Raw genomic sequence first — 144,179 nt, forward strand, 5'->3', positions numbered from 1 at the left:
GGGATCTTATTCTGACCTGCGAGTAGGAAACAGAAACAGCTGTAAGCAGCAGCTCCCTATGTGGAGGCGGGGCTTAGTTTAAATGTAAAATCAAAAGATGCTTTTATCTAATATGTTAAAGTTTCATTCATTCAGAAATTTCCTGAAAAAGTTGTCTATTATTAAAAAAGAAGACAAAATTAACCTGCTGGAATGTCATTTATCAATATGGACTATGTAGTGGGAAGGATGTCCTTGTTTTTCTTCCATTATGTCTGTAACTCCAGCACATAGGAAAGTTAAATGTGGTATAGTAATACAACATGTTTGGTTCTACACTAAACTACTTAGCATAAGCCTCAGCTCCCTGTAATTTGATCACTATAGAGCTATGAACATAGACTGTTCACATCACTGATTAGTCAAATATATGCATGGTGTGGCCATCTTGTGTTTTTAACGTCATTTTCTGCTTTTTGTTATTGTTTTATGTATTTTACTTCTGTGTTTTTGTAGTCAATTTGTGTATTTCCCAGTGTGTATTTTGCTGCCATCTTGTGTGTCTTAGTGTCATTTTCTTTTGGTTTATTATTCTCGTTTAGTGTAATTTCCTTTTATTTTGTGTTATTTAAGTCAATGTCATTTTGTTGCCATCTTGTGTATTTAAGCATAAGTTTTGCTTTTTGTTATTGTTTTGTGTATTTTACTTTCATTTAGTGTGTTTTTGTAGTCAATTTGTGTATTTTTATTTTATGTTTTTTTGTTGAAGTCTTGTGTTTTTAGAGAAATATTTTTCTGATACCAGTAATTTTGTTCTTGTATTGTGTTTTTGTTGTCGCCATTTTCTTATTCTCATTTTTGTTTTGTTTTGTGTCTTTTCCTTTAATTTGTGTTTTTATTGTCAATTTGTGTATTTTTTGTCATTTGAGTGTGTGTTTGGATCCATTGACTTTGTGGGGCCACACATGCTGGATTGGGGCTCTCCAGGACAGATTATGTCGTGTTTAATTATGGTTTTATTTTTTTAGTATTTATTTTGTTTCCTCACAAAAGTTAAAAACTAATGTCTGAAATAAAAAAATATTATTGTTTCTTAAAAACAGAATTATTAAAAGAAATTGAAAACACAGAATATGGAAAGTAATAAAATTGATTTTATAGGGTCCTAAGAGTCATTAGGTGATTATGAAGAAAAAATAATGCTTATATAATAATGCAAGATCACTAGCATAGTTTCCAGGCAAGAAAAAAGTGTACATAACTTACAGTAGTGACCTAACAAGATGGTTTGTACTCGGGGCCCAAAATGTGGTGCGACTGAGCACAAACTAGGTAAAAACCAGGGGTCACCAACCGTTCTAAAACTGTAGCTACTTCATAGATACTGAATAATCATAAGAGTTAGGGTTAGAAAAGCACTGTTTACATTATAAATGTTCATGGTTTCACTTTAATCAGAGGTAAGATAATAAGGAATGCTAGCAGTAACTTAAAAAGGTAAGAAATGTTTGTTTTAAACATGAAACACTATATTTCTCCTAATTAATGCATTTGTTTCATTTTCATTACATTTCATAGAAATTTATCATCTTCCTATTTTACATTGCTAACAAAAAAAACTTTTAATCATATATTATGTTACATTTGTAAAATGTGTCATATTTTACAAAAATCCACCTTGTATGTTAAAAATATCTTATACATAACATACCTCAACCCATACAAACAATCTGCAACACTTAAAAACACAATGTTTCACTTCAAATAAACATTTAACAATAATTTAAAGTTAATTTAATACTAAAACTTTATCACGTTTGTCATCTGTATTTAACTTTGTGAGTTTGAATCCCATAAAATAAATCAGATTTTAGATGGAGCTCACTGGTGACTAGAGTTCCTGAGGGCCCTTGCCATGCACTGTGCGGGGTACCTAGGGCCCGCGGGCACCGTGTTGGTGACCCCTGTGTTAAACAACAAAGAGCATGCACCGACCTGCAGACACCGTGAGTACCGACAGTCTACCGGTCAGTAGGAGTCTACCGGCTGTAGCACAGCCCCGCAGCAGAGCCATGGAGGACACAGTGACACACAGATAATGTCTATGCTAACAAGGGTGTTTACACAACACTGTTCTTAACGTGACGCGGAACAATGACGCTAATGACGTCACTGTCACTGCCCGATTCTTTAAAAAAAAAAAAAAAATCTACGCGATCCTTTCAACGCATGTGCGAAACGCGTCTACATCCGGTCGGCCTATTTTACGGCAGTTCCTGTACTACTTTACGGATCGGGTTGACTGTTACCATGGCGACAGTGACAACATTAGCAATAGAGCAGTGGTTCTCAAACTTGGCTTAAGTCCCCCTTTATGTCCGACTACTAGATTTTACTGAGAATTCTATGAAAAAACATCTATAGATCATAACGATGGAATAAATGAGTGATAACACTTATTTTAAAGAATATAACAGTATTCAGTGCCTCCTGAATACATTTATTTCTATAGTTTTATGTCATCATTTTGTGTATTTTTGGTGTAATTCTGTGTATTTAGTTGTTTGTCTGTTATTTTTATTATTCAGTATATTTTTCTCTTATTTTCTGTGTTCTTGTTGTCGTTTTTGAGTGTTGTTGGTATTATTTAAATTATTTTCTCTCAGTGTGTGTGTTTTCGGTGTCGTTTTGTCTGTTTCTCTATTATTTTTGTGTGTTTTGTAGTGATCTGGTGTATTTTCCCTCATTTAGTGTGTCTTTGTTGTTGTTTTTTGTATTGCTGGTAATAGTAAGTATATTTCTCTCTTAGTTTGTGTGTTTTTTGTGTCATTTTTTTGTATTTTGTTGTTTGTTTTTTTATTATTCAGTATATTTTTCTCTCATTTTGTTTGTTTTTGTTCTTTTATGTGAGTTGCAGGTAGTATTTAGTGTGATTGTCATCTTTAACTAAAAAAATAAACATTAAAAAACCCCATATTTTAATGCTTTCATCTGTATCACTCTCATGTACCCCCTGTAGTGCCATTGCGTACCCCCATTTGAGAAACACTGCAATAGAGGATTTAGATTTTCCATCACTTGAGTTTGGTGATATTGGCTTTGGTTCAAAAATAAGGATACAAGTAAAGTTTTTGGTGCAACAACGCTATTCATTAATGCAGATATTTAAAAAAAATAAATAAATAAATAAACGAAGCCACGTTTGTGAGCCATAAAGAATTAGTTTGTGCAATTACCCAATTTTTTGGAAATGAATATTTGGAGTGAATTCTGATTTATTTTTTATTTTATTTTCTAGAAAATAAAATGGCTGTTTGGTTATTGATTATCAATGTTGTGTATTGTGTTTTTGTTAATCAGTTTTTGTATATGTTGTTAATGAGATTCATTATTTTGTAAAACAATGTAATCTATCTTTTTTTTTTTTTTACTATTTTATTTACATAAAATACATCTATTTACATTACCACCAATTTCAGTCTCTTGCTTTAGTGTTATGGATTTAGGTGTCTGGTTGGATCAATGAAAATGCAATAAAAATGGACTCAATGGGTGCATCATTTCAGTTTTTATTATTATTTTATTAATATTATGTATACATTTTATTGTTCTTTTTATCAGTATAATACTATTACTTTAGTATATATTTATTGCTGCTGGTGCACAGACGAATCCATCTTGACAACATGTCATTTGGTATTGTTAAATTACAGACAGACGACAGAGATATATTTCTTATTAAAAACATGCTTTTCAAGCATTTTTTTCAGAATTTAAATACGATACGACTTCATCAAGTGCTCACATAAAAACAAAGTTTTAAGACTATTAATATAATACATAAACATCTATTTAATGTGATGCTGCAGGGTGGGTAGTTAGTAGTTACACTAATCAGTTCATGAAGTATTTGCGCCTCTAGGGGGCGCTGCCACCCTAAAGCAAAGCTCTAGTCTCTACAGTGGTTTTTCCTTTTTGTCTTTTTATAAAATGAATTCAATGTGCTTATCATTTAAAAGGTGCAACAGAAAACATTCAAGAGTTTGTAAATCAATAAAAACATTAAATCAACAATAATATGATTTAAAAAAAATCTCCCTCTCAAAAATAGAGCCTTTAACAAAAACAGTTACATATTTACATGTACTATTAGAATATTTAACAAATGTCGTATGGTCGGTTTTTATTATTTAATTGTAATAATAAAACATTGCACTACATATAGTGTTGACCTTCGACAGCATGTGCAAACAAGAAAAAAAAAAAAAAAATATATATATATATATATATATATATATATATATATATATATATATATATCCAAATACGGAGGAGTTTATACTTATGTCAAAACACATTTGAGAAGGAACTCTATTGTTAGACCCGTGTTTTTAAAATTTAGGGTCGTGGCCCCGTCAGGTCATCTGAAATTTAAATGGCATTGCCTGGAATGTGTTAATTTTATTTGTTTAATAGTTTTCATTGATATTGCTTTTCTATGGGGCGCTGATTGTAAAGTTGCGCATTCTAAAATGAACAGGAACTTTTCGCAACATTTTTTATGTTACTTTTGAGCAGATTTACAGCAATATTTGTGAAATTTGTGATTTGTTTGTCTCATAAAAATATAATGTCAATGTTAAATCTAAATATTAAATCTAAACGTTACATTTAACTATAAATGTTTAGTCTGAATGCTAAATGTAAATGTTAAATTAAAATGTTAAATCTAAATCTAAATGTTACGTTCAAATATGAATGTTTAATCTAAGTGCTAAATGTTAAATGTTAATCTATATATTGCATTTAAATATACACGTTTAATCGAAATGCTAAATGTTAAATATAAATATAGATGTTAAATATACAGTAAATCTAACACTATGCCTGAAAAAGATCAAATGTCAATATTTAGAATTAACATTGATTTTTGACATTATATTTTTACGAGAGAAGGAAATATCCCAAATTTCACGAACATTGCTATAAATCTGGTCAAAAGTAACATGATTTGTTGCTAAATGTAGCAAAAAGTTGCTGTTTATTTTAGCATGCACAACTTTACAACCGGCGCCTCATACTTTTCAAATTAAAACACAACACGCTTCTTAAACAACTGTATTCTAAAATTTCACTTACTGAAATATAAATTTAGTTCAAATAAAATGCTGTAGTAAGAAAACAATAAAGAAATACAGTATTAAAATATCTGACTTGGCATAACACAATCAATCAAAAACTAATTCTAGAAAAAAATGATTTGGGGTCACCGGGAATGTAGGATGTAAAAATGGGGTCACCTAACCCTCGTCTAAGGTACCCAAATTTGATCTCAGAAAGATGGAGAATAGATTTTTTTAATTTTTTTTTTACTGCTGTGTACTGTTAAAATAGAGCAAAGTTAGGTCTTCTTCTTAAATGGGGGTACATGTACCCCTAGGGGTACGCAATGGCACAACAGGGGGTACTTGAAAAAGATAGGGAGAAAAATTAACAAATGAAAACGCAAAAAATATGGGGTTTTATAATGTTTATTTTCAATAAAAATTGATAATCACACTGAATATTATCAGCAACAAAAGCACACAAAATAAGAGACAAATATACTGAATAATAAAAAGAACAGACAAATTACAGCAAAATACACAAAATACCATAAAAAATGCACAAAATGAAAAAAAAAAACACACAAAATGATATAAATTATTTTGATTAGAACATGAACTGAAAATGAGTCAGTGTTGGTCCCACACCAGGAGGGAGATGAGCATAAATGATGAAAACTATAGAAATAAATACTGATTGAAATGACCAGGATCGTGATCAGGCTTCTGCAGAGCTTGATGAGTTCATCATTTGAATCAGGTGTGTTGGAAGAGGGACACATCTAAAACAAGCTGGATGGGGCCCTTGAGGACCAGGATTGGAGACCCCTGTTCTAAGGCGTGTTACACAAGACATTGTGATTATCAGAGTCCAAACATTAGCACTGTCTCCCATCACACACACACGATGACTGGCTGCTTAAAGCCTTAGAAGTTTAGCCGTTTAGGTGTTCTTCCTCATAATTATGACTTTTCATCTAATAATTGTGACTTTTTATCTCATAATTATGACTTTCCATCTCATAATTGTGACTCTTTATGTAATAATTATGACTTACTCATAATCATGACGTTTTATCTCACGATTATGACTTTACAAACTCATAATTGTGACTTTTCATCTTATAATTTAGGCTTTCTTTCTCATAATTAGGACTTTTCATCTCATAATTGTGACTCTTTATCTCATAATGATGACTTTCTTGTACATATGACTTTTCATCCCATAATAATGACTTTATTATGACATTATTTCCCATAATTGACTTTATATCTCATGATTATGGCGTTATTTTTCTTAATTATGAAATGTATGTCATAATTATAACTTCATCTCATAATTATGACTATTTCTCATATTTACGACTTTCTTTCACACAATAATGACTTTACCTCATAATTATGACTTGCCGTGGTGAGTGTTTAGTGGTGGAAACAGGTTTCCATATCCATAGAATAATAATTGAACGATGAATGGGAATAAAACAGTTCAGCATATGTGGATTTTTGTGCGTGTGCGTGTGCGTCCGGACTTTGCTCAATGGGAGCAGTGTGACACCGCGTGACTTCCCCGTGCCACGTCTCACTAAATGACGTCATCCCCGTGGTCAAGCTGACAGGGAGTTTTAGCGGTACCGATCCACTGAGCCTAGGGCTTGTTTGTGTGTTTGTGGAAGATTGAGCGTTAGAACAACACACCACCTCCATACTCTCTCTCTCTCTCTCTCCCTCACACACACTAACACATCCACACACACCGTGTAGTTCTCGACGTGGCTGGTTCCACCGGCTCATGGTTCGTTGTTTCCTGGTTCCAGCTGCAGCCATTTTGGATTGTGCCGACCGGGGAGCAGCGTCACATTCCGCCGCTTCCGTCTTTCAAAGAAAAGACTGCGCCGTGTGTCTAGGGACGGAGTGGACGAGAACGCCCGAATAACAGGACGAAAATGAATCCAGAATAGTAAGTTTTACTCTTTAATCGGGGCTATGCGGGCTTTTATTTCGCCTAGGTTAGCTGTGTGCTACATGGAGTTAGCTTAGCTTAGCCCAGCTGACCGGGCCTGATGATGATGATGGTCCGGTTCACCCACCACTCTTCCTGTTTCTATTGATTTGTCAGTAACAGACGGTATTTATCTGACTGAGCGCACTTTGTGTCGGTTTTTGTGTTTAATCAGATGCTAGTGAGGATTTAAAGCTTTAGCATGCCATGTTTTTCGGGTGTTGTTAACACGGGGGACCAAAATAAAAGACAAAGACACGGGCTAGCTTAAGCTAAAAGCTCCTCATATTTATCGGATGTGTTCAGTGTTCCTGGTATTTTGTCACAGTTTGATTCCTATCCTATCCTTAGACCTGTTAGGTAACCAACACGCCAGTGTGTGCGTCATTGTCAGCCTCCTATGTGTCATGTCAACTCACAGCACCTGTAGCCACAGCTGGGACGATACGCCTTTGTCCCGGTTCGGTTTTATCACGATACCTGGGTGCCGATTATATATATCCTGTGGTTCTAATATTATTGCGATTCGATAGTAATGATTACATTATGTTATTTCTTTATTTTCTTGATCTAAAACAAAACGTAGAATTACATAACCACATTTCACGTTTATTTTTTTTAAATTACGTGGTTTTTTTGTTTTTTTTTTACGATATTAGACCCACTTTAGTCATTTTTAATAGCCCTTTGTGCAGTCACTCCTGTAGATTCTACAGCTTTCAACTTATCTGGAGTTAAGGGGTGTAAATCACCAGCTTCATCTCAATACAATGCAATGTTGATATGTTTGGATGACGATACAATGTTTGCCGATATCACTAAATCTGTCACGGTACGATTTCAATTTGATTCACAAGCCTGTGATTGATATATTATAATATACGCCCATCACACACAATCATTTACATGTATATCAACTCCCAAAAAAAAACTGAAATATGATTTGACCATTTTATTTCTATGGTCTTTTAGGCATTAAATAAACAGTGTAAACACCATTCTGTAACATTTAACAAAGTGTTAGATTTTCAATTGTGTGAGTGATTAAACGTATAAAGTAGTTAAGTTTTATTTAAATTACCAAGGTGCAATACATTTTTAATAATACAAAAATATGACTTTAAAAACAGTTGATTTCACTGTAACAAACAGGAATTATTATTAATAAGATTATTATTTTAACATTGGCATGTTAATGATGCTAAACTAAAAACGTAACTAAATATAAAAACGTATTTTAAGGGGCATATGATGAATTTGTGTAAAACGAAAATAACCACATGGTGTATTTGTTTTGATTTGGTTTTAAAACAGAATAACCAAAGAAAGAAGGATACACAGATAATAATGCTACATATATGGTTTTGATACAATTTTTTTCTCCTTTAATATTAAATAATTATCTTAAGTGGACTTCCAGACACTCAGTAGTCCTGTTTATTATTTACATGAACAGATACTGTTTGTTGTGGGGAATTAGTATAAATCAACCCATTTATGAGCACTGACCAAATAAAAGTATCAGATCTCAGTTTGTGTGTTTGTGTACTCACGTGTGTGCTAAACAACTAGCAAAACAACCCTCTTCAACCCAATTCTTATCGTCTTAAAATTGGGATCACTACTATAGCGCTGCGCTTTCATTATTATTATTTTTTCTGATATATAGTTCATCATCTTTACCTCTTTCCTTGCATGCCCTTTTCTCCTTGACTCCTCGCTTTGCTGACCAACAATGTAAACAACGCAGGTTCCGTGCCGATCTCGGAATACTCGGGATGGCAAGGCTTTGTTGTCGTGTGGCATTTGCTACGTTATGCCTCCATCCCAGTGCAGGAAATAGTGGCACGGACGTACAAACGTGCTATGTGAATTTCAAAATAAAAGTGTATCTTAAAGCTGATATCCGGAGTTTCTGAGAAACGTCTCAATGTCCCGCCCTAAACAGCTTTTCTTCTTCCCACTGCCTCTGCCAATCTGCCTGAAGCCACGCCTCTGCTTTTCTGCACGTGCATCGCGTAACATAACAAGGTGGTATCGGGTCACATTGATAAGGTCAATGGGTCAGGTAAGAGCCAAAATCATATTTACCTGTTCACTGTTGTGACAGTAAACTGTGTTTCCGTGCACAGTTCCGCATTCACTTTGATTGACAGTCTCAAAAACAGGAAGTGGAAGCCTATTGGCTGGGCACACTCAGCGATAATTTCCATTTGTATAGGGGTCTATAGGATGAAGGAGGGACTACCTGTCAACATTGAGCTGTTCTGCAAAGCTGCATTTAAAACAAATTTATGAAATAATTAATGAACGGTATCATTGCAGTCCAAACAAATCTGACGTTGCACACCTTTGAACCAGTGGGTGTGCACTGTAGCCTGTCCTAGGGCTGGGCGATATGGCCTTTTTTTTCTTTTCTTTTCTTTTTTTTTTTATATATATATATATATATATATATATCGATATTTTCAAGCTATATCACGATATATGATACATATCTCGATATTTTTCCCTTGCCTTGAGATGATGCTTTGATGCATAAAATCTAACCAGAATGGCAATACTTAATATATATTGAGGTTTTGTCTTTGATGTAACTGGGGTTTCCCCTAACGATTATAGTATAGCGTACCTGTTCGTTTCTTTTTTCAGAGGCAAACCCCCATAGTAAATCTTAAAAACTATTAATTAACTATTAAACCAATATTTTACGTTATTTCAGGTAAGTCAGTTAAAGTCACATGCCAAATGTTACACTTATGAACATAAGTGTAGAGAACAATATCATCATTTATAAAACAAATTATGTGCATTTGTGCACGTTTGAAAAACAAATTCAGCTGACCAAAGCGCTGTACAGTTTTTAATTATTTCAATTACCTTTCAATTATTTATTTATTATTACTGACAATTGTTAATTTATCAGATACTATTATCTAAAGTATTATAACAGGTACCACTACTAGCACACGTGCACAGTAATGATCACCTTCTGAGGACTGTCCCTTTAAGGGCCCCATGGTAACGCAAGGTCAGAGTTGAGTCAGATCTACCTTCTGCCTGATTAGTACTGAGCACATGGATGGAGTTTAATGTTACTTTTCTGTTACTGTCCCGTCTGAAACGACATATAAGCAGTGTTTGATCTTCCTCTGCTTACAACAAAAGTGCAGTGTGATGGTAATGAGTTGTTTTGAGTCCTGTTTACCTGCGGACACCTCCGGATCTCTACAGCGCACACACGGTCGCACGCACGCACTCATTCATGCACACACAGTGACATTCTGAAGCCAGGGGGGTTTGGTCAGTGTGTGTGTGTGTGTGTGTTAAGTTTCACTCAGGGACAGAGCGGGAGAGAGACATAGTGGGGTTAAGATAGAGGAGAAAAAGGTATACTGGCAGCTCTACAGAATCAACTTTTAATGTTACCTGAATTATATCAATATTACAATATAGTCCTATGCTATACATCTTAAATAAATATATCAATATTTATTAAAAACTCGATATATCACCCAGCCTTAGCTGTTCCCCTCAATGTTCTTGAAGCCAAAATACGGCTCATAGGGGCGCTGCCATCTTGCAAATTTGACATCATTTGGAGCCAGAGTCTGTGCAGTAGGGTTTGTCGGGAGGAGCCCTGGTAACACGCCCCGCCCATTTAGTGTACAGCCCTGATGACTTACCCAGCACAGCTACGCCACCAACATAAGTATCTTTCCCTCTGGAAATTCTACCAACTTGTTCAGATAATCAGATCATAGAGGTTAGTACTAGTAGCTCAGAAAAGATGAAAAAACTGAACGTAAAAGTTTAATGGCGTCTCTGCTTTTCTTCACGACGTAACTGATATTCACAAAGAGAGCTACGCAAGATCTGAGGCTGTCAATCAGCGTCATATATGAAATCCTGTTTTTTAGCCTCAAATAACTAATTCAAAACAAACTTCACAGAAAAATGAGCGCTTGAACACAATGCAAGGTGATAATAACTAATGATCACAGCAGAGTTTAGCTTTGGAAAAAAATTGTGATGAGTATTTTATCTTTACAGTTGAACCCACATCCCATCTGTTATCATTGAGGAGGCGGGGCTTATGACCTATACTGCAGCCAGTCAGCACTTGAACGTTAAGGATGTACGGAAAAATCAATTCTGTGGTATATCAAGATATTTTTATTGTGCAATTATTGTATTGATCAAAAAAATGTCCAAATAATTTAACTTTTAACAAAAAAACATTTAATTGCGCTAACATTAGCGTAGCTCGTAAACTCATGGTGACTAGGTGTCAGTGAACGCACCATCAGACCTTGTTAAACTCTCCCTCATCAATGACTTTTAGCTAAAAAGTTGATTGCACTTTATTTTTATAAAACATACTGAACACTTTTATAGATGTGTCGTTACTTAGAAAAAGGAAAAAAAAGAACTTATCAGAATCTGTTGTAGAAACAAAAGTTAAACTTTTTGGAAGAATATAATTGAACAGTTTGATAAACGTACCAATTTTTTTTTTAATATTTGTTCTTGAATTACAGTTAGTTACCATTTACTTGTTCTCACAAGTTTAAAAAAGGAATTAAATTGTATTTCATACCACTTTGTACTTGTAAATGTGAAATTTGTAATTATTGATATCTCGATGTATATTGTGTCTGGATATATTGTATCGTGTATTAGAGGTCGACCGATATGGGATTTTCAGAGGCCGATGCAAATACCGATTTAAAAAAAAAATAAATAATAATAATTCAACCAATGGTCAATATCTAAAGCCGATATGAGGCAGATGTACTTCTTTTTTTTTTTAAAGCACATTGATTATGAAAGATAATTGAAACACTCGTATGATATAAATGTATATATTAGAAATTAAATTAAATACATCAATATAATAATTTATTGAACTTTGAATATACCTGTACACTACAAAGTAAAACAAAAATCCTTATCCTATTAAGGATATAATAGGATAAAGACATTTGATCAGGCACTAATATTTTACATCCTTATCCTATTATATCAGCTTTTTATTTGTAAGCCTATTGGCTTCTACCGCTCCCATGCACATGCTATTATTATTATTACTTTTTTGTTGTGTATTCATACATCCAAATGGATGTTTTTATGTTCGCTCTTTTTTTTTTTTTTTTTTAATATCTATTCTAAAGCGCTAAATAAGAAATAAATACAAAAAAGCGTCCATATATCGGCCGGTCGATTAATCATGTCAACCTCGAACCACATCTGCACGCATTGAAAAAACTTAAAATAAACACATAATCAAATCAACTCTGAGGAGAAATATTTATTTTTAATCATGTCAGCAAAATCAGACAAATCATTGGTCATTTATTGTGAAAGTATGTTTTTTTTTTCCCACCCTTACCTGTAACACAGTCACTGTGCTCCTTTATGTCAGTCACAGTTCATGCTCCCATTGGCTGCCATGTTGTAGCACAGATGAAGTCTTTAGGCCGTGGTCAGCCATGTGTCGGTCACATGTCACAGGACGTGGTAGTAGCAACGCTCAGGAACCGTCAGAGCAGCAGGACTCAGTGTGAAGAAGACAAACATCCCAGAGGAATGGGTGCACGTCACCTTTTAGGTCTGGTCAACACACCAGAACCATTTTTTAATCAGAACAGAAGGACGTGTGGATAATTTGACCTTTGACCTTCATTTAAACTGAAAATGAAAAGAAGCAGCACCACAACGTGTTGGTTATTTAAAGCTGGGCTTCTTAACCTTAGGGTTAGGAACCAACTTGGAGTCGGAATACACTGGCAGGGGGTCGCCAGATGCCTTCAAAAAACGACTTGTTAAACTTACCATATTTTAACCTATTTTCATCACCTTTTCTTGCCATATTTTTGCTCCTTTTAATGCGTTTTTGCTACTTTATTCCCATTTCGAACAGTTGATCAAATGTCAATGCATTTTCTGCACATTTTTTTCCACTTTCAAGACATTTTCAACTTTTAACCGATTTCTGTGTTTTTTAAAATCCCATTTCACCACCTTTTCCACCATTTTTGGTTACTTTTAATCCATTTTATTTTCTGATTAAAACAAGGATTTAAATTTTTAAGATGACTATATACTATGGCGCAAAAATAATACTAAACCCCCTGAATAACTGGATATTAACAAGAAATGTGGTTATCACAGATTCATAGAACAATGGAATGGACCATCATTTTGCTGACTTCAGTTTGGGGTCCCTTGTCTCTGGTACCTTTTATTTTGGGGGTCACGACCTGAAAAGGTTGAGAACCACTGCTTTAAAGCCTTCTAAAGAAAAGACTGAAAACTAAATGTACAAACGTCTAAAAACCACCTTAAGCACTTAAAACAGTTGGTGTTTCAAAGCTCTGAACATTCCGTTATCTCACAGAATGTCATCGTCGTCATCCTCCTTGTGACCATCTTCCTCTATTTTAAAAGCAGCAGTAGATGACTAGTTGTAGATGTACGAGGCCTACTTCTCTCTCATTGGTTCAGCCTGTGATCAGCTGCTAACTGTGCACTACTTCCTGCTGCTGTCTGCTGTTAGCATGATCATCAAAAACTAGTTCCTGTTCCTGTTTGTTCAAGTGAGATTTTTACAGCATAAACTGAACCAATAATCGGTTTGACGCTAGCAGATGTTGTACGCTTTAGTCTAGAGCTGTACTAATTGATCAGTCTAAACATTTTTTAATTTGATTACTGGATATGTGAAAAAAATGATTGAAGTAAATGACAATTATTACCCCTAAGTATATTTTTATCTTTTAATTAACTGAAAAATGATAGGTACCATGTTCACCAATTAATTAAATGTAATATAAAAGTGATAACAGCCTCAGATGAGTATTAGTAATTAATAACAAAAGAATAATGTTGTCCTCACTAAATACCGTTTAAAATGACCAATTAAGAATGAAGTGGAACATGAATAAAGCACAGCAATGCATACATGCTATTGACATTAAAAGATTTCATGTTGAAACAATATATTAAATTGTGTATTGCAGTTCACTGTTTGGTGAAATTATATTAACAGTAACATCAGAGGTGATGGACTGCAGGGCTAAATCACTTCCTGTTCAAGTCATTTCTACAAAGGGTCCACGCATTTCAGTCTCAAAAAATTCTGTAATTTTTTACCATTTTTTTTCTAAATCATTCAATAGTCACTGTAAATTTTCAGATTAATATTTTTTGAGTTATGGGCAATTTAGTGAGGGGGGTCTATGTGTCCTTAATTATCTTCCATTTTCATCTTCCAATATGTCAGGAACTCCAGCACATAGGAAAGGGTATAGTAATAAGCTCCACCTACTCTCTCAGAATATAGAAAAAGATCTGCTATACATCCTATCTGGTGTACATGTCAGCTCCTCTAAAAAGAGAACATTCACAACATGAGAAATGTGTTAATAATAAATATGTTTTAAAAAATTATTTAAATTAGGTTAATTTAAGCTAAGTTGATCAAAAGTTAATCATTAAACCTGATCAGATTCAGTAAATCATTGATCCCTGAGAGGAAATCAGGTTACATTAATGTTGTTCTCATACATATTTATATGACATATAAATAATTAAAAAGGAGCAGTCAGAATAATCCATGTCACTACAACTTATATCTGTCTTTTAATTGTATCTTCCTTTATTTTTGACATACTTTTTTGTTTAATTCTGTTTTTTTAAAAAATATTTTTATTAGTATTTATTTTGTTTCCTCACAGGAGTTAAAAACTAATAATTTCTTTAAAAATGATAAATATTTCTAAAAAAAAAAAAAAAACAGAATTTGGAAAAAAATAAAACGGATTTGGGAAAAATCTCCATGTTACATGGCCTCATGTAAAGGATTTTCAATATTTGCAAGTGGTGAAAAAACCCAAAGTTGAGGTCCAAAATAAGAATGAAGAAGTTGCATAAAGAAAAAAATTGTTAAATAATATCCCAGGAAAGAATAACTTTTATACTATAAATAAAACTGATCAGATTTTTGTTATATTCCCACATGCAGTTATGGGCCACTGAAAAATAGGTGTTTTTTCATTATTCCAGAGCGTGTCACCCAAGAACCACTGATATATGTGACTAATCATTAGTTCATTAGATATTTACATCTCAGAAGGTGAAGTCCATCATATTCCCTCATATTACATCACATTTTGTTTGAGAATAGACATATCTGGTGTCGGACTGCAATTGTAGCTCGACTTTGTTTTAAAATAACAATTTTGTTATTTCTGTTTCAAGAAGGGAATTTTGTATTTATTTCTGTTTTCTGCCATCACAGAAAATCTTAGGCCCTACATATCGTTGTGACTTCCTAATTAAAAGTGGCTGAGCTAAGCAGAAATGTAGAACGTCTTGTTTAAAGACAAATCCTTTAGGCAGCGAAACATTTCACATCTGTGGATGCATCGACCCACAGTTCCCTGAGCTTTAGGTGTGATAGACTGTGTGCATTTATTCTCCTTTTGTTTTTCTCTTCCCTCTCAGTGACTATTTATTCAAGCTGCTCTTGATTGGCGACTCTGGTGTTGGAAAGTCTTGCCTTCTGCTTCGATTTGCTGTAAGTGTCTCCCTCTTATCTGTCAGCTCACTGTTGTAAACTTTATCCTGTGACATGAGGTAATTAGTCCTACTTGGTCATATATTTAAAGCCATTAAATAATGTATCATTAACTCACCAAGTTTAGATTAATCAGTACCCTGACTCTTTCCCTCCAGTGTAGACATGGGCATCAGACATTCTCGGGGACACATGTGGCTCTAAATTTGTGTGGCTCCTTAAGTAAATGTACAGAATGACTCCAAAAATACTGTAAGGAAATAAAAATACACAAACGGGAAAAAATACATAAAAAGACAACAAAATTAGTACAATGACACATGACGACTCCAAAAAGGCACAAAATTAGGTGAAAAATATATGAAATGGCACTATACACAAATAATACACAAAAATATCGTAGTTATACAAAACAACAAAAATGACTCCAAAACCACTCAAGACGAATACATAATTAATAGAAATGTACAAAAATGACTCCAAAAATGCAAAATGATGAGAACAAATACACAAAAATACAGAAAAGTATACAAAACAACTACAAAAACACACAAACCCCCTTTGTTGTTTCTTGTGTTAATGCTAAAATAGTAAGAATTTACAACAAAAATACACAAAATGATTCCAGAAATGCATCAAAAAATGACAAATTATTAGGGCTGTAGTCAACCAAGGAAATGGCTGGGCCTAAATCTAAGAACTTGGATGTATACATGATAAAATATAATCACATTAGAATAAAAAATTACTAATGATCTTAAATAGTTTGTTAGAAAAGCTGGCCCTTTTGAAGGGAAAAAAAGTATGGCTGTAGTCAATCAAAGAAATGTTTTTGTTTTTTTTAAGCATGAATGATCAGGTGCAGAAGAGGACGAGGAGAAAGAAAAAGAAAGACAAATATTTTGTTTTGTGGTGTAGATTTGCTTTTAAACACAGATTATTTATGATATGAACCTTATTCAAGCTTTGACCAGAACCTGACAAAGCAAAAGTGAAACCTACAGGTCTGACAGACATTATGTATTTATATCAGAGCCTGACCTGAACCCCACAATTAAAACTTACACAAATGACATATTTACGTTAGTTTTAGTGGTAAGCCTGCTTTTATTAATAAACTGTTGATGTCAACATCAGATCAGTGTACGGGGAAACATAGCACGTCAAACACAGGTGTGCAGTGTGCCCCTCTGTACCAGAGACAGTAGATCTATTTACATAATCCATGTATCAAATATAAGGATAATCCATGTTCATGTGCAGAAAAAGGACTGATTCAATAGTGGACGTTTGTTTCAAGTGTTAATTTGTTTTCTCTGCTCTGAGGACAACACACTACACAGTGTCAGCAGCACTCACTCATAGCTGTTGCTGGACATAGAATCATGTTTAGGCATTAAATACATTATATTGATATTTAATCCTTATCACCTATATAAGTGCATTGTATTGTTTTTTTGTACGGTATTGAAACTGACACGTTGCTGGTCGACCAAAGAAAATCTTGGTTGACCACGACGGCATCGACCAATTAGTCGACTAAATGACCAAAGTTGGCAGGCCTAGAAATTATACAAGACAACAATATATATACATAAAATTACCAAGGAAATATATAAAACATTAAAAATACACACTCGATGACTACAAAAATACCAAGGAATTATCTGAAACAAAAAATACACAAAACTATTTTAGAAACACATGAAAAAATGACTAATTATACAAAATAACAAATATAAGGAAGATAATCAAAATAAAGGTAAAATGAACAAGAATTTATCAAAATAAAATCAAGAAAACACAAAATGACTCCAAAACCACCCAAGACAACTACAAAATGAACAGACATATACAAAACGACTAAAAGATTAGTACTTAAATGCAAAATGACGAGAGCAAATACACAAAATGACAGAAAAATATACAAATACACACAAACCCCATGTGTTAATGCTAAAATGGTAAGAATTTATAAAACGACAACAGAACTACACAAAATGATGTAGAAATGCAGAAAAAAATACAAATCTACACAAAACAACACATTTATAGAATATTGTCACTGTAGAGAGCTGGTTCTCAATGACAAACCTAGTAAAATAAAAAATAGTTCATAAATAAAATTATGAAAATGCACAAAATGACCACAAAACCACACAAACCTTCTGTTGTTTCCTGTGTTTACGCTCTTTTTTTTTTTTTTTTTATCAGGAATGTTGATCATGTGACCCTCTGATCAGATACAATCACATTTCTGTGGCCCTGCTGTGTGCGTTAATGGTAGTGCATGTGTAGCACAACCTACAGTAAACATGTGTGTGACTGTCTTTGCAGGATGACACTTACACAGAAAGTTACATTAGTACAATTGGTGTGGACTTCAAAATACGAACCATAGAACTGGATGGAAAGACCATTAAACTACAGATTGTGAGTAGAACTTTACTTTTGCTTCAAAAAATACAATGTTTTCATTGGTTTTATGTATTATAGGTTGTTTTTGTGTGTCAGTAAGTGGTACCAGGTTATGGAGCAGTTTGTGTGTGGAAATTAAAAAACTGTCTGAATTTAAAGCCATTTAAACAATAATACATACAATGTAAGTGTTAAAGGGAAAAATATAAACAACTGTGTTTATACTCATGTATGTGTATGTCTGGACTAGGGATGTAACGGTTACCGGTATCACGGTAAAATTTCCGACGGTGAAGGTTATTGTTTATGATTTAATTACCACGGTAACCGCCACGGTCGATAACCACAGTGTGGAAAACTGTTGAGATAGTTTATCAGTCTCCATACGCATGTACAGCGTGCAACGTGCGCTTCTTATGTTGTGAAGAAAACATGATAGAGAGAGGACGTGATAGTAGCAGCCCCTTAAGACATTTTTACACTTTCAAAGAGGATTGAATGAAAATCCTCACAGCGTTTCTCCCCCACACACACACACAGACACACACACAAACTATAATGTTTATTTTTAACCGTTTTTATAAAAATTAAAAATAAATTTACTGTCGTTGTTAATGTTGCATTTTTGTAAAAATTTCTGCTGTGACTAATGTTAATGTTGCACAGTTTTGAGAAGTCTTTTTTTTATTTACTGTATTTAATGTTTATTTTGCACAGTTTTTTATACTTAGTTAATGTTAACTTTACAGTGTTTTGTTCAGGTTGTTATTGTTAAGACTTTAATATATAACACATCTTTTTAAATATACATTTTGGTTAAATTATTTTAATTTATCAGTGTTTTTTCAACATTTTGAAGACATTTTAAAAATACCGCGGTATACCGATAACGTGATCATTTTGGTCACTATAACCGTGGTGTTACATCACTAGTCTGGACAGATGAATGTATAGTTAATTACATGGATTGTAAAATTATATAGAAATATATCAATGAATTATGTCTCTTTTATAGTAAAAATAGGTGTATATTGTAAGATTATTGAATAATACTAGATATTACACAAGTTTTATATAATATTATATGTTTATACTTCCTCCTTTTCCAACATGTACAGGCTTCATGTGCAGGATTTTTTTTTATTTTATTATTATTATTATTTTCATTGTGGTAAATGCACTGCTGTTGTGTTCATGTTCGAAATAAAATTTAAATCAAAATCAAGAGGAACAATTTGTGTTTCAGTATCTTTGATTTTTTTGAATGAATGCAGTAAATTATTATGTTTTATTTTACTTGTGAATCAGGTTCTAGGGTTCTTTTAATGTTATAAATAATGGGAGGATTTGTTGTAAAAACTGTCAGACAGATGTGCTAAATGCAGATGTTACTGTGAAACATCTGTCAATGGTTGCTGAATGGAACAGAAGGAGATGATAGTGGTTGTCTATTGGTTAACCCAGAGACCAGTTTAAATGTTACTGAGATCATCTACTCCATTGTTTTCCTGCCAGTGGGACACAGCAGGGCAGGAGAGGTTTCGTACCATCACATCCAGCTACTACAGAGGGGCTCATGGTATCATTGTGGTCTATGATGTCACAGACCAGGTGAGTGTTCACTGTCCAATCCTCCTGTAACTACATCATTGTTTGTCAATACTGCATTCATAACTAGAGGGTTCTCTCTAGGGCTGAACTCATTTTAAATTAACAATAAACATTCAGCAATATCCATGAAACAATACAAATGTGTTGTTTTAACTGAACACGAGGTAATTATCTCTATTATAAATGAAAAGTTTAGAACATTGCTGTACAAGGTCTTTCATTTGTCACGTATTAAAAACAAGCTAAATGTGTTCAACAGGTTCCACTGCAGACCTGTTTGGAGCTCTTTGTTCTGTTACCTTTGTTTTGTCAAATAAAGAAATTCACAAGGTTTGAGGTAAAAGATAAAATAATAATCTACAGGACAAACTAACAAAACATCTTAAAGCACCAGTGCAGTGTCCTGAGTTTTAGGTTTCCTGCAAAAAGAAAAAAAAATACAAATTCAGCAGTTTTGTAGATATTTAAAGCTCCTAAAAGTCAAGCATGTGTATCATTTTTAAATCAAAAGTCAACGTGTAATGAGTATAATGAACATGTCACATGGTTAGTTGTTCTCTTATTTCAGTTACTGAGTTACATACTCAGCAGTGTGGTGCTTTCTTAAGTTATAAATGAGGTAACGTTTTGTTTGCAGCTTCACCACCATTTATTTTTGTTGCATGAATTACAAATTGTAATCCTTAGCTCTCTCTCTCTCTCTCTCTCTTTTATGTGTAAAACTGCTGAACTATTGACATGCTACGCTAACCGTGCTAAGGGTGACTGTTTTTACAAATGTGGCCTAAAACCTTTGAAATGTCCTTATTAGAAGATCTAACGCATTATTTTGCACCATATTTGTTTTATTATTTTTTAAAAATGGGACTAGTTTACCGTTATAGTCTTTGTGCCGCCATGTTGAAATGACTTTAGTCCATTGAGTTCTGTATGAGGTCATTTAGCAGCTTTTTCAATCAAAATAACAACTTGTGCTGCTTTGGGTTGATCTAAAAATCAGTAAAAGTTAAAAAAGTCGATGTAAACCTCTTTTGTTTACCTAAATTTGATAAACAAAATCTGTGAGCCAAATAATCTGTGACCACAGGGGGCGACAGTTCCAACTCTGCTGTCTCATAGACGGCATGAAGAAGAGTAAAAAAAATACAGACTTAAACAATTGGACCAAACCTTCAGCCATTTCTGACTAGAACAGCGGTTCTCTGCATCAGACAGATTTTACTTGGGTCAGCATTAATGAGCAGCAGTGGATCCTGGTTGCCTGTATTTACATGTAGGAGCTCTTCTTCTCTTCTTCATGCCATCTACGGAACAGTAGAGTTGGAACTGTCGCCCCCTGTGGTCACAGATTATTTTGGCTCACAGATTTTGTTTATCAAATTTAGGTAAACAAACAAGGTTTACATTGACTTTTTTAACTTTTACTGGTTTTTAGATCAACCCAAAGTAGCACAAGTTGTTATTTTGACTGAAACAGCTGCTAAATGATCCTGAATGCTTCACCTCCTATAGAACTCAATGGACTAAAAGGGGGCGATTGGCGTCATCAGGACGTCATTTCAAGACCTTAGCGGAGGTGGAAAAGATCGGTTTTATAAGCAAGGATCGGCCAATCACGTATTCCCCCAAAATCAGGGAAATCCTTAGTTCTCACCAATCATTTTTCACAGTGGAGGGGGATTGTGTGGTGCACGAATAAGGGGGTCCGTGAGCATTTTTCACCTTAGAAATGTCTAACCCTCTGAAACACTCTTTATTTTGAGGGTCAAATGTGAAGAAATGAGTTTAACTGATGAATGTAGTTACTCATGCTTGGTAGAAGTTCTCCACTAAGACTGATTCCAAGACTCACTTTGTAGCGCTGGGCAATATATCGAGATTTAAGATATATCGACTTTCATATTTTGACGATATAGAAAATTGCAATATAGCCTATACCGATATATATTCTTATAACTTATTTTGTGTTAAAATACTCGTTTTCTGTGTTGCTGCTTTGTTCACTTCTCAGAACAACATGTTAAACTTAGATTTCTGACGATGTCCTAACTCAGACTTTCCCCTAAACAAGCCACACTACAGAACTCACTCACACGTGCTGTCCCTTAGAGGAGAACAAGACTCAGTGAACCATGTTGTGCAGCTGTTTAATAAATGTGCCTGTGTGGCATTTTTCATCTGCAGTGGAACCTGTTGGACATGTTTAGTTTGTTTTTAAAATGTGAATAATGAAAGACTAAAATAAGTGATATCATTTAGTATTTCTCCTCTCTCTAGCTGATGCATGTTCATGTGGATTTGTTGTTTTTTTTTCTTAAGAATTGTATATTTTGATAGCGCTTTGTGATCATTATGTAGTGAAACATTACCTTAGGTGTTACCTTTGTTTTACCTATTGTTGTAATTTGCGCTATATAAATAAAGTTGAATTGAAATATTTTGGACAGCAATGTTTAGTTGTGCTGTTAAAACAACACGTTTGTATTGTTTCATGGTTATTATTCAATGTTTTTACAATAAAATAGGATTAGAACAATCATTAGTTAGGGAAAAAAAATGTGGATCGGCCAAAATCTGAATCGGCAGGTCAGACTTTTTAAAAGTCTGTGATTGGCCAGAAAATTGTAACTGGTGCAGCCCTACTTAGAATTAATCTCACTACGTAGGAATAGAAGATTTGAAGTTTCTTTCTACGTTTTCACCTCGCTGGACAAATAAAAGCAGTACTTTGCGTTCCTGCGTCAGCTTTAAGGCGTTAACTTGTTTCTTCCTGTCAGGAGTCGTTCAACAACGTCAAACAGTGGCTACAGGAGATCGACCGTTATGCAAGTGAAAACGTCAACAAGTTATTGGTTGGGAACAAGTGTGACCTGACGACAAAAAAGGTGGTTGATTACACAACGGCAAAGGTAGGATACCTTGACACGCTCAAAGAATTGTTTCTTTAACCCTCGAAACACCTTTAACAAAGTTACTCTTTAAGCTTAGGTACCAAACCATCTTAAAACTGTCGTAAATGGTGTATAAAAATATTTTTTCAGATCTAACCATAGATATAGTTTTCATTATATTTCTGTATTTTTTATGTTTTTGTGCCCTTTTTGTCTTAAAAACACCTTTTTTTTCAATGACAAAAAAACACATAATATGCATTATTTTTTTTCAAAAATAGGGTGCAAAGTGGAACATTTAATATGAAGTTATTACAGCTTTGACGAGGTCAATATTTGACAAGTTCGCACAACTGTTTTTTTCATTGCATCTTTGGACTTTTTGATCCAGCACACGGCCTCAAAATGGGTGTGTGTTTTTGATTGTGCTACAATATTTGACAGGAACATTGATTTTGAGGCATTAATGCTTTTAGAGTTATGAGCATTTATTGAAAAAAAACCTACACTGATCTTAGGTACCAAAACGGTACCTTTACCCTTTATGTCATATGCAAATATTGTTTTGTTCACGTCAGAAATTCAGACCTAACCATAAATCAAAATTTTTTCATTACATTTTTACATATTTAATGTTTTTTGTTTCGTCTTAACCCCCTAATGAACCAATTAATTTTAGCTTTTGTTATTCAACTTTTACACACTCCTTAACACACACACACACACACACTATATATATTCTCAACCACATTCACAACTTTGTTTTATGTGTATCCCAACACATCAAGACCATTTATATGGTTTTCAGCTTTTTATTGCTGAACATTTTGCAGAATAAGAACAACTGTCCTCCATTGAAACTCTGTGTAATCATTTAAAGCTCTGCTGACCCTGCTGCTCCATTTTGAAACACATTAACAAATAGTGTGTAAATGTGTGATAATGTTCTGAAACATGCAGAAAAAACCCAGGCTTGATTGTTTTTCTGTTTCAGAGTATGAACTATGTTTTTCTCGTTTATTTTTCTCGGTCACATTGATGATCAGAACCAATAAGGTTCAGATTATCTGTGACTGACGGGGTTAACTTCTGAATACTTTAGAAAAATAAATGTATTAAACAAAGTTGTTTAAAAAGCTGTTCTTTTCCACCTGTGTTGACTAAGAGTGTAAGAAAAAATGGAATTGATTTTTTTCAATCTACTTTTTTTTTTTTTTTATTAAGAAAAAACCTTTTAATTGCGCTAACATTAGCATAGCACGTAAAGTCTTGGTCACTAGGTGTCAGTGAACCATCAGACCTTGTTAAAATACCTCACTCCTCCTCAATGACTTTTAGCTTTTTTTATTGTGCTTTATTTTCATAAAACATACTGAACACTTTTATAGATGTATGTGGTTACTTTAAAAAACAAAAAGAACGGAATCAGAATCTATTGTAGAAACAAAAGTTAATGTTTTTGTTGAATGTAATTTGACAGTTTGATAAACATACCACTTGTTTTTGATATTTGTGCGTGGATTACAGTTAGTTCCCATTTAGTTGTTCTCACAAGTCTAAAAAATATTAAATGAACTGTATTTCATACCATTTTGTACTTGGAAAGGTGAAATTTGTCATTATTGACATTGCGATACATCGTATTGTTTAGTATTGGGATATATCAGGGTTAGTGTCAATTACATTTTTAAAATTACAGTTACGTCTTTCTAATATCCATGTTCAATTACAACTCAGTTACGATTACGTTGACTGGCATTTTTTCCAATTCCAGTTAATATTTTCCCCCTGACAGTTCATTGCAATTACGTTCTCAATTATTTGTAAATTTAAATTACAATTAATCCCAATTACTGAGCCTGAAATAAATAACTCTAACACTAAGTGAACCATCCTCTTGTGTTAGCTTTCTGTTAGCATCTCTAATGCTAACGCGTCCTAAATCAGCTGTAAAATACACTAAAAACAATTATCTATCATCTAATTTAATTCCTATCTATTAATTATCTTGTTAGGCTTCCTAATCAATAAAAATGTAGGTTTTAATATCTTTATTTCCTTTTTTTTTTGTAAGTATTCCTTTTAATCCAATTATAGACACTTTAAGGACATTAAGTTTGGGAGAAATATGCTTATAATGTAATGGAATGTTTGTTTTTGACCAGTAGCTGTGTTTTAATTAGCCTTAGAAATGTGTAAAATCTAAACACCTAAATTTACAAAAAAAAAACACTCAAATATCGCTAAGAAGTCTTTATGCTTTTTCAGACGTTTCCATATTGAAATGTGTCACAAAAGTTCCATGGAAACAAAACAAAGTATGTGACGTACCTGGTCACATGACCACTTCTCTCTGAGAAAACATGGCGCGGTACGTGTGAACAGAAGAGAAGACCGGGACGTTTCGAATGCTGCGTTCACACACGAAATGTTAGTGCGACCATATAACGTAGTCAACGGGATAGACGCGGTAAAAGAAATTCATCTCGTGACGCTCGGCATGCGAGCTCCCGGTTTTCTGTGACGTTTGTCGTTCGCTAGAGTAGGAAATATTGAACTCCAGTGAATGTTTGACATTCGTCAGGCCGTCAACACGGACGCTGATGGTGGTAGTGTGTGACCACCCGGAGTTCTACGACACGACCAGTTTTTTTACCGGGACCGCCCCGGGAAGGATATGGTGCAGCTCTTGATGCGTCGCTGGTTAACCTGGTGAATTCAGGAACGCCGGCGTTGAGCGTTTTGACGGTTCTTCAGCCTCCACAGACGTAAAAAGCAACAGTTTACTGGGGTCCTGTATAGTTGATGGTGAAAACAAAGAGTCTGTTTGGTGCCTTTTTTATGTGTTTCATGAAATATGGGGAAAACGTTTTTCAATCCTACGGAAGCTTTCACACGTGTCGCGTCCGGTGTGAACGTAGCATTAAGCATTAGACTTAAAAGTGATTAGTGGCACATTAGACGTGAAACAACAAAGGAATGCAGTGGGTTCTAAAGAGGTTTGGAGCGTTTCTCTTCCTGCAGAGAAGTCTCGTGGAATGAGATTTCACCATGGTTACCAGGCTCCGAAAATTTGTAATGAAACAGCTACTGCTGAAAACATAATAACATACTAATTAAAAAAGAAAAAAGAATAGACGTCCACAAAGACAAACTCCTCAGAGAGTAAATCAAAGGAGGTCCATCTTTGTTTTCTTTGAAACCAACCAAGTGTTGTTTGTTTGTAGGAGTTTGCAGATTCTCTGGCTATTCCCTTTTTGGAAACTAGCGCCAAGAACGCGACCAATGTGGAGCAGGCTTTCATGACCATGGCTGCAGAAATCAAGAAGAGGATGGGCCCCGGGGCCACGGCTGGAGGAGGAGACAAGCCCAATGTGAAGCTGACACCAGGCACCACTGTCAAGACTTCCTCAGGAGGGTGCTGCTGAGAGAGAAGCCCCTCCCCTTCCCGAACAGACAGGACAGGGATGTGATCATTCATGCCTGTGAGAACAAGATGAAGTTTCCTGTATTTGTACTGTACATAATGTAGCCGCACTACCAAAAACAACGAGAACATCTGTGCTGTCAGACTGGAACGGGCCGGACTCCCACCCACATCTCTAATTTGAGTGTCTAAAAGTCCAGAGTTTGTGAACGTGTGTTCCTTCACTTTTTCATCTTTACGGTTTCTGTTTGTAGGGACGACTTTATCTCTTTTTCTCTCTTCTGTCCTTTCAGCTTGCTTTTTTTTTTTCTTTTTTTTTTTAACCCTTTCATCAACATGCGCACACCACCATTTCAGCTGTGCTCCATCACTGGCTGTGTGCAACTGTATATGTACATAATCATTATGTATATATACTGTATGTAGAAGCTGATCTGCCTGTTCTGTTGTTTAATACATAACTGAAATGGTCTTATCTTCTTATCACTGCATTGGATTTGTTGCTGGAAAAAGAAAAAAAAGTGCGATAATTGCTTAAATTCCATTTAATCCAAAAATAAATATTGTACTTCCAGACTGTATTTGTTGGTTTGTTTGTCTGCTTCATATGTAAGGTCTTACTGTATATTAAGGACTCTCCTCTGATTATTTAGTGTATTGCAAGAATGGCATTTTAAGATGCATTTTATTTTGAAGGGGTACCAATTATACATGGTTGTAATTTTATTTGTAACCAAAGTGCAAGTTAGACATCACAACCAAAACTTCTCTAGGTTTAATTAGTGCGGCCCCACAACAAATACACAGAATTGCTGCAAAAGCACACAAAATTACAATAAAAACATTCTGAAAAAATGTATGAAAATATATAAAACGACAACCAGAATTGACTCCAAAAACACAATATGTTAAAAGTATAAATAAGTAATATGTAATTAGATATTTCAAAATACACATTCTCTCCAAAAACACAATCTGGTTAAATATAAATGTATACAACATAATGAGATATTTAAAAATACACAAATTCACACCAAAAACACAATCTGTTCAAATATATAACACACAGCCACTCCATAAACACAATCTGGTAACATTTAATACACAAAGTCACTCCAAAAACACCCAAGACAACTACAAAAATAAAAAAAAGATATAAGTACTATAAAAAAGATTCTAAAATAAAAGTGACTCCATTCGTCAAAACCCTTGGTTTCCTTGGTACGGTACATAGTTGGATACTGTTACTGTATGTGACAGATGTACGAAGCCATCGCAAAGTGGTTTGAGTGTTTCAATAAACATGGACTCGAGCTCAATTTTAGAATAAAACTGAAATAGTCGTGCTCAGCAGACGTCAAATAACAGCTGATGTTAAAGTTGGAGATACCAAGACTAAACAATTATAGGAACTTTTACTGAATGGACCAGGAATCATAAAAGGTGATCAGCAGAACTCTGACAAAGACTGGCAGTTAACAGTCAAAACATATTGAGAGATGAATATTTCCAGAAAAACCTTGTGTGAATAAAGAAAACCTCAATTTAACAAAAATGTGAAAGTAATTTGTATGATAAAGCGTGTAACTAGAATAGACAAAATCTGCAATGTTTCCGTATGTAAAAGGTTAAAGCAATGTTATAACAATCACTAAAATGATTAAGAACAGCCAAATCAGATGGTTTGGACACATGCAAAGAAGACCACCAGAACATCTCACCTCCATGACCTACAACTACACAGTGGATACTAGACCAGAGGTTGACAACCTTTCCAACCATTATGAATCAAAACATAACCAAACCACTAGAGCGAACATGGGTTCGTCTGTGAACGTTCACATTTACAGACCTTAGAGTCACTGTTAGCTTATCAATAAACAGGAAGAGATTGATCACTTTTATAATAAGTGCTGACTAGGCACTGGGAGTGAGGTCCAAGGCCAAGACATGCTGACTTGATAATAATGTATCATGTTTTTCTGCAGTCAGTGTCTTCTCCTCGTCCTTCTCTCTCTGCTCTGTTTCAGGTGTCGTGAAGCTGATGATGTCACTTCCTGATCTGTGGTTCACGTCTCAACTAGTCTGAGACACTCTGATGTTCTATCTCTCTATCCTGTTCTGTTGGTCCTTCTGTCCACTAACCACAACCAGTCCACGCAGATGGCTGCCACCTCTGAACCTGCTTCTAATGGAGATTTATTCCTGTTAAAAGGGAGTTGTTTCTTCCCACTGTCACTAAATACTTGTTCATGTGGATCTTGGGGGTTTTTTTTAATTATTATTATGAGTTTTATATTTTGATAAGCGCATTGAGATGACTTTGTTGTAAAATGCGCTGTACAAATAAAGTTGAATTGAAATGAATTTCCCACAGAAAAGAAAGCTTTAGGAGCCACAAACCCTTTTGACATTTAAAATGAAGATGAAACTACATATAGCATTGTTTTTTATTACCTTTATGCTGTATATAAACAAACTGCTACAGAGAACACCAATTTGTGCATGTAACAAAAATATTTTGAACACCCAAAAAAAAGACTTTGAAGGGGTTTGAAGGTTAGCTTTAAATAAAGTGAAAGAAAATGAATCTGTCAACGTAGCGTTAAACGTTCTGTTGCCTTCAGACATTTTATTTTCTTAGATGTTTCCATAGCTGACTTACCTGGGGTCCCAAAGTTACAGAAAATGTGCAACAACAGGTATCGCACATCGCATATGATGAGCGACAAAAATGTTATTTTGATTTATTTGGATTTTATTTGATACTCCTCAAATTTAACATTACATTTGAAAAATGAATAATCAGAATCAGAATTCCTTTATTAATCTTAGGGGGAAATTGCTTTTGTCACAGCCACTTAAGAAAAAAATCACAAATCAAAGAATAAAAAAATGTTTAACAATAACGAAAGACAGAATAAACGTTAAATAAGTGTATAATTAAGTAAAAGACTGTATAGGGATCAGATACACACACATTACAGTAATAAAAAATAAAGTAGGATAAATGAAAATTATATACAAATATGATACAGATATTTACAAAAATAATAAAAACTGAAACAATGAATAAAATACTAATTTGTTATCCAAAGCTCAGTGGTTCAACCCTGTGCTCCCTAAATCACTTAACGTGTTTGAACCCCACAAGGGTTATGACACCTACTTTAGCTTGAGTATAAGAAAGTAGTCAAAGCTCCTTCATAGAATACGGCTGGGGTGATAATCCCAACAGGTGGTTCAGTGAGGTTTAGGTTATATGGAAAGTGTTCGAGTCCTACCCGATATATAGATTCCTCTCCAAGTTTAAACCTGATTCCCCGTTGATGAATAAATACACACACCTAATTTTTTTCTCCACAAAGCCACAGGGAGCCACAGCAGAGGGATGAAAGAGCCACCTGTGGCTCCGGAGCCACAGGTTACAGACCTCTGTAATAGACCAAGTGGGAGACAAGGGTAGAGATGGTTCCAGTACGTGAACGAGTGAATGAAAGTCTTGCCCACGTAGAAAACAGAAAGTTATATGAGGATATGACTGAATGGTACAAAGTGACGAGCGTTCCTGACTGACAGGCATCAGCCTATACCTGGAGTTTGGTAAGAAGGTATAGGAAGAAGGTACGGCACATTGTTGGATATACTGCATGTGTGGCCGAGATGCACAGAAGGAAACGTCTGAGATGTATGAAGCCATCACAGAGTCCAGTCTTTGAGTAGATCTACACTTTTCTAAAGAATAAAACAGTTGGAAGAAGAAGATCAGGAGCAGAGTAACATCTGGAAATGGTTGAAGGTTGTTCTGCTCAGTGTGTGTCCATTGTTGTTGCTTTCAGGAGCTTTATGAAGATCTTCTTTACACATACATCTATAGTCACTTGGGAAAATGATCATTCCAAAAAGTTCCTTTTGTCTTCTTTTTTAATATGTTAATTTTGTATTTTATTCAGACAACCTTTTTCAGATAAAATTCACTTTGATCTCCTGACATGTTTTGACTGTCAACTGCCAGTCTTCCTCCGAGGTGTCTGCTGATGGCTTTGAGGTGTCCTTATGAGTTATTTCTGGGCGTGGCTCCGCTTCAACAGAACTTGTAAGAATTCAACAGAAAAAACTCATAAGGACAGTAGTGATCAGTAGACGCCTCTGAGGAAAACTGACAGTTGACAGTCGAAACATGTCAGAGAGTCAATTTCCTGAAAAAAGTTGTCTGAGTCAATGAAACCGTAACAAATGAAATGGATGATTGATCCAGACGCATTACGGAACTGTAGGAAAACCACAGAAATAGGAAAAAAAAGCCACATCTGTCCAGCGAGAACATGCAAACTCAGTACAGGAAGAACCCAGGAACCAATGTGAGACTGCATTGCATACATATATAAAATACACACTACTTTGGCTAAAATACTGGGACACCTGCTTTTATACATGCGTCAGGTCGTGTATTATTTTTATTCATTCTGGTTGAATGCTTAGTTTTCTGAATGTTTTTGCAGCTGTTATGTTTTTTAACTTTTTTTTCCAAGGTTTTCCATACACTACGAGCATGTATGAAGAAATTAGTGTGCAACATTAATGTTAGATGAGGAAATCACTTGTGATCTTATTAAATATTTTCAGGCTACAAATAGATGACAAAAAGTGCACGATGTGCATACATAACTAGGAGAGTTATAAGATACTCTCGTGTTCAGTGTTTGTGATTGTATATAGAGAGACGTAGTCAGAGGTTTTGATTTGATGAATCAATCAATCAATCAATCAATCAATCAATCAATCAATCAATTTACTAGAGATGAACAGAAAATGAATCAACAAGTCATATCCAATCACTAGGAGAACTGTCTCTCATCTAAACACAGACCTCAGGGTCTGCTCACTTCATCACCTGTTTTTATTATTTGTAAAACAAATTAACCACACCTTTGTTAATTTTAATAAATGTTCCTTTTTTAAAAATTGAGACTCAAAGCATTTGTTATCATCTCAGTGTAATTTTTATGATGTGAATTGAGGGAGAAAAAGTAGTATCAGCTCCAAATATCGGCTCAAGAAAATCAACAGTCTGTATCAGTCATCAGCAAAGGCTTATGGGAAAAAAATAGTCGCCGGCATCGATATCGGTCGATCTCTATACATCAGACATTAGTGATTGTCAAAGACACAAGCACATCAAGAGATAAAAACATACGCAAAGTATACTGTATGGGTTAAAGCATAGATTCATAAGTTTATATCTAACATTATTCTTTAAATTAGATGTTTTACATTTAGAAATCAAACGATCAATTTATTGTAGTTAGTTAAAGATGACATTTACTGTTGAGCCTCACTAGCCTCACGAGAACTTCCTCCTGAAATGGTCTGAGTGGCAATTCTCGTGAGATTAGTGCTGACATCAGCAACAAACCTGGAAACAACTCAGAACAAATAACTGGTGTAAATACATTATAAAATATAACATAGAGTTTATCTTCATAAAGACCATCAGGATGTGACACAGTTACACGTTCTGTTAGATTAATAACTGATATTTTAACGTCTACCACAGCAGAAGGAACCACGTAAGTCACCATGAAAAATCATCCAATCACAAGCTCCACAAATATACACTGTTTATAAAGTGTTAAATAATGTAAAGTCTGTAATAAATGTGTCTAATAAGTCATTAGTGAATATCAGAGAATGAGAAATTGTAAGAAAATATATAATAAAATAAAATGTTAATATCTAACTTAAAGACAAGCAATGTGAAAATAACAGTAAATATGCAACGTGTTGACTTGTATATAAACTGTAAGTATATTAAATAAATACATGTGCTTCATATACACATTTATGTTTTTATTTAGGGTGTTTTATAATTTAATTAGGGCTGGGCGATATATCGAGATTCAAGATGTATCAAGTTTTCTATTTTGGTGATATAGAAAACTATAATATTTCATATATCATATGAAACAAAATACTAGTTTTAGGAGTCACTGCTTTTACTTCTCAGAACAACATGTAAAGCTCAGTTAGATGATTAATGAGTGTCACATATTGATCAGCTGTTTGTTAATAAATGTGTAGCATTTTATATCAGCAAATTTAACCCAGAATTGCTTTTTCTGGTCAGACTTTATTTGATAAAATGATCTAGATTTATATCATAAATCACCATTTTGATAAAATATATTGAGATATGAGTTTTGGTTCATATCACCAGCCCTAGTAGGAATGTTCACAGCATTTAAATATTAATAAAGGTCGACCTACCAGATTATAATCACATCATTGTATTTAATAAGTGGTTGATAAGTGGATATTTTAGATTTATTGTACATCTATATTAAAATATAACAGATACTGGAGCTTGGTTGAGTGGGCGCCAGAAAATTTCCCTTATTTTCAAATCCAAAATTTGACAGGTATGAACAAGTTGACCTGAATATATTTTATGAATATAATTATTGCGAATAAAAACATTGAATTATAGTATGTAAAAAAACAAAAATAATAATAATACACATTAATAGAGTGTAGGTTAAATGAGAAAAGTTGAGATGTGATAAATGTAATGAAGCACTAAGGAATACTTAAGAAGGTTTTTTAAACACAATCCAGACAGAGCTCTGTTTCCTGGTGCTGGACTTTTTTAAACAGGGGTTTATAGTCAAACAAACTGTTTTTGTTTATTTAAAAACATTAAACTTTCGGTTTTAAATAAGTTTGGATTTATTGATTTAGTAATATTAACAAATATTTTTGTTCTCACGTCTTCAGTTTATCTTTGTACACCTGTGTGTTATCAATAATAGAATAATTCTAACCCACATCTACCTCTGTTTTACACACGATGGTTTGGCCTGAACTGGCGCGAAACTTTACCGTCCCGCCCCTTTGTAGTATTTACCATGAGCGGAAGTCGAGTGAGTTTTTTTTCAAAATAAAACATTTCAACGCTGCTCAGACCGCATCAAGACGTATTTTTTTCGTCTGAGGGCTTTTATTTGTGAAGGTAGGGACCGGAAGTGTTAGCGGTGGAGGCTGATAAGATCCATGCGGTGATCACTGCAGCTTTTTAACAGTTATTTAACCTTTGCTGCTTTAAACAAAGGCCGTGAACTGAGGTTACGGTGTGAAATATTGACTTTAAACGACTCGTTTGGAAACCTGTTCATATTTTAGGCTTATTTTTGTTCCTGTGTTCACAAGAGGGAACTGTTAAAAGTTGAGTGAATCTTTCTACAGGAGAAGCTGCTGCAACAATGAGCCGGTGAGTTTAAGGGTTGGGGTCAATTACATTTTCAATTACAATTACGTTTTCAATTACAGTTTGAAAATGATTAGTGACCAACATTTTCCCCAATTACAGTTAAATTACACTTTTTTTTTTTTTTTTTATCCTCAAAGACAATTAAAATTAAGTTAAATTACTATTAATCACTAATTTCTGAGCCTGAAATAAATAACCTAATAAAAGTTAACCATCCTCTTGTGTTAGCTTTCTGTTAGCATCTCTATTGATAGTGGGTCATAAATCAGCTGTAAAATACACTACAAACAAATATATATCATCTGATGTATTTCCTATCTATTGATTACCTTGTTAGGCTTCATAATCAATAAAAAAGTAAAGGTTTTAATATTTTTGGTTTGGGAGTCTAATCGTTTTTGTCAGTATACCCCTAGATTTATTTATTTTTTAAATGGTAAAATGTGGGAAAACTTGGATCTGAAACATTTTAATAAGTAACTACATATATGTAGAACTGTAACATGGTTCCCCAGTTGAAAATTATAATTGACCATTTTTATATACTTTTCATGGCTATTACAAAGTAATTATCTAAACTCAATTACAATGTAATTACGATTGACAGCAACAATTTTTTAAAACAATACAATTACAACTATAATTATGCCATAATTGTAATAAATCGAATTTATTTGGGGAATCTGAATTGATACTCAGCTCTAGAAGTTATTTCTAAATAACAATTTTTATTTTTTATTTTTAGTTTTTAGATACTTTTGCTGTAATAGTTTGGGGGGAACTTATAAAGATTGTTGTTGTTTTTCAAGGTACTAAAATAATTTTTGAAGAAGCTATTGATAATAGTCATTTTAATGTGGTAGGGTGTGTTTTAATGTGGTACGGTGTGTTTTATTGCGGTAGGGTGTGTTTTAATGTGTGTTTTGTTCTGTGATCACAGGATTAAGGAAGACGATGGAAGCACATCTCCACTTTGTCCTAAACCCGATGAGTCCAAGGAGCCTCTGGGCACAGCGATGGAGACCAGTGCTACAGACGGTCAGTTACAGGAAGAAGTAGTTTAATTACCTCTGACATTTGTCTGTCAAAACAGTCTTTATCTGGATGGATTTTGATTCAAATTTTCTGGACGTCTCCAATGTGAGAAAGGACAAAATGGTTAGATTTTTGTGATTTAGGAGATGATGCTCTGCACTCTGTGGACCTTTTATTTCAGTCAGGTTTTATGAGTAGGCAGGAATGGGCAGCTTTTATCACAGTGGGGGCGGGGCCATAAAACTGTGACCAATCAGAGCATTAACACAGGGAACTACAAAGGAACTGTGTTTTTATTGCCATTTTGTGTTTTTGTTGCTGTTATATTATTCATTTTACGTGTTTTAGGGCCCTATAAAATTTGCGTTAACAGAATCACGGACAGAATCGACCAATGAAAAACGGTTTAATGCGGAAATAGACAAAATTGGCATGAAACGCCATCACCGTGGGGCAAAGAATGTTTTTTTTTTTTTATGGGGAAATGTTTCCAGGGACAGCTTATTAGGTCCCTCCTCCCTCCTGTCCTGCCTGCATTAAACTCATCTTAAGTCACTACAAACACCGTCTAAAAACACCGCAAATCATCATTGACTCCTAAATACAGAGCCATCAGTGCCTGTTTGACTTTGCTGTGCCTGTAAAGCTCCGCCCGTTTTTTGTGTAGCACAGCAGTGCGCCGTGAGACCGTGATCAGCTTTAATCATCTTCACCTGTTCAGTGTTTCATCTGTTATGTCTGGTTAACTAAGAATAACTCAGTCCGTGTTGTTCTTTTTATTCCAGCCTTTTGTCTTTGGTTAGGTTCACAGTCAGCTAGCTACCTCAAGTACAACCGTTTCTGTGGGAACTTTCAGTTTACAAAAGAAAAGTTTGTTGAAGCAACGTTATTAGAATGTTACATTCTAACAACATCTCGTCAGAGCTACAGAAGATAGGATCATTTAAATTAAGTTATTTTAAACTAAGTTGATCAAAACTTAATCATTAAACATGATCAGATTCAGTAAATCATTGATCCCTGAGAGGAAATCAGGTGACATTAATGTTGTTCTCATGTATATTTATGACATATAAATAATTAAAAAGGAGCAGTCAGAATAATCTATGTCACTATAACTTATATCTGCCTTTTATTGTATCTTTATTTTTTGACATACTTTTTTGTTTAATTATGAGTTTTTTTTTATTAGTATTTATTTTGTTTCCTCACAGGAGTTCAAAAGTATTTTCTTTAAAAAATGATAAATATTTCTTAAACGGAATTTGGGATAAAATAAAATGGATTTTATAGGGCCCTAGTGTGTGTGTGTTTGTTTTTTTTTTTTTTGGTCTGTTTTTGGAACAATTTCTTCAGTTTTTACTGTTGTGTTTTTGTTGCCATTTAGTGTATTTTAGTAATTCTTTGTGTTTTTGTTGCTGTTTTGTTAGTAGTTTTGTGTTTATTTTCTGGTTTGTGTTTTTGGTGTCATTTCTTCTGTTTTTGTTTTGTGTATTTGTTGTCAGTTTGTGTTGTGTTGTGTTTTTTTTTTTTGACGTTTTGTGTATTTCAGTCACTGTTTTTTTTTTTTTTTTTTTTTTTTTTTTTTTTTCTGCATTGTTAGTCATTAAGGGCCTATACTACGAAGCTAGATAATTATATCATGGATTTATCTGTTAGCTTCACCTAACCAAACGTTCTCCGTCAGACAGAAGCTGTCCTACGAATCTAGATTACAACTCGCTAAATTAAGCATGTTTTCAGCCTGGTTACGTTGGCTCCGTTGACAGGAGATTACAGCGTCAGACCAATCACAGAGAAACTGTGAAACAATTTGTCACAATTAAGGATTCATTCTTTAAAGGGGGCATATGAAAAATCCACTTTTGCAGTTTTTCTGATCATATGAGGTAACTTGAGTGTCCACCGGCACATGTGAAATAAATCCATCCAGTCGTTTGTTTGTGGTCTGTGTAAGACTTACAACACAGAGAAAATTGCTCCGTTTCACATTTTCAGAGTTTGTGATGTCACAAGTGCTTAGGGAAAGAAAATACTCTCCCCTCTGCTGGTATCTCCACCCATGGACTCCACCTCCAACCTGATGAAAACTTTTGTGAAAGTCTTCCATTGTTTCTCTTGCTAGTGAAGGAGTGATGGCTGTCGGTAAAACTAAATACAGAACTTTCCTGCTGCCTATGCCACACCTCCACAGTGAACCCACACTGTAGTGTAAGCACTAGGAGGTGTACTCTGCCCCTGTGGTTTCGAGCGCGTCCTGTGGTTCAGCACATTGGCGAACCTGTTATGTCGTATCGCTGTTTGTGACACAATGTGATGCAGCGGTTGGAGAAAACAAATGATTATCACCTTAAATGCACTATTCCTGTAGCTAGAAGAACAGTGGAGGAGAAAGTAACTTTTCAGCTTAACACTCCGGTGAGAGTTTGAATGACTGCTGTTGAGATAAATGCACCCTGGAGCGCTAAAACTGACTCAAAATAACAATAGCCGCTTAAATATCCATGTGTTTTACTGTTATGTGCAGTTTTTTGGCTGAAAACAATGACAGTGTGTGGATAGCAAAAATAAAACGGTTTTGGTGATCACTGGTCACCCTGTAAAAGAGCGAGACATGAAGCAGACACGCCCACTCATGAATATGCATAGGTAGGCCCCTAAACAGCTCGATTTCAGAACTGCTCCGAATGTGACTTTTTAGAGGCTAAAACTCTGGAAAACAGGCGAGTTTGGGAAAATAAATCTCAAATACTTTGTTTTGGGATTCTTAGAACAAATATAGAATTAAAATCCATAATTCAGACCAAAAACAACACTGTTGCTGCAGTAATATCCATCCATTTTCTTCCGCTTTTATCCGGGGCCGGGTCGCGGAGGCAGCAGTCTTAGCAGAGACGCCCAGACCTCCCGATCCACGCACACCTCCTCCAGCCGTTCTGGGGGGACCCCGAGGCGACACCAGGCCTGCTTCCCAATAGGACATGCCTGAAACACCTCCCGAGGGAGGCGACCAGGAGGCATCCGAAACAGATGCCCGAGTCACCTCAGCTGGCTCCTTTCGACGTGAAGGAGCAGCGACTCTACTCTGAGCTCCTCCCGAGTGACTGAGCTTCTCACCCTATCTCGAAGGGTGCGCCCAGCCACCCTGCAAAGGAAACTCATTTCGGCCGCCTGTATCCGCGACCTTGTCCTTTTGGTCATTACCCAAATCTCATGACCATAGGTGAGGGTAGGAACGTAGATCAATCGGTAAATTGAGAGCTTTGCCCCCCGACTCAGCTCCCTCTTCACCACAACAGTCCGATACAGCGACCGCATCACTGCTGACGCCGCACCGATCTGTTTATCGATCTCACGCTCCATCCTACCCTCACTCGTGAATAAGACTCTTGAACTCCTCCACTTGAGGCAAGGACTCTCCACTGACCCAGAGAGGGGAAGCCACCTTTTTCCAGTGGAAAACCATGGCCTCAGATTTGGAGGTGCTCATCCTCATCCCGGCCGCTTCACACTCGGCTGCAGTAATAGCAGAAGTAATTAATGCAGGAATTGATGAGTGTTAAATGTTTAAATTAGTGAGAATCAACAGACACTGATCAGTTTCTCTTTTATATTGTCTGTGTCTCTGATGCTGCATTCATACAGATCAGTTTACATCATAAGGTGAAATATATTTATATTTTATATTATTTACAGGACTGAGGCTCTCACCATTACCACAGAGTATATTAATTAATTTATTGGTCTGAAAGCACCTGATACACACAGGTTTTATCAGCTGACTTATGATTATTTTATTGTCAGTCCATCAGATAAAAATCTGTTTCCTATAGGATGTCTTTGGTAAATAAAGCATAAATTTTCTCTCTCCTGTCAGCGTCACATCAGATCCACATAGACGTGTTCACAATGATCCTCCTTTTATTGGACAGCTCGTTTTCTAACTGATCGGTCAGGAGGCGGGACTTCAGTACTCTCTCAAATTCTACCCAGAACAAAACCTGGTTCTGACCAGGTTAGCCATTCAGCCTAAGCTACCATGGTGCTTTAGCTTTGTAAGACGTTATCCAGCTTCGTAGGACAGCACACACTGATTAAATCCCGGAAGTTAGCGAGACGAGAGGTAATCTAGTTTCTTAGGATTTAGATGTACTGTCAGCTGATTGGCTGAGCTGTGGACCTATGGTTAATGGTTAAAGCCAGCATGGTGACTGAAGGCTTAGCTAAACCAGGTTTAAACTGTAGGCTTGGCTCTACTAAGAACACTTTGGAAAACATCCAACATTACCAGGGTGGTATTTAATCAGGTTTCCATCACATCGTAATTCTAACTCTGTCTTTGGGGGGTGGGTACATTGCAGTGAAAGCTGAGGGTTTGGTGTCTGATGTGGTGATCACCAAAGAAATGGAAGAAGAAGAAAAACAACTGATGGAGGAAGGAGAGAGGAAGGAGGAGGAGATGTTGGAGAAGGTTTGTTTTATTTTCTGCTTCGTGTCTCACTGTAGAATAACGACAGAAAACATTCAGTTAACTCACCAACTTTATTCAGACTCGTTAAGTGCCTTAAAAACATTATTTTTAATTCTTTCTTTTTTACATTTTATCACACTTAAATGTTTCAGATCATCAAAGCATTTTCATTATCTCACAGCGATGACCTGAGTAATTACGAAATGCAGTTTATAAATGTATTTATTTATTAACAGAAAAACATCTAAAACAGATATCAGTGAGAAAAATCACAAATGTGATTGTTCCATGAGAGTGTCACAGAATAGAATAATGACTGATGGAAGTGTTAATGCAGGAAAGAACTAGTTTTTGTGTATTTTTGTTGTCTTTGTGGTTTTGGAGTTTTTATTATTTTTTCAGGTTTTATGTTTTAAATCATGTGTATTTTGTTGTCTTTTGTGTTATTAGAGTCATCAAGTGTATTTTTATTATTGATTTATGTATTTTTAGTCATATTGCTTGTTTTTGAAATCATTGTATGTATTTTGTATCGTCACTTGTGTATTTTTCTGCATTTATAGTGTGTTTTTGTCTCATTATACACTGATTACAGAGCACCTTCAGGAACCTCTATCTGAGGGTTTCTGAGCATAAATTCTGTTTGACATCACAACATATGGATTAGACTGAATTTAAGTTGGTTATTTCAAAATCCTAATTATATTTTTTTTGAGTCAATCAGAGCTGGGTTCACTCATAAGGCTTTTCCACCGAGCTGGAGCTAACTTGGAGCTAGCGCGTGTTTTGACTCTGAGCTATTCTGTTTCCACCAACATAGCTCCAGCTCTCTGAGCCAAAAACCGGGGCTACGCTGGCCCCACATTGCTTCTGGGCTACAGCTCAGCTCTGAAGTGGGCGCGTGATAGGCGGGGTTATCGACGGTCCTCCAAAAACAAAAAGCAGCCTTATTTTTTAAGGCTGGTGAGCGGCTGGTCACGTTAGCGCAGATCTGACAAAACTTTTAAAAGTGAGTCAAAGAAGATAGAGCAGTGGTCAGAGGAGGAGAACATTGTTTCCTGGTACTGTGTATGTCTAAAGAGGTTCAGGGGAATTGGACGGAGCCCCAGGGACCAAACAGAACTACAGCCATGGAGGAGCTCGTCCTGTAGAACTGTTACTAATTCTGGTAAGTTTTATTTCACCCTGTTGTTAAACTACTACCAATATTAGCTTGCTACAATATTCCCTCATCAATATTATGAACGTTACGTCTAACGTGGTGCAGGCTAGCCAGTTAGCCGCTGGTTAACTAGGAAACCATAACAATACTTTAATATTCCTGAAATCAGCAGTAATATATCATTGATCTGTATTCAGAACTTCCCTTATTGTTACACAATGATCATGTAATAATATTACTGAACTATGTGGTAACAACGTTTCTGCTCATTTCAGAGTTAGATTTAAAGGTTCATCTGTAGCTCAGCTCGTCTTCATCTCAGAACAAATCCAGTTAGATTCATTCATTCTATGCAAACATGTACAATATTATCTGTTGGTCCATCCTAAAATATCATTATACACCATTTACTTGAATTTATATTTGTTTATGAATAAATGAAACTATTAAGTACTAATTTAATTTTCTATTCCTGGACAAAACAAGGCACATTCTTAATCAAAAAGCATTGCACACCTTATTTTACACTTGTTTTATGGTATTTACTATCTAGAAGTTTGGGGAAACTTCCAATCATTATTCATAATGTAAAATAGATCCATCAGACTCAGACATAACGCTGGATACAGAGAACACACACACATGGATTATTGTTAAAAACACCAGATTTAAAACTCCAGATCTCAAACTCAAAACTGTCCAAATGATGCTAACGCTAACACAGTCATTGTTGAGCAATAAAACGTCTTTGATAATTACCTGTGTTCACAAATGTCGCAAATTCCTATGACTCCGATGAAGACAGTAGAGTTGTTCAGCTGAATATTTACATAGGATAGTATTTATACGATGTCAACAGTTAAACATGGGCTTCATTATGGGGCAAGCGCTCATGGGTAAACTGCTACGTAATCAGTGATGTACTGACGTATTGTGGTGACGCAAGGACGAGGCTCCAACTTGTCGCTGCTGCGGTGGAAAACCAAACCGGTTCTTCAGCTAAACAGGGCTAGCTCTGAAGTAGCTCTAGCTCCAACTATAGCTCCGAACGAAAAGCCCGTGCTCTTGGTGGAAAAGCCCTGTGGGATGTTTCAGGTTGTTGTCCTGCTGTATATAGTGTAATTGCGCTTGTGCTTATTCAAAATAGACTTTAATGATCCTGAATTGGATGAATGGATGCTGATCTTCATTTTTGGTTTTCAGTTTCGGCCAATGATTTCCATTTCGGGGCATGCCTAATAAAGTGTTTTAAAAGTGAATTAAATTTACTGGTGCATTAATCGCCAACCCTCGCACAGGTCAACATTTTTCTATCTTTTCCACCAGGCTCGTGAATCGTGGAAGAGAGACTCTGATGATATTCGCCTTAAAAGGTTGCAACATTTGCTGCAGAAAAGCAACATCTACTCTAAATTTCTCTTGACCAAGATGGAGCAGCAGCAGAATGAGGTAAATTCAGTGTGTTTGTGTAGCTCTGTGCTATTATTATTATTCCTGCTCTGACTCCTGATATCCTGTCAACAACTCCAGGAGAAACAAAGAAAAGAGAAAGTTGAAAAGAAGTCCAAGAAGGTGAGAATGACCCTAGTGGTGTGTTCACCCTCACATGTTCATCATCACGTGTTCACACGTGTTCTTTTTGGTTGTTTTAGATGCAGAACACCAAGAGTCCAGAGCCTGAGAAAGGTGAGCTTCACACTGTCGTTAGCAGAAGGTAGGGCAGCTGATTTTTATTCACATCACATTTTCCTCCAGTCGTAATAAAACAAAGATGGAGTCGTACAGATGCCGTCTTTAAAAGCACAATCATTATCCTGATTAAACCTGACCTTTAAAGGGAAACGCAAGCCAACAACAAAAGCCTGGAATTAAGTCAGTGTGTCTTTGTTAGAAATTGTTCATTAAATAAGTTCTCTATATTAGAGAGAGACCCAGGGTGGAAGGGGGACATAGGTTTGAGCACCGTGTGTCGGTTTGTCTGGGTTAAAGGTGACAGCTTTTCTCAGAAATATGATAGGATAATCAAATTTGGTGTGGCAGGTATCAATACCTTCATGGAGTTCGAAAATGAGAAGTGCGCAAATATTTTTTCCGGAGTTATTGCCCTTGTGCCAGTTTTTTATTATATATTTTTTTACTTTTTTCTAGGGCTGCCAACTTTGGTTGTTTTAGTCGTCTGATTGGTTGATGTCGTTGTGGTCGGCCAAGATTTTCATTGGTCGACCAGCAATTGTATCAGCTTCAACACGTAAAAAAAATGCAATGCACTTATATAGGTGATAAGGATTAAATATCAATATAATGTATTTAATGCCTGAACATAATGCTATGTCCAGCAACAGCTCTGTGTGAGTGAGTGCTGCGCTGCATAAAACCCCCCAAAAAACTGTCAGTGTGCTGTCCTCACAGCAGAGTGCGAATGAATTAAGACGGGCTTGAAACAAACATCCACTATTGAATCAATCCTTTTTCTGCACAAGAACATGGATTATCCTTATACTTGATACATGGAATATGTTAATAAATCCGCTGTCTCTAGCACAGAGGGGCACACTGCACACCTGTGTTAGATGTGCGTTTGTTTCCCCGTGCGCTGATCTGATGTTGACATCAACAGTTTTTTAAACATTAACAGTTTATTAATAAAAGCAGGCTTACCACTAAAACTAACTTAAATGTCATTTGTATGAGGAAAAAATAGGTTTTAATTGTCGGTTTCAGGTCAGGCTCTGATATAAAGACCTAATGTCTGTCTGACCTGTAGGTTTGACTTTTACTTTATCTGGTTCTGGTCAAAGCTTGAATAAAGTTCATATCGTAAATGGTCTGTGTTTAAAGCAAATCTGCACCACAAAAAGCCAAAACAAAATATTTGCCTCTCTTTCTCCTCGTCCTCCTCTGCACCTGATCATTCATTCTCCGTTTTTTTTTTTGTCGACTATTTGCTACATGTGCCATCGTCTTGGTAGATCAACCATTTACTTGGTTCACTACAGCCCTACTTTTTTCCAGATATCTTCAAAGGGGACAGCTTTTCTTACAAACCGTTTCAGTTAGTAATTTTATATTCTGGTGTGATAATATTTTCTTATGTATACATCTAAGTTCTTAAATTTAGGACATTTAGGAAAAGGTTATGAAAACCAATCTGGTGGGGGATGTTGATGACTGTCTTCTTGTTTGTTATCGATATTAATTTGCAGTAAAATTGGAAATGTTGACACCAAAGTTTTGATTACCAACACTTGGTTTAAAGGGGCAGTATTATGAAAAATGTATCTTGTAATGGTTTAGCTACAGTGATAGACATCAATTTCCTCCCTCCCTTGTTGTTACACATTTAGTAAAGTGATTTTTCTCACTACTTGACGTCACAGCAGAAACTCCTCCTCCTGACAATCCTGGATCCTCCTACCCTATAAGAATGTGAATTCCTCCCACTCAAACTTCTCAAAAGTCCCACAGAACACTCCCACCCTGTTGCATCAGTATCAACCATTTAAAACTACTGTTGTGTGAAGAATGAGGCAGATATTGGATGCCCAATAGTAATATTGAAAATTGGGAAGTGAGTCCTCCATGCTCCCGGTGTCGTTGCAAAATATTTTTTGAGATGCGTGCGCTTTTCCCATTCCATATAGATGAGACTCACTTGTCTGTGTGAGAAAAACAATTTTGTTAGAAATAATGTTAACACTCAAGTTTAGGGAACACCTATTAATCATTAATTAGTTGCTTATTAGCATGCATATATGTAACATATTGACTCTTAATTAGTCATTATTAAGTACTTATTAATGACTTATTCTGCATGGCATTAATATACAACCAATAAGCCATTAGTTCAATAACCTCAGAAGTATTACTTATTGGTATTAAGTAAGGAAGTTGTTGTATATGAATTACAATCTTAACATGCTAGGGTTAGGATTAAGGTTAACCCAAACCCTAATCCTAACCCTCTTTGGGCTGCGAGTTAGCATTAAGTGTATAAGGCATTAATAAGTACTTAATAATTACAAATTAAGAGCCAATATGTTACTAATGCTAATAAGCAACTGATTAATGGTTAATAGATGTTCCCTAAACTAAAGTGTTACCGAAATAATGGTATAGATTGAAATAGATATAAAAATTTGGGTAAGATAATCATTTTAACAATATTTATTCTGCTCCCTAATGATAATGGTAATGTATTCCAATGTTCAAAATCCTGCTTCATAGAATCTAGTAGTGGAATAAAATTTGTCTTATACTATCACAGGTGATCCGCAGCCGGGCAGGGTAGAGGAGCCCGTAACGTACTCCCGGACGTCCTCGAAGAAGCTTTTTGACATCGTTAAATGCCGACCTGGCGCGGGCCACACTCGGAGGGTGGTCGGGAAAGATGAGTACGGTTGAACCGTTGTGGTGGAGTGGACTGGTTTCCCGTGCGCGGCGAAGGATGTTGACACGGTCTTGATAATAGTGCAGTTTTGGTATGATCGCTCTTGGCTTACCATCTGCTCTTCTTCCCTGTGAAGTGCGATGAGACCTGTTGATCAGCACATCCTTATCCAGCTTCAATACATCTTTGAGTAGCCTGGATACAGAGGCAGGTGTGCACAAAGATTCCTCAGCTACATTCAATATACGGATATTTCACCTCCGTACACGCCTCTCCATATCCACGTATTTTACTTGCAGAGTCTCCACGGTCTTTTCCAATTTCTGAACTTTGGTTTGCAGTACCACAATATCATCCGAGCAGCCAGAGGGCCCCTGCTCCATATCTGACACAGTAGCTTTGACCGCTTCCAACTCGGAGCGAAGAGCTACTGTGTTGTTAGCTATTTCCAGCCTCATTGATTGCAGCTCCGCTTTAACGCCCTCGATCTCAGTTATCACCTTCGTCACCTCTCTTTGAAAAAGTTCAGTCATTTCGGTCTTAATGGATGAGAGCAGTTCCATTTTTAAGTCCGCCAGATTAGTTTGTTCCCTAATGCTAGCTGTGTCGCTTAGAGAGTCCGCAGGAGTCTCAGCTTCGTGCAACCTGCTAATGCTAGTTGAATTGCTAGCTTTGTCGGGGCCTGTCTCATTTGTAGAGCCCTTGCCCATGTATTTTTACTTGCGCAGGTTGTTTGCCATATTCCATAGAGATAGTCGTCTCATATGATGTTGTAATATCTTAGATGATCCCGTAACTTCTCATTCTTAATCAAAACGCCAAATAAAAAAAGACTTAAATGCGGTTTTGTGCGGAGCTCTCTGAACACACCACCTACTCCATTGCCTGCTGCTGAGATAAACCAGTGGGTGTGCACTCTAGCTGTTCCCACTTAATGTTTTTGAAGCGAAAATACAGCACTTGAGGGCGCTGCCATCTTGCAAATTTGACGTAGTTTGGAGTTTGCACAGTAGGGTCCGGCAGGAGGAGCCCTGGTAACACGCCCCACCCATTTAGCGTACTGCCCTGGTGACTTGCGCAAGCCCAGCTACGCCAAAGAACATAAGTATCTTTCCCACTAGAAATTCTACCAACATCTTTTTCAGATCATAGAGGTTAGTACAAAACCACCATATGGTTGATTCTCATGAAATTTTCATTTCATTGGATTACAACATGAAATTTTAAAAAGACAAGAATAAAAAAAATCTCATTACCACAATGGTCTCAAAACGTCAAGATAATTAGAAAAAAGAATATATTTTCAACTTTTTTAAGGTTGATTTCTGACAGTTCTGCACAATTATGTGAAACTCTGACATGACATATATATTTAAATGAATACTTTTATGTGATTTATACTGATTTCTCTCAATACCGCAACACCTTCCACAATCTGCAACCTAAAAGTTTTATTTCAATGAAACCTATAGATATTTTCAAAATGATTTGATAAACCTGAAATGCATAAAGTATATATTATGCACACACATTTTAAAGCTCCTACTAGATTTATAATCATTAAATCAACACCTGTTGCGGTAATGATACATGGATTTCGGTGATGATAAATAAATATGCTATGCTGTATATAGCAGTGGTGGGCCGTCAGGGTCAGCAAGGCCTTCTCTGCTGGCCTAAGCATAATCAGAAAATAAATTTCATTTTAATATATTTTTTTCATAAATATGTATTAAATTATTCTTCATAGTCTTTTCTCTTCATTTCATAGTCTTCCTCTTGGTTGCGCTGCTTCCAGGATTGTATATTTATCTTCGTATCTTCTATCGTATTTGAGCTGTCACGTGTTGCCAGGCTCCACGAAATCTTCCCGAGGCCTTCAGAATTAACAGTACACTTAAATGAATTGAAACAGACAGATTGTGATAACCAATCAGATTTCGAGTTGGCGACATCGGGGCCAGCTAGCAGGTCTCACGTTGAACGTGACACGTTCTGACGTTCACGTCCTCTGATTGGATACGCACTAGTGAGAGGCAGCGCTATGCAAAGTAGAGTGACGTTAACCAAATGGAAGCTGGTGTCCCGTTAGGTCGTCCAACCCCCGCGCTAGCTAACCTGTCCCAGCCAGGAAAAGGGTTTGTGCGCCACTTTCAAAGCAGCAGCTACGAGCGGTATCTCTGGCTCACAGGTTCAGAGACTCTGCTTTCAGCACTAGCCTCCATGTCGATAGAAAAGAACTTATTGGTGGAACTGAGACAGACAGATAAACTGTACAACAGTAATTGAAGTCTTGTTGAGGAAAGAAAGGAGGATGGATTTTGTGTTCAAATAAGCGGGGATAGTCGTTTTGGTGAGTACAAAGCTTTTATTTCTTCTTTTTTTTTTCTATATTTTTGTAATTTTATTTCGTAAGCCCTGTCTCGACGGTCTGGCGGAGCGGTCTGCGCCGTGCCGCGCCGGGCGCAGCCTGCGCTTTACCGTTGAGGCAGAGCCCATAATGTGCCGGTACCTGGCGCACCTGTGACTTCAGTGAAGGGATGAATTGTTTCGCTTTAATCTATATCAAACGTTCAAGGAGTAGGCTACACCATTTCACCACTGTCGGAAATGAATGAATGAATGAAACTGTTTTACGGGTGCGACAATGTGCTGTTTAGTGGACTTTTGTAGACTAATTGCCTTTTATTTTTAAGTTGTGACAGTATCCAAGCGATCATATAACTTTTACTTTACTACTCTTAATTGTTAATACGGATGTATTGATTTTAAATGCTCCGGAAATAAAGTAGTTGTACTTGACTGTTTTTGTATAAATGTATGGTTTAGAGAGACATGACGTCATAATGATGGTATTAAGAGGTGGATTCATTCAGTGTAGGACATCACTGAAGGCCTAGGTGTGAAATGCATGGCACGCCACTGGTATATAGTAAACACTGAGACTGATGTATGGTTAAAAATATTTTATAGTTGAACAGATTGGATACAGGTATAATCAATTGCATGGCATACATGGACAAAATACATTACACACAAAAATACAGCATTAGAACATATGCTAAAAATAAATTTTTCTAAGTTACTGATTAGTGGCTGTCTATTGTACCTAAAGATTCTCAACAACATATTACGAACTAAAAACTAATTTGTTTATGTCCTGTTACATTCTATTTACAACTTCTAATTCAACTGTTTTACATATGCTTTTTTGTGCACTTTGCCCAGATCTCAGGCAGCACACAGAAGTGACGAGCTGAGGTGGTGCAGGTTGTGGCTCTGGGACGATAGCTTTAATATCATTAAAGTAATACCAGACCCTTCCCCCCCTCAAATCTGATAGATTAATTAGCGTTAATGTAGCATTAGCATTAAAATTCCTTTTAGTCTTAGATTAAATAAATCATATGAATATGCACCTGTGTGTGTGTGTGTTGAGCTTATTACTCTTGCTGTGACCTCTACAACCCCTAACTTCTCCCTCACTTTCCTTCTGGACTCTTCCAGTAGTTCTAGGTTGGTGTAAATATTCTCTCTGAAGTTTTTCAACCTGGTCTTTGCTAAAGCTTTCTTTCTGTCTCTTGCTGACTGTCTACAATGAAACAGGACGTTAATGAAAATACCAAGTTAGTTTATAATATTAAAGTTAGTAGTTAGGGTAGTTAAAAATATAGTTTGTATGGTTACATTCTTATTACCGAAACAGAAGTTCTCTCTACCGCAACTGGACTTAAATTGTAGTGGTAAATGAGAATGGTGTTTCGGAGGATGAGGAGCCAGAGCATGTTTTGCTAACAATAACAAATCCACAATGACTATGCACATTTTTAGTCAATGAACACATCAACTTACTTAGTATATTTTTCAAAAAAAAAATTTAAAACTAAGATTTTTCTTTTTGTAGAAAACAACAATATCGGTATTGAGAATCTATACTGTGGTAATAGCATTCTGACAACAGAATGTTTAACTTTTAACTGGAGAAATATAAAGAGTTATATTTACCTGGTAGCCATCTTAAACGTAGTAGAAGATGTGTTGCTTCATTCAAAATCAAACTTCATTAAAATGGTTTGTGTGTTTTTAAACAGTCCTTCAAAAAGGTTGCGGAGGATGAGAACATCAGACACTTACATTTTCTGTAATATTTATATAATTAATATACATGAATATCCAGTGAATACTTTTTCTGTCATTGGGAAACATCTAGTATAGATTACATTCTTTTTTCCAGAATATAGTCATTTTAATCTGTTTAAATTACAACATGACATACATTCAGTTACAACTGGACGAGTTGCGGTAATGAGAATTTAAGCAGAAAATGCAATATCATACAAAAATAATTTATTCTTATTTAGAAATGAATCTTTGTGCAAGACAGAGAAAATTGTTGTCTTTATTATATTTAGTTATACAACTAAAATTCAAATTTTATATTTACAGTCGTTACGGACATGGTATTGTATTGGTTTCATGAGAATGACCCATATATTTACACTGAAATCTAAATGTATTTTATTTTAAAAAAGAAGAAAATTACGCATCTCGTCTCTCCTTCATGACGTAACTGCTATTATCAATGAGAGCTAAGCAAGATCTGTGGCTGTCAATCATCATCATGTGACGTAAAATCCCGATTTTTAACCTCATAACTCATTTTAAACAAACTTCACAGAAAAATGAGCACTTGAACACAATGTAGGGTGATAATAACTAATGAACACAGCAGCGTTTAGGTTTGGGAAAACATTGTGACGAGTATTTTAACTTTACAGTTTGACCCACATCCCATCTGTTCTCATTGAGGAGGTGGGGTTTAGAAATAAAAGCTTCACTCCTCTGGGGAGCTTGTCCCGTCCATTCTTTTTACAGTTTATAGGATAAACACACCCTGAAGCGCTGAGACAGTCTCACAATCACAATAGCCACCTAAATAACCATGTGTTTTACTGTAATGTGCAGTTTTTGGCTGAAATCAATAACATTGTGTGGATAGAAAATGGATTTGGTGGTCACTGATCTCCTTCACAAGAGCGAGAAAGTGATTTTTCAGAGGCTCCAGAAAACAGGTGAGTTTGGGAAAATAAACTTCAAATATTGTTTAGGGGTTCTTACAACAAATTAATGTGTGAAAAATAGCAGAATACTGGATCTTTAAAGGGAAATGTTTTTTTTTATTTATTTTTTTTATCTGTACAATGACAAAGCTTTTATTCTATAAAACAGTTTTTTAGCTGTTTAACTCTCTGGAGTCCAGGGTATCTACTTTTGATTTTACCTTTACTGTATATCTCACCATGAAGACCGTTTAGCTTGCCTTGTTTAGTATAATTTTTTCAGCACAACCTCAGCTATGTGAATTCTTAGTAGTAATTTTTCATTTTGACATACTGTATGAACATATTGGATTTAAAGTCACACAAATACCAAATCTGAGAAAACCATAAATATGTTTAACAAACTAAATTCATGAATGCAAATATAAAATGTAATTTTCATAAACATATGTACAAGTTTGCCAAAAAAGTTATATGGAACAATTTACATAAAAAAGCAACACTTCCATGGTGTGTCCCTCCCCCTGTTGTCCACCTGAAGGCAGTGGAATTTGGAAAGATAATAATGGTTCTGTTTCATAATATTTTGTGAGATGTCTCACTATGGGATGCAACCTCTGTCTGCATTCCACATTTATTTCCATCTGCCAATCCTGATTGGCTAGTGAAGCGCGTCTTTCCCTTAGGGGAGACCTACCTCCTATAAAAAGAGGACGCGGACAGACGCGCGCCATTCAAACACTTCTCTCAGCTATCTCGCATTTTCTTTTGCCAGAAAACGCCTGCCCACAGCTGGATTTTCTTTATTTCAGTCACCGGACGCTATCAAGAATAGCGCCTGCTCTGGGCCACAACAGATCGAGATGTAGGTGATATACAGCTCTTGCCTTGCTTTGCCTGGTAGGTGCTGTCCTTCGCTGCCGAAAGGTAATGAACCTCCGAGCCTCAGCTCTGGCTCAAGGCTCCTTCCATCGTGTTGCTCTGGGACACGTTGGTTACTAGCGGCTCTTTCACTCTGATATTAGCTCCTTGCCACAAGGCCGGTGCGTTGACCTCAGCACACCTCATTGTCGTCTTGGTCCCTCTGCCCTCGGCGCCTACGGGCCTGTGCGTACGTCGGCCCTCCCCCTGGGCTCTCACGAAAGTGTGTAGCCCAGCTCCAGCTCCTGGTACTACGGTATTCGAGCTTCAGACTACAGCGAAAGCTGCCGTCTCGAAAGGAACCAACACTGTCCTCGACGTCTCAGACGATCCAGCACGCGGCCTGCATTCCTGCTAGCACCTGTGCTAGCTTCCTCGTGGTAGTGCTAGCTAAGTCACCTGCTCTCCTGACTGCGCCACGTGGTAATGGAGACAGAAGCTGCTATCACAGAGGGAGTGGGATGCTCTGGGGCTCGTCTCTGTCCATGTGGGGGTAAAACCTCCGCTAAGGACAAGCCTGAAGTCTGCCCCAGCTGCCTGCGTCTGGAACATGCTCGTATGGCGGCCGAGTTTCCAGGCTCATGCCAGCACTGTGCCGCGTTCAACGCACGGAGCCTCCACAGGAGGCTAGTGTGCCAGATTGGCTTGTCCGAGGAGGACTCCTTCCATCCTCACGATGTCCCTGAGAGGCCGTGTGGTAGAAGCTCCGCTGATGGACACTGCGGCTGCTCAGGGTTCTAGCTGGGGTTCCCAGCTCAACCTGGCAACCCCCTCCCTGCTTCATGAGGATGTCCTCATGATTGACTGTGGAGAGTTTGATGAGGACTCCTCTGACCCTCTCAGCTTTGGTGTGGACAAGGAAGATGAACCTTCCTTCAACCCGGCTCCGGGTGAGCTTCCTGCTGGCTTTTTCGCCTCTCATGAGAAGGTGGAGTGCTCCACGCCCATCTCCTATCCTCCCAGCCTAGACACGGTGGACGTGTGTAAGCGTGCTGCGGCCCGGCAGGCCATTCCGTGGCCTACTGTAGTGAATGAAACCACCAGGTCCCGCTACAAAGGGAAGAAGCTTCCCTTTTCCCCTTCCTGTCTTTCCTGAGCTGCTCGTTGAGGTGGCACGCCCCTGGAAGGATTGTCTGTTCACCGGGAAAATCCCTGTAGGTGCCTCATCACCTCATCTGTGAGGTGATAAAGAGCCTTGGACTACTTCGCATGCCGCTAGTGGAGCCCCTCGTTGCAGCTCACCTGCTCCCTCGACAGCCCGCTGTGTCCCCTCGGAGGCCCATATTGCCGTCCACAGTGGACTGTCTCCAGTCAGACCTGTCTGGTAGGACGTATGCGGCCGCTACTCTGTCAGGGTGCTGAATGTCCTCTTTCCTCACTGCCTATCAGGCCAAACTCTGTGAGGATTTCGCTCTGTCTCAGAACCCGGCGACGATGGAGATACCCATGGTTGCCGATGTGTGCGTCCGCAACCAGCGCTGCTCTGTGCAGGCTATGGGGAAGGTCATGGGTAACCTGTTTATCCAGGAGCGGGCCTGCTGGCTCAACCTGGCCAAACTGTCCGTCAGGGAAAAAAGTGTCATCCTGGATGCCCCCGTTGTCCCACAAGGGATTATTGGATCCGCTTTGTCTTCGATGTAGTGGTGTTGTGAGGAGAAAAACAGACAATGAGGCTCTCCGCCTCATTGTCAGGAAACCCCTGCTCACGTCTCCACCGGTGCAACAAAGGGCTGTCCTTCAAGCTGCTCCTCAGGGTCCGCGGTTTAAAGCAGCGAGACCAGCTCCGCCCACCTGGCCCGGGAACCCTGCAGCTCCAGTGGCTGCACCAAGTCGACAGGATCCCGGATATGAGGGGTCGCTGGGATGCGGTCCTCCAGCGCGCTTACATAAATGACTCAAAACTGTTAGCGGTGGTCCTCTCGCTGATCCACTTTCTTTCGTTTCTCAGGGGACATCATATCCTGGTGAGGGTGGACAATACTACAGCGGTGGCGTACATCAACCATCAGGGCGGATTACGCTCGCGTCTGTTGCTGTCACTGGCGGGCAGACTGATCCTGTGGAGTGTCCCGGGGATCATGAACGTGGGCGCCGACCTGTTATCCAGGGGTGCGTTGCCTTACGGAGAATGGATGCTGCACCCAGAGGTAGTATGGCAGCTGTGGGCCTGTTATGGACGGGACAAGGTGAACCGATTCGCAGGGGAAGAAAATGCGCAGTGCGCAATGATGTTCTCCCTGCGCAGCATGGAGGCTGCCCTTGGCGAAAACTTACTAGTGCATGGTTGGCCGCGCGTGCTTCTTTGCACATTTCTTCTGTTGGCTCTGATTACCTCCACCCTGTCCAGGGTGAGGAAATGCGGTCTGATCCTGGTGGCTGCACTGTGGCCCGCCATGTATTGGCTGGCAGAGATTTACCAGCTGCTGTGTGCACGTCCCTGGCAACTCCCGCTGTACAGGGACCTGCTGTCACAGGGGAGGGGCACAGACCATCTGGCGCTGTGGGTTTGGCCCCTGAGTGGCTCAATCAGTCAGCCGTAGGATTATCACAGTATGATCTCCACCGGACAGAGTGCTCGAGCCCCCTCCACTAGGTCTTCTTATGGCTCTAAGTGGAGGCTATTTAAGGGGTCGTGCCTCCAGAGGATTTTGTCATTTCTGCAGGACCTGATTGACAAAAACAAAGCCTTTTCCACTGTAAAAGTGTATTTGACGGCAATCACCGCCGGTCACGTTGGCTTTGGGGATAAGTTGGCCATTCAGTACCCGCTAATCTGCTGGTTTATGAAGGGAGCATGTCGGCTCCTTCCCGTGTCCAGACCACTGGTGCCACCGTGGGATCTGGCGGTGGTTTTGGAGGGAATTAAACGTCTTCTTTTTGAACCACTGGAGGAGGTGGGCCTTAAGTTTGCCTCTCTTAAGGCTGTCTTGTTACTGGCTCTGACTTCGGCCAAGAGGGTCAGTGACATCCATGCTCTCAATTCATTCGATGTGCACTCAGCTTTTCCCAGGTGATACGAGGATCATCCTTAGACCCAACCTGGCCTTTGTGCTGAAGGTTGTGGGCTCGTGTTCTCCCATTGACCTTTTGGCCTTTTCTGCCTCACAGGATGAGCAGCGGCTGAAGGTGTTATGTCCAGTTTGTGTGACCTGCACTTATCAGAGCTTAAGACTGCGACCAAAATGGTCGCATATGCGAGTATGTTTTCAGTGTGTGTGAGTTAAATTTTAATCTGGTCGCATCTGTGCGAGTGCGTATGGATGACCATATTTTGGACGGAGCGGTCCCACAGAGTGCACTTCTTTCTTCTTCTCTCTCTCCCTCTTGCTCCGAGCTGCGGGCGAGGAGACTGTGCACGCTCTCTCAACTTGGCTGCGGGCAATGCAACGGTGAATGTACAGAGTATAAACACCAATGTGCTCCTTTGGAGTGCGCGCGGTCCTTGAACGGAGCCAGGCATAACAAGCCCTTCACTGAGTGCGTGCTCACATTGAGGGCTGCAGTAAAGGAAGGAAGAACGTGCCGAGCGCAGAGATGGAGCGTACACGCTCATCAGAATCATCATGGAGGGACCAGAACGGATGGACTATGATGCCAGGCCAGATGTTCAGCTGTGGTTCTCCCAGACCTGGTCTGCAACCTGTGGCTCTGGGGCCTAATGTGGCCCTTTGACTCTTTCTTGCACCTGTGGCTAACCTTAAGTTTTAAATCCCTGGTAAGACAAGTAAACCAACAAAAACACTATTCTGGTAGAAAATAGAAATTTTAATTGTGTGGGAACAGATTCATTTAACCACCAATGTGCAGTTTAAATATGTATGTTTTATGTGTGGCAAGAAATGACTAATTAGCATGTGTTGATCACATGATCATGTTATCAAATTCATGTTACTTTTTGTAGCCTTTCAAATACATTAACTAAAAAAGTCTACTTTATATAACATTGTGTTCATGTAAACTGAGATGCGTAAGAATTTGAAGATGCAAGACACTGTTTTATTTCTTGATGTTCATTTTATTTTAAACTGTTTTTAAGTTTCCATGTACATGATCAATATAAATCAAATCAAATTAAATATATATATATATAATTTTAACTGTATGTAATTTAATACACTGTATTGTCTTCATTGAGAAGGTAATTTTTTTGGCTCCAGGAGGACTTTAATCCATGTGAGATGAGGCAAAATGTTTCCTTGTAGAGTTAAGGATTATGACCAGGGGAAGAGGGTTAGGAGACCCCACTATGAGAACTGGACCCTCTGAATTTAATTCCATGGGGTGAAGCAATGCAGATGCTAAGTTATGCTACTGTTAATTCAAGTACAGCATTTCTCCAAAATAAAAAACAAAATACATGTAACCTGAAAACATTTTGCAAATATCTCAAGTCATTCATCAGCATGCATGGCTATGCTGTACTCTTAATTTTTTAATGGCCCAACAAAGCAGGGCAACATTAGGTAGCTTATTTCACCAACAAGGCATTCAAATTGATCCACGTAAGGCTTTAAAACATGACACAGGGCTCAAGTAAAATAAAAGTAGCAAAGGAAGTAACATAAAATAAAGCCTACATTACTGTGTTCAGTATTACAGGCTTGACAGCAGTAATTTGTGAATGCAGTGAATTTTGTATATTTTTTTTCTAAACTTTTTGGCTTTAAAATGCTTTTAATCAGTGTTTCATCACTGACATGTGGCTCTGCACGGGGCCAACGTTGTTGTTGGAACATCAGACAAATGATTTTAGAGGAAATCTGACTTTACCGTGTAGAAGCTCCTCCTCCAGGTGGATTTAACAAGAGTTTTGCATTGCATTGAACGCCGCATGAGGACAGCAACTTCCTGGTGATAATGCAGCCTGTGGGTGGGGCTTAAGAGTCCACATGTGGAGTGCAAACTGCTGATTGGCTGAAAAGCTTTCGCTCAAAGCTTTGGCTTGCTATTGGATGAACAGTACCTGGGTGGGTGGGGCCAGCCCCGGGCCCACCATTACTCTTGTTACTTAAAATTAAGGCCTAATAAAGCACACTGCTTAAATAAACACAACCACAGCGATGAATAAAGCTCAACAATAAAAATAAAATTATTTTGACATTTAACTTGAAATGCAAAACACAACGTAATGTATTATGTTTTTATGTCAATAACAAAAATAGCTTCATTTAAACATTAAGGTCCAGTATTATGCTAATTTTCACCCATTTCCATTTATTCTAAGAACCCCAACAACATAGTAGTTGAAGTTTATTTCCCAAACTTGCCTGTTTTCCAGAGTTTTGGCCTCTGATAGGTCACTTTCATGATGCTTCTGAAAATAGGCTGTTTTTTGTGCCTTCATACATATGTATGAGTGGGCGTAAACACATGCTGCGTCATGGTGTGTGTTTATCACAGCAGCTACACTAAATCAACAGTTTTTCTTTTCCTCTCACCTCTTCTGACCACAGAAATACTCACAACTACTCACAAACACGTCAGATCATCTCATAAAGGTGATACGAGGTAGTATAACTGCTACTAAAGAACTAAAGAAAGTAAACTCAACCATCAGCTGAGTCAGCTGTTTCAAACACTCACATGAGATGCTGCTTTGCTTTTTTATCTTCCTCACCTCTTATGACCACAGGAATAGTTCATTTAAGACGATAGTCCATTGTTTTGTTCAACTGCTGCATCGCATTGGGTCACAAACACATTAGATCATCCCATAAAGGCGATACAAGGCAGTGTAACTGCTACTAAAAGTGAAACTGGTTGTGAGCGCTTCGGTTTAGCTATATACTGAACATAAAGATATTAAAGGTATTGTGGAGGATGTTTTGGCATCAAATTCCGAGTGGATCATCAAGACTATTGGTCCTCCTAATTGTCAATTATTCTGGTGATATGTTACGTAAGGCCATCGTACGTGCTCGTCCCTAGCTAGTTTTTGCTTGCTGCGCATGAACACTTTAAAGTTTTTGTGTCTTGTGAGCCGTTCTAACCAGGTCCTTGAAAATGGCTGAGAGTCGCAAGAGAAAAACTGTCTACTAAGTGTATGGAAAGTAAGCTTGTATGAGTGATGTCAACACCAACTTGTAAACAGAGCTGTGCACAAGGAAAACTAGGCCCGTGCACGCTCTCTCACACGCATTTAATAGGCGTTCCGTTTTGGGATTAGATAGTGTTGCACATGTGCATTTTTTTTTCAAAAAGTGGAGAGGGCGTTTCTTTTATAAACTTCAGGAAAATCCTCTTCTGTACCTTAACTGTAATATCAACCTGCCTTTGCCATGTTTGTTTTACCTGTGAGGTAATTTGAGAGGTTGGAGCTCACATTTTTATAGAGTAGGAGGAGCCAGGATTGTCAGGGGGAGGAGTTTCCACCTGTTTGGAGCTAACTTTACAAAATGTGGAATAACAATGGAAGGAGGAAACAGAACTTTTTCAACTTTGACGCTCTGAATGAGGCTAAAGGGATGTATATCACTGTAGCAAAACCATTATAAAGTGATTTTTTTTTTTCATAATTTTTATTTTATTTATTTATTCAGTTTATTTCGGACATGGTTACATTCACTTTTTTTTTTTTTTTTTTTTTTTTTTTTTTTACATTTTTTTTTTTTTATTTGTACATGCCGAAAAAGGAGACGAGAGAAGCAGTTTGCTTATCTGGGTCCCGTCCCCTGTTTTACCATCGCAAATTTACATGGGTTTACATGTCTCTCTGGTCAAACATTCTTGAGTTGTTCTGAACAGTCCTTTTTTGTGTATTCTCATCTGTAGTCAGTGTTGTCTTGTTTTTATTCCTCCTCCTCTCTATTGTTGTTCATGTTGGCCTTGTTCCCTGCCAGACGTTGTTAGCATTCCTCCAGTTCAAGAATAGTTCCTCTTTCGAAGGTGTTTGGAAGGTTTTTCCCTTTTCATCCATAATGTCACCACTCGGGAATGTCTCTTTTGGACACACAAGTTTGCAGCTTGTTTTGTCTCTACGTCAAGGTTAATCCAGCTGTTGTTAGTTCTATTGGCAGTGTTGTATTTTCCACTGTTAGATTTAACTTGTATAAACAAATTATTATATCTTAGTTCATAAGCAAGGTAGTAATTTCATTGTACAGGAAAACGTGTTTCTAACTGCACATATGACAATAAACACTTTGAATTTAAATTTAATGTAATCCTTAATCACCACACCACCTAGCAATTGAAATGAATAAATGACGGACCTTTTTTACTCTTGGTTTCCACATTTAATTCAGTCTCCGTAAAAAAATCACAGTCTGAGTTTTGTTTCCAGTGTTTATATAGATCTGGGTCCATATCCATGACTACCATCAGTAATGTTGTTGTTTAGGTGGATCCTTCGTATTTTCCCAAGTCTTCCATCGTTTTGATGAGGATTGGTTTTCCGTTCTCTTCTCCCAGTGGTATGATGTAAATCCTGCAGTTTCTTGTCCACGTCCTCACAATTTTTCCTCCTTTTTTTATTTGGCGTGCCTTCCATGCAATGCTTGCATTTTGTTTCGTCAGGTTTTCATTGATGTACACCTTCGTTCCCATCAGTTTCTTTCCTTGCTTCAGTAGTTCTCCTTTGAATTTCATATTCGTGAAGGTTATTTTTACAGCTCTGTTATAATTTTTCTTTGGCAGGAGATGGCAGGAGTTGATGTTGTCAGGGTTCAGGACAATTTCCTTCAACTCCAGGTAGTCAATGACCTGTTGTTCAATCGATTTTGTTTCTTCGTCACTCGCGTAGCTCCTGGGTTTTATCTTTAGGCCTGTGATGATGACATCTTTCTCTCTTTCCTTTTGTTCCGGCTGTTCAACCCTGGCGTTCAACAATTTTATCTCTTCAGCATTTCTTTCATTCTTTTCTTTCAGTACCTTTGCTTCGCTTTGTAGGTTTTCCAGTGAGTTTTCCAGCGTCTTTTCCAACGACTTTATCTCGGCAGATAGGTTTCGTAGACCCTCTCGTATCATCTCCTTGACCTCTTCCAAACCCGAATTGGGTTCTGAAGGGCCTCCCTGCGGTTTTTTCACCATTTTCCTTCAGTCTTGGGCCCAATTTTTCAGACTGTTCAGCTGTAGCCAGCTGTAGCCAGCTGGCCAAGGTCGTGTTATCGGAGCGAATGAAAACACGTCTGCTCTCTCAAGACCAGAGACTTAATCTTAATACTGCCCCTTTAAGCAAAGCTACTGGACATTATTTTTAAATAATTATTCTAAGGAAGTGTGAAGTCTCTCATCTCAGATACTCACGGTCAGACTAGTTAGCTAGCTGTTAGCTGACTGTTTGTTAGCTAGCTATCTAGCTGACTGAACTGATTCAAAGAATGAGTCGATGCATGGTTCAGTCGGTTTATTTGACGAGTCGTTCCAGGTCTCGTGTTCTCTATGGATCTCTTTGTGATTTCTCTAGCGCTCCACAGCTGATCTGCTCTGGTCACAATATTGATTAATGAAAACCACTCACTACTAACCAGTGACTTGTTTTGTCGTCAATGTGTTGTGAATGCAGGCAAGAAGAAAAGGAGGAGAGATGACTTCAAATTAGCAGATGTGATATCCAAAGAAGTGAGTCTGGTTTCTCTCTTTGGTCTCTGAGCTGGTTTTAGGAACACATTTATTTTTAGACATTTATACTCAACATTTATATTTCTACCTGATTTTTGTCTTGTAGGAAATCCTGTCTCAAGCTAAGAAAACTAAAGTGGATGAAGTGGTAAGGAGTGTTTTTGAAAATTGCTTGTCCAACAAAGATTTTTTTTAATGGTTTTGTTTTTTTTATTTTGTTGTTTAATAGATTTCTGGCTATTTTCGTAATCATCGTGTGTGTTTTGAGTGATTTTGATTATTTTAGTCTGTTTTTTGGTGTTTTACTGTCATTTTGTGTATTTTTGTGTGTTTACTTTAAGGGCCGCCATTTGCACGTCTGCACTAGACACTAGGAAAAATTTACCCTAACCCTATTTGATGTGGTATTTTTTTCCTCAATTGTGTTTACTGTTAAGTTTGTCTTGAATTTAATTTAAAATAGCAATTGAAAACATCTTAAATTCTTTAATTTAATTTGACTGAAGCTGTTGGAAACCTGTAATAGGTTGTTTAATCTCATATTGGTTCAAGGAAACAGCTCAGTCTATGTAGTGTGTATCCAAATAACTCAAAACAAATCTAAGGTACTTTGTGTGTGTGTCCTGGGCCGAGCGTCTTCTAAAGTCAGTTCCTCATTACGCCTAAAATCTCATTGTTGTCTGTCTAAATTAAAAGTGTAAATCCTTTTGACAGCAGAACGAGACACCAGAAGAAGGGAAGAAGTTGGAAGCTGAAGACATCAAGAAGATGAGCGACTCTAATCAGGACATCAAGAACCGTCTTTCAGAAAGCGTTCGAGACAAAGCCAAACATCTGCTGCATCCTGACAGGAAGGTGAACGGGCAACCGGTTCCTGCCCAGCAGCCTCAGCTCTTCACTGGAGGCATCATGAGGTGGTACCAGATAGAAGGTATCGAGTGGCTCAGGGTGGGTCACACTCAAACAAAACATCAACTTTATTCACTACAGTGTCGCTAAGGCCCTGTTTACATGACAATGTTTTGCTTCTGTTCCCATTTTTGTTTCCAAAAAGTTCCACATTCACACGTCAACCTTTTCAAAACGATCTTTGTTTACATGAGACTGTGGGAAACATAAAAACAATGTAGCAAACATGCCTGGCCAATAGATGGAGGTGTGGTTTAGCAATGAATTAAAGTAAGTGCATGTGCAGAAACACTTCCTCTGAACACAAGTAATAGTAGAGATTTAATCAGACCTACAGGGTCTGTAGTACGAAGCTAGATTTTCTCCATGATTTAATCAGTGTGTGCTATACTACGAAGCTGGCTAATGTCTTTCAAAGCTAAATCATCATGGTAACTTAAGATGACCAAGTTAGTCGTTCGGATCTGAGAGAGTACTAAAGTCCCGCCTCCGGTCCAATCAGATCTCTGAAAAAACGAGCTGTCCAATAAAAAGAGGATCATTGTGAACACATCTGTGTGGATCTGATGTGATGCTGACAAGAGAGAGAATATTTAGACATTGATGCAATCCTTTTATTTACCAATGACATCATATAGAAAAGATTTAGATTTATATCTGTATGAATGCAGGATCAGAGACACAGAAAAGGTAAAAGAGAAAGTGAAACCATTCTATAGCATACTCACATACACTTTTTGGGACAATGCAGCAAATATAAAAAAACTTAAATGAAATTTCCCTCTGTAGCACACGGTTCATGATGCTTCCATTTCGCCTCTGTCTCTTGTCACGGCAAATTTGCGGTTCTTCAAGAAACTCCAAACTTGTCTGACACGCCCATGAACACACCCCCTTCTGTACTCATACAAACATGCATGGATGTTATTTACGTCAGTTTTTCTGTGCACTGTATTTGGAAACTTTCTACATTTGTGAATGTTATCAAAGTGAGGAATGCTAACGTATAGGGATGTCCCGATCCAACTTTTTTTACTTCCAATCCGATACCGCAGCCTTGAGTATTGGCCGATACTGATATGGATCCAATACGATAACAGCACTAATCATACATACTTTTATGACTTATTTTGTAGTGTGGAATGTTAGAAAAGGCTTAATCAAGTGATGTTACTTGAACAATAGTCAGCAACAGTAGGGATGAGAGAAACTGACCCATTTAGTATTAACCAATTGATTACATATATTTTAGCCTTCAACATAATATTTACAGTATTCTACAATTTAATAAAATAAATTATTATATCAGTTATGATATCGGAGATTTTAGATGCAGTCCGATAAAATCCGATATTCGTTTTCTGGCTGATTTCGGACCGATATCTGATATCAATATCACATTGGGACACCCCTACTAACATACAATCAGTGAAATGATCTCTCCCTTGTCACTGGCTCTTTCTCACTCACATACGCTTACCCATGCTGCTTGCTCTGAAAAAGTAGTCCCCTTGCGAGTACGGATCACATTGTTTTTTTTAGTGTTGGTGTACTTGTTAATCCACTTTTGAATAAGCTCTTGTTTTAAAGCAGTCATCTGAAAAGTGCCAGTAACAAACATAGCAGATCTTTTTGGGACGAGGGCCGCTTCCAAAGAGAAACTCCAACCATTGTTGATGAATTGTGTAATTCAAAAGAGGGCTGTTTTCTTTGCATTCCAAAAATAAATTTTCTTGCTGAAGGCATTTTTAAAAGGCAGGCAGCTACTACGGTTAGCAGAGTGAAACGATCAACATGCAGTTATCTCTCAGCTGTTTGCTGTGACTGCAGTCTAATTCTAATAAAACTGAATCTAATTCTAGATTCAGTTTTAAAGAACAAACTGTTTTTTTTTTTTTTTTTTTTTGCATGTACAGATGTTGTGGGAAAATGGCATCAATGGTATCCTGGCTGATGAGATGGGACTGGGAAAGACTATCCAGTGCATTGCACACATAGCGATGATGATAGAGAAGAAAGTGATGGGCCCCTTCCTGGTGGTGGCCCCCCTCTCCACTCTGCCCAACTGGATTAACGAATTCAAGCGTTTCACTCCTGACGTGAGAACATTTATTACAAACTGATGATGGACTTGAGTTACATTATGTTGTTTAGGTGTTTTATTAAATGTCCTAATGTACTGGTAAATGTAATGGTTAAAGAGACGTAGCCTCTGTAGCGCTAACACGTAGCTAACATAGTAGAGAAGCTAAGCTATCTTCTGGCTTCACAGCTTCTTGTGTCATTTTGTCCTCCAACGCAGAGCAAAGAGAACAATATAGCGTGACGTGATCTGTGCTTGTGTCCTAGATTTCTGTGGTGCTTTATCATGGACCTCAGCCTGAGAGGGCCAAGGTGCTCAAACAGATGCGCCGACCCCAGGGGCCCCTGAACATGTGCCCAGTGGTTGTTACGTCCTTTGAGATTTCTATGATCGACAGGAAATACCTGCAGGTAGGACACACTTAGTTTTAACTGTTTATCTGTTGTTTGATCAAAGACCTACCCAATACATGTGACAAAAAACATTTTGGTGTTTTTAAAGCCATGAATAGTCAGAACCAGACCAAGGGCTGGACTTTCCAAGATATACAAGCCATCAGTTATCTCTGAAGTAAAATCCTTTTCCTCTTATTTTTGTGCTCCAGCGTTTCCAGTGGAAGTACCTGATCGTTGACGAAGGCCACAGGATCAAAAACCTGAACTGTCGCCTGGTGCAGGAGCTGAAGACTCTGCCCACAGACAACAAGCTGCTGCTCACAGGAACTCCACTGCAGAACAACCTGGCAGAGCTCTGGTCTCTGCTCAACTTCCTCCTCCCAGAGGTCTTTGACGACCTCAAGAGGTGAATCTTTGTCATCACTAGAAACCTTACATTTCATTTATAGTGCAGTGGCCTTTGGATAGTACCCCAACCAGAGGTATTACAGGCTTAAATTAATATCATTTTAATGTTGAGGATGCTATATTCTGAAAAATTATTTTGTAGTTGCAGCTTCTGTTTACAGCATGTCAAATTAACCCCTTGTTTGCTGAAAACTGCAACAAAAATTCTAATTCCATCCAAATTTCTTGATATGGATTTATTTGACGTAAGAGAAGAGTCCTTCGTAAGAGACCTACCTTGATATATCAAATATATCAAGGCATTTGAAGAACTGTGGAACACTTTATGACCAAAAATATATCCAAAATATTAAATTAAAAAATTAAAATTAAATTAAACCGGGCTTTCGCCTTTAATTGGCCATGTAATGTTAGTACATTATTGGAATTTGTCTTCTGCACTTAACCCATCCCTGAGGAGCAGTCGGCAGCCATTTTTGCGGCGCCTGGGGAGCAGTTCGGGGTTAAGGGACTTGCTCAACATCCCACAGTGACGGCCCCGGTGAGGCTTGAACCGGCAACCCTCCGATTACAAGCCCAGCGTCCTTACTCACTAGGCCACCACTCCCCAAATATGAAGATTTCAGTAAAGTTTATGTAAGTTTGGTATCATTTTCCTTTTCATAAATTGTTCCAGAGTACTTAGAATACCTTGATTAGTGTCACGGAAGGTCTCTCGTCAAGCAAATCCATTTGACATTTGGTTGGATAACAGGTTGCACATTTCAAGAAAAAAGTTGGATTTGACAAGTTGTGCATATTTGTGGCACCTACACCAACACTTTGATTAGAATGACCCATTAGGGGAGATTGGATATGGGCTGGAAGTTAGCAAGATTGTCCGGATCGAGACCAGGTTTTTTAAGAAGGGGGGTGATAGCGGCCAGCTTGAGAGACTGAGGAACAGAACCAGATTCTGGAAATCAGAGGGGAAATGATGGGGAAGTTACTTCTAATGAAACCAGAGGGAACAGGGTCCAAGGAGCAGGCAGGAGTTTTATTGCCAGAAAGAATTTTTAAGAGTTCGCTTGAAGAGAGAGGGGTGAACTGAAAGAGAGGCTGGGGAAGGTGAGGAGGAGGTGGATCAGTTGGAGGCACTGAGTGACCTGTGGGGGGAGTGAGGATGCTGTAGATGGTGTTAACTTTGGATTGAAAGTAAACAAGGAGTGAGTTGCATTTGGAGACTGTGAAGGATGCTGATGTATTATCACTGGGTTTTAGGAGGTTGTTGATTGTGGAAAAAAGAGTTTTAGGGTTTTGGAGCCAGTGTGTATGAGATTGGAGTAGAAGTTGGATCGGGCAGTGTTGAGGGCGTCTTTGTATTGCTGAATGTGTTCAGTGTACATTTGAAGATGGACAGTTAAACCAGTTTTTCTATATAGTCTCTCAAGCCGGCGTTTGCAGGATTTCATTTTATGGAGTTCAGGAGTGAACCAGGGCGCTGAACGGGTAAAAGAGACCATTTTGGTTTTTATGGGTGCCAGTTCATTAAGACAGGTGGAGAGTGTGTTATTGTAGTAGGTTACAAGTTCGGATGAGTTTTCAGGGCTGGAGGCTAGATTGGTGGCCAATGTTGTTGAAAAAGCCGAGGGAGAAATGGAGTTGAGGTTTCGAAAAGATATAGTGCGTGTTGTTTTGGGGGTGGGGAGAGGGATATCGATGTCCAGTGTGATGGCTAGGTGATCGGAAATGTGGAGATTTTGGCTGGAAAGGTTTTGGATACAGAGGCCGGTAGAGCAAACCAAGTCCAGGATATGACCACGGGAGTGACTGGGAAAATTTACATGTTGGGAGAGATTGAAACAGTGAATTAGATCCAAAAAGTCTAAGGCAGGTTTGCAGTTTTTATTATCAATGTGAAAATTGAAGTCACCAAGAAGTAGGATGGATGAGGAGATGGCAAAGAGCTTGGTCAGAAAGTCTGTCAAATCGGAGAGAAAGGAGGAGTTTGGCTTGGGAGGATGATAAATGACTGCAGTGACTAATGGGGTGGGACCAGGGAGTTTAAAGACAATGTGTTCAAAAGTAGGAATGTTTGGAATTTGAATGTTGGTTATTTTGATGTCCTTTCTGTATATGACAGCAGTACCCCCACCCCTCCCATCAGGGCGAGGGTTCTCAATGAAAGAGAAACCGGATGGAGTGATTTGGTTCAGTAAGTAATGATCCAAGGGCTTGAGCCATGTTTCAGTAAGACAGAGAAAATCTAAGTTATTGTCAGTGATGAATTCGTTAAGGATGAGGGCTTTGTTATTGAGAGAGCGTGTGTTCAGAAGGGACAACTTAAGGTGTCTTTGGTTGGTGATCAACTGAAAGTTGAAAGGAAGATGGCGTAGATTGGCTTGGTTTACATGGGGTTTTTGGTGGTGTCGTAAAAAGGGAGTTTGAGAACGGTGAGACCAGAGGGATGGAATACAGTGTGGGGAGGACAGATAGTAAGAATACTTGCAAGCAGGTGTATGTCTTTGGCTGGAGCCTGGTGGATATCTGGAGCCTGAGGCCTGGCGGATATCTGGAGCCTGAGGCCTGGCGGATATCTGGAGCCTGAGGCCTGGCGGATATCTGGAGCCTGAGGCCTGGCGGATGGCTGGAGCCTGAGGCCTGGCGGATGGCTGGAGCCTGAGGCCTGGCGGATGGCTGGAGCCTGAGGCCTGGCGGATGGCTGGAGCCTGAGGCCTGGCGGATGGCTGGAGCCTGAGGCCTGGCGGATGGCTGGAGCCTGAGGCCTGGCGGATGGCTGGAGCCTGAGGCCTGGCGGATGGCTGGAGCCTGAGGCCTGGCGGATGGCTGGAGCCTGAGGCCTTGAACTGTGCTGCTTGCTGTTTGCTGCTGCTGCTTGCGGCTGCTGCTGCTCAAGTTATATCATTGTTTGGCTCACCATATGAGAAGTTATCTCATGTTTCTGTAAAAATCTGGGTATATTTTTGGTCATAAAGTGTTCAAAAGTTCTTCAAGTACTTTGCTTTATATCACTGAAGGTCTCTTATGTCGAATAAATCTATATAATGAAGTTTGGTTGGAATTTGGGTTGTCCATTTCAAGAAATATTTTAAAAAATTGCTTTACAAAATCAGAAAATACACAGCGGAAAAAGTAAAAAATTATGACATTGTCTTACCTTTGTTGTTTCTTATCAAAAGTCGTCAGATAAACGCGCCGTTACACACATCCAGCCATTTCACAGTCAAGAAATCCGTCCTATGAGGCGCGTAGAGCTTGTGCGTGAAATGGCCTGTTCCTCCTTTACCCAGCTCTGATTGGCCAGGGCTAAAGCCACTCCCATAATGTTTGATATCACCACTTTCTACAGGCTCTCAGAATGACACTGCGCTGTAAAGCTGATTGGTCAAAGCACTGCTCAATAAGACCCATGCGTAACGGCACCAAAGAGTGGAACCAAAAATAGCATTCCGCCTGGCGCCACAGAAACGTGAATAAAAATGGAAATGTTTATTTCAAGCTGAATTTCAACACCTAGTGGTCAAACATAAAACTAATAATGATTGGAATCAATTTGACACACATATTACAGTTACAAACTTGTTTCTGAACTTGTGGGAAACATTGGCACAGTTGTGGCAATGTGAGCTTCTGCCTGAACTTTTTTGTACAAAAACATGTATCTTTGGCCTAATGCTTATTATTATCATCAAACTTGCTCTCCATACCTTTTACAGCCCTTGTTAATGAGAATTGGCTTTATATTTGATGTAAATATCATGTTTTAGATATATAAATCTGTAGTCCACCTAAAAAAACTAGTTATTGTCACTCGGTGTCAATAATTTACTAAATTTAAATCATCTGTAACCTCTAAGGGTCCTACTTCAGTCTCAACAAAAATTAGCCATGTAGGTCATTTGAAGCTTAGAAAAACGTTATTTGTTATGGGTGTGATTTTTGGAGAAAAGTGGCTGATTAACTCGGGCCATTTTTAGCCTCGGCCACTGCACTATTAGCTCAGTTGTTGGATGAACAACATTAAATGGAATGTGAGGGGAATTTAAAGAGTGGATTTTTGTGCAGAGTAGAGATTTTTAAATGACTATATTGGTTAAGATCAACTTCTATGTCCTTTGACCTTTGTAACCTGCATGTTTTGAATTGTTTCTCATGGTGTGACTGACAGCTTTGAGTCGTGGTTTGACATCAACTCTCTGTCGGAGGCTGAGAGCGTCGTGGCTGCTGAGCAGGAGCAGAACATCCTGAGCATGTTGCACCAGGTCTGATTACACCCTCCTCACATTGTGTTAGAGCAGAGACTTTTATCACGGGGGGCGGAGCCTTTATGAGCCCGAAATGTAGCAAGACCCGAATTGTTATATATTTAAAAAAAAAGTAATAAAATCCAAAATGCCACAACTGGTCATTAATGTAACAAGATGTTGAACAAAAATGTTTCGCTTTTTTAAAATATTTATTTACTTTATTATGCATGCAAATCAGTCGCTTTTTGGCGAAATTCTCCATTTTTAACTCTAAATAGGTCATTTATGTGAATTGTATCGATCCGATGAGTTTTTTTTTTTTTGGTTGGTGGGTGCCGTCCTTGTCGTCATAGGCTGTTTACTACTTTGCACGCTGGAGGTTCAATCCGTTCCACACACATCTAGCATATACAAACGGATGTACTTTCTACATATTACTTCCTGGCGGACTAATATGTGAGTGCATAGCCCTCAGTGCTCGCGCTCCGTATGGACCTGCTTGGAACAGGTGACAGGAGTGGACTAGACCGGTTTCACTTGAACGGGAGAACACGCAGATGCTTATCAGGTATGTAGGGCCCTATATCTTCCACTAGGGATGTAACGATTCACTCAACTCCCGATACGATTCGATTCACGATACTGGGTTCACGATACGATTTTCTCACGATTTATTTTACAAAATGGGAATGATGACAAATGACTGAAAAATATTCCTTCATTTTTTTGGGGAAAATACTATACTATGTTCCTTTTATTTTTCATTGTCAAAAGAATCCCTTGATAAACTATTCAAAATGATGCAATTTAACTAAAAATAAATCTTGAATGAAATAAATAAAGGAATAATACAAATGAAGAAGCCTATTAATTTAAATTCTGGTTCTATAATAAACAATTCAAAACTGCGTAATAGTTATTTTTCTTTTTAAAAGTGCAACTGAAAATGTATTTTGTGCCTTAACAATTGGACTTAAAAAAAAAAAAAAACCAGTCATTTTACTGTATTTACGTCAGATATTTGTTTAGACCAGCAGAGGGCGCTGGTAACCCAGTGGTCGGTTGGCATGCAGTTATTCCACCAGTGAAGAAGAGAAGCTATGCTAGCAGACAGAGCTAATAGAAAAACCTGACTTTTACAGATATTCAAGTAATATTACAGATATTCTTTTGGTGCTAAAGGAGTAAAGAATCATTTATGAGCATGTTTAACAGTAAATGGCGGCCAGAAAGAAAATAGTAGCAGATTCCGCCCGTCATGTCCGCTTCTGGAAGGATAAATATATAGCGCCCTCTGCTGGTTAAAAAAAGTACTGCGATTCAATTTTCAGAGCATCGATGTGAACCGTTGTACCTATGAATCGATTTTTAACTGCCTTACGATTAATCGTTACATCCCTATCTTCCACGTTAAGGAATCATTTAATCGGCCATTAAAAATTTAATCCACTGAAGGTGACATATTGTGAATGAAACGCCGTTATCATGAAGGGGCCGTTCATTCATTCACCCGCCCCGCACCCCTCCCGCTCCAGAGCTGAACATGTCGAATCGGCCACCCACAACACCGACTAAACTGCCAAAAAAAAACTATGCAACTCATCATGCACTCCTAAATACAGAGCCGAGCAGTTCACACTTAACTTTTGTGTCTGTGAAGCTACACCCGTTTCTGGTGAAGCTACGAACAGGGGGGGAGGGGCCTCCGTCAACTTCATGTGATCAATGTTTATTATGAACAACATCTCATCAGAGCTGCAGAAGATCTGTGGGTACAAGTTGTGTGTTTTTGTGGACGAGACTGATTCCAGGGATTGTAGAGTCTGACCCCCAATTTTCACTGGATGCGGCTCCGCTGCGTTACGTCACCGCCTCGTCACCAGAGCTGATAGGTTTCCACTTTAGTGTATGTGTTAATTTCCACCAGGTCTGCTGCGGTGCGTGTCTGCTCCTTCCCAGATGTGGTAGTCCGGTGCCCTCCACCAGATATACACAGGGCTTCTATTTCTGGCGGACACCGGAGCACGACGCATCAATCAGCACAGAGCAAATGAAGCTAAACAGGAAAATAAGCACGTTCTCATCAATAAAATATCCGGTTACTTTTCAAAATAAAACACTTCAGATTCTATTTCTTGTAAATACATCACCAATATGTCATAATGTGTAAAAACAAAATCACATCCACTATATTGATTCCTCTCATACTGTAACGCACTGTAAACTGCAGCAACTTTGATTTAGTTCATGTTTTACTGGTGCAGTTTTATCTCTTTGTTGGCTGTTGATAAAAAATGTGTCTATGACAAATCCATAGAGTCCAACCTTCTTGTTCTCCTTCGTTAGGAACACTGACCTGTTTATCTGTTTATTGTTGCGTTTATATCACATACCTTTAACTGCGTTCTCGCGCCATTATATAAATATCGTGAGAACTCCTCTGTCTCATGACGTCACAGTCGTCCAACCGGAGTGCACCGCGGCGCACTCAAAACGCAACCGGTGGGGATTACAGGACAGTGGTGAAAAACCGGATCGGTGCCGTGGCGCAGCGACCAGTGGAAACCCCCAGTGAAACATCATACGTTCACGATAACTTGATAGCTTCTAAGATTCTGGATCCTCGTGGTGTAATAACTGAAGTATCTTGTGTCTATTTATTTTTGTCTAATCATCTGGAATAATATCATCAGGATTATTTAAATTAGGTTATTTTAAATATAGTTGATCAAAACTTAGTAAACCTGCTTAGATTCAGTAAACTATTGATCCCTGAGAGGACATTGGGTGACATTAATGCTGCTCTCATTCATGCATCTTTTTATGGCATATGATTATAAATAATAAAAAATGAGCAGTAAAAATAATCCGTCAGTACAATCTATAGCTACCATTCAATTAGAGCTTACACATGATTTTTAATTAGAGTTGCGTGAATACATGTTTTTTATTTTTCTTGAAGAAAAGAGTGTATTTTGTCTTAGTGTACTCTTCAGTGTGTTCAAGATTGCTTAATTTACATGTTAAAATAAAAAAAAAATGATCTAGGAAAGGATCCCGTACATTGGATTTTTTTGTCACCTTTTTCATGCCTTTGGTGTATGCATGTTTGTATATGATGGAAGGACAAAAGTTAACAAAAATGTCAAGGTTCTCCAAAAGCTATATATATTATCTACACATATTTATGCATATGCATTTGTGTATGATTACAAAAATTACTTTTTGTCCTTTTTGTATTTTTCTTCTGTATTTTAATTTTTTCTTTCATTTTGTGTTTTTGCAGTCATTTTGTGTGCTTTTGTTGTACTTTTCCTCTGTATTTTTGTTGTTGAGTCATTTTTTGTGTATTTTTATTTTTTTGTGTATTGAATTGTTTTTTGTGTATTTTCTGTTATCATTTGTGGTCTTTTTTGTTGTTTTTTTTTTTTTGTCATTTTGTGTTTTGTTGTAAATTTGTGTGTTTTTGGAGTCCTGTCCTCAGTATTTTTGCAGTGATGAAGTGTTTGCTTGATTTCAGATTCTTACTCCGTTTCTGCTGAGGCGGCTGAAGTCAGACGTGACCCTTGAGGTTCCTCCAAAGAAGGAAATCATCGTCTACGCTCCTCTGACCTCCAAACAGGAGGCGTTTTACACGGCCGTGGTCAACAAGACCATCGCCAAGATGCTGGGCCAAGAAAAGGTAACAAAACAGTGTGAATGTTCACAGGTGTCCTGTTCTTTGAGTCGATCATAGACGGAAATAATGGCAGATTTTTACGTTTTTGTTTTGTATTTGTGTTGTTTTCTTTCCTTTTTCTTCTTTCTCAGACGGAGACTCCAGCTGTACTCACACCCAGCGGCCGACCAAAGCGACGCAATCGCAAGATGATCGACTACAGTGAAGAGTACGCAGACCCAGAGTACGACCTGGAGAAGTATCTGGAGAGAGTCCAAAATGAGTCGACTCAAAGGTCAGCGCTAGCACTCTGTTAGCCACAACCGTACGTTAGCCACAGCCGTAAGTTAGCCACAGCCTTGCGTTAGCCACAGCTGCTACCCTGTTAGTACAGTTAGCCACAACCGTACGTTAGCCACAGCTGCTACTCTGTTAGCTATGGCCGTAGGTTAGCCACAGCCTTGCGTTAGTCACAGCTGCTACCCCATTAGCACAGTTAGCTACAGCCTTGCGTTAGCCACAACTGCTACCCTGTTAGCACAGTTAGCCACAGCGTGGTGTTAGCCACAGCTGCTACCCCATTAGCACAGTTAGCCACAGCCTTGCGTTAGCCACAGCTGCTACCCTGTCAGCACAGTTAGCCACGGCCGTAGGTTAGCCACAGCTGCTACTCTGTTAGCCACGGCCGTAGGTTAGCCACAGCTGCTACTCTGTTAGCCACGGCCGTAGGTTAGCCACAGCTCTTACTCTGTTACCACAGTTAGCTACCGCCGTACGTTAGCCATAGGTGCTACTTTATTAGTACAGTTAGCCACAGCCTTGCGTTAGACACCGCCGTATGTTAGCCACAGCCGTTAGCCACAGCTGCATGTTAGCCATGGCCGTAGGTTAGCTATTGTTCTGGATCAAGAGTTTCACTCTGAGCACACACAGGAACATTTGTTTGAAGAATGTCATGATTGGGTTTAATTTTCAAGACTCTCATGAATCAGAATAAACCAGCCATTTACTTTGGATTTAACTTTAATTCGGAATGACCATTTTTATTCAGAATTAGGAGTTTATAAGGTGATTTTTATTCTTTAGTTTTTATTCTGAATTAAAGATCACATGTAAACGTAGCCATTTATGTTATTGTTAATTTTATTTTTTATATTCCTATTGCATTAAAAAGGTCAAAGCCAGAGTAAGTATGTCCAGAGTTCGTCCAATAAAAGCAGGATTATTTTTCAAACTACATTTTTTGGGTCTTTTTTTCCTCTGCAGATAATCATGAATATCGTTAATCATCCCACCTCTACTAAAATACATTGTTTTAGTTACTTTGAGATGTTACTTTCAAAGTTATCTGCTTTAATATTTGGATGAATTAGTACTGCACTCACTTCACTTCATTAAATCTACTCAAACACACAAACATGGATGATTCTTTTATTTTTCTTTACCTCTTAGTTGTGAAACAACAGATTTGATTTGATCTTCTCTGAGAACCTGATGTTCTTCCTCTGCAGCTCCTCCTCCTCTGTGGTGCTGGATGTCAGCAGCCCGCTGGACGCTCAGATCACCCTGAAGCTGCAGAACATTCTGATGCTACTGAAGAGATGCTGTAACCACCCGTACCTGGTGGAGTACCCCCTGGACCCCGCCACACAGGAGTTCAAGGTAACGCTCATACATGGTCCAACATTAGGGAGCAGATCCTCTCACGTGGTCTCTGACACAGCGGCAAAGAGTAAAGATGTATCTACTCATGTAGAAATACTGTTATTTGATTGAAGTTGTCTCAAGAACAAAGTAGGTCAATTAAATAGTAATCAAAGTAAAAGTTAAGTTACTTTCATGCCCCACATTTATTGTTGGGAATAAATCTTGCATACAGTAAACATCTCATGTAGAAACTTAAAAAGGAAGAGACTAAATCTTGATTTATTTTCCACAAATGCATCTGTTTAAAATAAAAGGTTTGTCAAAATGTACAATTCTTTTTCAAATAAAATAACACAAATTAATTAAATTTAAAATAAAAAAGCAAGTATAGATACATTTATAAACTCTAAAACATGCCAAATGTGCCATGTTTGTAACAACATAATGGGTAGAAACCACAAGCTGAACCATAGAAAATGGTTTTGATCAGAAATGGAACAATTAGGTACATATGGATTATGTTCAATGTGCCACGAAACAGAAATAAAAAAAAAATAATGTACTCAGTGACGTTTGGGTGTAGACATGTAATGAATTACTTCTGTTAAAACGTATAAAAGTACAAGTACCCATAAAGGCATCTCCATTACAGTAACTTGATCTGGTCTCTGCAGGTGGATGAGGAGCTGGTGAAGAGCTCTGGAAAGTTCCTGATCCTGGACCGACTTCTTCCTGCTTTGAAGAAGCGAGGACACAAGGTAGAGCAGCTCCTTCTTCACTGTAGTCCACCACTGGACCAACACACCTTCTGTTCCTGTTCCAGGTTCTGATCTTCAGTCAGATGACCTCCATCCTGGATATTCTCATGGATTACTGCTACCTGCGAGGTTTCCAGTACAGCCGGCTGGACGGCAGCATGGCGTATGCAGAGCGAGAGGAAAATGTGTGTTATTTTACTCTGTAGCTCCACCCTCAACAGGGTTCTCACCAGAGATGATTTACAGCATAGGGGGATCGCGTTGTTTTGCAAGGGAGGGTGTCCAGGCACATCCCCCAACCCCAGAAGATGTGGAAATGTATAACTCTGTGGACCAAATTTAGTGAAGTAAAGCTAAAGTAGTTGTTTTGTTTGTTTTTTGTTCTTTTACTACATTACTTTAAAGCTAAAAGTTCTTTATTGAATTGTTAGTTTATATTCTTCCATACAAGTGAAAAACTCTGACCATAAACAAATCGATTGTTTTATGACAGTAAGCCGTCTTCTTTGTACGTGGTCTATTCCTTATATGGAGTGGTTAGCGTTAGCTATTAACCCAGTCTGTGTCGGTGGGTTAGCTTAGTAAAGTTAGCTTTTGTTAACTATGCTACTATGCCAGGTCATAACGTGGAAACCAAGGTTTCCACATTATGACTTGGAAACCTTGAGTTTCCAGTTTATAAGTGTTGCTACAGGTTCATCTCTGTCCCCATGTTTGTGGAACTTTAAGTGGATCTGATGGAGGAACTTGAATCGGTTCCCTTTGTTGGATGTTTATCTGGTTTTAACCAAGTAGCAGTCCATGATGTATCAAAGCACGGCAGTTTCAGGTAGCTGAGACGAGCACCTCACACACACAGACTGCGGGCGGTGGCAATGCACACCGTGCAGAGATTCTGTGAACTAAGCTGTTGACAACAAACGGGAAGTTTTGGTCTGTGGAACATGGTTTTTTTGGGGCATTCTTGGCTAAGTTGAGGGACAAATGGCCCATGGCCCTTGCTAATTTCCAACATGAGAATTTATCATTTATATCATGGGATGACAAATTCTTACCGGTGAGAATGTTTTTGACGATAAATCATAAATGATAAAATAACGCACATTCCTCGTGGGCATGTCTATAGACACTCACTTCATATCTAACTCTTTTACAGGGAGATCAATGATCACCAAATCGATTTTTTTTTTGCTGTCCACACTGTTGTTGTTGTTTTCAGCCAAAAAAACTGCACATTACAGTAAAACAATTTTTTTTTTTTAAGCGGCTATTGTTATTGTGAGTCGGTCTCAGCATTTCAGGGTGCGTTTATCTCAGCAGCAGTCATTCAAACTCTCACCGAAGCGTTAAGCTGATACGTCACTTTCTCCTCCACTGCTTTTCTAACTACAGGAATAGTGCATTTAAGGTGATAATCATTTGTTTTCTCCAACCGCTGCGTCGCATTGTCACGAACATGTCAGATCAGTGATACGGGGCGACATAACGGGTGTCTGCTCCAGCTACAGCGTTGCTGCCAACTGCTCCTCAGGGAGGGGTTAAATGCAGAGAACACATTTTGTGTATTTAAAAACTGCACAAGTGCATTTTTCATAATATGTTCCCTTTAAACCTGAACCCGTCCAAAACGACACTATTCACATCAGTGCACGCACATGTAGATGATTCGTTGTGAGTTATACTGTAACCATGGGGAGCAGCTTCACGTGCTGATAAAAGCTACGTCTGGTTGAAGCTACACTGTTTATATTATACGGTGGTTACGGTTACAAAGAGGAACATGCATTCAGGCAGCTAAGTGGCTGCAGGGGTCCTCAGGTGAAGACGGGAGCATCCGAGTAGATTGCCTGTATTAAATACATGGTGCGGCTGATGTATGTGTTTGAGTTATTCAGATTAAAAAGAGTTAAAACAACCCATGCACGCCTGGAAGTCGAAGTGTGCAACAATTATTCTGACTGTACCAATTAAGAAAAAAAACACAACACACCGTGTAGGGGATCAAAACCACTGCGTATGGGCCCCTACGCTCAACAGCACTGGCAAGAACCCTGCTCAAGCCTCCCATCTTCTCTTTTAGATGACCAAGTTTTCCAGAGACCCAGAGGTTTTCCTCTTCCTGCTGAGCACCAGAGCTGGAGGACTGGGAATCAACCTGACAGCTGCTGACACGGTCATCATCTTTGACAGTGACTGGGTACGTGCTGCACACGCTCACATCGGCCCTCATTTATCAGACCTGAGCGTACAATGTGCGTTAGACCATAATTAAAGTATTAACCAAACCTCATGTCATTAGAGCATAAGCAGACAAACATCATTAAAACCAATTAAACAAAATAAAATTTTAAAAAGCCCACGTTATACTGATACTGGTTTTTTTTTTTTTTTTTACGGAATGCTGTATAACCCCGAATTATTGGTGAAATTGGCTGAAGGCATAAAAACAAAGACAAGAGACAACATTTAGTCGTAAGTGTTTCGATGGTTTTTTTTAATGTGTTATTTATTGCCTAAAGCGTGTGGACTGAGGCTGATATAGATGTCATATTCATGTCTATGCTGTGTAGTTGTTCTCAGTGCACACAGGGGGGCAGACTTCACATGCGCAGTTGCTGATCCTCTTTAAATGAGTTCCTTTAAGTCCAGTTTTCACACGTTCAAAAAGCACATTGTTGTTTTGATCCACCTCTGATGTGAAAAATGATGATTTTCATCTTGGAAAAGTTTATTTTGTTGTTGGACCTCGGTGGGCGGGGCCTCTGAAACAGGAGGGCGTAACATGTTCATGACAATCAAATTCAGCTGCTAAATTTATCAACACCTGATCATTGGTATGCTGGGATTGATCAGATACCAATGTTTGATAAACCTCACGTTGGTCATACGACACATTGTGAACGCAGATTTACACCTGCTTTTACGCAAGATTGATAAATGAGGGCCAGTGAGTTGGAAAGGTTTCACTGATGTTCCGCCTTCCTTTCAGAACCCTCAGGCCGACCTGCAGGCTCAGGACCGCTGCCACCGCATCGGACAGACCAAACCAGTGGTGGTTTATCGCCTCGTCACCGCCAACACTATTGACCAGAAGATACTGGAGAGAGCTTCAGCCAAGAGGAAGCTGGAGCAGATGGTCATTCACAAAAGTGAGAAAACCATCCTCATGTTTCATTGAGAAATGGTCAAATAATGCTGAATGACAAAAAAAGTGCATAAAAAAACTTCCAAAAAAACACAAAATTGACTTTAAAAACACAAAATGGCAACAAAAATACTGCAGTGACTCCAAAAAACAAACAAAACTACAGAAAAATACACAAAAGTACAAAAAATACACAAATAACCAAAAAATTTCACAGAACAAACTCTTTGTTTCCTGTGTTCTACAAACACACAACAAAAATACACAACGGTACAACAAAAGCACACAAATAAACAATAAAAATACACTTAATAAAAGAAAACACAAAAATGATTCATGAGAAAAAACAACAAAAAGAAAAATACAAAAAGACAATGAAAATGCACTATATATATATATATATATATATATATATATATATATATATATATATATATATATTAGCTAAAACGCATAAACTGAAATACCTTAATGACTCAAAACACAATGACAACAAAAAAAAACACACATTGAGAGAGAAATATAGTAAATAATACACTAAACAATCACACAGTTCCTTTGTTGGTTCATGTGTTAATGCTCTGATTGGTTGTTATTCTAATGCTGACATGAATGTTGGTCATGTGACCTTTAGCTCTCAGTGTCCAGCTTCACCATCACGCCATGTTATTGTGCTACACATCACCTGATCACCTCGTGGAGTTAAAAAATCACTGATGTTTGTAAAGTAAGAAGAGTTTGACTGAATCTGTTTGTTTACAGATAAATTCAAAGGTAGCAAAGCTGAGCTCAACCAAAATAAAAGCTGCATCGATCTGAACGAACTGAGAGAACTACTGAGAGCACGAGGAGCTGAGAGGTGATGGATGGATGATGGATGGAATACTAGATGGATGGATGGAAGGGTAGATGGATGGATAGATAGATGGAAGTGTAGGTGGATGGATGGAAGTAAGGATGAATGGTTGATGAAAATAAGGATGGCAAGGCTGGTGTGTGTAATGTATATATGTGTGTGTATAATGTATAAATATGTGTGTGTGTAATGTGTATGTTTTATCATGTAAAGCACATTGAGTTGCCTCATGTATGAAATGCGCTATACAAATAAATTTGTCTTGCCAGGTGTTTGTGTAATGTATATATGTTTGTGTAATGTATGTATGTGTATATATACAGTGTGTGTATGTGTATACTGTATATGTGTGTGTGTGTATATTTACACATTGTGTGTATAATGTGTGTGTGTATAATGTGTATATATGTGTGTGTATATATATATATAAATGTGTATATATATATATATATATATGTGTATATATATATATATATATGTGTGTTTATCAGGGAGGTGAAGTCGTCCACAGGAAAGGTGATCAGTGATGAGGACTTAGAGGTTCTCCTGGACCGCTCTGACCTACTGGGTGAGGAGACACCATCACTACCATCATCTTCATCACCTTCATGTTGGCTTTTATGAGTTTCTGAGTTTAACTCTCCACTTGTTTCCAGACAAAGGGAAGGTGAGCATTAAGAGGAGAATCCCAAACACTGCTGACATCACACTGAGCTGAAGCTGCTGAGGAACCAAAGCCATCCTGATGGAACCAGAGTAAGAGTTAGAACCAGTTTTAGAACCACTGTAACTCTTTATAATCCAGTGTTAGTTCTATATTGTTTAACCACTGTAATTGTGATCATATGCACTTCAATGCTTTTCAATAAAACAAGTTTATGGAGTTTAATGTTTGTTTGTGTTTTATTTTCTTACAATAAACAGTTTAACAGTGATGATCAGAGATGGAGGACGTGTTCTAATGATCCACAAAGTCTCAGTTCAGTTTTTCAAATCAAAAGAAAATTAAAACCACATCATCACAAACCCAGGAAGAGAATTTAATATTAATTTAACAAAAGCAGAAATAAGCCCATCATTCCCTCAGGCTGAGACAATATTAGATTAAAGATAAGAAAATTGCTTTTATTGGTGGTTCTAGTGCTGACATCACTTTAACTGCGTTCACATTGTTTCTAAAGCAACTCCAGCTTATGTCAGACATGTTAGAGGACTTCCTGAGGCATTTTGTGTGATTTTTGTCGTCGATGTCGTAAATCTGTTATTTTTGTTGTCATTGTTTTTAGAGTCCTCTTGTTGGCCAGGCCTACATTTTAGTCAGCCAATCAGCTGTCAGTGTATGACTTCTGAAGTCATACACTGACAGCTGATTGGCTGATTTAATGATCAGAGATGGAGAATGTGATCGTCTCATTAAAGAGTATGGTACACATTAAACACATAAAGCATTTATTTTATCACTTGTATTGATTTAAATCATAAACATTTAACGTCATATTGTTTAATTTTTTTTTTTAAATATTGTATTTAAGTCTTTTTAACTCCTTTTTCTTCTTGTAAATCTTTGTTTTTAAGCAACGTTAAATGACTTCATCAAAATGAATGATGTGGTTTCATATGAGTGAGTCTGCAGGTTAAACTTGTTACTATGGTAACTGAGGTGTTTTCTCTTTGATGAAACAGTTCCAGTTAGAATCCAGTTTATTTAGGCCGGACTATCAGTTTAAATTTGGACTTAACCCTGAGCTTGGTTTGATGAAATACCCCCTGGTTCTGTTTGTATTTTTGTAGTTGTATTGTGTATTTTAGTTGTGGTTAGTGTTGTGTACATTTTTGTATGTATTTTTTGCTCTTTGTGTATTTTGTTGTCTTTGTTCAGTATTTTTGTTTTCCTTCTGTGTATATTTGTGTAATGTTTTTTATTCATGTGCAGTACAATACAAGTAAAAAATAGGTACACTGTTCCATTCCATTTTTACTTTTTAACAAAATAAAAAGTAAAAAAAAGAAGAGGTGGTGGTGGAGGTTGGTTTACACTTCCTCAAAAGACATGCCCTCATTTATCGACTGAGTGCTGGATGGGGAACTTGTTGACTTCCGACGCATGAGGAGAAGCTGTCTGACAGTGAGAGATGTAAATAAATGTAACGTCTGCAGGTGAAGAGCTGAATAGTTGGAGTAGTTTATCGACAAGCCACCATCAAATGTTCAACTTTAAAGTTCTTTGTGTCTGACACGAGGTGTTTTGTCGTTCCACAAAAAGTGTGAAATAGTTATCAATCGATTTTTTTAAAACTTGTGGTAAAAAAAAAAATGGGCAGGCACTGAAACAAAATAAATTTTGGTAACAAAATCATCTTTACTGTATTAATTTTTTCAATCAACGTGAGAGGGAGTGAAGCCCATCTTTAAAAATTAGATTTAATTTCAAATAACGAGGGAGAAAATGGCAGAATGAAGAGATTTGAAGGATCTAACTATATTGACACTCAAATACCTGAATCCAGAGGTGCTAAACTTAGAGGAATATCTGATGGACACATTTGCATTGCCAGTTTGTTAATAGGGTAACATTCACTCTTTGATATATTGATCTTATATCCTGAAAATGAGCTAAAACAATGAAAAATATTATCTATATATGTTTAGTCATCTTGTGTAATTTTTAGTCCTGTGTTTTTGCCTTCAGAGACCAGCTGTAAGTAAATTCACCATTACTGAATCTTCTGACATGACTATGACTCCAAAAACCAAAGATGACGATGAAAATACAGATAAATACACAAAGGCACAACAAAAGAAAACAAAATGACTCAAAAAACACACAAATTGACCAAAAAATATATACACTAAAGGATTACAAAAACACAAAAATAACTCCAAAATCCAAATCTGACAACAGATATACACAAAGGACCTGTACTATGAAGCTAGATTACCTCTTATCACGCTAATTTCATGGATTTAATCAGTCTCCTATACTACAAAGCTGGCTAACATCTTACGGAGCTAAATCACCATGGTAACTTAGGCTGAACGACTAACCTGGTCAGGACCAGGTTTTATTCTGGATAAGATCTGAGTGAGTACCAAAGTCCCGCCTCCTGACCAATCAGATCTCTTAGAAAACAAGCTGTCCAATAAAAGGAGGATCATTGTGAACACGTCACTGTGTGGGTCTGATGTGACGCTGACAGGAGCAACAGTGTTGGTTTTGGTCTGAATTATGGATTTTAATTCTTCATATTTTTAAAGAATTATTCCTCAATTGTGACATAAATTGTTCTATAGTTTCTCTGTAATTATGATTGGTCTGAAGCTGTAATCTCCTCATCTGTCACTAGAGCGCACACGTAGCCAGGCTGAAATCAGCACGCCTAACTTAGAGTTGATATTGAGATTCATAGGACAGCCTCTGTCTGATGGAGAACGTTTGGTAAGTTGAAGCTAACAGAGTTAAATCCAGGAGATAATTATCTAGCTTTGTAGTACAGGCCCAAAATGGCAGACAAATACAAATTACAGAAAAATACACAAGTAAAACCAAAGCTCACAAAATGACTCAAACACTCGAAATGACAAAATAAATTACACATAATGGAAGAATATACAAATGAAAGATTATACAAAAATGAATTTAAAAACACACAAATTGAACCAAAAAAAATAGAGAAAAATACAAAAACTCTTTGTTTCTTGTAATAAAGTCTTTTTGAGTATTTATTTCTCCTTTTATCTATTTTTGTATTTGTTTTGTGTGTTTTTATGGGAGTCATTTTGTGCGTTTACTTTTGGGGGGCACGAAAACTTAGACAGGACCACTTGTGGCCCCCGGGCCGCTTGTTGACTTTTTTACAAACAGGCAGACTTCCTGTTTGCGGAGAACATTGTATTATTTTGTTGATGATGGTAGGCTGGTTTTCCCTCTGAGTAATAGATTACTAATGTAACTTTCTGAAAGAGAAAAACGTACTCTTTGTGTTTGTGAGTTTGTTCATTCAGTCTGCATAGTTTCTTTTTTATTTCCTTCATTACTGCTGCTCTTATTCAGGTCCTAATGTTGGTTTCACTCTGCACAAATATTAGATACCAAGCTAATAATAATAATAAAAAATTAATTAAAAAAACATAAGACAGGGGATCCAACTCGTTTTAGTTCAGGGGTCAAACACGGAAAACTTTGATCTCATGTTGGCTGCAGAATTTAGGAGAAAGTCATTTCAACATGATTAGGCCCTAGTTTGCATTTCCGCATATAAACAAAATATAAAATAAGGCACCGACAATATCCAAGCACTCAGTGACAGATATCACTGGATCAACACTTGAATTTTAAAACCAATTCTGTTGTAATTTAGAGCAGTGGTTCTCAACCTGTTCAGCCCGCGTCCCCCAAAATAAAGGTACCAGAGACCGGGGACCCCCACTGTAATCAGCAAAATGATGGTCTATTATTCTATGAATCTGTGATAACCACATTTATTTATTCATCTGAATAATATCCACTGTTATCCAGGAACATTTATTGTTATTATTATAGTCATTTTAAAGATGGAAATACTGGTTTTAATCACTAATAAAATGGGTTAAAATTGACCAAAATTGGTGGAAAAGGTGGTGAAATGGGATTTTAAAAACCACAGAAATTGGTTAAAAGTTGCAAATTAGTGGATAAAAACAGACAGAAACAGTGTTCAAAGTGTCAATATTGGAACAACAATTTTAAATTGGTAAATAATGGGCATGACAAATGGTGAATGTGGTTAATTTGGCAAAAATAAGCGTGAAATATGGTGAAAATAGGTTAAAAGTGACAATAATTGGTCAACATATGTGACATTAGGTGGAAAAATGGTGGAAAGAGTTTATAAGTGCTGAAAATGTCTGGAAAGTGGAAAAATTGTGCAGGAAAGAATAGTCATTGAAATATGATGAAGAAGTGTCAGAAATGGGAGAAATGTAGCAAAAATACATTAGAAGGAGCAGAAATGTGACAAAAAAGTGATGAAAATAGGTCAAAATACAGCAAGTTTGGTGTTGTTGCAGAAAAAGGGTAAAAATAAGCTAAAACAGGCACAAATTGTTCAGAAATTATTCTTCTGGTGACCCCCTCCCAGTGTCTTGCGACCCCAAGGTTGAGAACCCCGATTTAGAGCAATTTTCATTTAAAAAATGTGGAGTTTTTTCAGTAATGTGAGATTAAAAATGACTTGTATGATGTTAGCGTGGGACAAGTGAGTCCTGATGAACAACTGAATTAGTTTACACCATGATTTGTTTGTCCTTTCTCCTGGGGGACACAGTGGATGCTCGGAGGGGCCGTATTTGGCCCACGGACCATGAGTTTGACACGTGAGCTAAGATACAGCATGGTGTAAATTTGCAGTGATTGTGTGAGAGCTGAAGCTTTGTTTTTAGTCCCGTAACGTCTCTGAGTGCTTTGATCCCAGCTGTAGGAAAGCTGAGGCTGGGGGTCAGACCATGGCCCTCACTGAACAGGGCAGGGTCTAGGGTCCAGGGTCTAGGGTCTAGTCGCAGGCCGACACGCTGCTTATCTTGGCTGTGTTCTCAGTCCAGGGCTGTAGGTTCTGGAGGGCGAACAGGGAGCTGTTCTGGAGGCACAGTGGGTCGGGGCTCACCGGTTGGTTGATGCTCTTCTGGAACGCTTCCTGTTGCAGCTGCAGAAGAATACGATTGGCTTGTTGACGCTCTGCCTCACGCTCCTCTGCAGTCTGCCGCCTGCACCACAACACACACACACACACACACACACACACACACACACACACACACACACACACACACACACACACACACACGCCGTTCATCTCAATGCTTCGCAAACTTTTTTTTGGCTATTTCCCACTTTGAACAAAGGTGAATTTTCAAACCCCACCTGTGCCAATGGCCCCCCCTAATAATCCTGACAAATAAAACATTTTTTAAAAAACATGTTGAAATGTTCTTGAGATTATATAAACTATATATGTATAAAATCGTTTTCTGCTGCTTTGATTCTAATGTATTACTGTTAGTTTCACGTCACAGATGTTAGTTCTACCTCAGGTGTGCAGTATAAGTGAAATGGTCCTAAACTTTTTAAACTTTAGGTTGGTTCTTCTTCTGTTGTTCTTCACAATGTAAATGGTGAAGCGACACTGCACCCAGCAGTTCATGTATGGTACTGCAGCAAAAATGAAGCAAAGATTTTATCATGAATTTACATTAAACAACGTGTCAATGCAAATTTTTGTTATCACATCATTTATGCTACTAATAATTTTTGCATTATTATGTGTTACACACATTGTAGTTGGCAACTTGGCATAAATCTCGAGACGGTCTATATATTCAATTATATATACTGTATAAATTTCTGATACATTTTTAACTTCTCATTATTACTTTGTGTGTTTTGTTTAGCGTTATTAATCTTAATTGTCAATGAAGAAAAGATTTGAAGAAGATTGGCATGAATTAAACATGTCCTCCTGTTTGTCCCACCCCACCGGTCATACCTCCATTCCCCACCAGGAGGTGTGCCCCACACTTTGAGAAGCACTAGTTTATATCTACGATAGACATGGGCCTCTGTTTACGTTTGTGTGGCCCCCAAAGCAAATAGCTAAAGGACTAAAAAAGCGACGTTGCGATCGCAAATATTCAACCAATCCCCGCGAATTCTACGTGGCTCTGCAATTATGTCCAATCACCCCAACATTTCTACAATTTTGACCAAAACAAAGCCCAGAGTGCATCACAACAGCCACTACACGACTCTACGGACGGACTTACAACAAAGTAGTTCTGCTCGATCCGTTAGCGCAGCGACAGCGTGGCTGAAGTCTGTAATGGGGGCATAGATATCATATACTAAATATCATATAATTATATAATATTTTATATATATATATATATATATATATAAATTTCCTGCATGTAATTGTTGGTGCTTCTGCTACTAAAGACTAAATAAAAGTCGAAAAATACACTTATTAATAAGACATATTGTAGTGCACAATCATTATTGTTATTATTTTGCATGCTCAGCGAATATTGAATTAAATGGTAAAAATGCACGTAACATAAGTTCATATAATACGTAGTTCTCCTCTTTCCTTCTCCTTCCTCTGCAGATATACAGATAGGTCGAGTGTTTCATTCATTCTGACTTTCTTCAATTAATTCTTTAAATCAATATAATAATATTACATTTTTGCACATCACACAAATAAGAAGTTATTTTAGATGTTAGAAATACATTTTTGTGTCATTGTTGAAATAGTCACATCATTGTGCAGATGTTGTTACAGCTTCACGGTTATTGAAAGAGATATTGTGTGATTCTTAAAAAGCATTAAATATAAATATAAACATGAACATTAAATTATTCTCTTACACTAATAAATGTTGTTAGCCAGATTAACACACTTGTATGTGATTACAAAGTAAATGTGATTTTATATTATTATTATTATTATTATTATTATAGGACCCCTTTCTTAATTTTCTGTTTCTGCATTTAATGCTTATAATAGAACTTGTGTTTACGTGAAAATATGAGTTGTCAAAAGTTGATCAATAAGATCCAAATAAATATACTGCAATAATAATAATAATAATAATAATAATAATAATAATAATAATAATAATAATAATCAATTTCATTGATTAATTGATTTAGGAAAACAAAAAACACTCAATTGTCCAATTTAATTCATTTTAATTTATTATAACTTTTTATGTATTTTTTAATATATTTATGATATCTTCCAGACACAAGTGTCTCGAAATCCAGGTAAAGTGATTTTTTCCCCCTCGAAGATTTTTAGAAAATTATTAATTACATTTAAATACCTCTTAAAAAAATCAAACAAAAAAAACATATTTCGTCTTGCTATTTCTCGGAGCAGAGAAAGAAATAAAGGCTTTAATAAATGAAACCAATTAATTTTTTCAGTTACAAATACGTTTACAATTACCCATGTTCAATTACAATTACAGTGACCAACAATTCAATTACATTTTTTTTATCCTCAGAAAGTCAATTACAATTTCGTTCTCAATTACTAAATTTCAATTACAATTGATCACAATTACTGAGCTTGAAATGAATAACCTAATAAAAGTTAACCTTCCTCTTGTGTTAGCTTTCTGTTAGCATCTCTAATGCTAACGGGTCTTAAATCAGATGTAAAATACACTAAAAACAAATATCTATCATCTCATCTCACTATCTATTGATTACCTTGTACGTTTTCCTAATCCATGAAAATGTAGGTATTAATATTTTTGGTGCCATTATACTCCTGGATTTATTTATTTATTTTTTAAATGGTAAAATGTGTGAACTTCATCTGAAACATATTTTAATAATTATTCACTACATATGTGTATAGAACCCTACATAGAACTGTAACAGTTTCCACAGTTTAGCGTTAAATTATAATTGATCATTTTTAATAGAATTGTAATGGCAATTACAATTACAAAGTCAACTATTGTGCTTTTGTTTTTGTGTTTTTATAAATACAGTGAGTGTATTCACCTCCACTTGGTCCTTCTGTTCTGGAACCAGGTTTTCACCTGAGCGTCGCTCATTTTCAGCGCCTTGGCCAGAGCCGCGCGTTCCGCGGACGCCAAATATTTCTGTCGGTGGAAACGTTTCTCCAGCTCACAGATCTGCAGGCGCGTGAACGACGTGCGCGGCTTCTTCCTCTTTGGGGGGGTCCGGTTCTGGTAGGGGTGACCTACACGGCGTGTGACAGTGAGGGGTGAGAGGGACACTGCATGGGGGTGGGGGTCCATAGATGGAGTGGAAAGAGCAGAGGGAAGGAGGTGAGAAAAGGCCTGAAAACTAGGCCTGAAAACATCGATCACATCCAATAAGTGTTATAGGTTCGATTATGGCTGTTTTAAAAAATGCTAAATTACACCAAAAAGACACCAACACTGATAAAACAAAAACTAAAACACAAATGAACAAAACTGTGATGAATCTAAAAAAAAATCGTTAACATCCAAAATAATATTTAAAAAATAACAAACAAAAAAGAGTAAAATATACAAAATAACATAAACACAAAAACACAAAATGAAAGAAAAAGACACCACATTTAAAAAGATAAACAGTAAAATATACAAAATGACAGAAACACACATAACAACACAAAATGACACAAAATGAACATTTTTTGTTATAAATGACCAAAAAAAACCCCACAAAAAACTCAACAAATAATATTTAAATAATAACAATAGTATTTAAAAAATAACAATAAAATATGCAAAATGACAAACACAACAAAATAACAAAAACACAAAATTAAAGAAAAAGAAAATAAGAGTGTGATAAATTACTCAAAATATTGAAAAAAAAAATACTTCAAGATACAAAACCAACACACAAAATAAAAAAACACAAAAAGAGGAAATTATAGAAAATGACAGAAACACACAAAACAATAACAAAATGAGAGGAAAAATACTACAAAACTGTGATAAAAATGACTCAAAAAATACAAAATGGCAACAAAAAGACACCAATAATTAATATCCAAATGATATGAAACAACAAACACAAAATTAGTAAAATATAGAAAATGATGAAAAACAAAGTGACTCCAAAAAAATGACGCTAAAAACAAACTGAGAACAAAGCAAATATGCAAAGAATTACTCCAACTATAGAAGAAAAATACAAAAACTAACACAAAAGGACAATGAAAACACAAAACTCGACATACAAAATGAGAAAAAGTAAAAACAAACAAAAACACAAAACAACAACAATAACAACAAAAATGCAGCAGCTTTGGATGTTTGATGAGAAACAGAAAGTAAAGAGTGAGTGAATAGAAAGAAAGAAATGTGTGAGGACAGAGAAGAGGAAGGAACGTGCACGGCTCAGTTTACATTTCACATTTCATGTGCACAGAAAACCACGGTTGTGATTTTTGGGTTTAATTCCTAAGCCTTCAGTGATCTTTGTAACTTCACAATAATGTAAATAAATATCAATAATCTGTTTACATCATCATCACCATCAGCTACAAAAATAAACATCACTATGTTTTTACAAATGTAATGATATAAAATGATTTATTTAATGATATATAACAAATGAATTCATTTCACAAAATCATTTTCAAGTAAAAACACTTCAAATACCATCGCCCTGCATTTCATGAACAATACGTTAATTCATATTTTCAAGACACATGTTATAGGCAAACAAGAAATACCTGTCATTCAAATTCAGTCTTACATTACGAATAATAATAACAATTAATAATAATAACATGATAGCTTATTATTAATATAGTGATAATGATTATGCTTATTTTTAATATTATCATGATCTATTTATTAGTATTATCCTATCATTATAAATATTAGAATTATGATACATATTATTATCATGATATATTATTACCTGTAAACCGATCTTTGATTATAAATATAATAATTATAATTATTATTATTATCTGTAAACCAATCTTTGATTATAAATATAATAATTATAATTATTATTATTACCTGTAAACCAATCTTTGATTATAAATATAATAATTATAATTATTATTATTATTATTACTACCTGTAAACCAATATTTGATTATAAATATAATAATTATAATTATTATTATTACCTGTAAACCAATCTTTGATTATAATAATAATAATAATAATAATAATAATAATAATAATAATAATAATAATTATTATTATTATTACCTGTAAACCAATCTTTGGTTATAAATATAATAAATATAATAATTATTATTACCTGTAAACCAATCTTTGGTTATAAATATAATAAATATAATAATTATTATTACCTGTAAACCAATCTTTGGTTATAAATATAATAAATATAATAATTATTATTACCTGTAAACCAATCTTTGGTTATAAATATGATAATTATTATTACCTGTAAACCGATCTTTGGTTATAAATATAATTATCATTATTACCTGTAAACCAATCTTTGATTATAAATATAATAATTATAATTATCATTATTACCTGTAAACCAATCTTTGATTATAAATATAATAATTATAATTATCATTATTACCTGTAAACCAATCTTTGATTATAAATATAATAATTATTATTACCTGTAAACCGATCTTTGGTTATAAATATAATAATTATTATTACCTGTAAACCGATCTTTGGTTATAAATATAATAATTATTATTACCTGTAAACCGATCTTTGGTTATAAATATAATAATTATTATTACCTGTAAACCGATCTTTGGTTATAAATATAATAATTATTATTACCTGTAAACCGATCTTTGGTTATAAATATAATAATTATTATTACCTGTAAACCGATATTTGGTTATAAATATAATAATTATTATTACCTGTAAACCGATCTTTGGTTATAAATATAATAATTATTATTACCTGTAAACCGATCTTTGGTTATAAATATAATAATTATTATTACCTGTAAACCGATCTTTGGTGTACCGTCGGTTGCTCTCCATCCACGGGAAAGTGATCGCGCTCATATTTCCGACACTTCCGTTAACGGACGGGCTCCCATGGAAAGGCCGGTGCGCGGGGACGCGGATTACTCCCGCGGGGTTTCCGTTAGTTCCGTGCACGCTCATGCCATGCACGTTCATGTGATAAGCCCCGCTGAGGGCCGCGAGCCCGCACGAGCTGTTGGTGCCCGTATATCCGCCGTTACTGCACGTGAAGCCTCCGTTCAGGGCGCTCGAGCCCCCGAAGGCCGCGTGTCCGTAGTCCGGTTCCGGCATCCTCGCGCTCAGCTGCTGCTGCTGCTGCATACAGCTGTGGCTGTGGCTGCAGCTGTGGCTGTTCTCCACGGAGCTCAGGATGTGATCGATACCGAAACTGATCGGCTCTGATCCTCCGTGCACCGCGTGCTGCTGCAGGTGAGGGTGAGGGTGAGGGTGCGCTCCCACCAGCGCGTGCTCCATCGCTCCTCCGTGGCTCACGGACCCCTCGCTGTGGGCGACCCTCCCCGCGGCTGCGCGTGGCGGATCTGAGGGAGCGCGTTTTAGATGCAGCGTGGATGCTATTAGTGACACACACACACACACACACACACACACACACACACACACACACACACACACACACACACACACACACACACACACACAATATGGGGTGCCAAATGTCACTGTTTCTTAGCCGACATATTTTTTTACATTTTGCTAATTTTCCTTTATTTTGAGACATTTTTATATTTCAATTTAACATTTATATTTATATTTAACATTTACATTCAACCTTTAGATTTAGATTTAGGTTTAACAATCATATTTAGATTTAACATTTACTATTGTTATTATTATAGCTATTATTATTACTACTGTTACTATTATTATTACTATTGTTACTATTATTTTCATTAATATTACCAGTACAGTGCCCGTCAGATGTATGTATTCATATAGTGGGAGGAGTTTAAGTAGAGTTAATTATGGCCAAATGAATGTGTTTGATGGTCGGATGTATAAAGAGGTGTACATACTCTGCAGTGTTATAAAGGGGTTTATTTGCGGGTGTAAAGTAAAATATTGTGTGTGATTTATCTGGTTTAATTCTATGAGACATGAATATGATAAATTGATAAATAAAGTTTGTATCAATGTTCGCTGGACTTAAGCAAATAGATAATAAATGTCCCAGAGCATCCTCTGTCCTTAGATCCTCCTTTGGCAAGGAAAAACTAAAACATAAATAAAAAAAAAAACAGTGGGAAAATTAATTACACACAAACATGTCATGTACTGTACATCCAAGGTGTGCATTAGGTTATAAACACTTGGAGCTAGAATCAGTAAGAAAGCGTTTGTTGTGTGGTATCTGCAGCACAGAGCTGGTATGATGCTGTGAGATGATAGATCTATAAAAACTTCCTCAGTCTGTTCATACTTTACGCTGAAGAGTGACAACGTTTGACAAACTTTGCGGATATTTAAACCAGGCAACTGTCAGCATACAGCTGATCACAGCTAGCATGCTAACGTTAGCTTCTTTACCGGGTAATGATGTTATGATGTCAGAGCAAAGCACAATTTATCTATGGAGGAGATAACTCAGCTAACTGAAGAAATGGCTGTGTGTGTTAATGTATGTGTGTGTGTGTGTGTGTGTGTGTGTAGGTGTGTGTACGTGTACGCGCAGACGCTGTGTGTGTCCGCCCTTGCGTGTGCGTGGGTGAAAAGGTATATTTAATTGCAGGTGTTTTTAACGTGATGTTTTACTTCCTGCTATTGATTCCATGGCTGCTCCATTTGTATGATGACGTAATCAAAGCTTTATTTTGTAATTAGTAACATATCACACACTTATCTTATTCTACATTTCACTGTTAATTAATATGTGATGCCTGAATATGTTATTATTGAGAGCTGAACAATAATTCTGATGACTGATTTATTAATATAGTTGCCATTTTAATGCAGTTGTTGATCACATTGTTTATTGATCAATATTATTGCTTCTGCCTGTAGGCTTGTTTATTGACCAAATATTTGTATGCTTTAAACTAAAAAAATGCTTTAAAATGGCACACATTGGTTCCAGAGCTCATTGGTTTGTTTTCACTTTGATTTGCTTCCTTTGATTCATCCTGAGGAGATACTTTGATGTTCAGCAGAGTTCAGCTGCTCATCTCTCACAGTGTGAACATCTTACTAGTATTTAACCTAATAACTAATTATACAGAGAATGTTTTCAGATAAATATTAAATACATACAATATTTTTAAAGACAATGTTTTAACTTTGTATATTATTATAGTGTTTAAATTGAACTGTTCCAGAAAAACCTTGTGTAATAGACTAGTCACTAGTGGATAAAGAAACATCAGTGTGGTCGACAAGGATAATAGTCAGATAGCAACATCCCTAATCTCTATCTGCTTATTAATGTGCAATTACAGATAGTCTACTGTCTACAGTTAGCGCCAGGCTACTGTTTACAGTTAGTGTTAGTCTACTTCTACAGTTAGCGCTAGGCTACTGTTTACAGTTAGTGTTAGTCTACTTCTACAGTTAGCGCTAGGTTACTGTTTACAGTTAGTGTTAGTCTACTTCTACAGTTAGCGCCAGGCTACTGTTTACAGTTAGTGTTAGTCTACTTCTACAGTTAGCGCTAGGCTACTGTCTACAGTTAGTGCTCGGCTACTGTTTACATTTATTGTTAGGCTACTGTCTACAGTTAGCGCTAGGCTACTGTTTACAGTTAGTGTTAGTCTACTTCTACAGTTAGCGCCAGGCTACTGTTTACAGTTAGTGTTAGTCTACTTCTACAGTTAACGCTAGGCTACTGTTTACAGTTAGTGTTAGGCTACTGTCTACAGTTAACGCTAGGCTACTGTCTACAGTTAGTGCTCGGCTACTGTTTACATTTATTGTTAGGCTACTGTCTACAGTTAGCGCGAGGCTACTGTTTACAGTTAGTGTTAGGCTACTGTCTACAGTTAACGCTAGGCTACTGTCTACAGTTAGCGCTAAGCTACTGTCTACAGTTAGCGCTAGGCTACTGTCTACAGTTAGCGCTAGGCTACTGCAGGGCTGCCCGTTTCTGAAAATGACAAGAGTGAGACTTTAGTGACCTGATGCTTTCCAGTGAAAAAAAAGTGTCTTTTTTAATTTGTCCTGTTTTAATGTTGATTTCTACCTTCAGAATGATGTCATCACCTCCATACCAGTAGCTCTCCCTGCACTGTGTCCTCCTAATGCTAGTTTTAATCAACCAGAAATTTGAAATGAAAACTAACAAGAATTTGGACAACATACATGTATTTGTCAATATTTCATATCAACAACTGTCCATCATTTATCTGGGGACATGTCTCATGTTGTAGGTGTTTGTCACAGATGTTGATGATGACAGAGGCAGGGGCCTCCCACTTAAAACACTGTGGCCCAAGGCAGTGCTACCTATACCTCAGCTCTCCTTGTCTGCAACAGAAAGGACGTCATTAAAAAGATAATCATGTAAAAAACATTAAAAGTCAAGTGATTTTTGATTGAATACACTATTACATACAAAAATAGTAAAATAGTGTGTGTGATTTCCCTGGTTTAATTCTATGGGACATGCGCATGATAAATTGATAAAGTTTGCACCAATGCTGCAGTTTAGGTAGAATCTGATAAAAGACATAAATTTGTACAAATAAAACTATTTATTTAGTTTTTAACATTTCTAAAGGTGTTGATATCTCTGCTGTTGATGTAAGAGACTTAGCTCTATCTGATCATTTCTGTCTTTTTTGACCTAGAGACTGTAACAACTGTTCCCCCTAGTTATGTGTGTTTAAAGAAAAGGTACATAAACACAACACAAGTGCGCAGTTTATGGAAGCCATAGCAATGACACCAACATTGAGTGCTGAGACAGTTGATGATCTTTTGGATGAGTTTAATACAAAAGTCTGTAATGTCATAGATGTGGTGGCTTCAATCAAAACTAAGAGAAAACCAAACACACAGAAAACACCTTGGAGGAGGACTGAGATAATGCAGAATTTGAAATCTGACTGTAGAAGAGCTGAGCGTAAATGGAGATCAACAAAACTCCAAAATCATCTAGAACTGTACAAAATAAGTCTGTGAAAATTCAATGATGGCTTGTTCAAAGCCAGACAGCAATACTTTTCTGAAATTATTGCTAAAAATGTCAACAACTCTCACACATTGTTTTCTGTAATTGAAAAGCTCACAACCCCCCCAGATCAGATAGCCCCTGAATTACTGTCAAATGGAAAATTCAATGAATTTGCTGTATATTTCAATGAAAAAATACAATCAATAAGGTCAAACATCAGAACAAACCAGCTAAATAACAAAAAGCTTGAACAGCTTCAACCACTGAGGGAGGAGTCAACTACAATGTTAGAGTTTATTACAGTGAACCCAAAAACAATAGAGGAAACTGTTCAGCTGCTGAATTCATCAACGTGTTGCTTTGACACAATACCCTCAAACTTCTTTAAAACTGTTGTAAAGTCAATTGTCACTGATTAGTGTCAGATAATTAACTGATCATTCCAATCAGGCACCGTACCAAAATCCCTGAAAGTAGCTGCTGTGAAACCACTGTTAAAAAGAGAACACTGGATGCCTCTATACTGGCTATCTATAGACCAATCAGAACCTTTAATTCATGGCCAAGATCATTGAGAAGGTGGTCTTCAACCAAGTGATGACATAAGGTTGAACACTGATTCAGGAAAAGTATCTGTTCTCATTCTGTTGGATCTAAGTGCTGCATTTGACACTGTAGATCATACATTGTTGTTGCACAGATTGCAAACATGGGTTTGGACTAAATGGAAAAGTAATGCAATGGTATAAGTTCTACTTGGAAGAGCAAAGTTATTTTGTAAGCATTGTAAACTTTGAATCTGACAGATTACCAATGTCCTGTGGGGTTCCTCAGGGATCTGTTCTTGGACCTCTTCTGTTTAGCCTTTATATGCTTCCTTTAGGACAAATTTTACACAACTGTAAGGTTGATTATCAGAGCTATGCAGATGACACAACTATATCTATCACTGAACCCAGATGACTATGGTCCCATTGAGGTGTTGTGTGACTGTTTAGCAAAAGTAAACTGCTGGATGAGTGAAAACTTCCTTCAACTAAACCATGACAAGATGGAGGTGATTGTCTTTGGTAACAAGGAAAAGAGGACTGCTGTCAGCAAGTATCTGAGTCTGGATCTTTAGAAGATAAAGACCAGGTCAAAAACCTGATTGACTCAGATCTGACATTCAGCATCAGATCAAATCTATCACAAAAACATCTTCTACCACCTAAAGAACATCTCCAGAGTGAAAGGTTTAATGACTCAGAACAATCAGGAGAAACTGGTCCATGCTTTTATCTCCAGCAGACTGGACTATTGTAATGGTCTTCATCAAACATCTACAGCTGGTTCAGAATGCTGCAGCTCAGGTCTGAACCAGAACAAAGAGGTCAGAACACATTAGTCCAGTTTTAAAGTCTTTACACTGGCTCCCAGTCAGCCTCAGAGGAGACTGTAAAGTTCTGCTGCTGGTTATAAATCTGTGAATGGGTTTGGTCCAGAATACATCAGTGAGATGTTAGTCAGGTATGAACCCAGCAGGTCTCTGAGATCTATGGACATAGGTCAGATAGTGGAGCCCAGAGCTCACAGTAACCATGGTGATGCTGCTTTTAGTTGTTATGCTGCAAAGAAGTGGAACAAACTGCAGCAGAGCTGAAGTCAGCATCACATGTGAACATTTTTAAATCAAAGTTAAAGGCTTTTCTTTTTCTCTACTGCGTATGATTGAGAGAGAGATTTATGGTCATGTTGTTTATGTAATGTGTTTGTTGATGATTTTAATTGATTTTACTGATGATTTTAATGTTCTTATTGATTTTAAACTGTTGAATGATTTATAATATAAAGCACATTTAGTTGCCTTGTGTATGAAATGCGCTATACAAATAAATTTGCCTTGCCTTGCCTAGATGGTGTGCTAGTGCCCCCTCACACTGAGGTCAAAAGCTGAATAGGTTTCACTTCTGCGTTGTGCCGTCCGTGCGAAATGAAATTAAAATAGACGTTAAGCAACACCAAATAAGTCCAGAATAATGGATGGACACACGTGTGTGCATGCTTGTAAAAAAGTTTCAGGTCGAACACATGTCAGGGAGATATATGCGCCACACACACACACACACACGCACGCACGCACGCACACACACATGCATAAACACACACACACACACACACACACACACACACACACACACACACACACACACACACACACACACACGATCTTTGATTTATTTATTTATTATTATTATTATTTATTTCGATTATTTATTAATACTATTAGTATCACTATTATTATTACTATTATTACTATTATTATTATTATTACTATTATTACCAGCTCACGTGGAAAGCTCTAAATTGTGCAATTGAATAAATTGTCCTCCAGGGCACAGATTGAAGGAGTGTATGAGGAGGATGTGAGTCCGAGCCATTAATGATTCATGTAGAGACTGATGGCTTTGGTGCACACACACGCACACACACGCACACACACACACGCACACACGGACACGTGTTATTTGTTGCAGAGGGAGCCTCCTTGTGTCTTCCTCCGGGCATTAAAAGGACCGAAGCTTCGGTGCAAGCATGATCAGTCATAATTTGACATTTCAAACCCTAATGAATGAAATAATGCACGTGATTCATGCACAATAATAACACATTAAACGGTGCACTTTAGTTTATTCTAGATGATAAATAACTAGCTGCATTAGTTAGTGATTTTGTAGAGCTGCTTGTGCATGTGCGGACACAAAGTTTAAGGAAAAATCCCACACTGTGGGGGTTCATTGATTTTCTCTTCTCCTAAAAGCCACTGGGACTTAATTACTTAACGCTGAACATTAGAGTATTAATATTTGATATGCTGTGAATTGTTCTCATTGGCCAATCGAACGACATCAAAGATTAATGCATGCAGTAACCTATCTGTCTGCTGGAGGAAGTGCAGCTTTTTATTTTAAATTGGAACAAATTCTGCAGGTGGAAAAGTAGAGAAAATAACAGTGAACATCCAACAGTGAACACCTTCAAACAAAGAAACTTTAACAACTAAAAGTAAAAACTTATTTTAGCTTTGAAACAGTCATTCTGTTCAGGCCCGATGCTCTGCTTCTCCCAACTATAAATTAAAAACAAATTCAATATTAATCAAAGACACGTGATATAATGACATTTAATTACCAATTAGAAAAGTTTCAAACAATGATTTCTTTGTTGTGTATGGAAGCTTATAGGGCCAACATCGATGGAGAAAATAATTTTGGGCAAACCCAGAAAAAAGTCGAGAATGATTAAAGTCAAAAAGTCGAGAATAAAGTTGAAAAAACGAGATTAAGGTCGAAATAAAATCAAGTATATCAACCTATATTTTGAGTTCATTTTCTAAATTTAGACTCCGATCTCTTTTTTTTTTTAACTTAAATCTCAACATATATTTCAACTTTATTCTTGATTTTCCCAAAATTATTTTCTCCATCAAAATTGGCCCTAATTGTAGTTGTGCTAAACATTAGCTGTGCTGATGTTGGCATCAGTCTTTTACCTTTAATGTGCCATAAACCATTGGATTATCTGTCTAATACAAGAATTGTCTGTGTGTGTGTGTGTGTGTGTGTGTGTGTGTGTGTGTGTGTGTGTGTGTGTGTGTGTGTGTGTGTGTGTGTGTGTGTGTGTGTGTGTGTGTGTGTGTGGAGCGCATATCTCCCTGACGCAGTGTCTGATCAAGCTGAAACCTTTTGAACAGCTTGCTTTTGGTTCAAGGGTGTGTATCCATTATTTTGGACTTATTTGGTGTTGCAAAATGTATTTTGAATGCGGGTTAGACCGGACATGAGAAGGGGAAGGGGCATACGGATATCCTTGGCTCTATACTATATATATATATATATTTTCAAATGTGTTTATAACCTAATGTGCACCTTGGCTGTACATGCCGCATGCACACAGAGCCGTTTAGAGAGAGAGTTGCGACAACAGAAGTTTGAAATAGACTCATAGTTTCCGGAAGTTATTAGCGAGCAATGGCAGCTTGAATGTTTGCATTTGACGGTAAAATATCATGTCACAGGTACATAATTAATTTATAAATGAAAGAGGAGCTGCTGTTGATTTGGAATCTACTGCAATCACAACAGCAATCAGTAGGTTTATGTACTCAAAATGTGTTAAAATGTGATTAAAATAATAATAATAGACAAACAGTATTTACAGAGAAAATGCAGGTCAGAATGACCCTGCAATTGTCAAACAAAGGACAGACGTTGTCGTCATGACAATGACATGTATAGGTGACATCAAAGGTTTGAGCAGAGCCCGTATACACGTCCTTAGCCTCCCTCCCACTAGGGGGCACCAGAGCAACCCTGCTATAGTTTTGTGTAATAATCATTAAATTGATAAGATAGTCTGTGATATCATCTTAAAAACAACTACAGACTGAGCAGCAGGATGGAGTCCTGACTCCCGTTCATCAGCTCTACATTATCCAGAGAGTGACTTGGCTTTTTTCGCTCCTCAGCGCCGTTTCTGGATTCACCGTAGCTGTGCTCGGACAAGAGTTGTTTCCCGTGCCCAGTTTGACGACCTGCTGACCTACATCGGTGCTCGCATCTCCTACCAGGACCCCAACTACAGGCGCTCTATTCCAGCAGAAGAGCCTGTCCATCTGCCTCCGCCTGCGGTTAGTGGTTTTTGTCTTCTACGGTTGGGAAACGCCCCTGATTGGTCGACGCACCGCGATTTCCCCCAAAAATTCAACAAACCCAACTCCAGCCGCGTTGGGAGCACCGGACGCCTGCCAAAAGCGTCCGCCGCGCGAAAAGCTTCAAAACGCGCCACACAGAAGGAGCGGAACACACAGCGGGACCTCTGACGCTCTCTAGAAGCACGTCCGCCATATATTGTGAATGTACACCTGCGTTTAGTGTGAACGCACCATAACACATATATATAGGGCTGAGAGGACCAGAAGGAGAGAGGCACAACATTGGACCAGAAGCAGACATGTGGCTAGAGTCCTTTAGCGCCCCACTAGACATTTTGTAAGTTTGTTATTTTAGTTTTGGCTGGAGATTTCTGTTTGTCCAGTTTTTGTGTATAGGGTCGTCCTAGTGTCCTCCATACTTTTGTTTAGTTTGGCCAGGATCTATAGTGTTTTTTTTTTACAACTGCAACGTTTTTGCCAGAAAAAGTGGTAAAAAGGGTTCAAAGTGTCAGTATTGGACCTATTCATTTAAAGGGGACATATCATGCTAAATCCACTTTTTTAGCCCTTAAATGCATTTTGTTGTATATTTAGAGTGTTTAGAAGTACAGAAAAGTTCAAATTAGTCTCTTCAGGTGCTCCGTTGATATCTTTATATTCTGTTTTGGTCATATTTTTCAATCTGTTTCGATTTTTCGATTATTACGTTTTTTGAACAATTACGTCACAGTATTTGCAGCAGAACTGCCAAATTAGGACATCGACTCCAGGCCCAACACTTCGAGCAATCCGCCATTTTTATTTCTCTTTTATTTTGTAGTCCAAGCTCCAGGATGTAGAAGTTACGAGAGGATAAGTCAAAATGTTGGGTTGTTGGATGTAGTAACCCACACGCTTCATTACACCGTCTCCCAGCATCAGAACCTTTTCAAAGTGCCTGGTTGAGTTTTATTTTTTATAGAAATGTACCACATCTGTGGGTAAGGTCATTTTTGTGTGTGTGAAGCACTTCAATGATGACTGCTTCATCAACCTCCACCAGTATAAAGAAGGATTTACAGAAAGACTTTGTCTGATTGAGGGTTCAATTCCTTCTATCTTTGGAGACGACGAACAGAGCACTTCGGTAAGCTGTAAATAACGCTAAAAAGTGTGATGATAAGACGTCCCTGTCATTGTTTTGTTAGCATTAGCAGTTGCACCGTCTTCATATGTTAGCGCTGTGTGCTCGTTTTAGATCCTTGATGATATGGCCTACGTGATTTAATTTAAGTCTAAAGTTTTCATTAGTCATTTAATTTTGCCGATTTGTCTCCGAAAAGACTGTATTAAAATGCATTTCATGACATTAGCTTGGCGCTAGCGTTAGCTTGGCGCTTGTGTTAGCTCACTTGTTAGGGTTCTGCAGGTTCATCATCTTCATTTTCATCTCACTCCGCTGGGTCAGACTCTGGCTCAACATGTAAGGCTGGATGGACAAGTCTTCTGTTGTTGACATTTTGTAAATAACCTCTGAATATAAAGTTTCTGCCGCTACATAGCCGTATATCTTCTATCAAACTACAAAAATGGCCGAACAGGGTGGAGTTGAACCAAGTGTCACCTCTACAACCTGGAGAGGGGGCGGGGTATGAAGTGTCTCATTTGCATTTAAAGAGACCGCACCAAAACGAGTTGCTCTCAGAAGAACATCAGAAAAGGGGTAGAAAAGGGGTGGAGCTATAATAATGAGGAATTCAGGTTAAAAGTGACAATAATGAGTCAGCATATGTGACATTAGGACATTAGAAAAGTGGTGGAAAAGGTTTATAAGTGCTGAAAAGTGTAAAAAATGTGCAGAAAAGGCATTGAAATTGATGAAGTGTCAGAAATGGGAGAAATGTAGCAAAATGCATTAAAAGGAACAAAAGCATGGCAAAAAAAGTGATGAAAATAGGTTAAAACATGGCAAGTTTGGTGGAGTTGTAGAAAAAAAGTCAAAATGGGCTCAAATTGTTCAGAAAATATTCTTAGTTTCTTGAAGTCATCTGGTGACCCCCTACCAGTGTCTCTCGATGACAAATGGGGTCCTAACCCCAAGTTTGAGAACACATGTTCTATTGTATCATCCCACCCCTATTAATATGAAATACTATTTACTTCAGCGACTGAATTCAAAAAAGGGAACTAAACAAAAAAAAATCATGTTGATTTGTTGACAAATCTCAGAATATTCGAATCCTGTAACATAATAATAATAATAATAATAATAATAATAATAATAATAATAATAATGTTGGAGATGTTTCCCCAGTCTTTAAATGGTCTCTGTATTCTTCTTCTGTCTCATCTTGTTGTTATATTAAAAGTAGTTACTGAAATCTGTTCTTATGAAAAACCAAGGCTATATTAATTTACAGAGCCTATAATAATATAAAACCATGAATGTTCCCACACTGATTGGACTGTACCTGTTCTCTGGGGGAGGGGCCAGTTATTTGACGGGGGCAATAATGCATAAGTAGAGGTTTCTGTTTAAAAAATAAATTGTAAGCTACTTATTTTGTACAATTATTCTATTCCATCCATTTTCAGACTCAGACATTTAATACATGGTTTCTTTTCTATAATAATGTATTCTATTGGTTCCTTATACATTTTGTTTATTTTAGATCACTTGTTTGATTGTTTTCACTCTATTTATATATTTAAATAATGTTTATTAATCTTAAATGTGTTTTATGAGTTATTTTACAAATGAACTGTTATGATTAAGTTCTTGTTTTCTAAAAATATGAGAAATGGGTAAAGATTAAGATATTTAGGCTTATGTTTGACAATATTTATAGGCAAAGGGACAACACCTACTGTAATATCTGACCCAGGGTGTTCACTTGGACACTGATCCTCCTTATTCCAGTTTCACTGTCTGTTTCCTACAAGTCTTTCATTTTCCAAACTCCGTGACATACTGTACATCACGTGTTCAGGTGGATGTTGATTGAAATCAAACCAATCCAAAGCCGTTGGATAGTGAAACCATAGAGAGGAAGTCAACTTTTCTCATATCTTTGTTATGAGGTAAAGGTTCACGCAGTGTGGACATTACCTTTGTATTTTCAGGATGTGGTTTTCTCTGCAGAGCACGTGTGATTGGCAGCTCCTCATTGGTGCACTTACCCTGTGAATGTCAAAGAATTCCAGAAAAATCCCATTTTCTGGTGATTGATGGAAGCCATACATCCGAAGTCCAAAAAAAGAATGAAAAAAAGTGAGCCGTGCATAACAAAAAAAAGGACTAACACCTTAACAATGGATCAATAAAGTGAAACATTAAAAAATAATCCCGAATTGATGAAATATTTAATCATAAAAAGACCTTTGAAGCACTACATAAAAATTTTTGAAGTTACAAAATAATGTTACAATATCTTCACTATTTCAGAGCATTGAACATCATATTTGTCTCATATACACGTCTAATATTGCAGACCATCGATTTAAATTTACGAAGCGCACAAACTGGCTTCAAAAAAACACAAAATGACAGTAAAATACACAAAATGAAAGCAAAAATAACAGAAATATACAGAACAAAAAATACAGAAAATGACTCAATGCATAAAACAACAACAAGGATGATGAAAAAAAAATAGATATAAGCTGACAAAACAAAAAAAACATCCCAAATGAGGGAAAAAACACAAAATAACATAAATGTTTAGGATGACAGAAAATATGCCAAATAATATTAATAATTAAAAAAAACATGCACAACTACAATGGAAATGCATAAAAGAACAACAAACACAGCAAACGAGAGAAAATAACACAAATCAACAACACAAAGAAAAGAGAATGTTTCTGGTGTTAATGCTCTGATTGGTCGTTATTCTAATGCTGACATGAATGTTTGTCATGTGACCCGCAGATCAGATACAGTCACATATACAGTATGTTTGTGGCCCTGCTGTGATGAAATGGTGTAACTATAGTGGGATATGAACACATTCCCTTCAGGTGAGATGTAGATTTTACGACTCAGGATGCAGACAGAAACATTGTGGTTTAGATTTAGATTCAGAATGAGTTCTCAGGGTTAGTGGAGAGTGCAGCTGATGTCACCACTCTTCATATTCATTTAGTACAAGTAGAATTCAAGCATCAGCATTAGCTCAAAGAAACAAGCTTTTATAGTTTAGCCTTATAAGGTCTGTGGATGGTTAGACTGCTGCAGGAGAATACATGGAGGGGATGTTGGGAGGATGTGTGTGTGTGTGTGTGTGTGTGTGTGTGTGTGTGTGTGTGTGTGTGTGTGTGTGTGTGTGTGTGAGTGTGAGTGTGTGCGTGTGCGTGTGCGTGTGCGTGTGCTTGTGCGTGTGTGTGAATGTGAGTGTGTGCGTGTGCGTGTGCGTGTGCGTGTGCGTGTGCGTGTGTGTGTGTGTGTGTGTGTGTGTGAGTGTGTGTGTGTGTGTGGGAACTTCTTCAGACTAGATCTCAGAGCTAATGAAAGAATGAAGTCTTTAAAATGTGCTTTGTTAGAAGGTCAAAGGTCGCTGATCCATGTCAGTGTTAGTCAGTGGGATCATCAATGATCTCGACCCACAATCATTAATTGTGGGAATGTAAAATGTTAACACATACATTTAGTGTAAACTGCTATATTTCTGTCAATATTTAACTGACACAATTTTAGCACCAAAATGTTGTCCACTTTATAATCGACAAATCTATGTACTTTGTAGAAGTTGCACTTTGACAAAATTCACAAAGTTTAGTTAATTTTAGTCTAAATAAAAAACGGGTTGGGAAAACAAAAGCCCAGTTGTGTACAAATTGTGTAAGAACCGGAGCTCCTATAGCCTCAACTAGCACCTCAATGCTAAACATGTAGTAGCTAGCACCTCAATGTTAAACATGTAGTAGCTAGCACCTCAATGTTAAACATGTAGTAGCTAGCACCTCAATGCTAAACATGTAGTAGCTAGCACCTCAATGTTAAACATGTAGTAGCTAGCACCTCAATGCTAAACATGTAGTAGCTAGCACCTCAATGTTAAACATGTAATAGCTAGCACCTCAATGTTAAACATGTAGTAGCTAGCACCTCAATGCTAAACATGTAGTAGCTAGCACCTCTTTGCTAAACATGTAGCAGCTAGCACCTCAATGCTAAACATGTAGTAGCTAGCACCTCTTTGCTAAACATGTAGCAGCTAGCACCTCAATGTTAAACATGTAGCAGCTAGCACCTCAATGTTAAACATGTAGCAGCTAGCACCTCAATGTTAAACATGTAGCAGCTAGTACCTCAATGTTAAACATGTAGCAGCTAGTACCTCAATGTTAAACATGTAGCAGCTAGTACCTCAATGTTAAACATGTAGCAGCTAGTACCCCAATGTTAAACATGTAGCAGCTAGTACCTCAATGTTAAACATGTAGCAGCTAATACCTCAATGTTAAACATGTAGCAGCTAATACCTCAATGTTAAACATGTAGCAGCTAGTACCCCAATGTTAAACATGTAGTAGCTAGCACCTCAATGTTAAACATGTAGCAGCTAGTACCTCAATGTTAAACATGTAGCAGCTAATACCTCAATGTTAAACATGTAGCAGCTAGCACCTCAATGTTAAACATGTAGTAGCTAGTACCTCAATGTTAAACATGTAGCAGTTAAACATGTCTACATCCAGTCGGCCTATTATACTGCAGTTTGTGTACTATTTAAAAGGTTGAAACCCTGCTATTTAAAAATTATAAGAAAATTATGTTTTGATGGAATTCCGATTTATTTTGGCTGAAAGCCTGGCTCTCTGTATCCGTGTGTAGTGTGGTGGACGCATAGGTGCGCCGCTCGCGGTCATAGAAGTGGTCTGAGGAGCGCAGCGTCGGCCCCATCAGGTCGCGGCGGTGTTTGTCACAGTCCTGGTGGTAGGAGACCACCATCCACCTGCCCTCATATCCACGTCTATCCATAACAGGAAGAAAACAGCCATAAGGAAGAAAAAGCAAGCCGGTTACGTGACGTTTTGGTCATTAAAAGGACCTTCTTCAGTCAGGGTTGTTCACTAAAAACGTGCAGGAACAGAGTGTAATAGATGTGTCTCTCTGAGCATGGAGTGAGGAATTATAGTCTTTGATTTGAGGGGGCAAGACATTTGAGGGGCACTGCCCCCTCTTGCCCCTGCGTAGAGCTGGCCCCGATTTTAGCACTTAGTGATGGAAATAATACACACAATGTTGTTGTTTAAGCTCATTTATTTATAAATACATTTAAACTGGAAAAACTTTGCTTCATGTGTCAAATATTGTTATACAATTTATAATACCTAATTACAAAGTCTGTAATTAATTAGATTATTATTTTTTGAGTCCCACCACTAACTATATTATAGTCTATAAACCGTGGAGGACGTAGAGCTGCTGGAGAACCTCCAGCTCTAGAAGAAAGTGGTTCACCTGGTTGCCTCAACGCAAGTGGACGAGAGACCGCCCTCACCGTAGGAGTCCTCGTTAGTTTAGTTATATGAACATCTGACTGCTTCATGGACAGCAGCATTGTTACATTTCCATATTTTTCTGTGCACGTTTGTTGATGAGTTATCAATCTGTCAGTCATGTGACTTAATGCTGTGTAATCAGAGCGATGAGCTGTAGACACAACAACAGAGCAGGCTTTCACCAACGCCTGTAAAACCGCTCTTTGTAGACAAAACATAATTCATCATAGAAGTCATCAGTAAAACTAATGAACGTGTTCAAAGTGAGATGTGATAATACCTAGAGTCCTTTACAGTATATAGCAGTGGTTCTCAAACTATTTTGGATCGTGACCCTATTTTAATATCAATAATTTCTGGCGACACCAAAGACTTTTTTTTCTAGACTTAGTTTTTGATCATGTTTGAGTTCAGATATTTTTAAGAACAACATTTAACCTCACGTACCCGCATTTGAGAAACACTGGTATATACCAACACAATAATAATAATTAGGGCAGAAAAGTAAAGTTTTCCATCTAAAAAGAACTCATTTCAGGTTAATTACAGTGTTTACACGTGGATGTATGTTTTAAAAAAGAACTTTAAAAAAATAATAAAAGTATCTAAGTAAAGCAATTAAAATACCTTTCAGAGATTATGTTTCAGTTTTCTATTGACATCCCCTTTAATGACAGAAAAACTCCAAACTACAGGGAGTGAGGCTGTAAAGTGCATGTGTCAAACTCATGGCTCGGGGGCCAAATTCGGCCCTTTGGATCATCCAATTAAGTCCGCAGGAGAAAGTAAAAATGTCAGAGAAAACATGAATTATTGTGTAAATGAAACTCAATCATATTTGCAGGTGCTCACAGTTTTCCTGGTGCTTATATCACATGATTGCAGTCATTTTTAATGTGAAACGGTTGAAAAAACTCAAAACTTACAAAGTCCTTCAATTTTCCTCAAATTAAGAAACAATATTTTCCTTTATTAAATAGAAATTGGTCACAAAATATAGGATATTTAAAGTGTACATCCTGTTGGTACTGATATTTATCGCTTGGATATTGTTGGTTTCTTCTATATTTAGTTTTTAATGTATACGTAGAAGTGTAAACTATGGCACAATAATGTTACTAATAATTACTAATTTCCCCGCAGAAAATCTGTGAGATCAAACTGCTCCATATTTGGCCCCTGAACTAAAATGAGTTTGACACCTCTGCTGTAACCTGAATGCTTCTTCTTTTTTATTTTGAAAAGGTTACTTTTATTAAAATATCTACAAAATTAGACAGAACTGTAAAGTACAGGAGCAAGTATTTAACAGACACGAATGTAAGTTTTCCATTTACATTATTAGTACAAGAAAATACAAAACTATCCTTAAAATATGTACATACTACGATGTCGATCTTCAGAGATCCAAAAATGAGAAAATCAGACCTGAGGGAGCGTCTAAGCACAATATTTATATAAAAGTATGGTTTTATTTTAACTACAGTGTAAAACATGACTCTTTGTCCGACTATAACGTTTTGCACTGAATTCTGTGAAAAAACGTGTATCATCACTCATTCATTCCATCATAATGATGGAATGAATGAGTGATGATACACATTTTAAATGATCTCGTTATTAATAAGTGAATGAAACCGTATTTAGTACCTCGTGTATTTTCAGTTTATGTTCTAATCAAGTTCATTTCTATCATCATTTTGTGTGTTTTCTGTGTCATTTTGTGTGTTTTGTTGTTGTTTGTCTGTTCTTTTTTTTAATTCAGCAAATTTTTCTCTTATTTTGTTTTTCTTGTTGTTTTTGTGTTGTTGGTCATTTTTAAGTGTGTGTGTTTTTGTTGTTGGTTAGTATGTTTCTTTGTTATTTTTGTGTATTTTGTAGCGATGTTGTGTATTTTTCCCTCATTTAGGCCCTATGCTACAAATCTATCTAATTATATTCTGCTTCAACTAACCAAACATTCCCTGTCAGAGAGAAGCTGTCCTATGACAGTCGAAAACAACGCACTAATTTAAACCAAGCGTTTTCAGCCTGGGTACGTGCACATAAAAGGGGTGGAGCTTGCAGCGTCTGACCAATCAATGGAGAACCTGGCAGAGCGAGCGTCTTTACAGGAGGAACAGTTTATGATCTTAAACAAATATAATAAATATAAATCCATGATGACAGTGAAGAACAACAGTGTTAGTGTAGCACACCAGGAGGCGGAGCTTTTATACTCCCTCTGATCTGATCCACTTCATAACTTGGTCCTGACCAGGTTATGTGTTGCTTCAGTTTAAAATGATGAATAATTAAAATCCAGATTTCAGATTAAAAACAACCCTGTTGTTACAGAAAAGGCAGAAATGAAAGAACCCAGACAGGAAGTTGCTGATACTGTTAATATGTAAAATAATGAGATTATTTATGATATCAATCCAGTGGATATTCCATCTACTGGATTAATATCATAAGGAATGTGAGGATTTTACGCATTCACAGAGTCACACGCGGACTAGTGAAGTCATTGAATTAATGAATGACTTCACCAGTCTGTGCATACGGAGACACAGACTTCATCAGCTGACTGTAGATCAGTCCATCAGATATAAATCTAGATCTTTACTAAATGATGTCATCGGTAAATGAAAGGATTGCGTTGACGTCTAAATATTCTCTCTCCTGTCAGCGTCACATCAGATCCACACAGAGACGTGTTCACACATCAGCTTTTATTGGACAACTTGCTTTCTAAGAGAACTGATTGGTCAGGAGGCGGGACTTTATCGCTTGCTAAAATCCTAGCTAGAGCAAAACCCGATCAGGCTAGTCATTAAGCATAAGTTACCATGGTGATTTAACTCTGGTAAATCACCACTTAGTGTGTCTTTGTTGTTGTTTTGTGTGTTGCTGCTGGTAATATTTAGTTTGATGTTTTTTAACTAAAAATAAAATCCAATATTTTAATGATTTCATTTGTTAATTTTCCTCTCTGTCTCTCTCTCAAGTACCCCCTGTGGTGCTATCGCGTACCCCTAGGGGTACACATAGCCTCATTCTCCATTCCACCTCAATGCTTCTAAAGGACTTCAGTGAGTTCTGACTAAAACATATCATTTCTACCCAGCAGTTGTTTTGAGGACTGAGAGTTGCTTTTTTAGCCCCAAAATAATCCAACATATTAGCAGGGCTCACATTTCCCCATGTTTATTATCATATGATGAAAGTCATTTTTAATCAAAATATGCAGTGAATATATTTATTTATTTTCTAAAATCTTGCAATTTCTCACAATCAAGACCCAAAACTTGCTTGAAATTATACAAAAGTTTGTCACAAAATTAAGGTTTTATTTTAGTAACCATGGTGATGTACACTAACAGCCACTGCCCTGTGGGGTCAAAATGACCTGAGCTGGTTTAACTGTAATTTAATATCAATTTATTCAATCAGTAATTAGTCTGACTTCATCCAATCCATTACCAAACATTTTCTCTTTTTTAAATTAATGCCAAAAGGCCTTGTTTAACATAAAAGTGCAATTTCAGACTCATTCCTGTGAATTTGCTCTTTCTTCCACTTAACATCTGTGGCCCCTGGTAATAAAACGGCTCCATCTTTGGCCCCTGAGCAAAAATTAATTCGTTTCATTCACATTCCTGTGCAGCCAACCTAAACATACAAGAACCATCAATTGGGGTTGATGTTAAATAAAATTGTAATTGCGTAATCCAGAATTAATTAAGTAATCATAATTGCAATTATAATTTAACAATAAACTTGGGGAACCATGTTACAGTTCTACACATATGTAGTTAATAAGTATTAAAATATGTTTCATATCAAGCTTTCACACATTTTACCATAAAAAAGTATAAATCTAATGGTATATTGACACAAAACAAAGACTCTCACACCATAAATATTAAAACCTATACTTTCATTGATTATGAAACCTAACAATGTAATCAATAGATAGGAAATAAATGAGATGATAGATATTTGTTTATAGTGTATTTTACAGCTGATTTAGGACTCGTTAGCATTAGAGATGCTAACAGAAAGCTAACGCAAGAGGAAGGTAAACTTTTATTAGGTCATTTATTTCTGACAGTAATTGTGATTAATTTTAAAGTAATTGAGAACGTCATTGTATTTGACTTTCTGAGGATGAAAAATAATTGTAGTTTAATTCTAATTGGAAAAAATGCTGGTCACTGTAATCGTAATTTAATTATATATGAAAACGTAATTGTAGCTGAAAAATGTCATTGACCCCAAAACTGATTGGATGCCTTGGATCAGAAATGATTTAATCAGATGATTAGTGTTTTCTTATCTGAACTCTGCTCAGAAACAGACGAGGAGGAGTATTTTAAGAACGAGACGACAGACGGAAACAGGCAATAAAATGAAGCAGGGATGATTGATGGACGTGCACTGACGTCCCAGGTGGACTGTGTCTGTGGAACAGTAGCTGCTGTCACCACCACCCTCCAGTCCTGATTTACTGTGAACACTGGCTCCAGGGAGGGAGGATCCTGGTTCATCCGTTACCCACAGCTGGGACATGTTTCTGTTCTCTACATTCACAGGAAGGAGTTTTCATCTCTCCAAATCTAATAAACACAGGTTTATCTGTATATTATCAGATGAAAACAGATCAAAGCAGAGATATATATAGGCAGATTTTATCTACACTAATCAATATTATATTATGTTATTCTAAATTCATTCTCATTCAGAATGTACAACAATAACACAGAACTAAAGGCTTTGGGTATTTCCTTTGTCTTTTTGTACATTTCTCTGTTATTTTTGCATGTTTTTGTTGTTTTGTGTGTAATAAATGTTTTTGTCTAGCCTTGTTTTTTTTTTTTGTATTTTCATTTTAATTTTGTACTTTTTACTGTTATTTTTCTGTAGTTTAGTATGTTTTCCTTTTTGGTTGATGTGTAATCAACCATTTAGTGTTGTTTTGTTAATTTAAAGAAATATTAATTGTATTTTTATTTAGTATATTTTACTGTTATTTTTGTTTTTCTTTTGTGTATTTTCTATTTAGTTTTGTATGTTTTTGTTGTTGTTTTGTGTATAATCAATTCTTCATTGTTTGTGGAAGGTGGGTCTCACCCGTGGGGGATGCGACACCCGCACTTTCATAAAAACTAAAAATTGATCCAGTTAGATTGATTGAATGGTGATCAGCCAATCACAGCCAGACATTTGACAAAGCCGTTGTTCAGAGAAGTTAAACAAAGAGTTCACAGTAATGAGTAACGTGACAAAAAATGAGTAACAGCTGCCAAGAAATGGCACAAAAGTGGCAAAAATGTGGCAAGAAAAGACTGAAAAGTGACTGAAATGAGCCAAAAAAGAGGAAACAGATGGTTTGTAATGGCTAACGGTAGCTTAAATGAGCGAAATGTGGCAAACAATAGTGAAAAAAGGCCAAAATGTGGAACAAAAAGAAGCAAAATGTAGGGAAAGTGTTATTTATTTCGCAAAAATTTGCTTATTTGGATGAAAAATGGTTAAAAAGAACTTGCAAGAATGGACAAAAATATGGAAAAAGTGATATTTTTTGGCAAAAAGAAACTAAAGTGTCAAAGTTTTTGTTAAAGGGTCAAAAATGGGACAAAGGAAGTTGGAAAATGGGCCAAGAAGAAAAAAGTAAAAAGCGTTAAAAAGTTTCCTTTTTAAAGATTTTCTGGGGGAATAATAATTAAAATTAAGACATAAAGAGCCACATGTTGAGAATCACTGACTTAATAACAGCTTTATCATTGTTTTAGTAAATCAATGTAATAAACTAAATTAATTCAACGGTTGCCCTCACTTTTAAAATACTGCATTTATTAGCTTTGAATTGTTGTTTTGAAATGTAACTTTTAAAAACCCATTGACCTGCTCGATGTGTCATTTCAGGCTTTTATTACGTTTATGATCATGATCATTTTGTGTTCACACATGTTGGGGCTTCGTCAGGTACTTTTTAAATCCTGCTGTTTATTGTAAATGAATATTGAGAAAAAATGTCAATAAAATATTAAGACACTAACACTGACTGGTTTTCTGAGTCTTACCTAAAATCAGTTTACCTAAAGTGCATTATACTAAGCATACTTAAGTTTAGTTTAAGTATATTTATTCACTCATCACTATACTAGCAGTATACTTCATGTACTATTTCAATACTTTCTTTGGACTAAACTGCTCCAATTTTATTTAATACTATACTATAACTTAACTATCATACCAATAGATCGGTTTGTTTGGTTTTTTTAAAAAAAGTGTTGCATTTTATCGTTATGAAGCCATTATGGACGTGAGGAGAAAATTATTTATTGCGGCTGCTATCACTAAAATCTGCACATTCACAAGCTGAATATATTTAAATGTCATTTAAACACTTGTACTAAGTACATTAAAGTATGAAGTAAATATACTTGTACTTTAATGTATACATTTCAGTGTACTGCAGTGTTTCCCAAACCTTACTGCCCCATGTACCCCTTAGTCTTTATTTCTTATCACAAATACCCCTTAGCTCATGTTATACATTATTTATCTGTGTCTGCAGGCTCGTCTAAACTCTTTCCTGTGTCTCATCCAATATTAACCTTGAATTTATTATTACTATTATTCATTTATTTCTGATGTTTTGCTCGTTTTAGAATTTGAACTTCACCTTTTTGTGTATTTTAACAAGTTGTGCCACAAATGATTATTGATAGATGAGAAAAAAAAAGTATAATTTAAAAAAATAAACAGACAAATGTTTCTTTGTACCTCCTGAGAGGTGTTCAAGTACACGTACCCCATTTTGGGAACCACTGGTGTATTGCCAGAATACTAAAGTGTTTCTCTGATAACTACATAAAATGTAAACTGAAAATATACTTTTTAATTTTCAGTTTACAATAAGTATACTCTAAGCACACTTAAATAGATTTGTTTTTCATAAGGGTCCAGCTGGTGGGCCATCACACACACACACACACACACACACACACACACACACACACACACACACACACACACACACACACACACACACACACACACACACACACACACACACAAGCACTCCAAATCAGACAGTCTGGTGCCGGTGTGGCCCCTGGGGTGTGTGTGTTTCTGCTTTAATGACACACTCAGATCCAGTGGAGCTGCTGCCTCTCTTCAGTCTCACTCAGGAAACACGACAAAGTAGCAAAAACTGTTTTCTCTCTCTCTCTCTCTCTCTCTCTCTCCTGTGATGTTTGTGATGCTTTAAATCTTTATTCCCACTCACACACAGTGACTGTCTCAGAAGCGTATTACCAGAGATAGTCAGACAGTTTAATCACCCGTGGACTGGTTGGATTCTCTAAAAATGAGACATTTTTCAAATGTTATCTTTACTTGTTACTGAAGTCCAAGGAAATCGTCATAGTTGCACAAAATCTGATAACAAATCTATCACTTTTTAATTATGAAAACTATAAAAAAGAGAATATGATCACATAGACACACACACACACAAGGGAAAACCCTAGTAATGCAGATTAACAATCACTACTTCACATAGAGATTAGAACAGCAGAGTCATCTGTAATCTAACCTTAATTAATTTTCTTTAAAGAGGAGAAAAAAATTGAAAATTGACAGTTAATGTAATTTTGTGGAATTTTGTGGGTTTTTAGAAATATTGATTTCCATCATGTGGTAAACTGTGAGCCTGCAAATATTGTGTTGTTTCATTGTATTTGGAGGAACTGATACAAACAGTTACACAACGATTCATGTTTTCTGTTATTTTCACTTTCTCATGTGGGACACATTAAATGCTCTAAAGCAGAGGTTCTCAACCTCTTCAAAATAAAGGTTCCAGAGAGCGGGGACCCCCACTGTAGCTGAAGGTGGTTGAACCTTGAAGAACAGTCATGTGGAGACAGGACCATCTATAAGGGGGAATAAAGGGGAGAGATTTTTGGGGTCCATCCATAAAGTCAGTAAAATGATGGTCTATTGTTCTATGAATCTGTGATAACCACATTTATTTATTCATCTGAATAATATCCACTGTTATCCAGGAACATTTATTATTATTATAGTCATCTTAAAGATGGAAATCATGGTTTTATTCACTAATAAAATGGGTTCAAAGTGACCAGAAATAGTGGAAAAGGTGGTGAAATGGGATTTTTAAAACCACAGAAATTGGTTAAAAGTTTTAATCAGGAATAAAATTGACAGAAAAAGACGTAAAAAGGGTTAAAAGTGATAATATTGGAACAATGACTTTAAACTGACAAATAATGGGCATGACAAATGGTGAATGTGGTTAAATTGGCCAAAAAAAGCATGAAATATGATGAAAAGAGGTTAAAAGTGACAATAATGGGTCAACATAAGTGACATTAGGTGAAAAAATGGTGGAAAGGGTTTATAAGTTCTGAAAAAGTCTGGAAAGTGGTAAAAATATGCAGATAAGAGAACAAAATGTGATGTAGAAGTGTCAGAAATGTAAAAAAGCATGGCAAGAAAATGTGATGAAAATAGGTTAAAATATGGCAAGTAGCAGAAAAAGGCTCAAAATATTGTTCGTTTCTTGAAGGCATCAGGCGACCCCCTCTCAGTGTCTCGCCACCCCAAATAGGGTCCTGACCACAAGGTTAAGAATCCCTGCTGTAAAGGGCCGGATTTGGTCCCTGGGCCTAAAGTTTGACACATGCGCTATAGAAGAATCTTTGTCTAGTTTTCTTGAGGTAATATTTTTTTTGTTATTTTAGCACCATTGATTTACAACAGGTGTGAACAACCAGTGCATACCAGGGCTCAGACATGTTCTCAGTATTAGTCAGAATATTGTAAAACATCTGATAAGCACAACCCCCCCATGCTGTTATCAGCTCCTTTACCAATGGATGAGGAGGAAGAACATGTAATAGGGATACGATTAATTGTTTTCATTGTTCAGGGACCATGTACAATATCAGGCATAAAGGCTGTGCCATCATTCCATCCCATTGCATCAGTTTACCCATATCTGTTTCCTCATCTTTCCGTGTTTGGATAGATATGTGATGGAAGGAAGCTGTACGTTGCAGCTGTTGAATTAAAGCGGAGTCCCATGTCATAGTCCAGGGGCCGCCAACTCCAGTCCTTAAGGGCCGGGTTCCTGAGACTTTTAGAGGTGTCCCTGCTACAACACACCTGAATAAAATGAATGGCTCGTTATCATTGCTTCAGCAGAGCTTGATGACAACACTTTGGTTTCAACCAGGTGTGTTGGAGCAGGGACACATCTAAAAGTCTCAGGATTCCAGCCCTCGAGGACTGGAGTTGGCCACCCATGTCATAGTCAATGACTGCTGTGAAATAAGGGAGTTAACCCCAGAACTGAGGATAGCGTCATTCCCCGGAGCGAAGTTAGACTCCCCGTAACTTTCTTTAGAACATTCTGCATTCCTTTGTTGTTTCACGTCTAAAGTACAATGCTAACAAATGTCCCGGTCTCCTCTTCTGTTGACACTATTTGCGTAAAAAGTTTTCCCATAGCACTTTTGTGACACATTTCAATATCAAAACATCTGAAATTCCTCCTCATGAAAGCGTGAAACTTTTTTAGCAATATTTAGGTGTTTTTTTTCAAAATTCAGGTGCGTCCATTACCAGTTTTTACTGTGCTATTTAGATTTTGCACATTTCCAAGGGTAATGGAAACGCAGCTAGTGTTGTTTTTGGCATCAATGACAAAAGTATTTTATTACCGTGACGGTGACAAGCTAAACTTGGATCTTTTATGACTAAAACATGACGATGACATGGTGGAATTGCTAAGCTAAAGGCGGCAGATGTAATGGGAGCGTTTCCATAGTAACTGACCTGTGTACCCTCTGGGAGTCTAATGCGTAGACACCAGGGTTTGGGTACATTATAACTGAAAAATATGTTGCTGTTGTAATCATAATTGAAGTGAATTTTAGTTTAGATAATTGACTTTGTAATTTTAATTGGCATGAAAATGATATAAAAACTATTATTTACAATTTAATTAAAGCAAAACTTGGGTACCACATTACAATTCTTACACATACGTGGTTGAAATTAGCTTTTGGCTAGATGGCCCAATGTACATAACATTGGTTACTACTGCTGCAAACTCCATAATTTTACGTTTATTGATAACTTTGACCTCTTTTGGAAATGTGCTGATCTATTCAAAAAAGACCACCCAAATTTACAGCACAAATGCTAAAATAAATCCACAGTCTGTGATTCACAACTCCACAAGCACATGACTACCTGAGAACAAGCCGGCAGTTACAACAAACGCTTCCATTGATAAGCCCTTTACTCAAAATATAGAGCAATTATACCCCATAAACATTGTGCTGAGCTGTACAGAGCAACATGCAATACAAACTAAAGCCCACAATAGAGGAGTTAACCATGCAAATCTCATTAACATTAAAACTATGAACAGAACACAAAACAATTAAAAAACCATTAAATGTGGACTATTAAATATCAGATCACTTTGGTCTAAATCTCTTTTAGTGAGAGAGAACTGACCATCAATTAGGTGTATTATGTCTGACTGAGACTTGGCTCAAAAAATAAGATTTTGTTGCTCTTAATGAAGCCAGCCCTCCCAATTATGGTAATCACCATGTTCTCTGTGAGAGTGGTCGGGGAGGAGGAGTGGCAGCAGTTTTTCACTCAAACTTATCAGTTACCCCAAAAATCAAACTTAACCAAAATTCTTTCGAAAGCCTCTCACTTGAAATTTGTAATCCGAAAAACAAGATAGAAAAATCCACTTTATTGGTTATAGTTTACCTTCCTCCTGGTCTATATTCAGAGTTTTTCTCTGAATTCTCTGACTTTCTCACTGATCTAGTGCTGAGTACTGATGATGAAAACAACAGCCTAAACAAATTATTTACCTGACTATTAGATTAAATCGGCTTTACACAAAATGTAAACAAACCAACTCATTATCTTAATCATGCCCTGGATCTTTTTCTAAAAAATGGTTTAGATATTGACCACCTGACAATATATCCTCAAAATCCTATTCTTTCAGATCACTTCTTGTTATCCTTTGAATTCAAAATATCAGCCTGTTTAAATTTTGAGAGAAGAGTACACTATAGTAGATCACTGTCTGAGAAAGCTGTAGCTAGATTTAAATATTTAGTTCCATCATTGTTTACCTCTGATCCATATGATATCTCAACAGAGAGTAGCTATCAATATCTAATGACAGATAAAATAAATTATCTTATTAACAGTGCAATATTGTCACTGCACACAGCTCTGGATGCTGTTGCCCTGCTTAAAAAGAAGATGATATGTCATAAAAAGGTCGCTCCCTAGTATAATTCTGAATTGCGTCTTTTAAAACAGGCATCACGGAAATTGGAAAGGAAGTGGCTCTCCTCAAACATGGTAGAAGTTCATATAGCCTGGAGAAAGAGTTTGTTAACTTGTAAACAAGCTAGAACCTCCTATTATTCAACTCTAATAGAGGAAAACAAGAACAATCCTCAGTTTCTATTCAACACTGTAGCCAGGCTCACCAAAAGCCACAGCTCTGTTGAATCCTCTATTCCTGTCAACCTGAGCAGTGACGACTTCATCAACTTCTTTACTGATAAAACAATTAGAAACAAAGCTAATGTGCCCCCCTGCAGGAGTGCTCAATAATGTCTTAAACAAAACAGCACCTGAAATATCCCCAACATGCAACTTTTATTTACATAGTTTCACACCAATTGGTCTATCTGAACTGACCTCAATAGTTAGTGCTTCTAAACCAACAACCTGTCTTTTAGATCCAATGCCAACTCCACTATTTAAAGATGTTCTTCTACTAATCAGCACTAATATGATGAACTGGATTAACACATCTCTAGTAACAGGTTATGGACCACAGGCCTTTAAAACCGCTGTAATCAAACCAATCCTTAAAAAAACCAACCCTTGATCCAAGTGACTTGTCCATTTATAGACCAGCATCGTAGCGTTAACCTAACCAATAGGAACAAAGCCCTAAACCTAAAAATAGGAACTAAGAACTAAGATTATATAGTTGAACACCAACTTTATATTCAAACACGACCCACCATCTACACATAGCTCTCATGGGCTGCAATGGGGTGATGTCCAGTTCATTTATTTTTTTGCCAACTTTAAGGTTCTTATAGATTTAAAGCTGTTGAATGTTTTCTGTTGCACAGTTTGATCATGTAAAGCACATTGATTTGCCTTGTGTATGAAATGTGCTATACAAATACGTTAGACACCAAACGTTAGAGACACCAAATGTTAGAGACACCAAACGTTTGACACCAAACGTTAGACACCAAACGTTAGAGACACAAAACGTTAGAGACACCAAACGTTAGAGACACCAAACGTTAGACACCAAACGTTAGAGACACCAAACGTTAGAGACACCAAACGTTAGACACACCAAACGTTAGACACAAAACGTTAGAGACACCAAACGTTAAGGACACCAAACGTTAGAGACACCAAACGTTAGACACCAAATGTTAGAGACACCAAACGTTAGAGACACCAAACGTTAGAGACACCAAACGTTAGAGACACCAAACGTTAGACACCAAACATTAGAGACCAAACGTTAGAGACACCAAACGTTAGACACCAAACGTTAGAGACACCAAACGTTAGAGACACCAAACGTTAGACACACCAAACGTTAGACACACCAAACGTTAGACACCAAACGTTAGAGACACCAAACGTTAGAGACACCAAACGTTAGAGACACCAAACGTTAGACACCAAACGTTAGACACCAAACGTTAGACACCAAACGTTAGAGACACCAAACGTTAGAGACACCAAACGTTAGAGACACCAAACGTTAGACACACCAAACGTTAGAGACACCAAACGTTAGACACACCAAACGTTAGAGACACCAAACGTTAGAGACCAAACGTTAGAGACCAAAAGTTAGACACCAAACGTTAGAGACACCAAACGTTAGAGACACCAAACGTTAGAGACACCAAACGTTAGACACACCAAACGTTAGAGACACCAAACGTTAGACACACCAAACGTTAGAGACACCAAACGTTAGAGACCAAACGTTAGAGACCAAAAGTTAGACACCAAACGTTAGAGACACCAAACGTTAGAGACACCAAACGTTAGAGACACCAAACGTTAGACACCAAACGTTAGACACCAAACGTTAGACACCAAACGTTAGAGACACCAAACATTAGACACCAAACGTTAGAGACACCAAACATTAGAGACACCAAACGTTAGAGACACCAAACGTTAGACACACCAAACGTTAGAGACACCAAACGTTAGACACCAAACGTTAGAGACACCAAACGTTAGAGACACCAAACATTAGAGACACCAAACGTTAGACACCAAACGTTAGACACCAAACGTTAGAGACACCAAACATTAGAGACACCAAACGTTAGAGACACCAAGCGTTAGACACCAAACGTTAGACACCAAACGTTAGACACCAACCATTAGTCACCAAACGTTAGAGATACCAAACGTTAGAGACACCAAACGTTAGAGACACTAAATGTTAGACACCAAACGTTAGAGACACCAAACATTAGAGACCAAATGTTAGAGACACCAAACATTAGAGACCAAACGTTAGAGACACCAAACGTTAGAGACACCAAACGTTAGAGACACCAAACGTTAGAGACACCAAACGTTAGACACCAAACGTTAGACACCAAACGTTAGAGACACCAAACATTAGAGACACCAAACGTTAGAGACACCAAACGTTAGACACACCAAACGTTAGACACCAAACGTTAGACACCAAACGTTAGAGACACCAAACATTAGAGACACCAAACGTTAGAGACACCAAACGTTAGAGACACCAAACATTAGACACCAAACGTTAGAGACACCAAACGTTAGAGACACCAACGTTAGACACACCAAACGTTAGAGACACCAAACGTTAGACACCAAACGTTAGAGACACCAAACGTTAGAGACACCAAACATTAGAGACACCAAACGTTAGACACCAAACGTTAGACACCAAACGTTAGAGACACCAAACATTAGAGACACCAAACGTTAGAGACACCAAACGTTAGACACCAAACGTTAGACACCAAACGTTAGACACCAAACATTAGACACCAAACGTTAGAGACACCAAACGTTAGAGACACCAAACGTTAGAGACACTAAATGTTAGACACCAAACGTTAGAGACACCAAACATTAGAGACCAAATGTTAGAGACACCAAACATTAGAGACCAAACGTTAGAGACACCAAATGTTAGAGACACCAAATGTTAGAGACACCAAACGTTAGAGACACCAAATGTTAGAGACACCAAACGTTAGACACCAAACGTTAGAGACCAAACGTTAGAGACACCAGTGGACAAAAATATTTGTTAACAAATGTTAGCTAAAGCTCTCAACTCACAATTACTTTCACCACACGTGTGTAATGATGGCATTTATTTTAATTCTTTGCCGACCTATTGGAATACAGAGAGAGAGATAATCTCCAGAGGTCAAAGGTTATGTTCTAATTGGCTTAATGGCCTGTCCTGACAGGCAACAAGCAGACCCCAGGCCAGCCCACATCAAAGACTGGTGAGCACCAACAAACCAGCAAAAACACACACTAGGTAGACACAACACTGGCATCCAGCAGCTGGACAGAGTCACTGAGGCCAAACACATCATCCAACCATTACTGTGAGAAGTGAAGCACTAGTGGTACAGTGCAGTTCAATGAGAAACCAAAGAGTTTTTATCAGGAGAATTATTCTTAGTTTTCTATCGATATTAATTAAAATCATTCCTACAGCTCATACTTTAATCAAACGATCAATTTTAGAATTACTGTACATATTTTATTTCTGTTTAGTGGTTCACTGGTGAACAATGCAGGGAGGTTTGGTAGATACTTTAGTAACTCCTGTGAGCCTCGGGTTGGGCTCGTGCAGAGAGTAAGAACAGATGTTCATCTGTTCATTTCAATGGTAAACATATGGAGCGCCGATTGTAATGTTTGGCATGCTGAAATAAATAAACTGCAACATTTAGCAAGAAACCACATTTAAAAAAGGTGTGTGAATTTTTTTTTATTACTTTTGACCAGATTTACAGCAATATTTGTGAAGATTGTGATATTTTTCTCTCACAAAAACATAGTGTCAATGTTAAATGTAAATGTTTAATCTAAATCTAAATCTAAACGTTAAATATTAATTCTAAAATATAAATATAAAAGTTAATGTTAAATCTAAATGTTAAGTGTATATCTTAAATGTGAAATCTAAAACGTTTAGAGTTAGACTTTACATTTAGATTTAAAATTTACATTATATTTTATATTTTTACAGAAAAAGAAATTTCACAAATATTGCTGTAAATCTGGTCAAATGTAACATAAAAAATTCACGCATGTTTTTTAAACGTGGTTTGTTGCTAAACGTTGCAAAAAGTTGCTGTTTATTTTAGCATGCGCAAGTTTACAATCTGCATCCCATTAACAAGCATTACCAATAGAAGCTGAAATCTATTCAAAAAAGTGTAACAATTACTCGTTTTAGATCGTGGATGAAAGAAATTTTTATTTTGTTAGTTGTTCATAAAAATGTATTAAAGAACCTAAAGTTTTCGACCTTTATTTAAAAATGAACCCTGAATGCTAAGATTTGACATTTAATCCAGGCGTGTCTCACCCGTGGGGAATACGGGGGATGCGACACCCACACTTTCATAAAAACGAAAATTCACCCGCCTCACTTTTTACAGATGGATTCATTGTTGAAAACGTATTGATCCAGTTAGATTGATTGAATGGTGATCAGCCAATCACAGCCAGACATTGACGAAGGTAAACAAAGAGTTAACAGAGATGAGTAAAGTTTAAATAACAGGTGGAAAGAAAAGATTGAAAAGTGACTGAAATGGGCCTAAAGCAGCAAAAAAAAAAAAAATCAACAAAAAATAGGAAACAGGTGGTATGTAATGGCTAAAAGTAGTGAGCACAATGTGACAAACAATAGTGAAAAGAGAAGAAATGTGGGACAAAAAGAGGCGATATGTAGGGAAAAGGTTTTGTTTATTGGGCAAAGGTAGCTTATTTGGATAAAAAGTGGTAAAAAAATGGTTAAAGAATTGACAAAATTGGAAAATTGTTAAAAAAAACTTGCAAAACTGGACAACAATTTGGAAACATTTTTATTTATTGGCAAAATGAGCTAAAATCTGAAAAAAAAAGTGTCAAATTTTTTTGGAAAAGGGGCTAAAATGAGACACAGGAAGTTGAAAAATGGCCAAAGAAGAAAAAGCTAAAAAGGGGTTAAAAAGTTTCCCCCTTTTAAGGTTTTCTGGGGTATTAATAATTCAAATTAAGACTTAAATAGCCACATGTTGAGCATCACTGACTTAATAACAGCTTTATCATGGTTTTAGTAAATTCATTTCTGAGTCGACGGTTGCCCCACCCTTAGAACAGCGGTTCTCAACCTTTTTCAACCTCTTCCCCCTTTTCTTACGTTACTCCTTTATGTCCGACTACAACATTTTGCTCAGAATTCAGTAAAAAAACATCTATAGATCATAATGATGGAATGATTACACACATTTGAAATAAACTCACTTTGTATCATTTTGTGAACGAAACAGTATTTAGTGGATCCTCAACAGATTTATTTCTATAGTTTTTATCATTTCCTGATGTGGAACCAACACTGACTCATGTTCATGTTCTAATCAAGATCATTTCTATCATTTTGTGTGTTGTTTGGTATTATTTTAATTATTTTCTCAGTGTGTGTGTTGGTCTCGTTTTGTCTGTTCCTCTGTTATTTTTGTATCGTGTCGTGATCTTGTGTATTTTTCTCTCATTTAGTGTGTCTTTACTGTCATTTTGTGTGTTGCTGGTAATAGTAAGTATTTTTCTCTCTTAGTGTGTGTTTTGACGGCAGTTTGTATATATTGTCTGTTCTTTTTATTATTCAGTATATTTTTCTCTTATTTTGTTGTTGTTTTGTGAGTTCCTGGTAATATTCAGTATTATCATTTTTAACTAAAAATAAACATGATAAAATCCATATTTGTAATGCTTCCATTTGTTAATTTCCCTCTCCTTCTACAAGTACCCCCTGTAGAGCCATTGCGTACCGCTAGGGATACACGTACCCCGATTTGAGAAACACTGCCTCCACCCCTGATTTAATCTATGAATCATTGTTAGTGTTTAAGAGTAGGGTCTATCACATATTTTAGGAACAGGACAGGCTAATTAAAAGTCAATGGATTTCCGGCTTCTCAACTAATAAATATGTGTGAGTGTGACAGGCCTAAGAGCTACGGAAGGCCACAGAGAACACACTGATACAGGATATCAACTCTGACATGCACTCTGTGCGTGTTCATCAGCTGTCTGTGAGACCCCACCTCCCTCGTCCAATCAGGTTCATCCTCTGGGGGTCAATGCTCCTGATGTGGCCCATACTGCTGGACTTTACATGTCTGACGTTCACCAGTCCCCAGACTCCCACCAGTACACAATAATGGATCTTTATTCTTCTTCTGAACATTCAGATGTCTACATGTGCAGAGCCTCCCATTTTTTAGTTTACACATTTCCCCAAATCTGTTTCCCGAGCTGTGTTACCATTAATGTTAGTAATCTAAATATCTCAATAAAAACTGGTAATAGAAACACCTGAATTTAGAAAAAAAACCTACTCAAATATCGCAAAAATTAATCTTATTAATTAGAGACTTTGTAATGAATCTAAATTCATCTCTTAACAATATTTGACTCAAGAAGCAACATTTTTCCAATTTAATTGTATTGTAGTATCTGACTGAATCCTTCTGTTTATTATTTCCATCACTGAGTGCATAACTTAACATGTAATATAAATAAATGATATTAAGATTGCATTGTTCCAGGGGTGTAGCAGCCATTTTAAAAGTGAGGGTGTTCTAAGGGTGGGGCAACCGTCAACTCCCAATTTAGTTTATTAAATTAATTTATTATAAACCATGATCAAGCTGCTAAGTCAGTGATTCTCAACATGTGGCTCTTGACGTCTTAATTATTCCCCAGAAAACCTGAAAAGGGGGAAACTTTTTAACCCTTTTTAACTTTTTCTTTGGCCATTTTGCAACTTCCTTTGTCCCATTTTTGACCCTTTTCCAAAAAATGTTTACACTTTTTTTTTTTTAACTTTAGCTCCTTTTGCCAATAAATATCCTTTTTTGTAATTGTTGTCCATTTTTGCAAGGTTCTTTTTAACACTTTTATCCAATTTTTAACCACTTTTCATCCAAATAATCTACCTTTGACCAATAAATAACATTTCTTTCCTTTTTTTCCTACATTTTGCCTCTTTTTGTTCGACATTTTTGCCCTTTTCCACTATCGTTTGCCACATTTTGGTCATTTAAGCTACCTTCAGCCATTACATACAACCTGTTTCCTCTTTTTTGTCAATTTTTTTTCCCACTCTTGACTGATTTTGGCCCATTTTCACTTTTTTCAGGTGAGACGCGTCTGCATTGTTGACAAAGCACAAACTTATTTAACTAATATATTAATGCTTTTCAGGATTTTAGTAAACTTTCTAAAACAAATGTGTTTTTGTCTTAAAATAAAAAAATATCACTTAGTTCAGAACATTCCAGAGAAATATAAACTGAACAGTGTAAAATATTTACAATATCTGTGGATATCATGAAATAAACAGAACAACTGATGAAGATGATGAATTTAGTTTGAAATACTTTTTCTACATAACAGTTGATAAGTTGGGTCAGACGATGCTATCTGTAGCAGCTCTACTAGCCCCGCCCACATCCTCTACCACAGAGTGGTCGACTGTCACTACAATCATTTATCACTGACTTTGTTCATTTGTCACTCATGGATTTATTATTGGTTCTGAACCCTGTCTGAGTGTCAGTGTGGATTGGAGACACTGTCTGCTCCACTAGGACCATTGTCCCTGCTAGCTGCTACATGTTAGCATTGAGGTGCTAGCTGCTACATGTTAGCATTGAGGTGTTAGCTGCTACATGTTAGCACTGAGGTGTTAGCTGCTACATGTTAGCATTGAGGTGCTAGCTGCTACATGTTAGCATTGAGGTGCTAGCTGCTACATGTTAGCATTGAGGTGCTAGCTGCTACATGTTAGCATTGAGGTGCTAGCTGCTACATGTTTAGCACTGAGGTGCAAGATGTTACAGGTTTAGCACTGAGGTACTAGCTGCTACATGTTAGCATTGAAGTATTAGCATCTACATGTTTAGCACTGAGGTGCTAGCTGCTACATGTTAAGCACTGAGGTGCTAGCTGCTACATGTTTAGCATTGAGATGCTAGCTGCTACATGTTTAATGCATCAGTATTATGGGATATTTGGAACTCGTGCAATTAGAAAAGGTTTTGCGCTGTTTGGAGTGCGTTATTTTCTTTAGTGGGTTGTTTTTCTGTAATTTATTAATTACAATTAATGTGATGAAGTCCCAGCCCTAAATAGAATATATGTTTTTATATAATATGTCATAATCATTTTTGATATCATATTAATTAATTTCCTTTAGCTGTACATACAACGGTGGTGAAGATTAGATAGTGTTTCTATTTTTAAATGTTAAAGTGTGTTAGTTCCTCTCATTTGGTGTGTTTTTGTTGTAGTTGTGTGTGTGTGTGTTATAAGAACACAGGCTTTAGTTTTCTTGTGTTGTAGTTTGTGCATTAGTATTAAGGGTATACCGGGAACTAGTGAAATGAGAACGGTTCCATTCTGTTTGGAGCAGAAAAAAAAGCAATTAACCGCATTATTTATACTTATTTGTAATTAATGAATCGCAAATAACACGATAAAATCCCAGCCCTATTATTTAAAAGAAACTAAAACTAAAGAGAGAAAATGTTCTTTAACTGTTTAACCTGCTCATGGTTTTTATGGTCTTGTCTTGGTGCATTCTGTGGTCTTTAGTTCTACACTAACTCTTAGCAATACTATCACCATGAATCATAGCACGTCCAATAGGAGCTGATCACTATTAATTTATGGACCTGTGTGTGTGTGTGTGTGTGTGTGTGAGTTATAATCTGTTTAAAGAGTTGTAAGATGTACCAGGACAGTAACACTTCACCACATAAACAGGCTCAGGGTTTGAAATACAGCAGACCTCTGGAGGATGCTTCAGCTCGGTGGGCCTCTTTATATCTCACTACAACCCCCCTCCACCAACCCACACACCCACCCACTCACCCACTCACCCACCCACACACACACACACACACACACACACACACACTAGGGTGACCTAAAGTCCGTATTTACATGTCCTCTTTTCATGTCTTGTCTGGTCGGATTTTACAAACTCATCAAAATTCATGGTTTCCTAGAGACCCTGAACGCATCTCGAGGAACACGTTGATTTATATATTTGCTCTATCAGAGAAATCCCACCAGTTTCTGAAAACTAATAAGTTGCTCTTTACAAATGCCACTTTGTTTTGACAAAATCGTGACACACGAGGAAAAGAGAAGAGAGACTAAAGACCAAGATGGATTGAAAGAGACCAAATACTGGTGGATTTAATTTAAAAAATCATGAAGATAAAACCTCCATAAAGGTTCAGAGAGGGATTGGAAAACCAACGAGCCACTGGGAGAAACTTAGAATGTAGGAAGTTAAGTTTCCATTATCTGGTCTCGACCTCATCACCTCCCGTCTCCATGACAACAGACAGAACAAAGCTGAGTCACAATGGACCATGGGATGTAAACTTTCAGTTATTTATTGAAGTGTATATTTAATGAATATTTACTGTTCTGTGGCCTTGAGTTTTAATTAAGTTAAAAATTTGTGTTGTTCTGATGCTCGTTCTTGGCCTCGATACCAATACCCAGATGTGTAGTCTTGGCCGATACCAATACATGCCAATACCGCGGTGTTTAAAAAAAAGGAATGACCTGTCTTTCTACCAATTCTGAAGAGCTGCGTAATCAAGGCTTAGTCTGGCATGGCTTAAACACCAACACAGAATTAATGCAGGATTACTTTTTTCTGAAACCTGAATTTTGGCTCTCAAATGCCAACACGTAACCATACGTATTTCTGTGATCAGGAGATGGACATCGTTTGAATTTGAACCATTCTGATTCTTTTAAGAGACATAGTCAAATAAAATGAGCTAAACATGAACCTCTCCATGAATTTGAATCCTATTAACTGATGCTGCAGCTACTTAAACATATTACTGTGCTCCCAGTGATGTAATAATAATAATAATAATTATTGCCTAATTATGTTACTGTGCTCCCTGTGATGTAATAATAATAATAATAATAATGATTATTGCTTAATTATGTTACTGTGCTCCCTGTGATGTAATAATAATAATAATAATGATTATTACTTAAACATATTACTGTGCTCCCAGTGATGTAATACCAATAATAATGATTATTACTTAAATATGTTACTGTGCTCCCTGTGATGTAATAATAATAATAATAATGATTATTGCTTAATTATGTTACTGTGCTCCCAGTGATGTAATAATAATAATAATGATTATTACTTAAATATGTTACTGTGCTCCCCAATGGTGTTTACCTGGGGCACAATATCAAACAAACAATAAGGAACAACTTGTACAACCTAGTCCAGAATAGTATTAAATCAGAAACAGTCCATGGTTAATAATAATAATAATAATAATAATAATAATAATAATCATTATTATTAAAGCTGTAAGCAGAGATAAACGGGCCCTCACAACCACACACATGTCAGGACGTGGTGCACGTTGAGGTGTGTTGCATGTCGGGGTGTGGCAGAAATGTTAATGTGTTGAGACGTAGCTGAACATTTTCAAGGATTATATCACAAACTTTCCTGCAATGTTCTGTGTAAATATAATGTCTATGATTTCCTTTTACCAATAGGTGGCGCTATGACTATTAATGACAGTTGGGTTAAACCATAATTATTTTTTTAGCATACAAATGAAAGCAGCTATAATTAATTAGCATCTACTTAGCTCTACAAACTCTGAATAACTTCCATAAGCGTAGCAGGCTGAACAGGCTGCTAAGAAGAATATTTATATCTATAAACATTCAACTTTATTGTCAAGATTGTTTTATAACAAAACCAAATAACCATGTATGTTTAAAATAAAAATCTGAATGTGTGAAGTACTTTAACAGTGCAGTGTTGGATGCAAGACATATATTTATGAATGGCCGTTAAATGCATTCATTTCTGCTGGCCTGGCTGCATCTGCAGGCCCGGGACGGCTCCTGGGTTTGCGGTAGTGGTTTTTGCGCATACACTGGTCTACGATGCACTGGCACGCCTTGGTGTGTGGGATAAAACTCATACTGGGCTTAACTTTAGACACGTTAATCTCAAATACCTGCTTTAGATACTACCACTCACTCATTCCCCCTGTCCACAGACACCACCATTATAGCTAAGCTTCACACTTGTCACTATACTGGTTTGATTACACAACATAATAAGCACAATATGTTCTATTGCAACTTCACATCTCACCCTCACTGTAAATTAATCTTCGAGTCTCCCCCCCTGACCCCCCCCCTCCACCGAGGTGTAACACTGCTCTCCCTTTTTATATCCTCCCTATGATAAAAGATTTCTTACCCTTCCTTAGGGAGGGCTGGTGATGGTCACAATTAAGCAATAAAATTAATCAATTTATTTTATTGCAATAACAAAACATGCATTGCTGTCTCATAATGATTGCACTTCATGTAGTGTTGACCTTTGACAGCATGTGCAGACAAGTAAAAAATTAAAATTAAAATAAATAAATAAATAAATAAATAAATAAATAAATAAATAAATAAATAAATAAATAAATAAATAAATAAATCTGAGGAAAGTAAGATAAATGTTCAAAATATGTCGGCTATGAAAAAGTGACTGAGTTTTTACATTCGGCACCACATAGAACAGGGGTGTCAAACTCATTTTATTTCAGGGGCCAAATAGTTTGATCTCAAGTGGGCCACAGTTTTTATGCAGGAAAACGAGTAATCTCAACATTATTATGGCCTAGTTTGCACCTCTACGTATACATAAAATACTAAATATCTAAGACACTGAGCTATCCAAGCAATAAGTGACACATTTCAGTCCCAACAGGATCTACACTTTAAATGTCCTTGATTTTCTGACCAATTTCTATTTAATTAAGGGAAATATTATGTAATATTTTGAGGAAAATGTCAGGAATTTGTAAAAATTTTTAGTTCTTTTTTAACTGTTTAGCATTAAATATGACTCGTGCAAATATTGTTGAGTTTCATTTACACAATGATTCATTTTGACTTACTCCTGCGGACCAAACTGGATGCTCCAAAGGGCCGGATTTGGCCCTCTGGCCATGAGTTTTACATAAGGGGGGATACAAGCTTAAATTGAGGCCCCAGTTGGAGCAGGTCTTCAATTATTTCCGGTTGTTTTCATAAACCACCAGGGCTAATGATTATTAATGCTAACGTCTTCAGGTAAAACAATCCAAACTGTCACCATGTTGTCATTATTCTGGTGTGGATTGTGTTTGTGTGTGTTTTAAAAAGCTCAAACTTTTGTTCATCACGTCGGGACAACACACCCGCATCAATCTAGCAGCAATTACAAGAGACTCCGTGCTGACCGAGCCCCCAGAACCGCTGACAACCGGGATGATTGATCACCAGCCGCAACAATCCTCTAACCTGATCAGGCAAATTACCACGGCCACCGCTGGGGCCATCTGAGGCCCTCAATGCAAAATTAAATCCACCAAGATCCTCACCTCATCACAGTGACACCATGACACACACACACACACACACGCACGCACACACACACACACACACACACACAGAATATAAACCAAGGCCTCTGGGGGCCTCAAACACCAGGTGATATGAACGACATGGGGACATGAAGACGTATTAATGTACTAAAGACTTAATGAACCTTCATCTGGAGTGTGGGGGGGGGGGGGGGGGGGACAGGAGGTGGTGTTTACTTTATTAGTTTACACCAGATTAATGGGGATAATCATTTAAGTGATGGAGATGGATTACCTTCTCAAAGCTGGCCAAGGCCACCGCCATCTACTTAAAGAAACACACACACACACACACACACGAGGTGATGAGGTCTGTGCGTAGTGTGTACCAGTATACGGATAGGTTCACGTATTGCTAACAGAGGTGTAAAGAGGACTAATAATTACTACTCAAGTACTGTTACTTCAATGGAACTGTACACATTGTACAAGTACAAGTAAGTCATGCATAAAATACTCAATTAAATAGTAATCAGAGTAAAAGTTACTAGTTACTTGCACCCCTCAAGTTTATTGTTGGTAATAAATCTTGGTACGGGTCCATTACATACAGTAAACATCTCATATAGAAACTTAAAAAAGGAAGAAACACAATCTACCACAATTAGAACTTAATTTATTTTCCACAAATGCATCTGTATGAAATAAAAGTTGGTTTTAGGTTGAGCTACATTTATGAACCGTGCCAAGATTTAACATGACAAATTATGACTAGACGAAAAAACTTGACGAAAAATGACTTAAAATATGACAAGACTAAAAAGACTTGACGAATGATGACTTGACAAAATTGACATGAGGAAAATGGTTTGACAAAATATGACTTGACAAAATATGACTTGACAAAAATTGACATCATGAAAAATACTTTTTCAAAAAAAACTTGACGAAAATTGACATGATAAAACATGACATGATGAAATTTAAGTTAAAAAAAGATTTAATAAAATATGACTTGACAAAAAATGACCATGAAAAATGACTATATTGTTTGCGCTGCATGAAAATCAATAATTGTTGCACTGCCTGGAGCATGTGTTTAAAAGGGATTTATCTCTTTAACCCTTATCTCTGACCCCTGAATGAAAGGTTGTATGAAGTAATGATTAGACAAAATCACGACCAAATTACTTGAGGCTAAAAGTTGTCTAGCACAAAAAAAAATAAATAATGCAACAACAGCGGCTGCACGCGTGAAAAGTGAAAACATAATTTTGGAGACAATTAAATTTCAATTCAACTTTATTTATATAGCGCAAATTACAACAAAGTCATTTCAGTACACTTAACAAGATAAAGTCCATAGTAAGAAAGAGAGAAGACACAAATGTCTATCACAAAAAACACGATGACTGACACAATAATTAACTCTGACTGAAAATGTAGAAACTCAAGTGACCACATCCGTGCGGCACGTTTCTGAACTATAGAAGGAAAAAGAAGAATATATGCATGGTGGGAACATGGAACCACATCTTCCTCAGGCTAGTGTTGAGTAGTCCAGACTGGTCTTGGTCTCGAGACCAAATTTCAAAGGTCTCGGTCTCGTCTCGGACTCAGAAGCATTTTGATTCGGTCTTGTCCCAGACTCTGGATTTTCTCTCAAGACCGTTGGAGACCAGCATTAATTCCTGCTATTTTTAAACTTTTTTATAATGTGATAATAACAAAGAGAAAAACGGGATAAAACAATCTTTTATTCATTATTTAATCCACCCTGTATAATGACCTCAACCTTCCTTAATGTGACTGAGTGACGTGTGTGACACACTTGTGTGTGTGTGTGTGTGTGTGTGTGTGTGTGTCTGGCTACGGTCTCAGTTTGGACCGCGGAGCGCAAGGGAGATATGAACTAATCACTGGTAAAATCCCAGTAAAACTCCAGAAAACAATCACCAGTAATAAATATAATCTCCCTGGTAAAGACAGTAGCTCTAATAACTGGTAAAATGATAAACTGATGATATTACAGCCTGTGAAGTACGGGGACGCACTTACTCCACCTCTGGGTCCTAGTGCCTGCCGTTCGGTGAAACCTGTTACGTTTACCGTGTTTACTGAGGTCCGTGTGTGTTTAATAAGTCTGTGTGTGTTTAATAAGTCTGTGTGTGTTTAATAAGTCTGTGAGTGTTTAATAAGTCTGTGTGTGTTTAATAAGTCTGCATCTCTATGTCTCTGTCCATCCACTCTTTTCATTATATCCATGTCTTTTAAGGCTCTTATTAAATAGTGTTGCTGTCGTCTGGGCAGCCGCCATCTTGGTTTATGTCGTCACCAGCGCGTCATCGCCACAAGTCGCACTAGCACAGAATGACTCAAATAACTGTAAAGATGTCTTATATTAGTCTATTTTATTTTTAAAGTGGTGTTTTTTTGTGTCTTTAGACTCCAATTACATGTATGTATATAATATGTTCCCCACAATATAAACAGGTTCACAATATAATTATTATTTATAGTTTCTGTTTCCACTGTATCCAGAATAATAATAATATTTCTCAACAATAACTATTGATTGATTTGTCACATGACTGTTCCAGGGTTCGTTTTATTTAGTTTCACATCTACCTGTAGATCTATGTTTTTTACACTGATGACAACTTGTTTGTAGTTTTATTTCAGAAAGTTTCACTTTTACAGTTACAGTTGGAAACCTTTGTTAATTGAATATCCTAGTTATATTACAGCAACCAAATTAAACTATATCAACTAAGTGAATTAATAAAAATAACCTGTGTAAAGGCTTTTTCAAACTAAATAAATATCTTGTGAACTCTGTGACCTGTTGACCTGCAAAACTGAAAGAATCATTATTTCTTGGCAGAAATGCTTTTAAACACTTGCTGTACATTCAGCTGACATAAAAATCTTGTTTTCAAATATGTAGAATAATTGTGAATTTATCAGTAGCAGTAGTAGTTTTAATATTATAGTTAATTTTTTGCAGGCACCTTTTTTGTTCGTCAAATGTATTTAAAATAAACTAAAATTAAAGAGAGAATGTTATTTAACTGTTGAACCTTGCCATAATTTTATTTATTTATAGATTTTTTTAAATTGAAAAAAAAAAAATTTACGGTCTTGGTCTTGACTCGGTCTCAGATCCTGAAAGTCTTGGTCTTGTCTGGGACTCGGTGCATTGTGGTTCGGGCAAGTCTTGGTCTCGGATAGTGTGGTCTTGAACACAACACTACCTCAGGCTGAACATATTCAGGATCTTCTTTAATCATGTGCTTGTATTTGGAAATAAAAACAGCTTTTCTTTTCTAACGGTTATTGTTGTTTGCCTAAAATCTGGTAAACGAGTGTTTTTGGGCACAAAGGAAACGCTGACTCAGTGTTTCTAAAAGGCTTTGTGTGACTTTCATTGATTCTAGTTTGTGGATAATAGGAATCAAATAAACTAAATATTTCATACACAAGCACAGACATGGGCAACTGGCGGCCTGGGGGCCACATGCGGCCCTTGGTCAAATTATATGCGGCACCTAAAGTAAATGTACAAAATGACAGAGAAATACACAAAACAAAAGGAAGAATACATAAAAGAAAATACAAAGACTTACAACATTGCAGGAAAATACAGTAAAATACAAGAAAAACACAGAAAATACTACAAAAATGAACAATACAACGACAATAATAAACAAAATTACTCCAAATAACACAAAATGACAAGAAAAATACACAAAATGGCTCAAAAATTTTCCACAATCACAGATTACAACAAAAGTACACAAAGAGAGAAGAAGTACAGTACTAACAAACAAGCAAAATGACAACACAAATACACAATGACTCCAAAAAAACATACATTTTACAGGAAAAATACACAAAAGGACAACAAGAATGCAAAAAAATGTCTCATCATGAGAAAGACAACGACAAACATAGACAGAATGACAGAAACACACTCAACCTTATTCTTTGTTGTTTCCTGTGTTAACGCTCAGATCGGTCATTATTCTAAATGCTGACATGAATGTTGATCATGTGACTCTTCCATCACATAAACTCATTTTATTGGCTCCGCTGTGGTAGAAGTGGCCCACCTCTGCACCAGCATCACTTCCTGGTGCATACATTGGTTCCACATTAAAGTCTTTAGTGAGTTTTTGTGATTGTTTGATCCATGTTTCTTCTTCTGGCGTCACATTTGCTCAGTGGATCACAGCAGCTTTTAGTTGTACATTGAAATGTGCATAAAGTGCATTTGCTGTTCCTTGTGGCTATAAATAAATATTAGGGTAATGAAAATTGCCGGCGTGGCCACGGCCTGTCGCTCAGCCTGCTGGGTGATTGAGTTTAACGCTGATGTGGCTTTGATGGAGTGACTCACGGATCCCTGAAGAAAATTAACACCTCATTTTGTCACCTGTGTCTGGATTCTAGAAGAATATATATTACTTCCTTTCACTGGTAATAAAAGTGTCACACACACACACACACACACACACACACGCACACACACACACACACACACACACACACACACACACACACACACACACACACACACACACACACACACAGTATGGAGGTAGATTTGTGTCTATTATTCAATAAAAAACTACTTTTTAATTAAAAAAAATAACTTCAATCAATAATAAATATTTTCAATGTTCGAACGCAATCATTTGGGTCTCAAATTTATTTTTGCATTTCAACACTTTTTTCATTGACTGAAAAAGTCTTTTTTTGCATTTGTGTGGTACATATGTGTCTTTATAATTCAAAAAATTAATAAAACATTTAAATCAAAGAAAAAAAAAATCAACCAAAATAAGCGTTTGAATGAAACAAAAAATTTTAGCCCCCAAAAATTGTGTTTGAAAACGTTTTTCTTTTATTGAAAATATTGATCTTTTATTGAAGTAAACTTATTTTGATTGAATAATAAAGACACAAATCTATCTCCGTAGTGGAAGTGATAATAAAAGGCATTCACACATGTTGCGTTCAGAAATGTAGAGTTTCTTTTAATTTTTCTCTTATCTTACAAACATTCAAACATTTGACCATAAATATCATACATCACAATGATGGCTGGGTTTTCTGTTTTTCTATTAACTAGTTTCTAGGACTTTAAAGTCATTTCTTCATTGATAATAAAGATCAATAACACTACACAAAACACACACATAAAGTAATAACGAGAAGCTAAAAATGTAGCAGAAATTAAAGGAGCATTAAATGATTGGACTGTATTAGATATGGACCAGGCACTCATTGTAACATGGAACTAATAAAGTGCAAAATAATGATTTACGTGGACGTGTACTTTCAATAGCTGACTTTAAAAAACTATTTTCAATATAATATTTTTTGTTTTCTTCAGCTTTTTGTCACAGATTGTAAACAATGTTTGGTTATTTCCTGTATTTTTGACTGCTGCACTTTTACATTGGTTTTTATGCTGGTGATTCATTTAATTCATTTTCTAATGTATTGATGAAATATGATTTTACACAAAAGTTTGAGAACCACTGTCCTAAAGTCAATCTTTATATGTGTGTAAAACTGTACATAGAACTGTAACATGGTTCCACAGTTTTGCGTTAAATTATATATAATTGACAATTTTTTTATAGAATTTTTATGACAATTACAATTGCAAAGTAAATTATCTAAACTCAATTACAATTTCAATATAATTACAACAGCGACGGATTTTAAAAAATTACAATTATAATTATTATAAGATGTCCTGTTATCTGCTATTATGTCAATTCTATCATCCTTGATAATGTTTTTTTAATCACTTCTCACATTTGTGCAGCCCTGCCTTAAAGTTCCAATATTTTTTATTTTTAACCAACTGAGCTTTAATGTATCATCAGAGGTGTGTTCCATAAAGGAAGGTTAACAAACTCTGAGTCTATCCATAAACTCTGGGTCAACATACCCTGCGATGAGAAACTCTGGGTATCTGATTCCATTACAGCTGGTATGAAGTGGGTTAATCAACCCTGAGTATGTAAACCTTGGGTTACTGACGTGCACGCACGCAATAAAAAGCCATCATCAATGGATCAGAGATTACTCGAGCTGCCATGACAACCACCCGGAAGAGAGTGATTTATTCACCGTAATGGTGAAATAAGTCGGTGGTTGAGGAATATGAGCCTGTTCTAAAGGTGTGTTCAGTCTTCAGTGACTATAGTGGCTTAAATCACCCATAATTAGTCACACTTTTTAGTCACTTCATTACTTTATCTCATCAGTGACGTGACGAGCGGTGAATAATATGAATAAAATGTGTCTGAGGAGACGTGTCAGCAGCATAGGATGTCTGCATAGAGAGTCCTCCTGTTACACTGGATATAAAGACAGTAAATGCTGCTTGATATCACATCATTTATATTGATTTTTAATGTAATAATATAGTGAATTTGTTTAAAAAAAAAAAAAAAAAAAGCCCAAAAAGGAACTAGGAGCATTTAATTACTATTTTTAAATAAATTGTTAATTTTTTCTGAGTACCCCCTGTATTGTACTCACATACCCCGAGGGGCCACGTACCCCTGTTTGGGAACCACTGGTTTACAGTACATAGGAGTGAAGTTATTGAATTTTGTTACTGATAAAAATCCATTTAAAACATAAAATGTATTTTTTCTCAAACCAAGTGTTGTAATATCACAGACTTTAGTGAAGTTTATTTTTTCCTGAAAATGGAGCCTGACTCCAAGTGGGGGCGGGAAGCCTGCTCAACATGGCAACCCAGCATGCAGTCAGTGTGGTATGACTGAGCGCCCTCTGCTGATCACACAGGGAACTGCATGACATCAAACAGCCTATGAACTGATCAAAAACATTCACTGAGTCTGAATCAATAAAAAAGGACAAATATGTGAGTGTTTTAATTTTGAACTTTTTATTGACAACAGTCAACGTACATAAAAACAACAACAAAAGTCCTGAGATTGGGCCCTAGCTTTAATAAAAGATATATATGGTTGCAATTAGGGATGGGTGATATAGACTAAAAAAATTGTACCGATAATTTCTGGTGTTTATCACGTAAACAATGAAACTGATGATAAATAAATAAATAAATAAATAAATAAATAAATAAATAAATAAAACAATTCCCAACTTAAAGTGTAAACAGGTTCCTTACAATCACAAATGAAATTGAATAAATCACTACTATAATGTTTTCAGTAATAGTATTTACACATTAAAAAAGGCTACATTAGCTGCTAAGAGCTATTCTTTATGGGCTGATATTTTCTATATTTGTGTGCGTGTGTCACTATTACTGTTATTGGATGCTATTCATTTATTTCCTCATTTGATGTGTGATCATTTATTTTTCACCTGTCACAGTCTGATGAGGCAACGGAACGTGATCTGATTTTCTATCATTCGTAATGTTCACTGTGTCCCCACATTACGCTCTCCTGTGTGTGTCCACCTCAACAATTAACACCTCCACCTCACACTGAGTGGAATTTGTTTTATTTCCCACTCGGTCCACCATGAAATTTGAATTAGTGAATATTCATTCAGGGCGTTCACCGGACCTTTTATAGACACCAAATGGGCGGAGCAAGGTGTTTCTTCACCTGCGCCAACCTTAGAGTTGATTGTGATTTATAAATGGAAACAGGCGTGGGACGTACGCGCGCCCTCGTTTATAAATCGTAAAAAAAAGATTTGTACACACTTCCTGGTTTTTAGCGTACGGCAACTGAAGTGTGCTTACCTAGGCACACTTTCATAGATGAGGCCCCTGGTATTGACTACTCAGCCTGGACAGAAAGACCCGCCCACAGCCCTTGATGTGGGCGGGTCTTTGATTTGACATTGCTATTACCGACAGCTTGGGTCATGAAGTAAAAGCAATGTCAAAATGCAAATGGAAAAAACAGTGACAAAACAGAAAAAGCAAAAACAAAATGTAAAAAGAAAATGACTATATTTGTATATTTTTCCATTATTGATTTTCTTTATATTTACACACTTTTTTTTTATTGATTCTCTTTATATTTACACACTTTTTTTTTATTGATTCTCTTTATATTTCCACATTTTTTTTTTATTGATTCTCTTTATATTTCCACATGCATTTCCTTTTCATTTTGGCATTCCTGTGATTCCATATATATGAGATGACTTTGTTGTAATTTGCGCTATATAAATAAAGTTGAGTTGAGACAAGCACTCACACTCACATTCACTCCAGTCAACCTAACATCATGTTTTTGGATTGTGGGAGGAAGCAGGAGAACCCTGAGGAAACCCACGCAGCACAGGGAGAACATGCAAACTCCACACAGAAAGGACCCAAGTGTCCACCTCAGGGTTTGAACCCAGGACCTTCTTGCTGTGGGGCAGACGATGAAGGTAGATATGCTGCAAAATGTGGGAGCTTCTAGAATGTGATTTAAGCTTGTGTATAAAAAATCCACACACGTGAAATAAATTTAATGTCACAAATGATGGAAAAACATTTAGAGACTGATATTTACACATCGCATTCTACAAGCTCATGTGATAGGTTACAAATGGTTAAAAATGGTTAATATTGGAAATGGTAAGGTATTGGAATTATTATTCAAATTACTTTGTAAGTATATTCTATACGGTTTAAAAGTAGAATCTTTGTAAATTGGAGTTAAAAAGAATATCTTTCATATTTCTAGAATTGCTGAAATATTACTAATATAGGGTAAATACTGTGTCATTTGCAATTTGAGTGTTTGATGGTTTGCAGATCGATTGGTTCTGACGTGCATAGCGGTGTGTTCTTTGCGCCTGCGCAAAAAAGTGTGTGTGCTCTTTGGAATAAAGCAACGAGGAAGCTGGAAGTCGACTGCTTCTCTGTCCCTTTATTTGTTCCAAAGCAACCACCGTACCTCTCCCACACTGTTGGAGCGGAGGGCGCAACACTCACACATTTTGCAACATATCTACCTTCATACAGACATGCTATCTGTTAGTTAGTTAGTGCCCTCTGCTGAGCACACAGAGAACTGCATCCATTCTGTTCCTGTTTCTGTGAAAGTGAAAGTGTTTTAGAGCTCCAGTCCCACCAACGTGTGTGTGTTTGTGAGGAGAAAACATTGAAGACACTTCAACTGTTGTTTTTCAGCTACGAACTCAAATAGCGGTGAGTTCAGGTGTTTATATTCACTGTGTTAACCAGAGGATGGAATGTACCACTTTATTTAACGTTTGGAGAGGTAAATATTAACCAGAAGATGGAATGTACCACTTTATTTAACGTTTGGAGAGGTAAATATTAACCAGAGGATGGAATGTACCACTTTATTTAACGTTTGGAGAGGTAAATATTAACCAGAGGATGGAATGTACCACTTTATTTAACGTTTGGAGAGGTAAATATTAACCAGAAGATGGAATGTACCACTTTATTTAATGTTTGGAGAGGTAAATATTAACCAGAGGATGGAATGTACCACTTTATTAAACGTTTGGAGAGGTAAATATTAACCAGAAGATGGAATGTACCACTTTATTTAACATTGCATGCGCATCTGGTTGGCCTCTGGGGCTGGGGCCCTGCGTGCTCCTCTGCCGCTCCTTCCCCTTGCTCCCTGTCCCCCTGTCTCGTCCTCCCCCCCCCCCTCCTTTGCTCTTGCGCCCGCCATCCGGTTGGGCTGGGTTTGGGGGGCTCCCGTTTGCCTGGGGGCTGGTGGGGGGGCTGTTGCTCCCGCCTGGGGGGCGGGCGGTGCCGTGCCGGATGGGTTGGCTGGGGGGTGGTCCCGTTGGGGGGCCTGGGGTGGTGGGGTCCGTGGCTCCGGTCCGGGGGGATCCGGGGTGGGGGTGGCTTTGGGGGTGGCTGCTGCCCGGGGTCGGCGATTGCCTCCTGGGTTGCTGGGTGGCGGGGTGTGGCCGTGGGTTTCTCCGTCGGCCCTTGCGGGTCCTCGGCTTGGCTCCCTGGGGTGCGCCTTCGCCAGGGATGTCGCTTGCGTGACGGGCCGGGCGGGGCCCCCCTCCGGTGTGGCCAGTACGGCTAGGGGTGTGGGGTGGGGGGTGCTATGGGGCCTCCCCGGGGGTCGTGTTGGGTGGGTGTGCGGGGGCGCGGTGAGTGGCTCTTGGCCTGGTGGATCCGCGTCGGGATTGGCTGGTCTGCTGGCTGGGCGCACCGGGCGCCGTGGGCGCCATTCCGGGGCGGGGGTGTCCCGGGGGTGGATCCGTGGTCTGGGTGTCCGGGGGCGTGCTCTCCTGTCATCTGCCCGGGGACCGGCCGCGGCTCGTGGCGGCGCTGCGCAGCCTTGGGTGGGGCGGGGCTGGTGGCCTGGGGCCCGCTGCCGTCCGGGGTGCGCTGGCGTCGGGGGGGTGTCTCGTGCCGGTGCGTGGGTCGTCGGGGGTCCCCTCCGTGGGGGGGGCTCTTCTGGCGCCGTTGGTGTGGGATGGCGGTACCGGGCTGGGGGTGCTTCGGTACTCGGGCTTGCCGGTCCGTGGCTGGCGGGGTGGCCCTGCTTGGCGGTGGATGGTGTCCTCTTTCGTCGGGGGGGCCGGGGCCGCCTTCCGGTGGAGGGTGTTGTGTCGTGGCGCCGGGTGGGCCTGTGCTGGCCCTGGTGCGGGCACGGGCCTCCCCCCTGCTCGGCCGCTCTCCTTGGCGGCGGGGGGGCGTCGCTCTGGGCCGGCGTGCGGCGGGGGTCGCTCCCTGGGGCACCGGGGGATGGGGTTGGTGCCTGGCTGCGCCCGGGGGTGGGGGGTGCCGCCGTGCTCCGCGGGGCCGTCGCAGTCTGGGGGGTGCCGTGGGGGGGGTCTCCGGCTTTGCTGCTCCGGGGCCCACAGTGCCGCTTGCCCGTCTGCACCATCTACCATCTCGCGTGGCCCGCCACGCGGACGGGCCCGGCTCGCACCGGACAGTCCTCCTACATGTACACTTCACCTCACTCCCAGCTGGTCTGGCCCATTCACAATATGCACCACACACCCATACCCAACCCTTGGGGGGCTGGATGGTGGGACTGGGGGTGGAGGGGGCCGCCACCTGTGTCACTATGTAGTGGCGTGGGGGCGGCACTCCCACCTCTAGTTACCCTACTAATCCCTCCAATTTTAATCACACCTCAACATGCCACCCCCCGGAGGGTGTACCCTCACTTACACCCTCCGGCCTATTACATTGGATTGGTGGCGTGGTGCGCTGGGTCCTTGGCTCCTTGGGGCTTTCTCGGGTGTGTATGGGGGGGGCGATGGTTGCCTCTCGGTTTGGGATCTTGGGGGCGTTCGGGGGGCTGCTTGGCCGTGTGGTGGTCGCCGGGGGCCCCCGGATTGCCCGCTCTTGCTGCTGGCCTGGCTGCTTCCGGGGCCCAGGGGCGGCTCGTGGGTTTTGCAGTGGCGGTTCTTGGAAATACATTTGTCATGGATGCACTGGCCTTGGGCTGTGGGATAACACTCATACTGGGCTCAACCACAGACACGTTGTTCCCAAATACCTGTTTTATGGAATTTCCACTCACTTCTTCCTCTGCTCACAGCCACCACCATTATTCCTAAGCCGCACACTGGTCACCAAACTGGCTTGATAACACAACAATAAGCACAATATACACAACCACAATTTCACATCGCATCACTTGAAATCTATCGACTACTCCCCACCCATTCCATTTCCTATCTTGTATCCCTCTTCCCTGTTAACTTCCCCACCCCCCTCCACCCCCTCACCTTGGTGTAACACTGCCCTCTCTTTTTTACATCCTCCCTTTAATAAAGTATTTCTTACCCTTCCCTAGGGAGGGCTGGTGATGGTCACAATTATGCAATGAAATAAATAAATTTATTTAATTGCAATAACAAAATATGCATTGCTGTTAAAAGATTGCACTTCTTGTAGTGTTAACCTTCGACAGAATGTGCAGACAAGAGAAGAAAAAAAAAAAAAAAAAAAAAATAACATTTGGAGAGGTAATTATTAACCAGAAGATGGAATGTACCACTTTATTTAACGTTTGGAGAGGTAATTATTAACCACAGGATGGAATGTACCACTTTATTTAACGTTTGGAGAGGTAATTATTAACCAGAGGATGGAATGTACCACTTTATTTAACGTTTGGAGAGGTAATTATTAACCAGAGGATGGAATGTACCACTTTATTTAACGTTTGGAGAGGTAATTATTAACCATAGGATGGAATGTACCACTTTATTTAACGTTTGGAGAGGTAATTATTAACCAGAAGATGGAATCTACCACTTTATTTAACGTTTGGAGAGGTAATTATTAACCATAGGATGGAATGTACCACTTTATTTAACGACCAGTGGTACAACTCTCTATTACAACGTTAGCTTACCTTGTCATTGATGGCGTTGTGGGCATATAAATATTTAGGTTTGTGCATTTTGAGTAATTTTAATATTTTTGTTGTTTGGTGTATTTTTCTGTAATGTAGGTTTTTTGGAGTCATTTGTGTGTTTTTGGAGCTTTTTTGTATGTTTTGTGTGTTTTTAGTATAAATATTGTATAGTGTGTTGTTTTATTTTACTCATTTAGTATATTTTTATTATAAATACCTCTAGTAAAGTGCCCGTCGGAAGTATGTATTCATATAGTGGGAGCTTAAATGTAGTGTTCAATTATATCCAGATGAGTATGAGTTTGAAGGTTGGATGTACATACGTAGAGGTGTACATACTCTGCACTCTGTAGTGTTATTATGGGGTTTATTTGCGGGTGCAAAATAAAATAGCGTGTGATTTACCTGGTTTAATTCTATGGGACATGCACATAATAAATGTGTTTTTTTTTTGTGTAATGTATGTTTTTTGGAGTCATTATGTGTATTTTCGTATCTTTTTTGGTGTAGTTTTGTGCATTTCTGTTGTGTATTTTTTGTATAAATATTTAGTTTTGTGTATTTTTTAGTCATTTTCATATTTCTGTTGTTGTTTAGTGTATTTTTCTGTAATGTATGTTTTTTGGAGTCATTTTGTGTATTTTTGGAGCCTTCTTGTATATTTTTGTGTATTTCTGTTGTTGTTTTGTGTACTTTTAGTATAAATATTGTTGTTTTTTTGTTTTATTTTACTCATTTAGTATATTTTTATTATAAATACCTTATGTGTGGTGTGTGTTTGTGTGTGTGTGTGTGTGTGTCCCATGAAATGTTTAAGACGCTGATAACCAAATTCCATAGACATTGTAGCGCCAATCAGAAAAGTAACAAAACGGTGCAAAACAAAACATAAAGCTCCAAACTACATGAGTGAGTAAGTAAATTAAAGTATTATCTACAATTCAGCTGTCCTTTTTAAAAAACAAAATCATTGTTTACCTTCGAACCGAGTGGTCAGAGCTTAACTTCCATGCACGGCACCACAGAGAATCTGCAGTTTAAGAAATCTTTTATTATAGGGAGGATGTAAAAAGGGGGAGCAGTGTTACACCTAGGTGGAGGGGGAGGTGGGGGCCAAGAAGCCCCAGGCCATCCCCCCACGGCCGAGCAGCCCCCCAAATCCCGCCACCGACCCCAACCCCCAACCCCAAGGCCCCCTGCCAGCATACCCCCACCCACTCACACCCTCGCACCCAACCCCCCGAGGGGAGGGCTCAGAGTGCCCCCCACCCGAGACCCCAGCAGAGGAGCCAAGGCCCATGCCGAGCAGACGGCCAGAGCCGGCAGTGACCAGGCCCCAGGCCAGAAGGACCCGGAACGGAAGCAGCACCAAGGACAGCCCCCCCAGGGACGATGAGCACGCCCATAGCCACCTAGGACACCAAGGGGACGCTGCAAGTCGCTCCTCCGGCCCCCAGGCGCACCGACTGAGCACTCCAGAGCGCGGCAGATCGCTTTTTTTCATTGCCGCCCGCGCGATGAGTAAAGGCCAATCCCCCATCCCCCAAAGGGCCAAGCCTCACAGGCGCCGCCCAAGCAGGGGCCACCCAGCGCCGCACCCGCAGGTATGCTACGGCGCGGCCAGCACCATCCGCCCCGTCAGGACTGGCCCCGCCAGGCCCGCCGGACCCCAAGAGCACCCCCGCGAGACAGGAAACCGTGAAGGGCGAGCCCCCGGGCCAAGCCCCTGCAGTGGGCCCCCCAACGGACAGCGCAAGCCACGGGGCAATGCCTCCCACTGGCACACGAGCGACCGGCGGCCGCCACCGCGGGAAGGAGGCACCCCACCAGCATACAACTGGTACAGAGCAGCAGCCCCCAGCCAAAGGCAGCCCCGTACCTACCCACCAGTCCGCAGATAGCAGGACAGACCTATCAAGCGGCCGATACCGACCTCAACCACCGGAACAGCTAGAGCCGCCCCCCAGCAAAGAGCATCATCCCGGAGTGCCAAGTCCTCGGGCAGACGGCGGGGGAGCGCGCCCCAAGACGCCAAACCCAAAGATCCACTCCCGGGACACCTCCGTCCCAACACGGCACCCACGGGGCCCGCCGCCCCCAGCCAGAAGACCAACCACCCCCGACACGGATCCGCCAGGACAGGAGCCACAGGCCGCGCTCTCACACACATCCACCTAGTCCGACCCCAGGGGAGGCCCCAGCACGGGCGAGGCCCATAGCTCATTCTTCCCTCCCCCTTGAAGCCATACACGCCGGCCCATGTGGTCCCTCAAGTGAGCCCCGGAGGGGGGGCGACCTGGCCCACCGTTCCATCGGCACCTTCAGCGAAGGCGCGCCCCAGGGAACCAGGCCAAATAATAATTTTTTGGCCTGGTTAATAATTTTTTAGTAATTAGGTGTAGTGGCAGGTGTGACATGAGTGAAGGTGCAGCAATTATCAGGCGCGCTTCACTATGTAGCACCGTCTACGTAACATGTAAACACTTAGATCTGATGCAGAGCGTAACACTACAGTCACTACCACGCTATGGACGGGTGTCGTGACAAACCAGACTAAATGGTGGTCCGTTATACACTCACACTGAGGCTCTCAGCGTCACCACAGAATACATGAATTAATTGATTTATTAATTTATCAGTCTGAAAGCGTCCAATGAATGCAGGTTTATTAACGTACTAATGTAGGTCAGTCCATCAGATATAATTCTATATATTTCTTATAGGATGTCATCGGTAAATAAAAGGATTGCATCGATGTCTAAATATCCTGTCAGAGTCACATCAGATTTACACAGAGACGTGTTCACAATAATAGGTTGTTTTCTAAGAAATCTGATTGGTCAGGAAGCTGGACTTTAGTACTTGCTCAGATCCTATCTAGAACCAAACCTGGTCCCAGCCAGGTTAGTCATTCAGCCTAAGTTACCATGGTGATTTAGCTCCATCAGATGTTAGCCAGCTTCGTAGTATAGCACACACTGATTAAATCACGGAAGGTAAATCAATCAGAGGAAATCCATCATCGTAGTACAGACCCTAAAAGTCCTCAGTTTCCTCAGGTGGTGGAGGCCTTGTTGTGCTTTTCTAAAAACAGAGTCAGAATGATGTGTAAAGAAGAAGGTAGAGTCAAACTCTACATCCAGATATTTCAAAGTGTCTACCTGCTCAATGGGCTGACCCTGGATGCTCAGAGGTGAAAAGCAGAAGCAGACAGTTTCTCTCTGGCCCCACAGTACAGCTCCTTAGTCTTTAAGTTTAGATCCAGAGACTTTTGATTAAAAGTCTGGACCAAGTGTGTTGAGCAATATAGAAATTTCATTGTACAGGGAAACATGTTTCTTTACTGTGCAGATGACAATAAACACTTTGAATCTTGAACAGTGGGTCAGTCCTGTCCTTCAGATGAGCCACTAACACCATGTTGTCTGCATATTTAAAAAAATGAATTCTCTGTCACAGGAAATGTCATTTATGTAGAAAGAGAACAGAACTATAGATAAAACACACAGAGGCGTTGCAACATAGGCAACACAGGCAATTGCCTAGGGCCCCGAGCTGAAGGGCGCCCCAGAGGGATGGCTGACAGTCAATTTCAATGACAAAATAATTAAACTGCTTTGAGACGCTGCAGAGACAGCGCATCAAAAATCCCCTGCACAGGGCCCTTTCTGAGTAGTCACTGGCTTGTTGCTAGTAGGGGACCCCGACAGACGGCAGATATCAGTGACACAACTTGGAACCCTCCGGACACGGTACATTGATACGTCGGGAACCTCCCTAATGGGGCCCCACTACTACCGGTTTCTGCATCAATGTGCTGATGTTATCAAACACACAGATAAAATGAAGCAGACATATCCCTCAGGGCTCATGAAAAGAAGAATAAAACAAGAAGAGGATGAAAATAAAAAAGGTGAGAGTGGTAAGTGAGAATGTGTAAGATATGTGTGTTACATTATAGAAACGTATAAGTACTTTTTTTAAACAGCAGAGGGCGCTATATATTTATCCCTTCCCTTGTCCAGCAGTGTATGCGGCGGGCGGAATCTGCTACTACTTTCTTCAATCACTCAATCAATCAATCTTTTATTTGTATAGCGCCAAATCATAACCAATGGTATCTCAAGACACTTTACAGTAGAGCAGTCTTAAGGACGGACTCTTCATTTTATGGATACACACATATGCATATATACGTATATGCACATACATATGTATC

The 144,179-nt window shown here is 37.7% G+C and overlaps 5 protein-coding genes across 6 annotated transcripts in view; 3 read left to right on the forward strand and 2 right to left on the reverse strand.

Moving 5' to 3' along the window:
* The window catches only part of sdhaf4 (succinate dehydrogenase complex assembly factor 4), a 7,680-nt gene extending 5,525 nt beyond the window's left edge, over nt 1-2,155 (reverse strand). Inside the window, exons 1-2 of the mRNA XM_028469288.1 lie at nt 1,975-2,155; nt 1-16 (exon numbers count right to left, since the gene is read on the reverse strand). The exon at nt 1-16 is cut by the window's left edge and continues 134 nt beyond it. Of these exons, the coding sequence (XP_028325089.1) occupies nt 1-16; nt 1,975-2,053 (95 nt within the window). The 5' untranslated portion in view covers nt 2,054-2,155. The remainder of the gene's footprint in view (nt 17-1,974) is intronic.
* A 4,491-nt stretch (nt 2,156-6,646) lies between these two features.
* LOC114476668 (ras-related protein ORAB-1-like) lies at nt 6,647-26,595 on the forward strand. Its single transcript, XM_028468485.1, has 6 exons — nt 6,647-7,044; nt 15,595-15,667; nt 18,005-18,100; nt 19,601-19,696; nt 22,474-22,605; nt 25,815-26,595. The coding sequence occupies exons 1-6, from the start codon at nt 7,031-7,033 to the stop codon at nt 26,013-26,015; spliced, it is 612 nt and encodes a 203-aa protein (XP_028324286.1). The 5' UTR covers nt 6,647-7,030; the 3' UTR covers nt 26,016-26,595.
* A 6,441-nt stretch (nt 26,596-33,036) lies between these two features.
* hells (helicase, lymphoid specific) lies at nt 33,037-77,866 on the forward strand. 2 transcript variants are annotated; one of them, XM_028468139.1, is made up of 23 exons: nt 33,037-33,281; nt 34,222-34,319; nt 38,678-38,787; nt 41,276-41,398; nt 41,480-41,521; nt 41,602-41,635; nt 58,821-58,876; nt 58,983-59,024; nt 59,591-59,824; nt 61,702-61,884; nt 62,135-62,278; nt 62,473-62,669; nt 66,840-66,933; nt 70,439-70,600; nt 70,729-70,871; nt 72,088-72,238; nt 72,898-72,981; nt 73,047-73,166; nt 75,062-75,178; nt 75,971-76,130; nt 76,889-76,985; nt 77,474-77,550; nt 77,639-77,866. In XM_028468139.1, exons 1-23 carry the CDS (start codon nt 33,274-33,276, stop codon nt 77,698-77,700), a joined length of 2,538 nt encoding a protein of 845 aa, XP_028323940.1. In that variant the 5' UTR covers nt 33,037-33,273; the 3' UTR covers nt 77,701-77,866. The 2 variants fall into 2 exon arrangements, with proteins under 2 accessions (XP_028323940.1, XP_028323941.1); XM_028468140.1 differs by having other exon boundaries at nt 59,594-59,824.
* Nucleotides 77,867-82,407: 4,541 nt separating this feature from the next.
* tlx1 (T cell leukemia homeobox 1) lies at nt 82,408-88,951 on the reverse strand. Its single transcript, XM_028467778.1, has 3 exons — nt 88,453-88,951; nt 85,531-85,768; nt 82,408-82,721 (listed from the first exon to the last, which is right to left on the reverse strand). The coding sequence occupies exons 1-3, from the start codon at nt 88,949-88,951 to the stop codon at nt 82,511-82,513; spliced, it is 948 nt and encodes a 315-aa protein (XP_028323579.1). The 3' UTR covers nt 82,408-82,510.
* Nucleotides 88,952-136,676: 47,725 nt separating this feature from the next.
* The window catches only part of LOC114476540 (E3 ubiquitin-protein ligase TRIM39-like), an 18,781-nt gene continuing 11,278 nt past the window's right edge, over nt 136,677-144,179 (forward strand). Inside the window, exon 1 of the mRNA XM_028468142.1 lies at nt 136,677-136,788. The gene's annotated coding sequence lies outside the window, so the exon portion shown is untranslated. The remainder of the gene's footprint in view (nt 136,789-144,179) is intronic.

Source organism: Gouania willdenowi, chromosome 15 (genome assembly GCF_900634775.1).
Source record: "Gouania willdenowi chromosome 15, fGouWil2.1, whole genome shotgun sequence".
Classification (NCBI taxonomy): domain Eukaryota; kingdom Metazoa; phylum Chordata; class Actinopteri; order Blenniiformes; family Gobiesocidae; genus Gouania; species Gouania willdenowi.

Excerpts from the sequence above, each read along its gene's own strand:
- LOC114476668 (XM_028468485.1), top strand. Across the intron at positions 15,668-18,004 it reads GCCTTCTGCTTCGATTTGCT|GATGACACTTACACAGAAAG; the intron begins GTAAGTGTCTCC and ends CTGTCTTTGCAG. Across the intron at positions 19,697-22,473 it reads TCTATGATGTCACAGACCAG|GAGTCGTTCAACAACGTCAA; the intron begins GTGAGTGTTCAC and ends TCTTCCTGTCAG.
- hells (XM_028468139.1), top strand. Across the intron at positions 59,825-61,701 it reads AAGGTATCGAGTGGCTCAGG|ATGTTGTGGGAAAATGGCAT; the intron begins GTGGGTCACACT and ends TTGCATGTACAG. Across the intron at positions 76,986-77,473 it reads AGAGCACGAGGAGCTGAGAG|GGAGGTGAAGTCGTCCACAG; the intron begins GTGATGGATGGA and ends TGTGTTTATCAG.
- tlx1 (XM_028467778.1), bottom strand. The coding sequence starts at position 88,951 with ATGGAGCACGCGCTGGTGGGAGCGCACCCTCACCCTCACCCTCACCTG. Across the intron at positions 85,769-88,452 it reads CACCAAAGATCGGTTTACAG|TGTCCCTCTCACCCCTCACT; the intron begins GTAATAATAATT and ends ACCCCCATGCAG. Across the intron at positions 82,722-85,530 it reads AACAGAAGGACCAAGTGGAG|GCGGCAGACTGCAGAGGAGC; the intron begins GTGAATACACTC and ends GTTGTGGTGCAG.